Source organism: Nomascus leucogenys, chromosome 24 (genome assembly GCF_006542625.1).
Source record: "Nomascus leucogenys isolate Asia chromosome 24, Asia_NLE_v1, whole genome shotgun sequence".
NCBI lineage: Eukaryota > Metazoa > Chordata > Mammalia > Primates > Hylobatidae > Nomascus > Nomascus leucogenys.
Genome location: NC_044404.1, coordinates 12,283,223 through 12,404,914, shown reverse-complemented (window position 1 = coordinate 12,404,914; position 121,692 = coordinate 12,283,223). Strand labels below are relative to the sequence as shown.

General features: G+C 51.1%; 1 protein-coding gene across 2 annotated transcripts; it reads right to left on the bottom strand.

Annotated features, from left to right (window-relative positions):
* Positions 1 to 59,794: 59,794 nt before the first annotated feature.
* DISP3 (dispatched RND transporter family member 3) lies at positions 59,795 to 117,701 on the bottom strand. Of its 2 annotated transcripts, XM_030805676.1 has the most exons (22): positions 117,489 to 117,701; positions 94,942 to 96,049; positions 94,153 to 94,372; positions 82,526 to 82,662; positions 81,516 to 81,650; positions 80,858 to 81,018; positions 79,420 to 79,559; positions 77,518 to 77,666; positions 77,141 to 77,302; positions 76,171 to 76,332; positions 73,572 to 73,685; positions 72,345 to 72,481; positions 70,847 to 71,031; positions 69,633 to 69,714; positions 67,826 to 67,979; positions 67,553 to 67,725; positions 66,480 to 66,606; positions 65,800 to 65,945; positions 62,951 to 63,110; positions 62,363 to 62,476; positions 61,784 to 61,950; positions 59,795 to 61,048 (listed from the first exon to the last, which is right to left on the bottom strand). In XM_030805676.1, exons 2-22 carry the CDS (start codon positions 96,044 to 96,046, stop codon positions 60,686 to 60,688), a joined length of 4,293 nt encoding a protein of 1,430 aa, XP_030661536.1. In that variant the 5' UTR covers positions 96,047 to 96,049; positions 117,489 to 117,701; the 3' UTR covers positions 59,795 to 60,685. The 2 variants fall into 2 exon arrangements, with proteins under 2 accessions (XP_030661536.1, XP_012353831.1); XM_012498377.2 differs by lacking the exon at positions 69,633 to 69,714 and having other exon boundaries at positions 67,826 to 67,956.
* Between the last annotated feature and the right edge of the window lie 3,991 nt (positions 117,702 to 121,692).

The window sequence follows — 121,692 nt, the reverse complement described above, 5'->3', positions numbered from 1 at the left end:
AGAGGCTCCAGGAGAGGCCCATCGGGTTAATGAAAATCTGTCCCTGCAATGTTGGCAGCAACAAGACTGTGATTATTTCTCCGCCTTAGACCCCTGGCCCTGCCCTATTGACAGGATTCAGTGTCATTGATTGGCAGGGGCTGTTGGAAGAGCCAGAGGGGCAGGCGGGTCGATGGCCCAGGGCTTGGCGGGGCTGTCCCTGCGGAGCAGTCAGGCAGAGACAGTGGCTTGGGCTCGGGCCCCAGCTGTGGTCCTGGGTGGCATTTCAGACCTGTCTGAAGAAGGGAAAGGGATGCACTCCCAGGAGGCCGTGTGATGGGGGTCCTGTTTCTGTGGCTCCCTCTCCATCTCCCTCTGCAAGGACCATCTGGGTAGGTTCCCCAAGGCACAGGGTCTGCTCCCCTTGGCCTATCTGACCCGCCCTTTCTCTCTCTCTCTCTCTTTCTTTCTTTCTTTCTTTTTTCTTTTTGAGATGAAGTCGCTCTCCTTTTTGCCCAGGCTGGTCTCAAACTCCTGGCATCAAGCGATCCTCCTGCCTCAGCCAGTGTGCCTGGCCACAGCCCTTCTCTTTAGGCCTCCCCACTGCTTGCTCAGGACCTGCTGAAGCTACCAGCTCCTCTTGTGTGAATCTACTTCCTCTTCTCATTCTTCAGCCCCTTCTCAGGGAGCGCATTGAGATTCCCACATCTGGCTGGGCGTGATGGTTCATGCCTGTAATCCCAGCATTTTGGGAGGCGAGGCAGGCAGATCACTTGAGGTCAGGAATTTGAGACCAGCCTGGCCAACGTGGCAAAACCCCATCTCTACTAAAAAATACAAAAATTAGTCTGGCGTGGTGGCACATGCCTGTAATCCCAGCTACTCAGGAGGCTGAGGCAGAAGAATCGATTGAACCCAGCAGGTGGAGGTTGCAGTGAGCTGAGATCACACCACCGCACTCCAGCCTGGGCAATAGCATTGAGACTCCATCTCAAAAAAAAAAAAAAAAAGAAAGAAAAAGAATAGATTCCCATATCCAACTCCCAACACCCTCCTGAGTCCCAAGCCCTTTGGGCATCCCCACCTGGCCAACCCCAGGGCCCTCAGACTCAACACAGCCCAGCAGGACCCACCGTCTTCCTTCTGCAGACCTCCCCGCCACATGGCTTGCTCTGCCCCGAGTTTCCCCGCCAAGTGAATGGCAGAGACACACACTTTCTAGACACACAGGTGACCTGAGTGTCTCAGTGGTGTCCAGTTAGCATGAAGTGGTCAGTACTGGGATGGAAGTGGCTGGGAGTGGGGTGAGAGGGGTCCAGTGGTCAAGGGAACCCTCTGTAAGAAAAGGGTATTTGTTCTGAGAGCTGAATGATGAGACAGAGCTGGCTTTTCAAGGAGCTGGAGAAAGTTTTCTGAACGGGAGAACCAGCAAGTGTAAAGGCCCCAAGGTAGAGGCAGCAAAGCTGGCGTGTTTAGGAAGTGACAGGACAGCCAGTGCGAGGTGAGGGTGGTGGCTGAGGAATGATGCCTGGGGTGACGTCAGAGAAATCAGCAGGCAGAGCTCGAATTTTCTCCAGAATTCTGCGGGAGGTGTTGGAAGCAAAGGTAACATCATCTGATTTATATTTTAACAGGATTCTGGCCGGTGTGGTGGCTCAGCCCTATAATCCTAGCACTTTGGGAGGCCGAGGCGGGTGGATCACCTGAGGTCAGGAGTTCACAACCAGCCTGGCCAACATGGAGAAACCCTGTCTCAACTAAAAATACAAAAATTAGCCAGGCATGGTGGCACATGCCTGTAATCTCAGCTACTTGGGAAGCTGGGGCAGGAGAATCGCTTGAGCCCTGGAGGCGGAGGTTGCAGTGAGTTGAGATCATGCCACTGTACTCCAGCCTGGGCAACAGAGCAAGACTCCATCTCAAAAATAAAATAAAATAAAATAAAAGGATCCTGGCCATGCACAGTGGCTAATCTCAGCACTTTGGGAGGTTGAGGCAGGAGCCTAGCTTGAGCCCAGGAGTTTGAGACTAGTACGGGCAACATAGCAAGACCACACCTCTACAAAATTTTTAAAATTAGCCGGACGCAGTGCCGCACACCTGTAGTCCTAGCTACTTGGGAGGATGAGGTGGGAGGATCACTTGAGCCTGGGAGGTTGGGGCTGCAGTGAGCTGTGATTGAGCCACTGTACTCCAGCCTGGGTGGCAATATCAATATTTAATTTATCAATAAATCAATCAATGAAGTAATAGAAGGATCCCTCTGTCTGCTGGTGGGCGGTAGAGCTGGAAGCATTTAGGGAGTTGACTTGGAGAAGGAATGGTGGGCCAAGGTGGGTTAGGACACAGTGAGAACTGGGATGTGTTTTGGAAATGGAGCTAATGGAATTTGCCAGTTGGACACAGAGGGTGGGACAAAGAGGATGATGCCTGAGCAGCTGAGACGGGGAACAGGAAGGGAGGGGTGGGTGCAGAAGGAAATCGAAATGCCTGTTTTGAATTCCCGTTGTAGTGAGCATTTCAAGCAGGCATCTGCATATCTGAGCCTGGAGCTGAAGAGAGATGGCAAGGCTGGAGGTGTGAGCATCGCTGGATACACAGAGCCTCACCGCCTGGTGTCATGCTCGTGCTCCCCTGCTCACTCCTGTGCTTCCCATTGGACAGTGAGCTCCCTGAGGGCAGGATGGGGGCTTATGATTGTTATACCCCCTGGGCTCTGGGGCAGAAGCCACTCAATAAATAGTTGAGGAATGAATCAAGGCATAAATATTGATTTCACTTGTCCATTTAAAAGTGTTTGCTGAGCACTTATTCTGTGCCTGGTTCTGTTCTAGGGGCTGGAAATATGGCTGTGAGTGAGGCAATGTTCCTGCAACTTAGATTTCAGTGGGTGAGGCAGGCCAGAACCAAGCCAACAAATATATAATGTGAAGAAGAACAATGACAAGAACTAGGAACAAAAATTAAGCAAGATAAGGAGATAAAGAGGCCTAGGGATGCTCCTTGGAGGGAGGTTAGAGGAGCCTCCTTAAGAAGAGGACATTTGAGGCTGGGTGCGGTGGCTCACGCCTGTAATCCCAGCACTTTGGGAGGCCAAGGCGGACAGATCATGAGGTGAGGAGATCAAGACCATCCTGGCTAACACAGTGAAACCCCATCTCTACTAAAAATACAAAAAATTAGCCGGGCGTGGTGGTGGGCGCCTGTAGTCCCAGCTACTCGGGAGGCTGAGGCAGGAGAATGGTGTGAACCCAGGGGGTGGAGCTTGCAGTGAGCCGAGATCGCACCACTGCACTCCAGCCTGGGTGACAGAGTGAGATTCCATCTCAAAAAAAAAAAGAGGACATTTGAATGGAGACTTGCGTGAGGGTCAGCGCTGTAGTTATCTTGGCAACGGGAACAGCATGTGCAAAGGCCCTGGGGCCGGGACAAAGATGTCTATCCGTGTGGTGCTCAGGGCAGACACACATGGCTGATGGGAGTAGGTAAGGGTCTTCCTATTTCTCACTCTCAGGCGAAGTACACTCCCTTGACTAAGCAGCTGGAGATGGAGGTTTGAAAATTCACTAGCAGGAGCATTTTTTCTTTTTCCATAATTTCTAGGTTCAAGAAGAGCCACTGAGTAAAGAGGTCAAGAGCCTCTTGTAGGGAAAGAGAACAGGAGAGGCAGGCAGGACTCAGCCTCCCCAGGGCCCGTCCTGTCATTGGGGGTGGGGCGCGAGTTAAGCTCAGAGACACAAAGTTCCTTGATGATGGCGCTGAGTAATAGTGCGCCCATCTTGATGGGGCTGTTATCCACAATCACCGGAGGCATCTCCGACTACACTGCCTGAGTGCTGAAACGCCTCTACTCTAGAAAGCTTTTACCCTGATTATGTTATTTTAGCTTCATGACATTCCCGCCTAGAGGGGGCGGGGCACAGGAGCAGCATCCCGAGTTTTGCAATGTCGACTTCAGAGGGTGGAGGCAGATCTAAAGTCAGAGGCTTCACGCTCCCCACTCTTGGCTCCTCTCCCTTCCCCAGCAACCACCGAGGGGAATTTTGGGGAAACTGAGGCTGCCGTCGGCTCTGTGTCTCAGTGGAGAAGCCTGCAGGGCAGCAGGAGGGCCGAGGCAAAGGCCTGGTTCCCCGCTCCCAGCCTGTTTTCCAAAGCTGGATTTGGCTGGAGGGACTTGGATCAGATGTTGGGCCAGAAGGGACACAGGGAGGGATGCTTGTGGAAGGGGTGGGGGACAAGGGCCTCCCAACTTCCCAGAAGAAACGGTTATTTTGTTTCCTGGTAACTGTGACCCTTTGAAAATGTTGTGCAAACTCGTGTCTCCATTTCCTCCTGGCCACACCTGTCCAGGTGCCTCCGTCCTCTGGCTCTCCCTCTGCAGTTGGCCTCCCCTGCATCCTGCCCAGGCCAGAAATCCTGGGGGAAGCTGGACACAAGTCACTGTAGTCGCTGGCTTGGGAGAGACAGCCGTTCTGAGTGACGAGAGTCACAACCAGAGACAGAGCCACCTTCCCTTTAGAAGAACTAAGCTAACAGTGGAAACTGAGGCTTGCAGAGGTTGGTGGCATTCCCAAGGTCACACATTTAGGAAGAGTCAGAGGTGGGATTTGAACCCTCGCCTGGCTGACCACCCTGCTTGTTCTGCCTGTGACTGAGCTCAGAGCCCTGTCACTCACCGGGGGACCTTGACCACTGCCTCTCCTTGGGCCGCCTCTGGAGGTGGCTGTTGCTTTCAAGGCCCCCTGGTGCTGGAAAACCTCTCACTCTCCTGCAAAACCCCTGCTCTGGAAGCCCAGAGCTGGCGAGGCTCGTTCTGCTTGCGGAAGTGTGGGGCAAGAAAAGGTTTTGGAATTTTAGATGCCTGTGGGAGTCCAGGGAGCCCCCAGGGACTCTGCCTTCCGCCCCTTTCCTGTTTCTGCCACCACCTGCCCCTCCCTCTCGCCTCCTCAGACTCTTAAGTTGCTTAGCCTTAACCCAGGAGGCTAGGAGGCCAGGAGCAGAGCCTCCTGCTGCTGTGACTCTCCCCAGTTTGTAGTTCTCAGCACTTTCTCACACCCTAGGAGGGAGGCTGGTGGTGACACTCACGACCCACCTGGGAAGGGTCTGAGGCTCAGACAGGTAAGGCACCCAGGATGGCACAGCCTGGCCGGGGAGAGCCAGGACTGGCAGCCTGGTCTTTGAATGTTGGAAAGGAAGTGCTGGTAACGGATTCCACCTGTGGCTTCCGCCACGACCAGCTGATCCTGCCTGTGCTGAGACCACGTTCCCCTGGGAACAAATGGAAACTACCTGACATTTGTTGAATAATTGCTAACGGGCCAATTCCAAGAGCCTTGCGGGTACTATAAATTCATTTCATTCCACCACAACCTGCGCGATAGGCACTGATCATCTCCATTGTACAGATGGGGAAACTGAGGCACAGGGAGGTTAACATCACACAGCTAGTGAGTAGCACGGCCAGGATTCAAATGCAGCCTATCTCCAGAGAACTGCTAGGCTGGAGGCTACAGTATTTGGTACTGATTTATGGAAAATATTTTAAGTGTAAAGTTAAATAAGTTTAAAATTTAAAATTGCCTTTATTGAAAAGAATGCAATGGTATGAAATTGGGAAAGTCTCGGAGAATCCGCTCTGTTTTTTATTTATTTATTATTATTTTTTTTAACCTGTATTGGGGGTTAGGTGGGGCCGCTGCCAAGGAGCAGTCTCTGGAGTCAAGTCAGGAGGTCCTGGATTTGCGTCCTGTGTCCCCCCTCATCGGCAGTGGGCAGATTACAGAATTTACAGTCTGTTTCCTCCTCTGTAAGGTGAGGATGATAATACCTTCTACCTCATGGGGTGGTTGGGAGGATTAAGTTAGAAAATACACAAAAAACACATGGCACAGTGTTTGACATATAGGAACAATTCAATACATGATAGCTTTTATTATTTTAAGAACTCTGCAACTTTTTGTGAGCATTTAGGTGGTGTGGTGGGGAGATCTCCAGGGCCTGTGTCCCCCTTATATTGCTTGCATGACAAATCACCCCAAATCTTAGTGGCTTAAAACAACATCATTTATTTTGTTCAGTTTGGGTGCTCTGTGTGGCATTAGCAGGGCAGCCTGCATTGGGACTGGGGCACCCACTTTCAAAATGGGCTACTTACCTGCCTGGTATGTTGGTGCTGGCTCAGCTGAGAGCTTGGCTGAGGCCATGGGCCAAGGGCCTTGTCTTCTTTCCATGTCAGTTTCTCCATGGGCTGCTTGGGCTTCCTCACAGCATGGTGTCTGGATTCTAAGAGTGAGCATCCCAAGAGAAGTGAATAGAGGCTTTGTTCTTTGGAAGGGCCATATATGCAAAAAAACAAACAAAACAAAACAAAAAAAACCCCAAATGCAGAAGGAGCCAAGAAACCTAAGAATGAGGCAGGCAAATCTAGTTTGCCAGTAAAGGGTGATTTATTGGGCAACTTATAGACGGAAGCATGATCTTGGGCAGCCACAAGACAGATAGACCTCCATGCTGTCACTCCTCAGATCTGAGGCTTATATACCACAGGTAAAGCGGGTATGTGCTCTAGCAAGACAACTAAAGGCAATCCGCCAGAACAGGTGAGAGTGCTATGTGTATCACAGCTCACCATATATGTGATAGCATCATGGTTGATTTGTTCTTACACTAGGGACAGTAAACAAAGTAGGATCAGGAGGCATTCATGGGACTTGGGCTAATCAGAAGTCAACACGACAGATTAGCATCCAAGGTAGAGTCACTTTCATCTCCACAGACTGTCTCACCCTTTATGATCTAGATGTGGAAGCCACATAACATCGTTTCTATTGAGGCAGTCACACAGGTTCTCCAAATTCAAGGGAGGGGACATAGAACCCTTACTCAATGAGAGTATCAGAGCATGTAGCATGGGACGTATTTTGTGTGTGTGTGGCTTTTTTTTTTCTTGAGACAGAGTCTCACTCTGTGGCCCAGGCTGGAGTGCAGTAGCATGATCTTGGCTCACTGCAACTTCTGCCTCCCGGGTTCAAGTGATTTTCCTTCCTCAGCCTCCTGAGTAGCTGGGATTATAGGTGCCTGCCACCATGCCCAGCTAATTTTTGTATTTTTAGTAGAGATGGGGTTTCACCATGTTGGCCAGGCTAGTCTTGAACTCCTGACCTCAAGTGATCTGCCCACCTTGGCCTCCCAAAGTGCTGGGATTACAGGTGTGAGTCACCGTGCCTGGCCAATATTGTTGACCATCTTTGGAAAATACACTTTCCCACACTCATTCACCAGCCTATTTCATTAGTCAGCAGTGGCTTAACATGAGGGAGCTATGTTTCTTACTCTAGCTGTAGTCTCATGTATATTGGTCAATGCCAGTTGGCTACCCTCCTCCAGGCAGGAAGTACAGGATCCAGGCTTATCCTGCTGTGTGATGCTGCCCATCTGAAATTTGTGCCCTTGAAGTCAGTGTAAGAGAGGAAGAGAAAATATAGATAAAATTATGGGGGTTTTATGGTCAGACCCAGAAGTGGTGCCCACTTCCATCTGCACCTCATTGGCTAGAATCCTGGTAGATGGCCCCACCCTGGCTGCAAGGGGAGCTGGGAAATGTAGTTTTCCGGCATGCCCAGGAGAAGGAGAAGGGAGGGGTGAGCCACTCTCATCTTCTAAGACCTCGCCTCTGGGAGATCAGGGCGTGAGGCTGTTTTGTTCACTGCTGTGTTCCTAGTATCCATCACATTGCCTGGCACGTATTAGGTGCTATGTAAATATGCCTTCAATGAGTGAACCAACAGGGAGGTGGCCTTCTCATTGGCCCTGGTTTCTGAGCTTTGGGGGTCATATTCATGAGATTGAGTAAATCTTGCTGTTGATAAGTTTGGGGTGATCTACACGGAAGATCTAGAGTTCAAGTTTTACCCCACCTTCATCAATCCACCAAAGAGTCCTTATGGAAGCTGTGCCCAGGGTGAGGCTGGAGTGGCCACCATGTCAGGGGGTGCCCTTGTTTCCTGGGACATGGGGAGTGAATTGGAGGTATTTGCAGCCAGCGGCTTTGATGTGTGGAGGTGAGTGCTGAGGGACATGGTGCAGGACCAAGAGCATCTGTCACTGGAGGAAGTCACAGAAGGTTATGGAGGATCAGGAGGGCTCCGGTGGGTGAAAGGGCCTCAGAAAGGTCATACTCATCTTCCAAGTGCAAGTTTCAAGGTGAAGACAGATTGGGTGTAAACACCCACTCACCAGAACCCCAGCATAAACATCCTGGAGATGCCCCAGCCGCCAACGGCACAGTGACCAATGCCCAACGCATCCATCTGGCCGCCGCCTGTGGCAAAATGAAAAATGAAGTCTTGATTGACTTCCAAGTGAGAAATTAGCTTCCTGGATCTATCAGGAAGCTGACCCACCTCCAGCCTGGGGGATGTGGGTGCTGCCAGGGACCCAGAAGGGCTGTAGATACGAGATGTCCGCCAGTCCTCCTTGGCTTGGAAGCTGACCCTTCCCATACCCCATTAACTCCCAGCCACATCCCTTCTCTCAGCTCCTTGTGTCCCCCAAGCCATGAGTGCTGGAGCCACTAGCGGAGCTAAGAAGACTGGATGAAGCATCGTTGGAAGAAAACTGAGAGGAGGAAAATTTGAGACATTACATTTCAAGGGCTTTGACAGCATCCAGTTTGCACCAGCTCACAAAAGAGGCAGCTAGAAGATTCACAATAAAGATTCCATTAATTTGGAAAGAAATAGAAGAAGGTTTTAAAGCAGCTCCTCTTTCATTAACAATAATGATGCTAATAAAAACAACAGCCTCCATTTATTTACTCATTTACGTATTTAGAGTTAAGAGTTTTGTTCTGTCGTCCAGGCTGGAGTGCAGTGGCATGATCATAGCTCACTGCAGCCTTGAACTCCCTGGCTCAGGCAATCCTCCTGCCTCAGCCTCTTGAGTAGCTGGGACTACAGGTGCACACCACCATGCCAGTTAAGTTTTAAACTTTTTTTTAAACAGGGTTTTGCTATGTTGCCCAGTCTGGTCTAGAACTCCTGGCCTCAAGTGATTCTCCCACTTCAGCTTCCTGAGTCACTGGGATTACAAGCATGAGCCACTGTAAATAAACAAATGTCTAGCCACCATTTATTGGGCAGAATGCACCCCCATTTATGATGAGTAACTTATGAGCAGTTTTCTGCTTTAATACTCTTGCCCCAAAGGGGCCTTAGGTAAGGCACTCCAGGTGACTTCTTGTACATCACCTCCTTCCTGATAAGCAGGGCTAGGGGGATGTGAGTCTGTGGGGGGATGGGGGGCAGTGGAGGGGGGCTGCACCACTTTTCCCTTCTCTGTAACTTGACCCTCAGGGTCACTTGATTGGTGTCTGTTTCTCCTGTGGAACTGTCAGTCCCAGGAGAGCAAAATCAATTTCTGTTTCTCTCACAGTTTTGTCTTAACTGCTCACATGGCAGAACTTAATTCACATTTGTTGAATAAATAAACAAACCAGGCCGGATGCGGTGGCTCATGCCTGCAATCCCAGCACATTGGGAGGCTGAGGCAGGCCGATCACCTGAGGTCAGGAGTTTAAGACCAGCCTGACCAACGTGGAGAAACCCCATCTCTATTAAAAATACAAAAAAATTAGCTGGGTGTGGTGGTGTGTGCCTGTAATCCCAGCTACTCAGGAGGCCGAGGCAGGAGAATCACTTGAATCTGGGAGGCAGAGGTTGCAGTGGGCTGAGATCGCACCATTGCTCTCCAGCCTGGACAGCAAGGGTGAAACTCTATCTCAAAAAATATGTATAATAATAATAAAATAAACAAACCAAAGGGTTAGGTTCACCAGGACCTCTGACAGCCTCCCTTGGACCTTGGAGTGATGGTTCTCATGGAAGATCTAGAGTTCAAGTTTAACGAACATTTAACTTGGAAGGAGGGATCTGAGGACCCTGGTCTCCCGCTGCTGTAGCTTTCCTTCTTTAGAAAGTCAGTTATATTCGGATGACCAATTGCTGTGTAACAAACCTGCCCAAAACTTAGTAGTTTACAGCAACAATGTGTTATCGACTCTTACATTTCTGTGGGATGACTAGACTCAACTGGGTGGATCTCTCTTGAGGTCTGTATTAGTCTGTTCTTGGATTACAATAAAGAAATACCTGAGACTGGTAATTTATAAAGAAAAGAGGTTTAATTGACACAAGGTTCTGCTGGCTGTACAGAAAGCATGATGCTGGCATCTGCTCAGCTTCTGGGGAGGCCTCAGGAAACCTACAATCATGGTAGAAGGCGGAGGGGGGAACAGGTATGTCTTACATGGCCGGAGCAGGAGGAAGAGAGAGAGACAGGGAAGGTGCTACGCATTTTTTAAACAAGCATGTCTTACAAGAACTCACTATCATGAGAGTAGGACCCAGAGAAATGACGTTAAGCCATTCATGAGAACTCCACCCCCATGATCCAATTACCCACCAGGCCCCACCTCCAACACTGGGGATTACAATTCAGCATGAGATTTGATAGGGACGTAGATCCAAACCATATCAGGATCTCTCATGTGCTTATAGCCAGATGGTGGCTGGGGCTGAACCATCCGAAAACTCAGCAGGGTGGAGGTCCAAGACAGCTTCGTTATGTGCATGTCTGGCTCCTCTTTTGAGATAACTAGAATAGCTGGGGGCCTCCCAGGAATCTCTGCTAGCTTGGGCTTCCTCACAGCATGGGGAATAGTTGGACATCTTACATGGAGACTGGCTTTCCCTAGAGCTAGGGTTCCAAGATTCCTAGGTGGAAATGATAAAGTTCCTTGTGCCCTAGCCTTGAAAGTCACACGGCATCATTTCTATCACATCCTATTGGCCAAAAGCAAGTCGCAGGCTCCCCTGTCCTGATGAGGGGAGGGGACCACAAAAGGTGTGAATATCAGAGGTGTGGTTCATTGGGGGGTCATCTCTGGAGACCAGCTTCTCCAGAGCTAAACAGGAGATGTGATTTAGCAGCCAGGTCTCTGTGTTGGGAGTCAGAAGACCTGGGTCTCAGTCTTGGCTCTGATGGTCACCCTTGGGCAACTCTCTTGACCTTTCTGGCACTGAATTTCCCAATGTACAAAATAAGGAAAATCAACTAGATTATCTCGAGGGTTCTCCAGCACTGACAGACCTGGGCTTGACTCTCCGAAGCACAAGGTTGTTCCTGCTCTCCAGCCTGAGCCTCTGGTAGCGTGGATGGGGTGGTTGCCACCTCCGATCCCCGGGGTTCATGACCCCATCGAGGCTCCTAAACTTGAGAACTGAGAACAGCTGGGGCTCGAAGTCCCGAGCTTTGGGGAACAAACTAGTCCTCCCTGGCCATCCCAGGGCACATTATTCACGGGTTCATTACTGTTTAATTTAATCACCAAATGTCATCCGAATACCATTTATTCTGCCTTCTCACTGGAGATTTATCTATTTATTTTACATTTCATATGAATTGCTCATTATTCTGTCATTTGGGGCTTTATTCTGTTATTCATCTGGTGAGTTCCAACAAGTTAAAAATGATGCTGTATTGGGCACAGAAACTTCTGAGCCCCTCTCAGGAGTCCTTTCCTTAAAAGGACCTCCCCTGAGCCTCTCCCTTTAAGAGGCCACCCCAGGCTCTCCCCATCTTTCTCATGGGGGATGGAAAGAGGCACACAGACTAAATTCTGCTCTTCCCTCCAGTCCAAACCCTGCATCCATGTGACTCTCAAATGTGTACACCGATGGCCAAGGCAGGCAAATAAGAAGGCTCAGGGCAGGCTGTGCAGTGAACACACTTAGGTTCAAGCTCAACTTTGTTGCTTAGCTATCAGCCTGGGGTCTTAATTTCCTTGGGCAATTAACTTTCTGAGTCTCAGTTTCCTCAACTGTAAGATGGGATGGTAATAGATGTCGTCTACACAGACGGTGTGAAGATTAAATGGGATGGGGCATGTCCACTGTCTCCCCAGCACTTGTCGCATCTTCAGCGCTCCCTAAATTCTCTGTAGACTCATTTCATCCTGAACTCAACATAGGACAGAGCAATCCAAATAAGTCCCTGCCAAGAAGCAGGAGATTAAAGGCCAGAGGTCATGAGGACTTGAAAGCAACAGGCAGTTCTGAGGCACCTGCGGTCTCTGGCAAGGTGGTCGTGGACCCCGTTCTCTCAGCCTCAGCCCTGGTTGAGGCGCTCTCAGTTTCTCGGGATTGGATTTAATCCCAGCAACCCTCCCAGGCATTTCAGCTGCTGCCCAAGAACTGGCTGCTGAGCCAGCAACCCGGGAGGGGCCATCGATCTAAGAGAATGATGGACCCAAAGCCCACGTCTGTATTACAAAGCCTTATTATACTCCAGGCAGGTTGATGTGCTGTGCTGCCAGAAAGCTCTGAGCCAGCTTCCCAAACGGGCTTCCTTCAAAGCCAATGGGGAGCCCCTACCCCAGGGTTCAGATTCCATAAGCCTAGGGTGGGGTCTGGGGTGACCCCCGGGAATGCAGAACAATTGCTTTCTGTGTGCCCTTCTCCGATGCAGAAGCTTCCTGGGCCTCTTGGAGTCTTAAAAATTTTTATCTGTTTTCCTAATGACATGATCAATACCTGCACAATGAAGGAGAGTTGGAAGACAGACACAGAAAAACCCACACGGGGGAATATAGTAATCCTACCGCGCACAGACTGCTAATGCTTTTGGCAATTTACTCTCAGCCTTTTTCTAAGGGTATATTACAACACGTAACATATTGTTTTGCATTGTACTGTTTTAGACTGCCGTTTCAGTTAAGAGAATAATGCCCATAAATGTTCTTCCTCGGTAGGAATTTTAATGTCTGCCCCCATCTTCCATCCCCCATTTTGGGACTGGCTCAATATATTCTTCCTCTCAAATATATTTGCTCTCCCCTCTCTTGTGCTCAAATTTTCAGCCAGAGTTCTTAGATTTCCTCATCTTGGATCCTCTCTCCTCTTCTAGGTATTTGTCCATGTTCTTTTATGAATTTACTGTCAATTTTCTGAAAACAAACAAACAAACAAAAAAAAAAACAAAAAAACTGCCTTCTCCATGCTCCCCATCCACCCCATCTTTGTCTGCTTTTAAGATATTCATTCCCTGATCATAAGCTGGGGCTCTTGTCCCTCCCTGGTCCCTGGGATTCTCTCAGGTAGCACAGATGGTAGAAATAGGATGTGAGCCACATATGGAATTTAACATTTTCTACTAGCCATGTTCAAAACTGGAAAAGGAACAGGTGAAATGAATTTTAATAACATATTTCATTTAACCCAATATAGCCAAACTATCATCATTTCAACATGTAACATGTAATCAACATAAACATTATTAATGAGATATCTCACATTCTTTTTTTGTACCAAGTCTTTAAAACCCAATGTGTATTTTGCATTTATAGCACATCTCTCTACGAATTAGCCACATTTTAAGCACTCAGTAGCCACATGTGGCCAAGTGACCGTGGTATGGGACAGCACATACCTGGAGGACTCACCAAGGACCCAACGGCCAAACCCAACCACCTCTTTTTCAGGGAGTGGATGCCTAGAATTTATTCTGTAGCTGGCACACCTGTCCCTTGTCTCACCTTCACATGTTAAATCTTTACTTCAGAAACTTCTTCTGTGTATCAGTAATACATGACCATTTCTAAATATCAGAAAAACTCAGATATGGTGATCTGGGGGTCTCCCTATCTCACTATGTTGCCCAGGCTGGTCTCAAATTCCTCCTGCCCCAGCCTCCTAAGTAGCTTGAACTACAAGCTCAAGCCACCAGGCTGGTGTTCTAGATTTTTGAAATAGGATCTTTGTGACTTTGTCTGCACTCCCTCGCCAGACCCATCCCTCCTTGTAGCCAACCCATCCTGGTCAGGTAGAGGGCTCGCTTTGCAAGAGGGTTAATTATGGCTGGAGCCCAGAGACAGGAATAGTCACTGTTGGGATTTTTGAGGATGAAGAGGGAAGTCCCAAAGGAAGCTGGGTTTGAATTTTGTGCAATAAAAACAGAGCAGAGAAGAAGGGTGATCCCAACTCCACATCCCCTGTGCCAGGGAAACAAGACAAGGACACTAGGGTCAGTTTTAGAGCAGAGAAGGGCTATTTTGCAGGATCTTCAGCGATCTACAGAATCACTGGGGGCTAAAGGCCCAAACTTCCACTTGAGCTTTCAGGATCGATCCCTACAGTCACATGGCATAACTGGCCACCATCAGGGAGGTCGTCTCCAGGTCACTGTAACCCCCTGTAAGTGGGGCTGTGAGCAACCAGACAGAAATAGCCAAAGTAGCCTAGCCCTGTGTAAAAGTAGGAGGTCATAGCATTTAGAAAAGAAGTTTACCTTTAAGCAGTGGAAGATAATCAGACATCAGAAGACTGGCTTGCCACATAAAACACAGACATGGTATTTATATTAGTTTACCTGGGCTACCATAGAGAGGGTGGTTTAAACAACAGACATTTATCTCTCACAATTCTGGAGGCTGGGAAGTCCAAGATCAAGGTGACTGCTGATTTTGTTCCTGGTGAGGGCCCCCTTCCTGGTTTGCAGACAGCCGCCTTCTGCCTTTGTCTCTGGTGTCTCTTATTATAAGGGCACTAATCCCATCATGAGGGTCTCCCGCTCATGGCCTTACCTAAACCTCCCAAAGGCCTCATTTCCAATACCATCACACTGGGAGTTAGGGTTTTAATATATGAATTTTGGGGGGATAAAATTCAGTCCGTAGCAGTATTTTTAAAATTGCAAGATTACTGAGTCTACTGAGCTGCAAGGGAGCCTGGGAAATATAGTGTTTTTGCTCTGGGTTTCCCAATCTCTGCAATAGGGAAGGTGTGTTAGAAGAGAGTTGGGAGACGTTGACACAATTGGGGTGGGCATGATGTGAAGGCGGCACTAGGAACCCCTTGGAAGCTGATGCCCTACCCCACAGACACCCTCACCATCTATCACCAAGAAGATCCTCTTTGATACTGTGTTTTACTTCTCATAGACTTTAATAAATATATATTAATGGCTGGAAAGAAATTTGAGATCCTACTCAACCTATGATTACATGAGTTGCTTTTCTATTTGATATATCATTGAATCTTTTCTCATGTCTACAAACATTCTCACTATCAATTTTAACACCTTCCTGATATTTCACAGTCTGGACTTTAAAAACCCATAATGTATTTAACCAAATGCTTATTGTTGGTATTTTTTAGAATGTATTAATATTTACATTATTCCCAATTTTCCCCGTTAGACACAAAATGGCAAAAAAAAGTGAAATCTAATGATAAATGACTGAGAGTAAAATTGCTCAAAAAGGGTGTATGTATTTTAAAGGCTTTGGATGCACATTACTAAATTGCCCTCCAAAAAATTATGTCAAATTATACTCCCACCAATCGTGTTAGAAAGTGCTTATTTTGGCTGGGCACAGTGGCTCGTACCTGTAGTCCCAGCACTTTGGGAGGCCGAGGCGGGTGGATCACGAGGTCAGGAGTTTGAGACCAGCCTGGTCAATACGGTGAAACCCCGTCTCTACTAAAAATACAAAAATTAGCCAGGCATGGTGGCACGTGCCTGTAGTCCTAGCTACTCAAGAAGCTGAGGCAGAAAAATCGCTTGAATCTGGGAGGCAGAGGATGCAGTGAGCCAAGATCATGCCACTGCACTCCAGCCTGGGTAATAGAGCGAGACTCTATCTCAAAAAAAAAAAAAAAAAAAAAAAAGGGCTTATTTCCTTACCTTATGTCTTCAACAACACTGTGGATTGTTATTAGAACCTTTTCCAGTTTGATAGTGAAAAATTTCCCCAACCCATTTCCACCACTTTGATGTCCTCCTCCTTTGACTTCACTGGTAATTCTTCCACCCTGTTGGTTGGCACAGGTTTCCTCTTCCTCACTTGGCCTCCAAATGTCTGTGTCCCCAGCTGTCTGTCCAGCCACCTTCTTTTCCTCCCCAACATTCCCTAGTACATTTGAGTGAAACTAACGTCTAAAATCTCCTTCTGCCAGACACCCACTTTAAAAGCCTTCAAAATAATGCAGGCAAAGCCCCAAAGTGGGGCTTAGCCCATGAAGGTTCTTGGCTTTGCTCAGGAAAGAATTCAAGGGCAAGCTAGTGGTAGAACAAAACAGCTTTATTGAAGAGGCAGTGTTACAGCTCTATGACTGCTCCCACAGAGCAGGGCTGCCCTGAAGGCAGAGAGTAGCAACTCGGGGTAGTTTTGCAGTCATACTTATACCCACTTCTAATTATATGCAGATTAAGGGGTGGTTTATGCAGAAAATCCTAGGGAAGGGCTAGTAACTTTTGGGTCATTGGGTCATTGCCATGGAAAAAGGTGGTAACTCCCAGGTGTTGCCATAGCAATGGTAAACTGACAGGGCACACGGGTGGGCGTGTCTTTTGGAAAGCTGCTTCTACCTTGACCCTGTTTCAGCTAGTCCTCAATTTGGTCCAACGTTGGAGCTCTGCCTCCTACCTCAATAACTGTGTCTCTCCCGTCCTTGGCCCCAGATAAATATGTGATAAATAAACAAATGAGAAATAACACTTCTAGTTACGATTTGCAACCAGATATGGAGGGGCCATCCTCAGAACTTGACCTTAAGGAAAAATTGTTCACATTCAGTACAGTCAAGATTTCACCAGAGAGAACCAAAGAGAAAACCCTGTCTTAAAGAATCAGCTTGAATGTGCCTTCCTGCAGTTTCCTGGGAGCATAAGACAGACCTGGAACAGGGCAAGGCGGCAGTTCTTAGGAAGCACATCCACCTGCAGATTGAGGAAAAGTTTACTACACATCTCGTTAGAAAGATCTGCTGCAATACAATACCTTCGGGAGGTGCTTTGGTTCACTCTAAAACAGGTTTTGTTTCCACCTCCAACAGGTTCTGGCCAACTCATTTCTGCTTCTAGAAATCTATGAAAAACAAGAACCAAACAACAAAAAAAGTCTTTTCTTGTCTCTGTAGGTAATCCTTAGTTGCCACCTTCACCTCTTGAGTGTTATTTTTATTTTTTAGAGATGGGGTCTCACTGTGTTGCCCAGGGTGGCCTCAGAGTCCTGGGCTCAAGTGATTCTCCCGCCTCAGCCTCCTGAGTAGCTGGGACCATGGGGGTGCACCACCACGCCTGGCTTCTCTTGAGCTTCGGACTGGACATAAACTAGATGCTCTGCTGGGATCTCAGACTCAAGAGGCTACTGCATCATAAGTATTCTTATTTTTATTAATAGCTGACATTGAGCACTGCCTTAGGTTGTTTTCCTCAGGAGCAGGCCCGGAGATGAGACATGAGTGCAAGTAGTTTACTTGGAAGGTGATTCCAGGAACACTGGTTGGAAGAAATGAAGTTAGGGAGGGTGAGGGAAGGAAGCCAATACAGGCGATATTGATGGGCAGAATGACTGTTGTGGGCAGCGGGGGCTCACTCTCCTGGGGACTGCTGGGAGAATTGATAGAACAGACTTCATGTTGCCCAGGTGAGGAGCAAAGAGGCTGGGTATATATCCACCAACCCTTCTTCATTCCTACGAGAGTGCTGAAAGGCCTGTTGCAGTGAGGTCTCTGGCCAAGGACCCACAGAGGCTTGCAGCGGGAAGCCATTGGCTGTGCAGGGAGGGTGAGTGATATGGTTAGGCTTTGTGTCCCAACCCAAATCTCATCTTGAATTGTAATCACCATAATCCCCATAATCTGTGCGTGTCACGGGAGAGACCAGGTGGAGGTAACTGAATCACCGGGCTTGTTTCCTCCATGCTGTTCTCGTGATAGTGAGTGAGTTCTCACGAGATCTAATGGTTTCATAAGGGGCTCTTCCTGCTTCACTCGGCACGTCTCCTTCCTGCTGCCCTGTGAAGAAGGTGCCTTGCTTCCCCTTCTCCTTCCACCATGATTTTAAGTTTCCTGAGGCCTCCTCAGCCATGCAGAACTGTGAGTCAATTAAACCTCTTTTCCTGATAAATTACCCATTCTCGGCTATGTCTTTACAGCAGTGTGAAGACAGACTAATACAGTGAGTGTCAGTGGGCTCAGAGGATGCATGTGGCATTCCCTGTGACAGTGTCTTGCTGTGTGATTGGCACACACCATCTCCTTCATCACCACCAGCAGCTCAGGAAGCAGAGACTGATGACCCCCATTTGCAGATGGGGAAACTGAGGCTTGGAGAGGTCAAAATGTTGGCTTAGGGTCGCCTCCAGGAGGGGAGGAGGCTGGGCTTTGGACCTAGGGAACCTGACCCAGGCCTGTGCTTCTACACTCCGCACCTCCTTCTTCCGGATACAAGACTGTGCTCCTTCGAGGAGGCACCTGGGGAAGAAGTGGGAGGCAGAGAGAATTCAGGAGCTTACTTAGCTTCCATGGTGTGCATTTCTTTAAATCACAGGATTCTTGCAATTTTCTGAGCTGTCGGTTCCCCACTTGGAGGGATTTTGGGCTCTGAGGTGGGAATTCTGCCTGGGAAGCCCTGCAGAGGGGAAATGAACCAGGAGCAGCCCTGGGGGCTTGGTAATCACATTAGTTGGATTTTGATTAAAGCAAATATGTGTATGTGAGATTTCTTAGAATGCTTTTCTGAGGGGTTTGGTTGGAAAACAACCATTTCTTGTGCTTTGAATGATATATTCTAAAGGCGTTCCCCCCTCTGTCTATTGCGTTCAAAAATCTCAGTCAAGCACAGGAGAAGAAAAGTATTTTCATTCTTGATTTTCTTTACCTCTTCATTTGTTATTTCCTTCTATAGAATAATAATAGCAGTAGTAATAGTGGTTATTGACAGAAGGCTTACTGTATATGCAAAATGATATGTATGTAATATATAAATATATATTTATGTATATCTAAATATGTAAGTATAAATATATAAGTATTATATTACTGAATCTCCACAACAACACTGTGAAATGAGTATCTGACCATTTTGCAGAGGCTGAAACCGAGTCTCAAGAGGTGAAGTTATTTGCCTAGGTTCACATAGCCAGGAAAGGGTGGGCATGAGGTCCACGCCCAGCTGCCTGGTGTCAAAGCCTTCGCTTCTAACCACTCCCCACTTTGCCTCCCTCTAACCCCACTCCCCAGTAGCCCTGCACACTCCGTTCCGTTTTCCAGATGGGACCTAAGTTGCTGTTTTTGTTGTTTTTTGAGACAGGGTCTCACTCTGTCTCCCAGGCTGGCGTCCAATGGCGTGATCACGGCTCACTGCAACCTCTGCCTCCCAGATTCCAGCAATCCTCCCACCTCAGCCTCTGGAGTATCTGGGAGGCCTGCACCACCATGCCTGGCTAATTTTTGTAATTTTAGTAGAGACGGGATTTTACCATATTGGCCAGGCTGGTCTCGAACTCCTGACCTCAAGTGATCCGCCTACCTCGGCCTCCCAAAGTGCTGAGATTACAGGTGTGAGCCACTGTACCAGGCAGGGACCTAAGCCGAAGTGGGCTCAGCTTCTATTCTGGCTCATCCGGAGGAGTCGGCAGTGAGCCTGGGAACCCTGGGATGGGCCCTGGAACCCTGTCCCTGTTCTGTGTCCCAGGAGCCTCTGACTGTGCCCTCTGCCAAAGGCCTCTCATCACAAGTAAAAACGTCACAGCATGATTTGTTGAGAATCAGGACTGTGGGTGATTTTTTTTTTTTTTTTACCTTCCATTTCGATTACTCTGGCTGTGGTGTAGGTGCAATGAAAATGAGTTCCAAAGGCTTTATCTTCTTTTTTTGCTCTCTCTCCTGGTCGTCCTCTTTCATCCTGACTCTCTTTGGGCACGTGTTGGATGTGAGCAGCCATTCACTAGTTCCAGCAGTGACACGGAGCCATTCTCCACCCCTGAACATGACTCTGTGGGGACTGGGCTCTCTCTCCACCGGAGAGAATCAACACAGGAAAATCAACACAGTCACTTAGCGACGGATGGAAAGGGCTCAGAAATGATGTTCTCAACAGCCACCAAATAAAAGACAGGGAGATCCAGATCCCACAGCCACTAACTGAGCTCCCACCGTGGGCAGCTGTGTGCATTACTGACGTTGTCCAGGCGGACAGGTGGGGAGGAATTGAGTGCTGAACTCAGCTTCTCGCTCTCTAAGCTCTGCCAGGTCATTCTCTCATTCAGCATTCACTGAGCACCTGCTATGCTGCACGCCCAGTTTTAAGGCACTGGGAATATAGCAGGCAAGTATTCTTGCCTCCTGGGACTTAGATTCTAGTGGAGAAAAATCAAGTAGAACAAGATAAACAGGTAAATGGTTACTAATAACTATGACTTGTGGGATGGTGATGAGGTAAAGTGGGGAGTGGGGTTGGTTGGGGGGATTTGCAATTTTAAACAGTGTGGCCTGTGAAGGCTCTCTGAGGAGGTGGCCTGTGAACAAAAAGACCGGCAGCAGGGGTGGGTGTGAGCCCTGTGGGTCTGTGGAGGGAGAGCATCCGAGGTAGACACGGTGGAGCAGGGCAGTGAGTTTGAGGAACTCACTGGAGCAGGTGAACGAGTGACCAGTGCCAGAGGATGCAGGACCTTGGGGTCAATGCCTGAGTCAGAAGGGAGCCATTGGAAGGGTCTAAGCACAGCAGGGGTGCAATCTTGTGTGCGGTGTGTGTGTGTGTGTGTATGTATGTGTGTGTGTGTGTGTGTGGAGAGAGAGAGAGACAGAGACAAGGTTTTGCTCTGTAACCCAGGCTGGAGTGCAGTGGCATAATCACGGCTCACAGCAGCCTCAGCCTCCCAGACTCAAGTGATCCTCCAGCTTCAGCCTCCTGAGTAGCTAGGACTATAAGCGCACACCACCATACCCGGCTAATTTTTCCTATTTTTTGTAGAGGTGGAGTCTCACTATGTTTTGTTTCAGATGAAGTTTCTCTTTGTTGTCCAGGCTGGAGTGCAATGGCACGATCTTGGCTCACTGCAACCTCTGGCTCCAGGGTTCAAGCCATTCTCCTGCCTCAGCCTCCTGAGCTGGGATTACAGGCACCCCCACCACACCTGGCTAATTTTTTGTAATTTTAGTAGAGACAGGGTTTCACCATGTTGGCCAGGCTGGTCTCGAACTCCTGATCTTCAGGTGATCCATCTGCCTCGGCCTCCCAAAGTGCTGGGATTACAGGCGTGAGCCACCGCTCCCGGCTGGAGTCTCACTGTGTTACCTAGGTTGGTCTTGAACTCCCAGGCTCAAGTGATCCTCCTGCCTTGGCCTTTCAAAGTGGCATGAGCCACTGTGCCCACCCTGGGAACACAATCTGATTTAGGATTTAACAGAATCCTCCAGCTGCTGTTTCTGAAGAAGAGGCTGCAGGGGCCGGAAGGGCAGATGCTAGATCCTGGCAGGGAGACTCTGTGGCACTCCAGGCTTGGGCCAGCAGGTGCTGGGAAGAGACGAGGAACCACGGGTTCTGGATGTAGAAGGCGGCACTGAGGGGACTTGCTGTTGTGCTGGTTGAGGGATGTGAAAGAAAGAGCAGTCAGGCTGACACAGGGGTTTGGACTGAGACAGGGCAGGCTGCGGGAGCTGTGGGTTGGGGACAGGTCGGGGCTGCTCCAGTGAAGCAGGGAATGTGCAGGTGGCTGGTAAGACAGCCTAGGCCCCAGTCGCTCGGCCACTTTCCTAAATGCATGTTTAACTCTGGGTCTAGCTCCACATCAGGAAAATGGGCCACCAGCCTCTTCTCCACAGGTTGTCATGGGGATAATAATAACAGCCAACATCTGTCACAGGGCACCTGTGCCAGATATGCTGCTAAGTGCTTTATTCACCTTAACTCATTTAATCTTCACAGCAGCCCTCTGGGCAGTGTGATGGTTAACACTGAGTGTCAACTTGATTGGATTGAAGGATACAAAGTATGGATCCTGGGTGTGTCTGTGAGGGTGTTGTCAAAGGAGATTAACATTTGAGTCAGTGGGCTGGGAAAGGCAGATCCACCCTTGATCTGGGTGGGCACAATCTAATCAGCTGCCAGTGAGGCTAAAATATAAGCAGGCAGAAAAACGTGAAAGGAGAGACTGGCCTAGCCTCCCAGCCTACATCTTTCTCCTGTGCTGGGTGCTTCCTGCCCTTGAACATCGGACTCCAGGTTCTTCAGTTTTGGAACTCGGTCTGGTTCTCCTTGCTCCTCAGCCTGGAGACAGCCTATTGTGGGACTGCGTGATTGTGTGACTTAATACTTACTAAACTCTCATATATATATATATATATATATATATATATATATATATCCCATGAGTTCTGTCCCTCTAGAGAACCCTGACTAATACAGGCATGTATGATGATTAGCCCCACTTTAAAGATGAGGCAACTGAGGCACAGGGAGGTTAAGTAGCTTGCCCAAGGTCACAGAGCACGTAAGTACTAAGGCAGGACTCACACCCAGGCCATCCAGCGCCAGAAACCGCCCACTTTCCTGCTCTCCCTCCCTACCCTTGGCCTCCGGTGAGATGATGGGTGAAGGGCCCCTGCCACATGGTGCAGGCCCCTTTTCTCTGCTTTCCTGACACCCCCAATCCCCTTTCCACAGGTTCTGGGGTCTGAGATGGAAAATGAACTTTTTTTTTTTTTTAACCCACTTTTGGGAGGTGGAAGAAGAGGACTTTCTTTCCAAGGCAAGGGCTGTGGGAAGGGGGAAGGAGGGAGAAGAAGTGGCCTGTGCCCAGGCTGCCCACGTTCGGAGGCTGAATCAGGAAGGCTGCTGTTTGGGTCCATGGTCCTTGCATTGAATTAGTGTCCCGGGGCTGCCACAATAAAGCACCCCAGACTGTGCGGCTTCAACAGCAGAGATTCCCGTCTCACAGTTCTGGAGGCCAGAAGTCCGAAGTCAAAGTGTCAGGGCCAGGCGTGGTAGCTCATGCCTGTAATCCCAGCACTTTGGGAGCCCGAGGCGGGTGGATCACTTGAGGCCAGGAGTTCACCAGCCTGGCCAACATGACGAAACCCCGTCTCTACTAAAAATACAAAAATTAGCCAGGTGTGATGGTGCGTGCCTGTAGTCCCAGCTACTCGGGAGGCTGAGGCAGGAGAATTGCTGAACCCGGGAGGTGGAGGTTGCAGTGAGCAGAGGTTACAGTGAGCCAAGATTATGCCACTGCACTCCAGCCTGGATGACAGGGCAAGATTTTATCTCAAAAAAAAAAAAAAAAAAAGAAAGTAAAAGAAATCAAGGCATCAGAGGGAGGGTTCCTTCTGAGGGCTACGAGGGAGGGGTCTGTTTCAGGCCTCTCTCCTGGGCTTGCAGATGGCCATTTTCTTCCTGTGCCTCTTCCTATTGTTTCACTCTCTGTGTGTCTGTGTCCACCCCTCCCCCCATCTTTTTTTGAGACAGGGACTCACTCTGTCATCCAGGCTAGAGTGCAATGGCGTGGTCATGGCTCACTGCAACCTTGACCTCCTAGGCTCAATCCATCCTTCTACCTCAGACTCCTGAGTAGCTGACTACAGGTGTGCACCACCATGCCCAGCTAATCTTCAAATTTTTTGTAGAGTTGGGATCCCACTGTGTTGCCCAGGCTGGTCTCGAACTCCTGGGCTCAAGTGATCCTCCTACCTTGGCCTCTCAAACTGCTAGGATTACAGATGTGAGCCAATGTGCCTGGCTAAATTTCCCTTATTTATAAGGACACTAGTCATATTTGATTAGCGTCTACCTTAGTTTAAGACCTCATTTTAACTTAGTTGCCTCTATAAAGACCTCATCTCCAAATAAGGACACACTCTGAGGTACTGCAGGTTAGGACTTCAACATATAAATTTGGGGGACAGGGACATGATTCAACCTTGACAGGCAGAGAGGCCTGGAGGCTTGGGCCATGACCTTCGGGCAGAAGCAGCCCCGCCTCTTCCTCCACCATGTGAAGAAAGAGACCAAAATGATGGTCTTGGTTGGGGCTTGGATGGTTCTGGGATCTACTAGGAGCCGTCTGAACTTGAAGTTGGCTTTTTATGGTTTCTGAGCTGAAAAAACATAGATAAACTTAGCTTTTGTCAATCAGCTTGCCCCCCCACTGCTGTGGGGTCAGTTGGGTGTCATTTGTTCCAGGACCTTTGCACTGGGCAGGTGTGGCCTCGCTTTGCTCCTGCCAAAGGCCAGGACAGTGGTGGGCACCTTCTGGAATCCGGCTCTGGAGACATCGGCCATCTGTCCTGCACACAGCAGGGCTCAGGATGGGAGAAGGACCAGTCCTGCCCAGGATGGAGCCGGCTTCTTTGTCTGTTTCTTCCTCTGTCCCCTTTGGTGCACTGTCATCCTAAGGAGGTGAGGGGGTCCCCAGGACACACCAGATCAGCTGACCAGTGCTTAGGGAAAGAGTCAATGGCAGAGCTGGCCACAGCTCCCTGACTTCCCAGCAAAGCATCTTTCCTTTAGAATTCACGTGCCTGCCTGGATCTTGTGGTGGTTCATGTCCTGCATCACCTTGGCTAGGCCATAGTGCCCAGCTATTTGGTCAAACACTTCTCTAGATGGATGCTGGAGCAGGGGTATTTTTTAGATGTGATTCACATTTACAACCAGTTGACCTTGAGGAAAGCAGATGACCCTCCACAATGTGGGTGGGCCTCATCTAATCAGTGGAAGGCCTCAAGAACAGAGACTGAAGTTTCCTGCAGAAGAAGCAATTCTGCCTCAGCTGCAACACAGAAACCCTGCCTGAGTTTCTGGCCTGCTGGCCTGCTGGCCTGCCCCACAGATTTCAAACTCCAGATGGCAACATCAACTCTTACCTGAATCTCTAGGCTGTGCTGGGAATTTCAGACTTGCCAGCCCCACAATCATGTGAGCCAACCCTTAAAATACATTTCTCTTTCTCTCTCTATGTATATACACATATATGGTACACATATGTACAGATATATATATAGACACACACACATAGACATAGCTAGCTAGCTATAACTACAGATTTATCTTACTGACTCTGTTTCTCTGGAGATCCCTAATTAATACAGATACGTACCAAGTTTTCTGGAGCCCTCTTTGATGAGGGAGGTCTCAGATATCACAGCTCAGACCTGTGCATCAGCCATTAGATGTGTCAGATGGGACGGCCCAGCGTGTGTTTAAAGCGGTGATTCACCCCTTGAAAAGCCCAAAGAGCAGTCGTCACATTTTTGCAAGGCATTGTGGAGTAGTGATCGGGGGCACGAACTCTGTAGCCAGACTCACTTCTTGGCTGTGTGACCCTGGGCAAATTGTTCAACCTCTCTGAGACTCGGCTCTACCTGGACTGGGCCCACAGAGATTGGTTGTGAGGATTTCAAGGATTAATATTTGCACAGTGCCTGGTGCGTGGTGAGGACTGTAAGTGTTAGCTCTGATTATTTTTAAAGTAATGCAAAGAAACTTTGAACAAATGTTGGAAGTAGAGGACAATGGAACCCCCTACCCTACACAGATAGCGCAATTGATTTGCTTTTTGCTTTTTACTTGGGAGACAGGCCCAGCTGAACATCTACAGCATCTCAGGTCTGAATGGGTCCAGAGACCCCTGGTCCCTTGGTGTAAGAAAGCGCTAAATTGGAGGCGACCAGGGCAAGCAAGGTCATACTTCCTGCCTTGGCCAGAGCTGCCGAATGTTCCCAGGGGAGGAGCTTTGCTGCAGTGCTTGCAGAAGAAAGCTGTTTTCTCCCCACTCTTGACTACCTGCAGCCTCCTAATCTTTTCAAGCTTGTAATTTCCCTTCGCCTCCACAGGAACCAAAGCCACTGCATTAACCCACGTTGCAGGGAGGGCTGTTTTAAAAAATCTTTTTGATTCTACATGGCCCTGGCTTAGCTCCTGGGCAAATATGGTGTCTGCTGTGGCCACCTGCATCCAGCTGAATGGAGCTTTCAGGAGCTGACCCTACAAGTGCCACTAGTGGTTCTGAAAGCATGGGCAGTAAATGTCAAGTCTATTCCAAGACATGGCCACAGCCTCCAGGCAATTCTTCACTGTTTCTGAAGAGGAGGCTTTGGGCTTTTCAAGGTATGAATCACTGCTTTAGACACACGCTGGGTTGTCCCACCTGACACATCTAATGGCTGATGCACAGGTCTGAGCTGTGATATCTGAGACCCCTCCCCTTGTCAAAGAGGGCTCCAGAAAACTTGGTAGGTATCTGTATTAATTAGGAATCTCCAGAGAAACAGAATCAGTAAGATATATCTATAGTTATAGCTATCTATCTATCTATCTATGTGTATGTGTGTGTGTGTGTATATACATCTGTACATATGTGTACTATATATGTGTATATACATGGAGAAAGAGAAATTTATTTTAAGGATTGGCTCACATGATTGTGGGGCTGGCAAGGAAGAGGTTGAGTGTGTGTATGTGTGCAAGTGTGCATGTGTGTGTGCAGGTGTGCATGCGTTTGTATGGGAGAAAAGCAGGAGCTGATAGCCTAGAAATGCAACTAGCACTATACACATGAATCTAACCCTCATGAATTCACACTTACTGGAGGCACACTGCGTGTTCCTCTCCAGAAACCCTACCAGGTAGGCACTTTTCATCGTCTCTGTGCTACAAATGGGGAAACTGAGGCACAAGGAGATACAGTAAATTGTCCCGGCTTCCATAGCTGATAAGTGGTGGAGCTGGGATTTGAACCCACAGAGTCTGTTTCTGGAGCCTGTGGGCTAAGCCACTGCACTCTGCTGCCTAGAGAGTCAGCACTGGCCACTTCTCCAACTCTTGGGTCATTTCCGGTGATGCCCATGGGCTGATTGCTTCTGCCTGGTGCCTCTGGGTCAGGGTGGCCAGTAGGGGACATGCATGTGGCAGACCCAGAAAATTGTGCGTGGCAGTCCTCCCCCAACCCCAGAATCCTTGCCAACATAGTGCTCCAGGCGGCTGCTACCAATCCTGGTGAGAAAACCCCACTCAATCTGGCTTACGCTGAAAAGGAAACACATTGGTTCCTGCAGCGGAACTAGGGGTGCACCTGGCTTCCAGTGCCCAGTTCTCTCTCCACTGGCTGGCAGCTTCTGTGTTGGCTTCAAACAGCCTCTCCCCCTGGGGCGGCGATGTGCAGCTCAGCCTCCCGTCCTTCCAGGTCCGGATCTGGTAGCTGCCACTGAAACCCACGGTCCACTGTAGTCAAGGGGCTGGAACGGCACAATGGGCCAGCTCGAGTCAGCTGTGACCTCCGGCTCACGGTGGAGCCTTTTCCCAGCACGAGGGCGGAGCATGCAGGAGTGAGTGGTTTCGGGGTACCTCATCCCCTTTCTCTCTGCAGAGATCCTGCTCCTTCCTGCTCCTCCCTCTCTCTTGGCTCCAAAGGCCCTGGCTCCCATTTTCTCAGATAGCATCTCTCCAGGGGGTTGAAGATTTCCCCAAAGTGTGAGGGCTTCTGTTTTCTTCCCCTGCAAACCACTCCCCACCCCAGGCAAGGGAAAATTAAGCCCAGCTACCTGGTGTGTGTGTGTGTGTGTGTGTGTGTGTTGTGTGTGTGTGTGTGTGTGTGTTGTGTGTGTGTGTGTGTAAAGACCGCACATACACAGGTCAGTATCCCAATAAATTATCCTGACACCATGGTGATGGAGTGGTGAGTGAATCATCTCCACCCCATCAGGAGTGGAAGCCCTGAAATCTCTCAGCCCTACCTGTGGCCCCTCAGGTTCCCTGCACAGGACAGCTGAGCTCTGTGCCTTACGTCTATGATTTACTGGAACTTCATTTCCGCTCACCCTGGCCACTCACAAATTTGCTGCTGCCTCTGCCTCTGTCTGGACAGCACACTGACAGAAGAGGAAGGTGGCTGAGCAGATTGTCACGAGCCCTCCCAGGAGCCAGGCTCTGTGCTGTGCCCTGAATACAGATTTTCTTACTGGATTTTCACAGGATGCCTCCATGTGAGTTTCCTGAGGGCAGGGTCCTGCTGCCTGCTTCCAGAAGAAACTCCACTAATAAGTATTGAATGAATGATCCTATGAGCTAGCTTCTCTTATTATGCCATTTGCTAGGAAACAGAGGCTCAGAGAGGTTTAGTAACTTGCCCAGGGTCACACAGCTCAGAGATGGCAGAGATGAGATTCAAACACAGGCAACCTCTGCCCATAAGTACTACTCTGGCCTTGCCTGCTGCTCTGCTGGGAAGAGCCCAAAGCGACAGAAACCAAGGACAAGGCCAGGACAAGATGGGGTTGAGTCCTGGGGCCCTGCCCTGGTTCCTGCCAGGGGCAGCAGCTCAGCAAGCTCCTGGGCCCTCCCTGGTTCTGTTCATGATGGCTGCGTGGCTGAGCCACTTGCTAAGCCACACTGGCTCCTGTGCTCATTCTCCCAGATACAGTGTGTTCCGGGTCACCGGGTGCCTGTGATGCAGCCTAAAACACAAAGTGTACTTATCCATCAGCCGTGTTCCGGCACTCAGGCCATTACCACTGAACAAGCCAGAATGTTCTGCCTTCTTCCTTTATTAGGTGTGTCACAAAACCCCTGCTCCCGGGGAAGTCCAGGAGAAAGTACAGCCCGCTCCTCTGAGGAGGCGGACGACTAAGAAGTGAGTCAGCCAGGACCCTTCTTTAGAGAGAAGGCATCCATTCCCTCACTGTTGCCTGGCCTAGAACATCCCCCAACTCTCCCCTCTCTCCCTCCCGCCCCGCCACCCGGCTGACTCCCACTCATGCCACTCCCAGGTCCCCAGAGCACCCCCAGCTCCCTGTCCTCTCATCATCACTCTTGTTATTGCCGCTCCTTCATCTTATTTTCTTACTAGATTATGAACTCCATGAGGACAGTGACTCCAGGTTTTGTGTTTGCAGCTCTTTCCTCAGAACCCAGTTCACGGTCCTCTGTGCAAATCCAAAAATGAAGCCACTTCCTCAAAATATTCTCTTGTCATCTGATAGTCATAGATAGTCATCCTAATTCGTATACAAATCTATGAACACAAAGTGTGATCAGTGTCTTCTAAATTTGTGCAGTGCACAGCCTACATAGCTGTATATGACAACCTCCATGCACCATATATTTATTAACTGACAATAGTTGTAAACAAAATGTAACTCAAATGCTCAAATACGTAAATGAAGTAATTTAAATAAACTGAGCATCTGCTGAGGCTGAAGAGAGTCCAACCTTTGGTCCACAGGGAAGAAAACTGGGTCGGTGATACATAAACAACCATCAAGAGGCTGTTTACAATGGCAAGACCCAAAAATGGGTCAGGGCTCGATCCTGTGCAAATTAAGGACTGTTTATTTAGTGACTTTTCTCGAGTGTATGTGGCTGCATGTGGGAGACTTAACTCATTCTGTGGCTGAGTTGCAATAACAAAATTCCTTTTTAAAAATATCTTTCTGTTCTTAAAGTGAGGCCTTTTCCGGCCAGGCGCGGTGGCTCACGCCTGTAATCCTAGCCCTTCGGGAGGCTGAAGCAGGCGGATCACTTGAGGCCAGGAGTCCGAGGCCAGCCTGGCCAACACGGTAAAACCCCATCTCTACTAAAAATACAAAAATTAGCTGGGCGTGGTGGTGTGTGCCTGTAATCCCAGCTACTAGGGAGGCTGAGGCAGGAGAATCTCTTGAACCCAGGAGGCGGAGGTTGCAGTGAGCCGAGATCACACCACTGCACTCCAGCCTGGGGGACAAGAGGGAAACTCCCTCTCAAGGAAAAAAAAAAAGTGAGGCCTTTTGTGCTGAGGCCAGGACTCAACATAACTGGCCCGCTGGCACAGGCAGAAGCAGGGACAGTAGAATCTCTTCTTTTGATTTCCTAACAGCTTGGAGTCCCTAAATCCAGATCAGCCTCTCCTGCTATGTGCCTCTGGTGCCCAATGAATATGTTGTGATGGGGGCAGTGGCAGTCAAGGATACGTGTGTATGGGAGTGGGGAAATGAAGATAAGTGGGAAAAGAAAAGGTGTAACACCGGCCGGGCGCGGTGGCTCATGCCTGTAATCCCAGCACTTTGGGAGGCCGAGGCGGGTGGATCACGAGGTCAGGAGATCGAGACCATCCTGGCTAATATGGTGAAACCCCATCTCTACTAAAAATACAAAAAAATTATCCAGGCTTGGTGGCAGGTGCCTGTAGTCCCAGCTACTCAGGCAGCTGAGGCAGGAGAATCACTTGAACCCGGGAGGTGGAGGTTGCAGTGAGCCAAGATCGCACCACTGCATTCCAGCCTGGGTGACAGAGTGAGACTCCATCTCAAAAGAAAACGAAAAGGAAAAAAAAAGGCGTAACACTTATTGAGGCTGGCTATGTTTGGGCGCTCACTGCACCTGTATGCAAATGATCTCATTTCATCTGCCCGACAGCCTCAAGAGTGAGCCTCGCCACTGCTGTCATTGAGCAGATGAGAAAACAAGGTTCAGGATCAAGGGTTAGCAAACTTTTTCTGTAAAGAGCCTAAAGTTAAACAGCTTAGGCTTGGCAGGCTGTATAGTCTCTGTTGCAACTACTCAACTCTGTCCTTGTCATGTGAAAAGATGCCACAGACAATGTGTAAACAAATGGACATGACCATGTTCCAATAAAACTTTATTTACAAAAACAGGTGGTGGGCCGGATTTGGTGCACAGATGCTTAGGATGATTAACTTGCCGTGTTGAGGTCTAATAGATGAAATGTTATGGTGGATAAGGACATGGGAGTTGGAGCTTGGATAAGGACATGGGGGATAAGGACATGGGGGTTGGATCCCATCTCCCCAGCTTACCAGCTGACCCTACACGGATTTCATAACTGCTTTGTGCCTCAGTCTTCTCATCTGCAGAATGGGGATGAGCTCAGTACCTCCTGCATAGGTTTATGTGAGGACGGCCAGGCGAGCTAAGTGCCTGGTGCCATTAGTCAGTGCTCTACAAGCCCAGGGCAGTTTGGGCTCAAAGCCAGAGCTCTTTGTCTTGCAGAAGGGTAGGGTAGGGGTAACGTCCTTCCCTCACCCCTCCCTGCCACCTCCCATCCACCTTGTCAAATATGTATGTGCTACAGTTGAATCCTCCAGCCCAGTGCTAGTCTCGCCAGGTGAGGATGGGGAATGGGGGATATGGAGCTTGTTCTAAAGAGAATCTGAGGTCTCACCTTCTGGGCCGGGGTTCTTTTTCTTTCATGCTCCCCACTGTCCAGGTGCCTCCTGACCCCAGAGGATAAGGTCTTAAGCTTTTTGAGAAGTGGGGTGACACCCAGTTGTCACCATGTCACTGTGCCACAGGCAGGTGGCTGTGCCCAGGGCAACTGCAAGACAAGGATTTATGGGGTGAAGCGAGAGGCAACCTCACTGGTGGATTAGCTTCAGGCAGCACCATTTAGCACGGGGAGGAGAAAAAAACATAACGAATGAGATGCTGTCCTGGAGAGTCAGCTAGCACAGCCCATATATTTCTGCCTAAAAGAGATTTTATACAACTAGGCACTCGCTCAGCAGGGCCGCTGTGTGTTTACAGACGGGGTTTTTAAAGGAACGTCTACTTACTATTCCATAAAGTCACAATTAGCCAAACCCTAATTTACGAGTCTAATTTGTGGTTGCCATTAGAGCTGGCTCTGCCGTGGCCTGCTGGAAGCTGCGGGCATCTGCACTGTGCTGGCGGAGGGAGGCTGGGCTCCTGTCTGCCATTGCAGGGCTGCTTGGGAGCAGATGGGGTACAGAGGATGTCCCTAACCTGGGGAAGCTCCCTGGTGCACAGCTTGACACGAGATCTCAAATCCTCAAGACAACCCACTGGTAGTTTCTGATGTTCTCTCCGATTTGTAAGTGAAGGAACTGAGGCTTGGGGATATTAAGTAACTTGTGTGGGGTCACATGGTCCATAAGTGATGGAGCTAGAGCCTGAGTCCAGAGCTGGGGACCGTGAGTGTAAAGCTTTTAGCGTGATCCCTGGCACAGCTAGTCGCTCTTAAGGATGGCAGACCTGGGTCCCAGGTGCAGCCTCATGATCACTGCTGTGTAGCGTTAGGAAAGTTACTTACCCTCTCTGAACCTCATTTTCGCTGTCTGTAAGATGGGGATGATGAAAGAGCCTATCTCATTAGACAAAGTGGTGCACAGGGCTTAGCTGTGGATTCCTTTCCCAGGGCTGCCGTAACAAATCACCACCAACCAGATGGCTGAGAACAGTGGAAATTTATTCTCTGACGGTTCTGGAGACCAGAAGTTGGAAATCAATTTACCACCATGTTGGTTCCTTATGCAGGATGAGGGAGAATCTGATCCGTGCCTCTCCCTCAGCTTCTGGTGGCTGCCAGAACCGTTTGGTATTCCTTGACTTTTGAACACATCACTCCTGTCTCTGCCTCCATCTTCATATCACTTTCACCTCTGTGTCTCTCTTCTGTCTCTTACAAAGACAGGTGTCATTGGATGTAGGAACCACCCAAGTAATCCAGGAGGATCTCATCTTGAGATCCTTAATTTAATTATGTTTGCAAAGACCATTTTTCCAAATAAATTTACAGCCACAGGCTCTGGGTGGCCACATCTTTTGAGGAGCCACCATTCCACCCACTACAGCCCACGAAATGGGCCCAGTGATGTGGTTTTTGCCGTCATCATCAAGGGCTTGCTGAAAACCTCTGTAGCGGCCTCCCTAGACACCCCAATCCCCTCAACTCAACTTCTGTTTTTGAAAACTCAGATCTGAGTTCTGTCTCTTTTGCTTTTCCATCTCTGGGTCTCAGGGCTGAAGGACAGATGCTCCGCCACACTCCGTGATCCTCCGGCAGGCTCCCCTGCATTTGTGAACATGGGGTACTGGAGACTCGTTCTTGGGTGTGAGGGGGTGGGCTGCGAGGGGCTGCCCAGTTCTCAGGAAGCTCCCCTTGCCTCCAAATTGTGGCTGGAGGGGTGAGTGTGGAAACTCCCTCGGATTTCCCCTGAAAAATCCAGGTGATTAATGGCTCAGACCCCCAGCTCAGAGCAGGAAATGTGGGCTTGGGCCTCAAGGAGGCCAGATGGGGAAAGCTGGAACTGGTGAGCCCATGTTCTCACCCCAGGCCTGCCCTTGCCCTGTGGGTGCAGGAGGCAACGAGCTCAGATGATGAATAGACTTAAAGTCTATTTATTTTTAAAATAGACTTTATTGCTGCTATTACAATAGCAGACGTGTTCAGTATGGAAAATTTGGGAACTGTAGAAAAGAAGAAAGTAGAGAAAGAGATCACTCCTGTTTCTACCACCCAGGGGCAACCATCAACATTTTGGGTCGTCTTTCCTTCCAGGTGTTGTTGGTTTTTTTCTCTATGAGTTATTTTCATTTCACTGGGTTGAAACTGGTGGGTTTTTTTTTCTTTTTTTTTTTTGACATGGGGTCTTGCTCTGGTCACCCAGGCTGGAGTACAGAGGCACTGATGCAGGGCAGGTGAGCCCCAAAGTGGGGCTAAGAACATGAGGGTTCTTGGCTTTTCCCAGGAAAGAAATCAAGGACAAGCTGGTGGTAGAGTAGAAGGAAACAGCTTTATTGAAATGGCAGTGCTACAGCTCAGTGGCTGGTCCTGCAGAGCAGGGCTTCCCTGCAGGCAGAGAGTAGCAGCTCAGGGCAGTTTTTCAGTTATATTTATATTCACTTCTAATTACATGCAGATTAAGGGGAAGTTTATGCAAAAATTTCTAGGGAAGGGATTTTGGGTCACCAGGTCTTTGCCATGGAAAGGGGCGGTAACTCCAGGTGTTTCCACAGCAACAGTAAACTGACATCGCACACTTGTGGCATGTCTTATGAAAAGTTGCTTTCACCCCGCATCGTCCTATTTTAGCCAATCCTCAATTTGGTCCAATGTCTGAGCCCCACCTCCGGAGTTGAGCCCTGCCTCCTACCTCAGTGCGCCTCACAGCTCACAGCAGCCTTGACTTTCTGGGCTCAAGCAATCCTCCTACCTCAGCCTCCTAAGTAGCTGGGACCACAGGCATGCACCACCATGCCCAGCTAATTTTTTGATTTTTTTGTAGAGACAGGGTCTCACTATGTTGCCCAGGCTGGTCTTGAACTCCTAGGCTCAAGCAATCCTCCCTCCTTGGGCTCCCAAAGTGCTAGGATTACAGGCGTGAGCCACCGCACCTAGCCTGATACTGTCGATATAATTTTGTGTCTTGCTTTTTTCCACTTTCTCCTATGGCATATAAGTATTTCCCCATGTAATGCCCAAGTCTTTATAAATAGCATCTTGAATGGCTGGAAAGTATCCCACAGAGGGAGTGCCGGGTCGTTTCCCTAGCCAGTCCCTCTTGCTGGACCTCGTGGTTGTTTCTGGGACATGAGTAGCCATCAGAGCTGGCAGCCAGCAGCAGGGAAACTGGTGGAGGCCCAGAGTGGGATCTCAGGCCGACTGAGCAGGGCTGGGGCAGCGAGTCTGGAAGGCTGGCTGGGCTTCATTCACCGGCCACCTGCAAGGCCTGGCGCCCAGCTGTCGCCACTGTCAGACCTCCTCATCTGCAAGCAGCTTTATCTTCATTTCTGACGGATCTGCGGGGCCCCAGCCCTGACACTTCCTCTTTATGTCTCTCCCTCTCAGAGCCTCTCTGTCAAGTAGCTAATGAACTGTAAACAGACACTCCAGTGCTCCAGGGGGGCCCTCCAAGGAGCTCACAGAGCTGCCTCTCTACAGCAAAGAAACCTCAGGGAGGCGGATAACGGCCGGCCAGCATCAGCCCTGCTGGCTGGGGGGGGACAGAGACTGTGAGTCCCTGCATGTGCTCTCCCTGCTGGGGACACAAAGGCCCAAGGGGCAGAGGGATGGCGGGGGCTCTCCTCAGACAGCCTGTGCCCTCAGATGCCATTGCTTATTGCTTTGGAAGCCTCAGCGGGTCCCTGCCCCACCTTCCTTCTCCCTGTCCCCCGGCCTCCCAGCTGTGTGTAAGCCTGGTTCATGGCTACACTCAACAGAGGACCTTTTGGAAAATGCAGATTCTTGTTAAAGTCCAATTTATCTGTTTTTTATTTTGTTACTTTTGCTTTTGGTGTTGTATCTGAGAAGGCTTTGCCTAACTCAAGGTCATGAAGATTTACTGCTATGTTTTCTTCTAATAGTTTTATAATTTTAGTTCTTACATTTAGGCCTATGAGTCATTTGGAGTTAATGTTTGTGTACAGTGTGAGGAAAGAGTCTCATGCCTTTATTTAAAAATTTTTTTTAGAGACAGAGTCTTACTCTGTCACCTAGGCTGGAGTACAGTGTGGTATGATCATAGATCATTGCAAACTCTAACTCCTGGGCTCAAATGATCCTCCTGTCTCAGCTAGGACTGAAGGTGCACACCATCATGCTGGCTTTCTTTTCTTTTCTCCTTTCTTCTCTCCTCTTTCTTTCTTTCTTTCTTTCTTTCTTTCTTTCTTTCTTTCTTTCTTTCTTTCTTTCTTTCTTTCTTTTTCTTTCCTCTGTAGAGACAGGGTCTTGCCATGTCGCCTGGGCTGGTCTTGAACTCATGGGCCCAAGCAATCTTCCTACCTCGGCCTCCCCAAGTGGTGAGATTACAGGCATGAGCCACCATTCCTGGCCTCTACTCTTTTCTTTTGCTCACAAATATCCAATTGTCCCCGCACCATTGCTTGAAGAGGCTCTTCTTTCCCCATTTAGGGCTCACTTTTGAGGACAGGAGGGAGGCGGGTTTAGCAGTGTGTCTCCCCTGGCAAATCCCATTACTCAACTCTCAGAGGTCCCAGAGAGGCCACGACAAGTCTCCAACTACAGCCACCCCCAGCCCTGGATTTTCCATCTCAGGGTGACTCTCTCCAGGAATGGGGAATCACAGAGGGGAATCGGAGGGACACAGAGGTGGGCACAGCCTGTGAGGGAGGGCAGTCACCCCAAGGAAGATGACCCAGGCCATATACAACTTTCTAGAGATGTGCTGGGGCTGCCGGAGCTGACCTCTGCCTGCAGAGGGAATTTTGCAGGTCTGGGGACTCAGAAGGAACACCTGGGAGGGGTTCTGCCAAGTGTTTGGGTGGGGACGACAGGACAGTCTGAGTCAGCAAGATTCTCCCAAAGCCAACTCCTTCAGCTCTCCCCATGCCCATCTGATGGCGACTCCTCAATCCCCAAGAGGGCTTCCCTGTGCCAGCTGGGGCCCTCCCGTGGCCTTCTCCCAGGACTCCTGTGTTCCTGCCTCTGGGTCTTTGCACCTCCTGCAGTCTGGGATGCTCTACTGAGTCTCTCCAGTGCTGCCTGCTGCTTGCTTCAAGGGCCGCCCAGAACCCCACCCCGTTCTCCCCACCTGCTGTGGAATGGGATGTTGCCTGCTCTCACCTGGAAAATCCGGGGACAGCAGAGCCCCAAGACCGTCGAGGCCAGAGGTTTGCATACTGTTCTCAGGGGTCTCTGCAGGGCCAATGGGCAGAACTTTGGATCCTCCCAGCCACCACCTTCCAGACCTGTTTCACATACGGAACTTCCACTGAAGACTGTTTATACAGAGGGTCCCGTGATTTGAGAAGTTTGAAAACTGACTGATCTAATCCAATTCCGTCATATTACAGCTGCATGAATGAAGCCAAGGAGAAGGGCCTTGTCTAAGTCTCCAGCGTAGAGCTGAAATGAAACATGGCTCCCGATCCCCCTGTTCCCCCAGATCCTGTCCCTGTGTCCGAAGCTTCATGGTCCCCTCCCACCCCCTGCGGCTGAAGCCCCAGTTGGGCTGTGTGCTCAGATGGAAGTAGCATGAGCCCCCGACCTTCTGCCCCACCTGTCTCTCCGTGGTTGAGTTCGCTGCCCTGGTTCACCTGCCTATCCACAGGCAAGCTAATAAAATCCCGCAGTTTCCATAGATTGTTGGGTCCCGCCGAGCCCTCCGGCTGCTTTAGTTTTCAGTTGGTTTTGCAAGAAGGGGGAAAAGGCAAATGCCTATCACTCCGCCTTTGGAAGGAGACAATGAATAGTAACTCCTTTATCTCTGAAGTCCTTTTCATGCTTGAAATTCCCTGATCTTGTCCCAGATCTGCCTGCAGGGATTCAAGATGGCCTCCCCTACCCCATGCAGATTTGCTGACATCCTCAGGTTTGTATCAGGCACAAGGACCAAGTCCCTAGGGGAGGTGAGGATGCCCAAGTGGGAGGCATGAAAGAGTGGGGTCCCCGCCCTGGTGAGGAGGGTGAGTAGCTCTTCTGGAGCCACAGAGGGAGGGGAGGGTGGGGTCTTGGGCTCAGAGAGGGGCCTGAACTCATCATAGAATGTGGTATGTGTGTTTGTGTGTGTGTGTGTGTGTGTGTGTGCGTGCGCATGCATGAACACTTTTGGGTGAAGGGACTGGCAGCTCAGAGCCTGCGTGTCCCCTCTGGTTTGGGGTCTTGTTTGAGGCAGAGAGGCGTCAAATGGGTCCACAGAAGGGAGCGGTGGCATCTGAGGGAGCCCAGTGTCTGAAATGAAATATGGATGAGGCTTTAGCATCCTGGTAAATTGGTAGCTGGGGCTATGGGTGGTGCTCCAGCTGGGGCTGGAGGCCCTGGCACTTGTCTAAACTGATAATGGCTGTTCTCAGTGGCTCCCACCTCCTCACCTCTGGTCTTCCTTCCTTGTGTGAGCTTATCGCTGCACCTCTGGGGTGGAGGTTGGGGGATGAGTGAAGAGATAGGATGGGGTGGGGTACAGTGGAGGGCCTGGAGAGAGCTGGTTCTCTAGGCAAGAAGCCCAGGGGGCTGGATGAATTCTGTTCCAGGGAGGGGGGCAAGGGATGTCCTGATTGTCAGACTGGGGCAGCTTCTTTCAACCCTGCAGGGACAGGGACAGTTCATGCCCTATTCTCCTGCACCCCAGTGCCCAGTACAAGTCCTAACATGAAGGTTTAACTAGTATTACTAACTGGATGAATGAGTAATCTCTGCATCCTGTTCCTTCAAAAGCTTACTCTCTGCCAGGTGTCAGCTAGTAACATGGTCTGAACTAATCTACGTGCTTGCATCATGGACACTAATCTATTCATTGACCAATATTTATTGAGCACCTACTATGTACTAGACAAAGTCCCTGTGGTCAAGAAGATCACAGTCAGTGCGAAAGGCTTGCTGCTCTCAGGGAACATTTCAGAGGCAATTTCTTAAACCAAAGGAGAAAGCTGAATGGTGGGCATGTTGGGAGCATGTAGGTAGCAGGGAAGGAGATCTCTGGTTCGGGAAAGGAGAAGAGAGACTTTTGAATTACTACCTTGTTGGAGCCTCCCATGGATCTGAGCCAGACAGGGCAGGCAGATGAGGAGGTGGAGGCTCCAAGGACTCATTCCAGTTTGCCCTGGGAGTTGGTAGTAGGGCTGGCAGCAAGACTGTGGATTGAGAGGGGAAGCATCTTTGGGCTGTTTTCCTGGTGCTGTGGATAGCCCAGGCTGGGAGGAGCAAAAAGCTTCTTTATTCTGCACCCACTCCCCCAACTCTGTGACTGGCTGCAGCCCTGAGTGGGCTGGGGTTGGGCGATGTAAATGTCAAAGTGGAGGTGCTGATGCTGCCAGAAAGAAAGGGGATGGAGGCCACCGAGTGTTCTTGTCACACTGATGAGGGTCTGACAGGACAAAAAGGATTCATCTGGGAGTGTCCCCAGCCTGTCCCTTCCCCTGCTTGCTAAAGAGAGCTCTGATGGCCTATTCAGTTCTTCCAGACCCCCAGTCCCCCACCCACCTCCAGGGAGTGCCCTCCTGTTGAGATGAGTCTGGCTCTTTGGCTCTCTGGGATGTAGAATAGGGGGAGTAACAGGAAAGTCTAGGGCTGAGATGAAGCAGTGGCTAGGAGGGTTTTGGAGGAAGCAGGTACTAGAGGACTCTGCAAAGGAGAGGGAGGCGGGTGGGAGAGGACGAGGCAATGGGGAAGTTTCTCTGACTATGCGCCCCCCTCCAAAGGTTTGAGAGATGCAGTGGAAGACTTTGAAATAATTTTCATTAACTTTTTGGGTGGCTGGACCATGTGTCTTCATGTGACACTGACCGTGTGGACCCGGGTTTTAGTCGGGTTATGTGCCATAAGAACAAAGATAAAAACAATACCTAACAGGTACTGAATGTTATTATTCACTAGGTAGAAACAGAAATGATGAAACACCCCACATTTCACTCAGTAACACTCTTCTGCCTTTTTCTCCTTTACATGCTGTTTTGACCTCCTCAGGCTGCTTTTTCCCCCCCTCAGTGCTGACTAATAGAATTTCAATATTTGGTCTTAAAACCATGGATCCTTAATAACTGCTGGAGAAAGAAATCTCAGCAAGATAAGAATGTTAAAAAACATCTCCACTCTCCCTGCAGCTACAGGAAAACACATTCTGGTCTGCATCAAAAAATCCATCCTTGTAAATATTATTTTGAACAAGAGTTTTAGAGACTTCAGAACGGTTGCAATGATCAATGGTAAATACCTTTTACTCCTTAAAAAACTCCATAATTCCGTTTGATTGTCTTACTTAATAATTGATTACTCTGGTAATAGTATTTAAATGGACATTCCTGTTTTCTGAAAGGTATACATACTTGTGAGTAGTCTTTGTAAAACCAGAGGGGATGGGCACTGCCTTCTCTCCGCAGGAATGAGGTGAGAAAAAAACAAACAAACCCAGGTCTCTATTAGAATTCTCATTTAAACAAGGAGTTTGAGAACCTTTGTCTCATTTGACTTAACACGAGCGAAGTGCTGAGTTCTTTACCTGGGTTATCTCATTTAATCCAAACAACCTCACAAGGCAGGCTCTATGGTTATCTCTCTTTTTACAGACAGGACAATGAGAGATAGGAGATTGGCAAAAGTGCTGAAGGACACGCAGCTGGCAGGTGGCAAAGCTGGGAGTTTGAGCCAGGCGATCTGACATGGTCTGTCTTACCCGCAGTGCTGTACCACCTGCCTAGGGGGATCTTCGTTTCTTCCTGTGGGTTGATGACCTGGGAAAAGGAGGATGGAGAAACTGGACCCTTCTTGAGAACCTAAGCATTCGGAAAGGAGGAGAGAAAGACTTCAGAGGAAGGGCAGCTTTGGAGAGCCTGGAAGGAAGGAACAGCCTAGAAAAGAGGAGCAGAGTTCAGAGTATTCCTGGGTCAGGGTCCAGGAGGCTGCAGGGGAGCAGGGAGTGGAGAAGAGCCCAGAGAGGGGCTGCCAGAATGGCTGGGGTGGGTCTGGCAGGCGAAAGGCATGGGGACCTTAGGCCAATGCCACGGACATGGCACAGCTCAGCTCAAGGGGCACCACTTACCAGGAAGCCTAGGTGACGAGCGGCCCCTGGACTTGGGTAGAATGGAGACCTAACTTGGAGGAGCAGCCAACTCACTGGATAAAAGAAGAGGGTATATGCAGAAGAACCGGACAAATGCTCTAATGCTCTGGCAGGCCAACTGCGCAAGTGAGGCTCCGAACCTGGAACATACCTACTTCTACATTGCCTGGATGGCACAATCACTCCTCCTAGTAATGAAAGTTGGTACATTTCAAAATAGCGGGCACCATAGGTCCTTCAAGTGTAAGACCCAGTGCCTGTTTGCCTAGTGTGCTTCCCCATCCTCCTTCTGATTCTGTGGGAAATTATCCTTCACACACACACACACACACACACACACACACACACACACACACACACTCTTCCAGTTATCTTCTGCTACATAACACGTTACCCAAAGCTGAGTAGCTTAATACAGCCAATCTGTTATGCTCACAATTCCTGTCGCTCAGAAACTGGGAAAGGGCACAGCAAGGACAGCTTGTCTCTGCTTACATGATGACTGAGTCCTTATTCAGGAGGTTTTGGGACAACTTTTGAGTGTCTCAAAAGGTAAAAAGTGAAAGCTGCAAGTTTCTGAGGCTGGGCCCAGAAACGAGGGGAATGTTACTTTTGCCATATTCTATTGGTTGAGGAAGACAAAAAGATCCACCCAATTTCAAGGGAAAAGGGCATAAATTTAACTATGAGATGGGAGGAGCATGTAAAGCAGGTTCCTTTTGCACTGGTTACCAAATTGTCGGAGTCTGGAGAGCCAGAAGTCCCCCACACACCACAAGGTATATGAAGCAGATTTATTACTCACAGACAGAAGACTGGGATCCATTGTGAGCTGGTCTCCCAAGGCTCAAGAAAGCTGCCTGAGGCAGATGCGCCTCAAGTGCACATGCCCTACCTACACCACAGCTGAGTGACTCCAAATGGCAGCCCACCCTGGGTTATCATATATATCAGGACAATGAGACTCACTGGGCTAAAGCTTGGAAGGGCATCTTGCTTCCTGGGGAGAAAGGAACCAAGCACGGGCTGTCCCGGCACTTCCTTCCTAACTCAAGATGTTACATTTCCTAGGAAGGACTGGAACAAGACCCAAGCTGTTTCAGGCAGTTCTACAGAGTAGCCTTATCTTAGGATATTGCATTCTCAATGGATTCTATATTCTACAAGGAAGGAGGGCTGGGTCGGTCCACAGCCACTCAGAGAACTGTCCTGCAATGCCAATGAAACAAGGAAGAAAAGCATGTGGGATGGGAAATATTGTGGGGTCCATCTTTGAAAAATATGTATAACTTTGGTGGTCTTGGCATGGTTGCCAATTATAGTGTTCCCTGTCCCCCTCCAGGAATGGTCACCTGGTCTACACCAGTTCATCAGATTACCCCATCCATTTGTCACAGTGAAATGTTCAGGGTTAGATATGTGACCCAAGCAGAACCATTGGAATTTTTCCTGGTATTGGTCTATGGATTTGGGGGAGGAATTTTCTGGGAGGATACATGTCTGGGCCTGCTGGGGACCCTCTCGGCTGCCAGCTAGGGCAAGCCTGCCTATAGAATGATTCCAAGCAGACACATGCAGAGCTGGGAGTTAGAGATAGGCAGGAGTTGACCACATTGCTTGAGACTCTGGGTAGCATCATGCCCCTAACGTGGTCCTGCCCGGGATTTTTATGTTTCTGGCATAAAAGAGAATTCTTACCAACAGACTAGGGGACAGGGGGATGATTAGACCAATTAGACCACAAAGGTAGTGAAAGAACCAAGATTTGGAGCCCCAAGACTCATTCTATGGAGGAGAAATTTCCTCCAGAGGGAAGGCAGAATATCTTCAGGGAAGAAATAGTGGGAGATGCTTTGGGGAGACCCCACCCCAATGAAGTACGTGACCCCCATCTCTTCCTCTCCTCCCATAATGATCTTATTTGCCAAATATTCCAAGAATCATGGAGATGATGTAGAAGTTGGGTAATTAAGGGTGTCTGCTTCCCATTCCTGCGATACTGAGCAAACCACTTAAATCTCAGTGTTCTCATATAAAATATGGAGATTGGTGTTATTTGAGGATTGAATGAGGTGATGGATGTGAATCCCTGACAGCAGTGCTGGGGACACAGTGAACTCATGAGGACTGGAAACTGTTCCATGAGCTATTTGGGTGGTTAAGACTCCTTTGATGTTAGCACAAAGAGGTATCAGCATCTCCAAAATAGCCTCAACTCTGCCCAGGCTTCTCAGTGTTGCCTGTGGAACAATCGGAAATGATAAGAGGCTGTGTTGTAGATTTATATGTATGGGCAAATGGTAATTTCCTTAACAAACAGGCACACACAGCAGGACACAGATTCCTCCAAGGCCCAGGAGCTGCAAAGGGAACACCTATTAAATCAGGACTGGTGGATAAAGCCCAGAGTGTCCTCCCCACCTTCCTCATGTTAATGAGCTGACAGATTCCAATTACAAGCCCAGTGGAAGGACCTCAATGGTGAAGTTTGACAGTGGTCTTAAAACTAAAATAGCAATACATACGGAGAGTGTGTGTGGTGCACAGGCATCTTCATATCCCTGCACACCTCTTGACAATAGCCAGAGTTCACAGGAGAGGAACAGGAGGGGGCTGGGAGGAAGGGAAGGGAATATCTGGGGAGTGAAATGAGGAAGGCCCTGCAGAATGAGCTGTTGGTAGTCCCCTCCGGGAAAGGACGTGTTTACCTGGTCGAGTTGTAATGGTATCTTTGTTCTCACTAGCTCAGGCAGTTTGTAAATTTGTGAATAGTCCCATGAGACCTTGAGGTCTCATCACCAGTCCTGATTTAATAGGTGTTCCCTTTGCAGCTCCTGGGCCTTGGAGGAATCTGTGTCCTGCTGTGTGTGCCTGTTTGTTAAGGAAATTACCATTTGCCCATACATATAAATCTACAACACAGCCTCTTATCATTTCCGATTGTTCCACAGGCAACACTGAGAAGCCTGGGCGGAGTTGAGGCTATTTTGGAGATGCTGATACCTCTTTGTGCTAACATCAAAGGAGTCTTAACCACCCAAATAGCTCGTGGAACAGTTTCCAGTCCTCATGAGTTCACTGTGTCCCCAGCACTGCTGTCAGGGATTCACATCCATCACCTCATTCAATCCTCAAATAACACCAATCTCCATATTTTATATGATAACACATATTTTATATGAGACCTTGAGGTCTCATCCTGAAAAATGGGCACAACAATACAGGCTTTCCGTACTTACTGGCAGTTTTAGGGGCAACAGTGGGGATACTCAGGTGTGGAAGCAAAAGCGATGTGGAAAGTGCAGGTCCTAGGGCCACCGACAGACTTCCAGACTGTTGGAGCTGGAGGATCATGGAATTCAAACCAACCCCTGGTTTTGCAATTGAGAAGAATAAGGCCCAGGGACAGGAAGGCAGTTGCCTGGTGTCCTCGAATGAATTAGCGAGGGAGAAGGAGCCCTGACGTTAAGCCATGTGATCCTTCTTTTCCCTTCATTGTTCAGTTTGCTTCCTTCCTGGCAGTAATATCTGGTGCAGATCCCCAAGGCGCCTGTGGCTGGTGACGAAGTAGGAGGCAGGACTCGACTCAGGAGGCAGGACTCAGCTCCAGAGGCTGGGCTTGGATTGAGGACTAGCTAAAACAGGGACAGGAGGTGGGCACCTCCCCACAAGACACACCCACTAGTATGCCATGTCAGCGTGCTCTTGCCATGGTGACGCCCAGAAGTTACCACCCCTTTCCATGGCAATGACTTGACCCGGAAGTTACCACCCCTTTTCTAGAAATGTCTGCACAATCTGCCCCTTAATTTGCATATAATAAAAAGTGTGTATAAATATGGCTGCAGAAGTGCCTCTGAGCTGCTACTGTGGGCACACTGCCTCTGGGGTAGCCCTGCTCTGCAAGGAGCAGTGCCTCTGCTGCTGCTGGGCACTGCCGCTTCAGTAGAAGTTGCTGTCCAACAATACCAGCCTGACCTTTAATTCTTTCCTGGGCAAAGCCAAGAACCCTCCTGGGCTAAGCCCCAATATGGGAGCTCACCCGCCCTCCATCACTGAGTCTCATGGGCTTGCCCACCATGCACTGATGGTCTCTTTGGGTCCTCTGGGTGGTCTGGGAAGTGATACCCTTGTTTTATTAATACTTTAATTATCATGTATGTTGATGCTTTTGTTTACTGCATAACTGATCATGTATGGTCTCCCTGTTGGCCTCCCATCAGTGTGAGCCCAGACTTCCCTGGCTGTGGTGAGGTTTGTTTCTTAGATGATAAGAGTGGATTAAGCACTTTGCCAGCCCTCCCTCCCCAGCTGGTAGCCCATGAATTAAAAGGGTTTGAGAAGAACCAGCATAGAAGCAGCAATAGATTCTATTTCTAGATGAGCCAGGTGGTTCCAAAGCTACCATTCATTAATTCTTTCAACAATAAATAACCATCATATGTGACCCTACTCACCTTCTCTCACCATATCTCACATCTCATTACATCTGGTGTCATGAGAGACACCAGAGGAAAGAAGCAGGGTTGACTTGGGAAAGTGCATCCTTAATTTTGGAGATAAAATTGCTCCCGATGGGAGACAAGGAGAGGTTATCATCACCATAATCTCAGTGGAGTGTTGTAACAGCCTAAACTGGTCTCCCAGCATCCCCTCGTGCCTCCCTAGTCTCTTCTCCACAGAGCAGTTCTATTAGGGTTCTCCAGAGAAATGGAACCAATAGGAGATATATACGCATATCTTTGATTTATGGATATATATATAAATTTATTATAAGGAATTTATCCGTGTGATTATGGAGGCTGACTGGTCCCAAGATTTACAGTTAGCAAGCTAGAGATCCAGGAGAGCTGATGGTGTAGTTCCAGTTCAAGTCCAAAGATCTGAGAACCAGGAGAGCCAATGGTATAGTTCCAACCTGAGGGCTGGTATGCTCGACACCTAGGAGAAGCCATTTCAGTTCAAGTCCAAAGGCAAGAAAGAACTTATGTTCCAGCTGAAAGGCAATCAGGTGGGAGGAACTTCCTCCTATTTGTGGGGAGGGCAGCCTTTTGTTCTATTCAGAACTTCGATTGGATGGGATCCATCCACATTAAGGAGGGCCATCTGCTGTACCCAGTCTACTGATTCAAATGTTAATCTCATTCAGAAGCATCCAGACTAAGGTTTGACCAGATGCTTCGGCACCCCATGGCCCAGTCAAAGCTTTTTAAACTGCTGTAATGGTTATTTTTGTTTTAAACATAAATCAGATCATATCACCCCCATGCTTAAGACCTAAACACCTTATATAACCTACAAGGACCCCTCCCATTTCTCCAACTTTATTTTCCTTCCATCTTCCCTTCATTCACTGCATTCCACCCATACTGGCCTCCTTCCCATCATTTTTTTTTTGAGACAGGATCTTGCTCTCTTGCCCAGGCTGGAGTACAGTGGCACAATCACAGTTCACTGCAGCCTTAACATCCCAGGCTCAAGCAACCCTCCCATGTTAGACTTCTGAGTAGCTGGAACTGCAGGTGTGCACCACCACACCCAGCTAATTTTATTTTTTTGTGTGTGGAGACAGAGTCTCCCTATATTGCCCAGGGTGATCTCAATCTCCTGGGCTCAAACAATTCTCCCACCTTGACCTCCCAAAGTGCTGGGATTACAGGTTTGAGCCACCATGCCTGGACCTTCCCATCTTCTGATGCCACATTTCTTTCCATCTCAGTGCCACTTCAGTTGCTGCCCCTTTTGCAGGATGCATTTCTGCTAGATCTTCACAAGTCTGGCTCCTCATTGTTCAAGTCAACTCAAACATTGCCTCCTCAGAGAGGCCTTCCCTTACCATCCTAGCTAAAGTAATTCTCAATCACCATAGAGCCCATCACTCTGCTTATTTTCTTCATAGCACCTAGAACAAACTGAAATTATCCTAGTTATGGATATGTTTATTGTTCATGGTCTTCCCCTCCCACTAGAATGTAAACTCCATGAGAGCAGAGGATTTATTTGGCTCATTCTTATAATTCCAGCTCCTTCTGCAGAGTAGGTTTTAAGCAAATAGTGGTTGAATGAATTAGTTAATTGATGGTGGCACAGATTTTAAAGGAGAGATTTTAAAATAGCTTCTCTTTACCCTCTTAGAGAGGAAAGACTTTTGGGTCTATGTTTCAGAAAATAAGGTGGGTCCCAGGGGTTCTGTTCTTCTACCCATGTGCTGGACTGACAACTCTAACTATGAGAAACTCCATTTACCTGGGCATTCCCTGGAGTGTGGGTCCTTTGGGAAGCACCTGGATTGGAAGAAGGAGGTGGCAGTAGAAGGGAGGTAAATGTTGGGTGTTTTCCAAACCAATCTTCTCATCACACATACTTTTTTAATGCTGTCAAAATTGAATTTGTTATACAAAGCTGGAAGCAGTAGCTTTGTGTGTAAATAGTAAATCGTGGGAAGAATGCTCTCCTCAAATACTTTTTTTTTTTTTTTGGCCAACCCAATCTATTTCCATATCCATTTAACGTGTGAGTCTCTGTCCCTGGTGCTGAAACAATTGAATCAGCCGGACGCCTGGGCTTCGGGAGGAGGACACCTCTGTCCGAGGTGCTGGAACTCCCTCCCCTTCACCCTCTCCTCGCTCTCATGGAGCTGCCCAGAAGTGCGCGGTCACTGCACCCTGCCATTGCTGGGTCACGCTGCAATGATAGCTGCTGGAAATCACAAGGCTGGACTATAATTCCATCCTCATTTGGAATCTCTTGAAACTTATCCAGGTGCTGCTGCTACAGCCGTCCCGTTTTGCTCTAGGGAGAGGGGCTATGGGATTCTAAGCCCTTTTGCAGCTCCATGGGGTGTGTCCAGCCTCAGGTGTTGTGAACCCATCAGTAATGCCATGAGAAAGGGCAGAAAGTCCACAGATCTCGGTTCACCATCTTCTGTTAGTATGACACCTGCCAGTCCAGCCTTAGATTGCCTAGTCTGCAGTGGTACCTCTGCAGGAGTCCATGTGTCCAATGGGTAGGTATGTTTCCATTTCCCTCAAGATGGAAAATAAAGAATAAGCTCTGTAAATCTTGTGGCCCACAAGAAGTAAGTGACAGATAATACACTTAGATTTTGTAGTGACAGGGTGACCATTTAAAACTATTTGTTGGCTGGGCACAGTGGCTCACGCCTGTAATCCCAGCACTTTGGGAGGCTGAGGCAGGTGAATCGCCTGAGGCCAGGAGTTCAAGACCAGCCTGGACAACATGGTGAAAACCTGTCTCTAGTAAAATTACAAAAACAGCCGGGCCTGGTGGTGTGCACTTGCAGTCCCAGCTACTCGGAAGGCTGAGGCAGTAGAATCCCTTGAACCCGGGAGGTGGAGGCTGCAGTGAGCTGAGATCGTGCCACTGCACTCCAGCCTAGGTGACAGAGTGAGACTCCCTCTCATAAAAAAATTTCTTAAAAATTTTGAGATATAAAGTACACAAATCTTAAGTGCACAGCTTGAAGAATTTGTGGGCCGGGTGCGGTGGCTCATGCCTGTAATCCCAGCACTTTGGGAGCCCAAGGCGGGCGGATCACGAAGTCCGGAGATCGAGACCATCCTGGATAACATGGTGAAACCCAATCTCTACTAAAAATACAAAAAATTAGCCTGGCATGGTGGCAGGTGCCTGTAGTCCCAGCTACTCGGGAGGCTGAGGCAGGAGAATGGCGTGAACCTGGGAGGTGGAGCTTGCAGTGAGCCGAGATCGTGCCACTGCACTCCAGCCTTGCTGACAGATCAAGACTCTGTCTCAAAAAAAAAAAAAATTGTGTGTATGCATGTGTGCGTGTAATCACTATCCAGATACAAACACATAACATTTCCAGCATGCTTCCTGCCTTGTGCTACCTAACAGGAAGCATTTTCACCAAAGGTAACTACTTTTCTTATATCTGTCACCATAGATTAGTTTTTTCTGTTCTCAAACTTCATGTAAATGGGATTATTCCATATGTACTCTTCTAAGTTTGACTTCTTTCATTCAACATTGTGTCTTCAGATTCATCCATGTTGCTGTGTATCAGCAGTTCATTCTTTTTCTCTGCTGTTTAATATTCTTTTGTGTGAATAAGTCACATTTTATCTATCCATTTTACTATTGATGAATATTTGGGTTGTTCCCAGTTTGAGTCTATGATGAATGAAGTTTTGAACACTTTTGTGTGCGTCTCTTGATGAACAGAGCACTTGTTTTTGTTGAATACATACCCAGGAGTGAAATTGCTGGGTGGTGGCATATACCTATGTTTTCAAAGTGGTTGTATCAATCTACAGCCATTGCTTGAAAAAAATTAATTTCTCCTTTCTGATTTTAACTTTTCTGTCTTCTCTTGATCAATGGAGATGTTCTAGGGGGAGGCTCTGTTTCAATAGTTGTGGCCTTAGAGTTTTATAGGGTACTCTATTGATCAATATTGATTAGATGACTATTCCCTACTAATCCCTCCCTGGAAACTATTCTCCTCTCACGTCTTTCTTCTCTTTGGCTATTACCATGACTGACTCCTGTAATGGAATCTGAATGAGACGGTGCAGAGTTTAGAATAAATCACCTGCTTTTCTTCCTCCACACCTCAGGCTAGAGCGTGCCTGAGAGGACTCCAGCCAAGGAGAGCCAGGAGTGTGGTCTTCATCCCCAGTACCCTTGATGAGTCCTAGAGCTCCAGATAGGCAAAGGACAATTAAAAATCTGCAAGGAGGCTGAGTGCAATCTCTCAAGCCTGTAATCCCAGCACTTTGGGAGGCTGGAGGGTTGCTTGAGCCCAGGAGTTCAAGACCAGCCTGGGCAACATAGGGAGACCCCACCTCTACAATAAATTTTAAAAATTAGTTGGATATGGTTTCACATGCTTGTTGTCCCAGCTACTCAGGAGGCTGAGGTGGGAGGATCACTTGAGCTGAGGAGGTCAAGACTGCAATGAGCCAAGATCATTGCACTCCAGTCTGGGCAACAGAGCGAGACCCTGTCTCAAAAAAAAAAAATTGACCAGGTGCGGTGGCTCATGCCTATAATCCCAGCACTTTGGGAGGCCAAGGTGGGCGGACCACAAGGTCAGGAGATCGAGACTATCCTGGCTAACACGGTGAAACTCCATCTCTACCAAAAATACAAAAAAAAAAAAAAATTATCCAGGCATAGTGGCAGGCACCTGCAGTTCCAGCTACTCGGGAGGCTGAGGCAGGAGAATGGTGTGAACCTGGGAGGCAGAGCTTGCAGTGAGCCGAGATCGTGCCACTGAACTCCAGCCTGGGTGACAGAGCCAGATTCCATTTCAAAAACCAACTAACAAAAAAAATCAATCTGCAAGGAGCTCTTTGCTCCAAGAAGAGGAGTGGGCAATTAGCAGGGAAAAGAGCAAGCTTCTCCTTTGTTCCCCCTCCTCACCTTTTCCTTAGATTCTATGAGATTTGGGGCAACATATCTACTCCCAGTGTGTGTATAGTGTTTAGATAACTTTAGGCTCAAACTGTCAAACTGGGACTGTTTTATAGACAGCTCAACAATCTCAGGGGCACACGTGGAGTACTTTATAGACTGTCCTGGACATTGATCCGTTCATTACAGCACCCAGTGCTGAGTTTGCCTCATCCTGCTGCTATCCTCTCTGATGCTGGGGTCACAAGATTTCTAATCACACACTGACTCCTCTGTAAAATCAATCTGTGTGTGTCTCTGCCTCTCTCTATTTCTGCCTGTCTGTTTCTGACTCTCTGTCTCTCTGTCTTTGTCTCTCTCTCTCTCTGCCTGTCTTTATTTCTGTCTCTATTTCTCTGTCTCTCTCTCTCTGCATGTCTCTGTCTCTTTGTCTCTGTCTCTCACTGTCCTTTTTCTTTTTTTAGATGGGATCTCGCTCTGTCACCCAGGCCAGAGTATAAGGATGCAATCATAGCTCACTGTAGCCTTGAATTCCTGGGCTCAAATGATCCTCCTGCTTCAGGCTCCCAAAGTGCTCGGATTACAGGTATGAGCCACCCTGCCCAGCCACTCTGTCCTTTTGAACTCCAGGTCTATCATCCTCCTTGCTCCTTATCCCTGGACCTCTCTTTATCCCTGTCATCTTCTCCTCCCACTTCCTCTCCTCTGTTATACTCTTTGGAGAAAAGAGCTCTCAATTAAGAACAGCCAAAGTAGCTGGTGTAGAATAAGATGAGCCTCCTGTGTCCTCAGATGGAGCTAAAGGTTCTCGTAGCCCTTGTAGAGGCAGCAGTAAAGATGGGTAATGTTTTATGCTTTGAGAGATGGGAGCAATCAGGGCTATGCCAGCAGGACTAAAGACCTTTCACCCTGCCTTTCTGAGTTGGGGTCAAGAGAGGTTTTGGCTGAGGGTTAAAGGACTCCAAACTTAGGATAAGGAGGGAGAGTACACGTTTGTGGTATACTTTGGCTTGGATTTCCTTGTCCTGGAGACTTAGAGGCCAGGCAGGCATGGTAAGCAAATAGAAGATACAGAGAGTTCATTCTGGGGCCCTAGGAATATTAGAGGATCACATAGATCTTTGACATGCTTTTAGGGCAGTTCTGAGTACAATCTGCAGGACTGGGAATCAGAGTTCTGCCTGTCTCAAGGTTATTTAGTTCCCCTGTTAGCCATCACAGCTACCTTCAGGTCATACAGGAAATGAGCTCAAAATGCAACACAACTGCAGGAGCCTCCCATGGCCCACCAGCCCCTCTGGCCTGATGATGGTCACTGTCAGCACTTTTCCTCTCTATGCAGATCAATAGGGACCTTGGCTATGACCTCAGGTTCAATTATGGAATAAACAGGCTGCTACTGCACACCTACCTCTTATTAAAAACACTGCACTGGGGGCTGGCGGAGACTGGACCTGGGGGGAATCATTAGCCCGCTAATTTGAAATCAATTTAAAGTGCATTTGCTTAATGGTATGAGCATTGTGAATTATCTACAAATTGTTAATTTAGTTGAATGTGACACCAGATTTTCACTTTATAAATTGCATTTTTGGGTTGGCAAATGTGAGCGTGTGTGTCCTTCCTCTCCCCTCAACTCATGCCTTCCCCCTTTTTGTAAAAAAAAAAATAAGGTTTGATCACCTGTCTTGTGGTCTGAGCTTGCGATCTTTAGCTACTCAAAAGTCTTTGGTGTTTGAAGTAATTAGGGCAGGAAGGATGCTGCAAAGAGCTTGCACACCTGTGACCCACCTGTGCATCAGTGACAGCTCAGGGAGGAGGGTGTAGCAGAGGAGGGAGCCTGGAGGAGCCGACCTGTCTCTGAGCTGGCTCTGCTTGGCTCAGAGTGGGAGGTGGCTGTGCCCTCTTCTCTGTGGGTCACTTCCTCTGTCTGGACCAGGAGACAGGAACATGTGCCCCAGAGGCAGCTTCCCAGGATGAGTGAGCTCAGAGTGGCTAACAGGCCTGTATGTTCTTTGCAGCCACTGCCATGGGAACAAGGTTGTTGGCTTCAGCAGCAGCTTTTACATAGTGGACTGGGCAGCTTCAGATATAAGGCGGCACTGGGTGGGTCCTTGCGGCGGGCAGGGACTCTCGATACCAAACCCGCTGGAATTTGTAAGATTCTTCCTGAGCCTCTGTTCCATGCCAGGCATTGTGATAAAACTGGAGGTCAAACATGAGCAAGGACCCTGCCCTCAAAAATAGCTATGTTGCTAAATCATCATTTGCTTTTATGGAGCCTTTCCTCTGTGCCAAGTGCCTCCCAACCTTGCCATATTAAATCCTTACTGGAACACTGAGTTAGGTGCATCTTTGGTCCTTTTCTGATGGATGAAGTAACAGTGAGTGGTTGATTGTTTGCACAAATTCCCCTTCCTGTGTCCCCATGCCTTTGTAATATCATTTCAAATTTCCTCCCATTAAGAGGTAGAGCCTATTCCTCCACCATTTGAACTTGGGCTGACCCGGGACTCACCTTGACAGCCAAAGGAAGCAGAAGTGATGTTGTGCCAGCTCTGATGCCAGGCCTGGGGAGGGTGCTAGTTCCTGAAGGCTGCCATAACCCCGTAGCATAACCAGGTGGCTTAAACAACAGAAATGGTCTCATCTCACAGTCCCGGATGCTAGACTCTGAAACCAAGGTGCTGATAGGTTCCGCGTCCCTCTGAAACCTGGCGGGGCGGGATTCCCTCCTTGCTTCTCCACAGCCTCTGATGCTCTGCTGGCCCTCCCTGGCTTGTGGGTGCACCACCCTATTCTCCATCCTCACGTGGCATTTTGTCCCAGTGTCTTCACCTCATCTTCAGCTGTGTCTGTGCCCAAATTCCCTCTTTTTATCAGGATACCAGCTGTGTTAGTTTGCTGGGGCTGGCATAACACATGCCACAGACTGGGGGCTTAAACAGCCCAGAAAGATTTTCTCCCACAGTTCTGGAGGCTGGAAGTCCAAGATCAAGGTGTGGGCAGTGTTGGTTTCTCCTGGGCCTCTCTCCTGGGCTTGCACGCAGCCGCCCTCTTGCCACCTCTGCACGTGGCTGTCAGTCCGTGCTTACAGGCCACTAGTGTCTCTCTGGGTGTCCTAATCTTCTCTTCTCATAAGGACAGCAATCAGATTGGATTGCAGCCCATCTGAATGGCCTTGTTTTAACCTCATCACCCCTTTAAGAACCTTATTCTAAATACAGTCATATTCTGATGTTCTGGGGATTAGGGCATCAAGATATAAATTTTGCGGTGGAGTGACACAATTCAGTGGATAATCCCAGTCATGCTGGGATGAAGGCCTATGCTAATGAGCTCATCTTAACTTGGTTCAATCTGTAAAGACCCTGTTTCCAAATAAGGTCCTGAGATACTGGGGGTTAGAACTTCAACATGATTTTTTTTTTCTTTTTTCTTTTTTCTTTTTTTTTTTTGAGATGTAGTCTATCCCTGTCACCCAGGCTGGAGTACAATGGTGTGATCTTGGCTCACTGCAGCCTCTGTCTCCCAAGTTCAAGTGATTCTCCTACCTCAGCCTCTCGAGTAGCTGGGATTACAGGCATCTGCCAACACGCCATTATTTTTTTTGTATTTTTAGTAGAGACAGGGTTTCACCATGTTGGTCAGACTGGTCTTGAACTCCTGACCTCAAGCAATCCACCCGCCTCGGCCTCCCAAAATGCTGGGATTACAGGTGTGAGCCATCATGCCCGGCCCAACATGCTTTTCTGGGGAAATAAAATTCAGCCCATAACAGAAGGCCATGGGCCTTTCCACTCATTCTCCAGGAACCCTGGTGTTGCCCTGTGAACAAGCCCAAGCTAATTTGCTGGGTGGTGAGTGGCATATGACCCTGTGACCCCTGCCTCCAGCCTGACAGCCAGCTAATTCCCCAAAGCAGAACCACCCATTGAACCTACAGCTGACTGCGGAACAGCTGACTGCGGACACACCAGGGAGCCCTGCCAGGGCCAGAACCTCCCAGATGAGCCCAGCTACTTTTGTGACAGAATCATGAGCTAAATACATGGCTGTCTTAAGCCACTAGATGTTGAAGTGGTTTGTTAGGCAGTAAGAGATCATTGATACCTGGAGGCTCAGAGAGATCAGGAGGCTTGTACAGGTCACACAGCTATGGGTGGAATGTAGGGAGGCTGATGGTCTCATTACCACACCAAAGGGACAGGATATGTCCCAAGGTATCAGGTTCTGCCAAAGTGTCCCTGGGACAAGGGATCCCCTGGGTGGGACCTCTGGAATTCAGTGATCCAGGGGACAAGATGGGAAGAATCTTGCCTCAGCTTCATCATTTGCTGTGAGCCCCCAGGGGAAGTCACTCCACCTTGCTAAGCCTTGGTTTTCTCATCTGTAGAATGGGGTGGTAACATGCCTGCCTTGCAAAGTCGTGAAGAGCTGGTGAGGTTCTGAACGAGCCAGCCTCTCCTGAGGTACATAGTCTCTCTTCTTATTGTAATAGTGTCACAAATGCCCTCTCTCTCCTCTGATGCTGCCTGCATCACTGAGGCCCTCTGAGCCATTGCTCCCTGTGAGGCATTCATACGTAGTGCAAACTGTCCTTGAAGTCAGCTGGCCTGGGTTCCAATCCCACCACTCGATGAAGGTGGGTGAGTCACTGTCCTCTCTGAGAAATGAGGGTGCACCTTTTTCGCGGAGTGAGTAGTGGGGAGGAAGTGAGCTTAGGTGGAGAGGAGGCCTGTGGAAGGGACTCGGTTACAGCTCAGCTCCCCTCCCTCCTACCCTCTTTTCCTGGCGCCCTAGCTTCTGCCTGTCCTCACCAACGAAGCAAGGCAGATCAGCCCTGAAGGCGCTCGGGCAGGCAGAGTGGAGTGACTGGGGACAGCCCCGGAGGAAGCTCTTCTCTTCTCCCCATGCAAACCAGGGAAGTACAAGCAGCGTCCCGTCAGGTAGACCTGGGTATTCATCTTCTGCTGACAATCCGCATTTTCACCTGGAGTTCCTTGGAGAAGAGGCAGGAGGAGGATGGGAAGCAGGGATGGGCAGGCAGAGGCGGCTGGAGAGTGAAAGATGTGGTGCTGGCTCCTCCCGCTGCAGCAAGGACAGGCCAGGACACTGCTCTGCCCCAGTTTTGATGAGATTGTTCCCATTTTACAGAAAGGCAGATTGAGGCTTGAAGGGATAGAAAATGTGTCCAGTTAATAGATATTTATGATGAATAGACTATACGCCAGGAACTGGGGATACCCAGTCTTTGTCTTCATGGAGCCTTCATGACTTCTCCCCCCAGTGCGGGGACAGAGCCAAGTACCAGGTCATTGACAACACAGGGCAGAGGAAGTACAGCACTCTGTGTTCATATACCAGGACGACGAACCCAAACTTGGGGGCCAGTGAAGGCTTCCTGGAGGAAGCTGCGTCCTGAAGGAGAAGGGGAGGCTATGAAAGTGTAGCAGGTGCAGGAGGAGTGTTTAGGCAGTGAGGGAGCCACAGCTTGGCACAACTGAGGAACTGAAAAGTTGGTTCTGCTGAGGCCTGAGGTGCAACATAGAGGCAGTGACATGAGATAAAAACACAGAAGTCATTGAGACCCTAATGGGCCTGGAAGGCTGAGTGAAGTAACTTCAATTTGATTCTGGAGGCAACAGGCAATGCTTCAGGCAATTATTGCTGCAGAAAAGCTGAGAAACCCCTCACACTCCGTGGCTTTGCATGACAGTTACTTGGTGTCAGCTGGGAGTCAGTTGACCTATACCAGGACCAGTGCAACCTGGCTCCAGGCCACATGTTGGCTCAAATGAGTTCCATGTGTCTCTCAACCTGCTGGAACCAGTGGGCTCGCTGAGGCTTGCTCTTCCCAGGGAGGCACAGAAGCACAGGGAGGTCCCCTTGGACAGGAACTACAAGCCTGCACTGGCCTTGCTCTTGACAAGATCCCCAGGGACAACAAAAATCACATGGCTGGGCCCGACGTCAATAGGACAAGACAACATACACCACCAGCAGTTGGAGAGTTACCAGCCAGGGACACAATAGTTCCTATTTATCGAAGTGCTTTGCAATTCCAAGTGCATAAATGCTGTCCTGAGTTGGGAGAAATCTGTTTCATAACAATGATGATGTTGGGATGATGGTTTAGAGGTATCGCTGTGGCCAAGCCCTTGGCAAATATCATCTTATTAAAACACGATCACGCACGATGGGTATTATTCTATTGAATGGATGGGCAAACAGGTTAATATGGGGAATGTGACTTGCCCACATCCTCACAGTTGACGGAGGCAGGGTGAGGAAGGGTTCCGTGACTGCACCGCAGGATGGCTGTATCCGAACTCCAGCCACTTTCTGTTACCCTGTGCGGCCCCCTCCCAAGCACCCCCTCTGTTCAACTACAAGGGCGGGCAAGGGAGCAGCATCAGGCAATGTCGTGCTGCTCGATGCTCCAAAGCCTCTGACAGGGACTCTGGCTCTGGAGCAGGCCAGGGCAGTCCCGCCGCGTCATTACTCAGGGAAGGCAGGGAGGGTGGCTGATGCTGGTGCCAGCATCTCCTGGCGATGCCTCCAGGGCAGAGCAAGTCAGTTCACATTTGCTGAACAGGGTGAGCTTCTTCTCTCCTTCCTCGCTGCTCTCTCTGCCTCCCCTCCACCCTCAGCCCTGCAGCCAGAGAGAGCTTTCTAAGGAGCAAATGACAGCCACGTCTCTCTCCTGCTTACAAAATATCATCTAGATAATACATTTCTGTAGTAATATCTCTCGGCAATTTTTTTATGTCGTTACGTAGAATGCTACAGAATGTTCCACCGCCCCTGTGCTGATGGATGTAGGGGGCTCACAGCCCTTTGCTGCACTGGACAAGCCTCTAGTGAATAACTTCTACACTTGGCCAGCGCAGGAAGTTTAGCTGCAGGATAGATTCTCAGAAGCAGGATTGCTCAATCAAAAGAACTGTGAGATTGTAATTTTGATAGTGACTGCCAAATTACCCTCCACTCCAGTGGAATCTGTTATATGCCCACCAGCAATGGGTGGCAGCCTGTGTCCCCTTAGCTCGGCCAGCAGCGTGCTATCAACCTTGTAGATCTTTACCGAGTGGATAAACATAAAATGGTCTTCTGTTGTTAAAAACCTTTCATTGTAATTTCCATTCCCTCCAGGATAAAGTCCAGCTTCCTTGGGTGGACATGGGAGTGGGCACAGCTGTGCCCTTCCTCAAGGCCCCTTGTCAGCTGGTGGGGTGGACCTGGGCACAGCTCATGTCTCTGGGCTTCAGTTGCTTAGCAGTGAAATAGGGCAAAAGCATTCCCTCTGACCAGTGCTCTAAAGATTCCCGAGAATGCACAGATTCTTGTCCAGGCAAGGCAGGCGCTCCATACACACAAGCACACATTGATACCTCCTGGTCTCCAAGGGGAAGGAGAGAGAAGCGGGGGCTCAGGGAACCTTGGCAAGGGGTAGGGGTCCCTCTCCCCTCACTCTCCTCATGCCTTCAGCCCCTCCTCTGTGCCATGCGCTGCCACCTTGGCACACTAAATGTCTGCACATCCTCATAGACCTCGGGCTACCTGCTGTGCCTGAGCTAACAAAGAGCATCTCATTAACGCTCAGTAAAGCTCATTAAGACCATGAGCTGTGCATCAGTGGCAAAGGAAGGTCAAGGTTCTTTTCGTGAGAGTTAGTGCCTCTGGGACCCTGTGGCGCCAGTATTCACAAACAAGGTGAAGGGGGATCTATTTGGAGGTAAGTAGGCAACTGGTTGTGTGGCCAGAGTTCTCAGAAACTCCCAAACACTCACAGCCTTTCCCCAGCCTGGCCGTGGCCCCACTCCTGGAGGAACTACCACCCGTTGAGAGCTGGACAGATCAGGCACCGCACAGGGCCAGACAAGGGCCAGACAGGTCAGCTTTATGAGACGCAGACCTGAAGTTGAGGATGCCATCCCCAGGGGTGACCCTGGCCAGAGGCCGGCCGGGGGGGAAGCTGCCTGGCAGCATGCTGGGTGTGCGCTCTTTCCCCCGCTCTGGGCCTCTGAGTGCTCATCTGTGAAATGGGAACTCCACTCACAGGAGCATGAGGGTTACATCAGAGGTGTACATGTGCCACGGAGCCCTCGCCACCCTGGAGGAGATAACAGTGACATAGGGCCTGGCTCCTCCACCCTGGGCCTTCCTGCCCAAAACCCCCACAACACGCTGAAAAGACAGAGGCCAGGGGAAGGAGGAATAGCTGTACCACAAAAGGAGATGGGCGAGGTGAGGGTTTCTTTATAAACGGGCATTGTTATTATTATTATTATTTATTTATTTGAGACAGTCTCGCTCTGTCTCCCAGGCCCAGTCTTGGCTCACTGCAATCTCCACCTTCCAGGTTCAAGTGATTCTTGTGCCTCAGTCTCCCAAGTAGCTGGGATTACAAATGTGTACCACCATGCCCGGCTAACTTGTATTTTTAGTAGAGACGAGGATTCGCCACGTTGACCAGGTTGGTTTTGGACTCTTCGCCTCCTGTGATCCACCTGCCTCGGCCTCCCAGAGTGCTGGGATTATAGGCTCAAGCCACTGTGCCTGGCCAAATGGGCATTATTTGAACTGCATGCAAATTATATATGCAAATGATTCTATCTCCATATTAAAACTAAGCTTTTGGGAAGGTCTCAGGACAAGCATTTGGAGATGTAGATCCTTTTTCTAAGCACCTTCTGGGGCATCCTGTCAATTTGCCAGCCCCTCCCCTCCCCTCCCCTGGCTCCTACCAGGCCTCCTCCCACCAACCTGCCCCATTTCCCCTGCATGGGTGGTCATTTGGACGAGGACTGACCCTGCAGATGTGGCCTCCTGCACATCTGGGGACCGCCGCCAGTGGGTCCCAGGTCAGAGCCCAGCCTGTGCCCTGATCAGGCCCTTCAGGGCTGTGTGCTTTGGGCCATGGTCCTTCCCCTCCGCCACTGTTCTCTTGGCTGGGCCTCCAAGGGTCCAGGTTTTCCAGATGTTGGATGGGAAGATGCTCAGGTATGAAGCATTGTATAAACACAAGGGTTCTCATTCCGGGTTTTCTAAGAACAGGCCTCTTGATCTGACCACCAACCTCAGACAACCCTGTAACCACCATCAGCCTTTGTTAGACTGTACTGAGAGGCTGTGAATCTTAATGGCTGAGGAAACACCCTGGGGACAGGCTGGTGGGGCTCGGCGCCTGGCTCCACCATTCAGTAGCTGCGTGATCCAAGCAAGTCAATCTCAGTTCCTTGGCTGCCCCGTGTGCAAAATAGGTGTGACAACACCTACTCCTTATGGTTAACAAGTGAGCTCACACATGGGAACCCTGCTGTGTCCCTGGAAAGATGTTGAAGTCCTAACTCCTGGTACCTGTGAATGCGAGATTTGGAAATAGGCTCTTTGTAGATGATCAACTTAAGATGAAGTCATTAAGATGGTGCCTAATCCAGTATGCCTGGTGCCCCTCTTAGAAAGAAGGAAGGTGACGTAAACAGAGAAACAGACTAAGGAAGTCACGTGAGGACAGAGGCAGAAGCTGGAGTGACGCCTCTTGGAGACAAGGAACAGGAAGGCTGGTTTGCTACCAAGCAGCAGAAGCCAGAAAAGCAGGAGACAGACTCCCTGAAAGCCTGCAGGAGGAACCAACACTGCCAACACCTTGCTTTTGGACATCCAGCCTCTGGAACTGTGAGAATAGACTTCTGTTGTGGAAGTCACACAGTGCATGGAGCTTTTTCATGGCAGCTCCAGGACATGGACACAAACTCTGAGGAGTGCCTCTGGCACAGTCAGTGCCGCCTGCTAGGCTCACTCATTGCTTGTCTGATGTCTTTCTTCACTATGCATGGTAGGCTAAGGTCTGACAGTCCCTCAACAAACACTTGCTAAGTGGAGGACACAATGGTGTACGTCTGTCTTGCATCCCCAGGCCCCCAGTTAGTATTTACAGAAGGCCAGGAGGGCTGGCCTGGAAACCCCCTTTGATGTCTTTCCCACCCTCAGGGATTCATTCCAGCTCAATCTGAGTCCACACTCATAAAGCCCGGTGGCAATGATGTCTGTCCCCAGGGAAAGAGCTCAGTGCCCAGCACAATACTCGGCACACCAAAGGCATCCTCAAAATGCCCCCTGTGGAGCCAGTTGGACCCCTTAAAGAAAGAAGCATCTCTTGAAGCCCACCTCCCCTAGAGCGCCCTGTGACCTGTTCCAGGGGAGTCGGTCACCCTCCAGCCCACCCACTTCTCCCTCTGGCGCCAACCCCAGCCTTTGCGCCAGGCTCAGGCTGGGCAGCGTGCAAGGTCACTTCAACTTTAGAAATGCGGTAGAGACAGCGGTATTTAAAATGCTCATATTAACAGCAGCAGTCTGCAATCCTATGTCATTTTAATAGGAACCTTCTGCCATGAGCAGGTGGCAGGCACGGCAGCTCCTCCCCATGGGGGCCATACCCCAAAACATCCACTCAGAGTCAGGTGGGAAAGACGGGGGCTTAGATCCATGAGGAAAGCTGTGCTGATCCCCAGAGCCCCCAGAGAGGGCCTTTGAGGGGCCCCTTGAGACTGGGGCCAGGGGTAGGACATGCAGAAGCCCAAGCCGGGTCCCTCTGTCTTCTCTGGCCAGGACCAAAAGGCCCAGGGAGGGCCACAGAGCCATTCAGCACTGGCCGCCGTAAAGCTGAAGGGGAGGGTTGCGGGGGGGCAGGGGTAGGGGGTGAGAGGCCCCCACCCCGGATCCACTGTGCTCTTCCTGTATGATTCCCGAGGGCAGTATGGAGCTCGGAGGCAGCTCTGGCTCTGCTACTGATCCAGCGACAGGGCAGCCACTGTGTCCTGGCGCCTCAGTTTTCACATCGGTAGAATGGGGGCCACCCTGTAACATCCACACTGGAAGGTTGTGAGCACTGAGGCAGTGTGAGAGGGAGACCCCTTACAAAAATAACCTGACCCCCATGGTGACCAGGCATGGGAGGAGGGCTGGTCTCTTGGCTGGGCAAAAAGCCTAGTGTGGCTGCCAGTAGCCCGGCCTGTGGGGTGGCAGCCATCTCCAACTCTCAGCTCCGCAAAGGCAGCGTGGTCCACACCATCTGTGTGGGTGTCAGCCTCCACGCTGTCCAGCAGGGCGCCCTGGGCCCAGGCCTGGGGACACAGCTAGTTGGAGCCGAGCTGGGAAGCAGCTCCTGTCCCCCACCCACGGGACCAAAGGTGCAAGTGTCCAGAGCCCGTCCCGGGCTATAGGGAGGCCCCTGCGGGCAGGGGAATCTTATAGCCGCTCCGCAGGAGCACGAGGCAGGCACCCAGCCCCAGGGCCGCTGCCAGCAGCACGGCACCCAGGGCCTTGAGGAAGGAAGTCCGGGTCCGAGTGAAAGAACCGGGCGCCATGATGCCCAGCAGGGCAGTGCTGACGGTCAGTGTGTAGAGGATGGACACGCCCGTGTTGAGTGCCACGATCTTGCCGAACTTGGCAAATGGGGCGATGATGCAGAAGAAGAGGGGCACTGTGGCGATGACCGTGGTGAGGGCACTGGAGACGATGGCCACGCCCACGTGCCGCACGGCCTCCAGCGTACGCCACTGGCGCTGCGTTCGGGCATCCTGGGGGCAAGAGGAGAGCTGGGAGCCCAGCCTGCCTGCGGGACCCCTCTGGCCAGCACCTGGGGAATCGCGCACCCCCGCCCCAGGCCAGGTTCCTGCTCTGTTACTGGGATGAGAGCTGCAAGCGGCCTCCCAAGGTTGGGAGGGTAGGCACCAGGTGGGTGTTGCTATGGCAACAGGACGCGAGGGTCTGCACAGTAGGTCCTCATAAATGGGAGCCCTGCTTGGAACTTATTTTGTTCCTTTGACCACAGGCAGTTAAATGTGTAACTGATTTGATTTTTACATATTTGTGAATGTTTTCACACCAACGCAATTCCAAACTAAAGAAAAAAATCGTTACTAGGCCAGAGCTGGTTTTGGCACTGAGTATGTGAACATGTCCTCACCAAGCCGCCAGGGGCCAGAGCAGACTTGTGGCCTCTGGGTCATGGCTGGAAGGAGAATGAGCCGTGGACTTGGGGCAGCGTGAAGCAGCAGGGTCCCCTTGGAATCCTGCGTCTGTCCAACCCTCTCATTGCTCACTTGGGGAGCCTGAGGCTGGCAGGTGTGGACCTTAGAACTTGCATCCCGGGGCTTGGGGATCAGCTTCGGGAAACCTTAGTTTCTAGAACACAGCCTGCATGGGGGTCCTGGTGCTGGGATGTTCAGCTGCCCTTGAGGGTCCCTCAGCTGCACCCAGGTGGGAGAAGAACCAACGCGGTGGGAGGTGGGTAAGGCGGGCAGGGTGCGCACCTCAGCCTGGTGGGGGGGCAGGTTCTCCCCAGCCAGCAGGTAGCCCTCGACCAGGTGGACGCAGTAATCCACGGAGGAGCCAACGAGGATGGACAGGGAGATGGCTTCCACGGCGCCCATCTCCCAGCCACTCCAGTACATAATGGTCACCACCAGGCACACGATGCCTACGAGGAGACAGCAGGGGAGGCAGCTCGGAACCCCCGCCCTGGAGGCCTCAGGGGAACAGGGAGGTCTGGAGTCCAGCCCCCACCCTCAGGTGACAGGAGAGACAAGGCACACTGAGGGGACCCCCGAGGGAGGGTACAGGTGCAGCAACACATCACTGAGCTGAGGGCTACTACCTGGGTACCCCAGCTCTGCTCGGAAGCACAGACATGCAGGAGAGACAGTCCTATGAGCCACTGTCCCAGACGGCACCTGGCAGGTCTTGTGACCTGGGGTGGGGGTGGGGGAAGCCTCCACCGAGGAGATGTGACAGTGAAGGGTTCAGAGAAACTTGCTACCTGGAGCCCACCAGGGAGACTGCCTGTTCCCATCCCTACCGGCCGGGTGCCCGCCAGCCCCTCGCCCACGTACCCAAGATGCTGAGGAGCACGGGCAGCAGGAGCAGGATGTGGGTGGTGAACACGGCCACCGCGGCCACGCAGATGAGCAGGGATAGCACCAGGCCACACAGGGCGCTCTGCACCCCTGCAAGGGAGGACAGGGCCTCAGTGCGCTGCTCTGTGGGCGGTCGCAGCAAGCTGTGCTGCTGGGGTGAGCCCTTGACCTCTCTGAGACTCCAATTCCCAGTCTGTAAAATGGGGTCATAACAGGACCTACCCTACCAGCCTTGTTTGGAGTTGAAGAGAACACAGGTCCGGCCCCCAGCCCAGAGCCTAGGCACCTAGGAGGGGCTGGTAACTGGCAGCTGCCATCATGGTCATGACTGTTACTTTTTAGGTGGCCAAAGTCCAGATCAGAGAATGTGGCCAGATGCCCCCGACAGGAAAGGACCCAAACTCCAGCTTCCGATCAGTGTCCCGGCCATCGTGCCACCCGGTTTCCCCAGGGCTCTTGGCCAGGATGGAGAGTGTGACTCAGGTAGGCCGCTCTGTGCCCTCCCGGCCCCAGGTCCCTCTGCCTCCTGCCCGCCCAGGGTGGAGGGGCGAGGCTGCCACTTGCCTACGATTTCCATGAAGATCTGCTTCCAGTGCTCGCAGGTCTGGAAGCCCCGGCGCAGGGCTGAGCCCTCGGGGAAGGCCTGCAGCTGCTGCTGGAGGAAGCTCTCCCAGCGCAGGTAGTCCGAGTAGGTCTGGAAGGAGGATTTGCCCTTGTACGTGGTCTGTGGGGAGAGACGTGAGCTGGTGAGACAGGCAGGGGCTGTGGCCCACCCGCCCTTCCCAGGCAAGGCTGGTCTGTTCTGCGGCCACCAATGGAGTGTTGCGTGTGTTGGGGAGGGTATGAACAACGATTCAATCCAAAATGAGTCCCCACCAGCTTCTGGAGGCATCATGTGATTGTGACAGCAGCACTGGTCCACATGCAATCACAGTCCCTGCCCACCAGAACCTCCTTCAGCTCCCAGGGACCCCACGTTCTCGTGTCCACCCAGAGTGCATGCTATTCCCTCTGCCTGCTCAGCCAGTTCCTGCTCAGCCAGTTCCTGCTCATCCTTCAGGGCTTTCTGGGGTTCCATCTCCTCCAGGAAGCCTTCCTTGATGCCCCAAGGTGGGCCCCCTTAGTGTCTCCAAACCCTCAGTGCTTCCCCTGCTCTTGTCACTGCCTGGTAACCTGCCTGGCCCTGGCAGGTGGGACTGTGAATTGCAAGGGCAGGAGCAGCCTGGCTGGCCCACAGTGCCCAGCCCCGAGGGGTGCTCATGGATGATGAATGAGAGAAATAGGCACTCGCCCTGCTCTAGAAGATTCTTAAGGTATCTGCTCATCAATTTTGCTCTTGCTGAGCACAAGCCAGTTCACAGTAGGTCTGCGTGTGTGTGCGCGTGTGTGCACGTGTGTCTGAGTGCTGGTGGGGTCAGCTTGGAAGTGGGCGCCTTGCCGTGTGGTGAGCCTGAGTGGGGACTTCTCTCCTCCCTGGAACTGCCTGGGGCTTCAGCCTGCAGAGGGAGGTGAGTTCTGACACTTGCTGCAACATGGTGAACCTCGCACTGAGTAAAATGAACCTGTCACCGGCTGGGCACAGTGGCTCACGCCTGTAATCCCCGCACTTTGGGAGGCCAAGGTGGGCGGATCACCTGAGGTCAGGAGTTTGAGACCAGCCTGGCCAACCTGGTGAAACCCTGTCTCTATTAAAAATACAAAAAATTAGCCAGATGTGGTGGCGCATGCTTGTAATCCCAGCTACTTGGGAGGCTGAGGCAGGAGAATCACTTGAACCTGGGAGGCGGAGGTTGCAGTGAGCCAAGATTGCGCAACTGCACTCCAGCCTGGGCGACAGAATGAAACTCCATTTAAAAAAAGAAAAAAAGAACCAGTCACCAAAGGAAAAACACCGTATGATTCCATTCACATGAGGCCCCCAGAGTTGTCAAATTCATGGAGAAAGTAGAATGGTGGGTGCCAGTGGCTGTGGGAGGGGGAGAGGGGGAGTTAGTGTTTACTAGGAATAGAGCTTCAGTTTGGAAAGACAAAGTTCTGCAAGTAGATGATGGTAATGGTTGCATAACAGTGTGAACATACTTAGTGCCACAGAGTTGTATGCTTAAAAATGGTTCAGGCCAGACGCAGTGGCTCATGCCTGTAATCCCAGCACTTTGGGAGGCCAAGGTGGGTGGATCACCTGAGGTCAGGAGTTCAAGACCCGCCTGGCCAATATGGTGAAACACCATCTCTACCAAAAAATAAAAATTAAAAAAATTAGCTAGGCGTGATGGTGTGCACCTGTAGTCCCAGCTACTAGGGAGGCTGAGGTGGGAGAACTGCTTGAACTCGGGAGGTGGAGGTTGCAGTGAGCCAAGATCGTGCCTGGGTGACAGAGTGAGACTCTGACTCAAACAAACAAACAAAAAAACCAGGTTAAGATGGTCAATTTTACCTTATGTATATTTTACCACAGCAAAAAACATAACCTAAAAAAGACCCATCTAGGGCTTTGAACTGGTGTCTGCATTTGCCTGGGGGCTCGCTGAGGGCTCTGAGGCCCTCCTGGCTGGTGGCTGGTTTTGTTGCTTGTCCAATGAGTAACACAAATAAATAGTGGGAAGGAAGTCAGGGTGTGGGACCAGAGGAGAATCACCTCCCCAGTTAAGCTGCCACATTGATTCTTAGTCCCCAGACTTTCCCACGTGTTCTTATATCCACACCTGCCAGAGGGGCGCAGGGATCTTGAACCCTCTTCTACAGATGAGGCCAGAGGGGATGAGTAACTTGCTCAGGGACACAGAGCACACCAGGATCCCAGCAAGGATTGAGCCCAGGTCTCTGCACGGAGGCAGCAGGGACGGACTTGCCAAGCTTGGGAGAGCCACGTGCCAGGGCCGAGAGTCCCCACAGTGCCCAGGTCAGGCGTGTGTGCATGGGTGGGTATGTGCACACGTGTGCCTATGCCTCCTTGGGCAGAGCCCAGCAAGTGTCCAGGGGTGACAGAGGCAGCAGGGAGGTACAGGGGATGGCCGGACTCCTGGCTACCCTGAGGGAGGCTGCCAGGGTCTGGGGCCCCAACCTGGCCTCCCGCAGTGGCAGATGGGGGCATCCTGGACTTCCACCGGCCCCTACAGACCAGAGACTAAAAAATACCGTGGATCCCCGGTTGGTGGAGGGGGAGGGAAGGGGAAGGGTGGGTGGAAGGGAACTGGCAGGCTGCCCATGGGGAAGAAAGGGCAGAGCTCTGCAGTCAGGCGGCCTGGTTTCGCACTCGACACTGACACCCACTAACTGTGTGACCTCAGGCAAGTCACTCCACCTCTCTGGGCCTCAGCATCTCCCCCCCAGATCTGCGAAGAGGGCTGGGATCAGAGGTGGCACACCCAGGGCAAGTACGCAGCATGGCACCCAGCGAGGCTGCCTGGGCTTACCGACTCGAAAGCCATGGAGATCCACTGCACGCGGCCCTCCCTGACGCCCACTGCCCCGTGGGACAGCTGCCCCGGGAGCAGGTTGGGCTCGGGCAGCTCCTTGCACTCAGGGTGCAACATCTGCAGGAAGGAGGAGATGCTGTAGCCTGCGGGGAGAGGCAAGAAAGGGAGTGGGTGGTGGCCCTGGAAGAGCCTGTCCCCCTGCATCACACCTGTGCCCACGCACTCACATACCTCTGAGGCTTAGAGTGCTTGTAACCATTGGCAACGGCATTGGGAAACCTACAACATGCATTTGCCATCGGGGTGGAACATGACATGAGGGCCCCTCCCAGGGACACGCCCGCGGTGACCTCATCCACATTGGCTGTGGACCAGCCCCTGGCCCCGCCCCCTAATTTTGGAAAAGCTGCTCCTGCAGATGTGCCCCACATCCCACACACGCACACCTCTGCACCAGTCCTGTTCACACACAAGCCTGCTCACATCCAGAAACCCTCGACTGCCGGCACACACCCCACCCTGGTGTGGACACGCTCGGCACAGATACACATCTGCACAAGACCCCCCACGTGCCAGACACTGTGTCCTTCGGGCTGTCTCCCTTGGACCATGGCCTCTGTGCCTCTCCAGTCAGTCCATCCTCCCTTGGAGGAACCAGCTCCCCACACCCCACGCACCTGAAGGCAGGCACTGGGCCCCGCCCGGCTTCACCAGCTCAGAGTTGGCTGCGATGGCCTTGCAGAGGCGACACAGGTGCCCAATTTCCTTGAAGAGGTCAAAGCTGCTGTCGTAGACAACACTACCCTTTCCCAAGGAGACACAAGCCGGCCCGGGCCGCTCAGTGAGACGGGGACTCAGTCCTGGGTGCTCACCCCCACCCTGGGGAAGAACCTCCAGCAGCTTCCTGCTACCTGTCACCCTCATGTTGGCAGCCTGCAACTGCTCACCCACTGCCCCACCCTAACCCTCTGCCCTGCCCCCGCCAGCATCTTCTGCTCCCATCACTGCCCACGCCACACAGGACCCTCTGTCTCACCTCCTCCCCTTCCCCCTCCACCTTCTTGCCTGGACTTCTTGCTTTTCTCCCCACCCTCCCGGACAGCCACATCCTCACTGTCCTGAAGGACCTGCCTGGTCCCCCAGCCCCTGCTCCGAGTGCCTGCAGATGCCCAGTGTGGACTGAGCACACAGATCTCCTCCGACTCCACCTTGTCCCCGACATACTCCATGGCTGCCATTCCCGTGTACCCTGCTGGGCTGTGACTAATAAAGGCAAGGGACACCCGCCTGTCCTTCCTCTACATGCCCCTTAGCACCCACTACATGCCCAGAACAGTCCCAGCTCAACCAGTGCTTTCAAAAACTGAAGAGCCCCACATTGGACAGGCGTGCACGTGAGGGAGGGAGGCCTCAGAGAGGAGAAAGCCACGGCTGAGCTCAGAGGAAAGGGGAGGGCAAGAAGGAGGGCAAGGAGGTGTCCACCTGGATTGCCCTCTCTCCATTCCAGTCCGTCACGGGCATCCAGCTTGGGCCCTAAATCCAGATTCCTGGGTGAGTCTAAGAGGTCAATGCCGTCGAGTCCTCAAGAAAAATCGGACCCCCAGGAGCCCATCGAGGTTGTCTGGGCTAGAGGAGCCATCGAGGAGCCAAGAGGGGGTGTGAGGAGCTGGACGTGGTTCCCTGGACAGGTGCTCATGTGCAAGACTACTGCAGCTGGGGCCCTTGGCATCTGCCCGACGCACGCCCGTACCGGGTCTCCAATGACGTGGTTGTCCACCTGCCGAGTGCGGTTGACGCCAATAATGCCAAAGACCACGAAGACCATGGCCCCGGTATCCACTAGTGGCCGCACCGCCGGCTTCCCGCAGCCCGTGTTCACGCAGGGGTTGAAGCCGAAGGTGGCTGAAAGACGGGCCTTGGGCACTGCGAACAGGGAGTCACAGCTGTAAGGGAAGGCGGGATCCAGCTCCTGAGCCCCGAGGTCTCAGCTCCTGAGGTCCCCACGTGTGTGCCCCTGCCGTACCTTTCTCACTAGGCACGAAGAAGAAGCCTTTGGTAGGCCCATCAGGGCTGGAGCTGAGCAGGCAGCCAGGGGGTGCCATGCACACACGCCCGTGGAAGGGGGGCTTGTGGGACTGGGCGAAGTACAGCTTCCTGTGGAGGCAATGGAGGCCGGGCTGAGGCCGGAAAGGCCAGGAGGAGTCAGGGGAGGCGAGGCCAGCGGGCCAGGGTTGGGACTGGGGCTGGGGTGTCATGGGGTCTGGACTTGGGCTCTGCCCCCGCATGGGGATTTGTTCTCAGGTTGAGAGCTGGGGGAAGTGCCTTGGGCTGAGGGTCTGGAGGCTGTTCTAGCCCCGCCCCTGCCGAGGCTGATTATGGGAACCTAGTAAAGGCCCTGACCCTCTGGGCCTCAGTCTCCCCATAGGAGTCATGAAGGGTGGAGAAGACCAGCAGCTTTCAAACTGCCCCCGGGGGTACGAGGGTTCAGGAGGGACCCCAGGGCCAACCCTAGCGGTCCTCGCTCAGAAGCCCCCTGCCTTGCCTCAATCCCAACAGTTAGGGAGTCTCTAGATTCTTTAGGAAGGAAGGGCTCCAGGGTCAACAGCTGGCTAACCACCAGACCCAGTGCAGCTCAAAGTTCTTTCTAGAATGTTTCCAGCTCATCCAGGCAGCCTGCCTGACCCCTGGCCACTAATGTGTCTGTGCAGAGTGAGCCCAGCCTGGGGCTCAGGGGAGGACAGGCAGAGGGGCCCCCACCCCCAAGTCAGGGTCCCAGGCTGGAAAGGACCCAGTGGGTGCTGTCCTGCCATTCCCTGGCCTCCAAGCTGCAGCCCTCAGCCCCACGCAGAGTTCAGGCTCCTGTGGGTGTTTGACACTCCAAAGCTAGACCCGTCAGAGACCAGTCTCCATGTGTCACCGAGCCCCATCAGAGACCACAGTCCCTGTGTATCACCAAGTTCTGTCAGAGACCACAGTCCCCGTGGGTCACCGAATTCTGTCAGAGACCACAGTCCCCGTGTGTCACCGAGTTCTGTCAGAGACCACAGTCCCCGTGTGTCACCGAGTTCTGTCAGAGACCACAGTCCCCGTGGGTCACCGAGTTCTGTCAGAGACCACAGTCCCCGTGTGTCACCGAGTTCTGTCAGAGACCACAGTCCCCGTGTGTCACCGAGTTCTGTCAGAGACCACAGTCCCCGTGTGTCACCGAGTTCTGTCAGAGACCACAGTCCCCGTGTGTCACCGAGCATGGCCTTGCACCACTGTTCTCCACCACAATGACAGTGGGGCTATTTCTTTCAGAGCACGTATCATAGTTTGTAATGATATTGCTGTTTACTTGTTAGCGGCCTGTCTCCCGCTAGATGGCCCAAGGGCGAGAGTCACATCTGTCTTTGTCACTACCATATCCCTAGCACAGTGCCAGCACAGTTGAAGCCCACAGTTTGTTAAATCAGTTAACAGCAGAGAGAGGAGACCTTTGGCTAATATGGCCTCCACAGATAAATGGATGCAGGGCTGTGTTTACAACATGGGGAATGAAACCCCAGCAAAGGTGCCCCTGGATGGTATGGAGACCCCGAGAGCACAGAATGCAGCCTCTGACTTGGCATGTAGTGGGGACCCGACTTCACATTGGGTGCTAGCAGGGACTTGGCCTGTGGCAAGTGAATACAACAGGGGCCCTCCCCTTGCTCTCCTTCCAGTGGAAGGGGCGGGGGCATTAAACAAACATTTTCGGAATTAATGATATATTTAGAGTGTGGGTGAGTGCCTTGTCAAGGAAGTACGGAGTGTACTCATTCATTCAGCAAGTACTTATTTGTACCTACTATGCCAGACACCGTGACAGGTGCTGGGGAGGCGGCACCAAATGAGACGGCCAAGGTGCTACCACAGGATGCCTGTGTGCTTCTGTGGGAAGACAGGTAACACTGTAGGTCAGCATAGTGGCAGGTGGCAATGGGACCAGGAGAGCAGTGGGTGACATATGGAGAGAGGCTGGATGTGGCACTTGGAGAGGGACAGCCTCTCCCAAGAAGTGACTTTTGGACAGGGACTTGAATCTTGAGAAGTTGTCTGGCACTTGAGGAGCTGGGGAAAGCATTCTAGGCAGAGAGAACAGCAAATGCAAAGGGCCTGAGATGGAAAGGGGCCTGGTATGCCAGAGGGACAGCCAGGTGGCCACTGCAACCGCTGAGGAGCTATCGAGGTGGGGAGCAGCTCCCGGGCCCATCATCTTTGCCAATGTTCTCCACTCCCCAGCCCTGGGCAGAGACCCATCTGAGCAAGTAGGTGGAAATGGACAGCAGTTTCTTTTTTTCTTTTTGTTTTTTTGAGATGGAGTCTCACTCTGACACCCAGGCTGGAATGCAGAGGCGTGATCTTGGCTCACTGCAACCTCTGCCTCTGGGTTCAAGTGATTCTCCTGCCTCAGCCTCCTGAGCAGCTGGGACTACAGGTGCATGCCACCATGCCCGGCTAATTTTTTATATTTTTAGTAGAGAAGGGGTTTTACCGTGTTAGCCAGGATGGTCTCGATTGGCTGACCTCGTGATCCGCCCACCTCGGCTTCCCGAGGTGGGATTACAGGCATGAGCCACTGCACCTGGCCAGCAGTTTCTTAAAGGGGTCTGCTGGCATCCCTCAGGGCTGGGTGCAGTGGCTCACGCCTGTAATCCCAACACTTTGGGAGGCCAAGGCAGGTGAATCACCTGAGCTCAGGAGTTTGAGACCAGCCTGGCCAACATGGCAAAACCCCATCTCTACTAAAAATACAAAAATTAAGCAGGTCCCAGTGGTGGTGCATGCCTGTAATCCCAGCTACTCAAGAGGATGAGGCAGGAGAATCACTTGAACCTGGGATGCAGAGGTTACAGTGAGCCAAGATTGTGCCACTGCACTCCAGCCTGGGCAACAGAGTAAGAAAAAAAAAAGTGAGGGGGCCTGCTGGCATCCATCATGTGAAAAAGAGAGAGAAAAGAGAGAAAAGGGCAAAGAAGCAGCCGGGCTGATGGGCACCAGCTTGTCTGCCAGGCTCTGTTACCGGGTGTGCTGCTGCTCCTTGGTGGCCACGTAGAAGCTGAAGTCAAACTTCCAGCCCCGCTTGGCATCACAGGCCAAGGTCGTCAGCATCCACTTGCGAGAGGGGCTCACCGCCTGGAGCAGCCCTACTGTAGACATACAAGCGGTCAGCTTCTTGGTGAAGTTACCAAAAGGCGCTCTATACACCTAAGCAGTGGGTTGACAGAGACAAGACACGTGACTCGGGGGGGCTGCCTTGGCCTGGGCCAGCCTCAGGCTCCGTCCCCTCCCTCCTCGGCATAGTTCACCCTGTCCCAGTCCTCGGAGTCGGGGACAGAGCCCTGGGTAGAGGCTTGGGAGGCCTGGGTTTGAGTTCAGCACTTGGGCAAATCCCTTCCTCCCTCTCTGAGCCTCGTTTCTTATCATTCACTGAGTGTCTGTCCCATGCCAGGCACTGTGCCAGGCTCTGAGGGGCATGGTTCCTGACCTCGTGGAGCTGGCAATGATGATGGCTTCCAAGAATAAGGAAGATAAGACAGGATAAATGGCAGGGAGAGGAGGGCAAGGCGAGAAAGGCGCCGGGGCAGGGCTGTGTGGGGCCCGACAGACGTGTTGAGACCTGAACGAGCACCAAGGAGTCAGCCACGCATGAAGCTGAAGGAAAAGCTTTTCAGGCAACGGGAACAGCATATGCAGAGGCTTAGAGGCAGGAAAAGCCTCAGAGACCTCATCTTCCAAATGGAAATATAAATCCTGAACAAACGAATTGGCACGTGTTCCTGTCACCATGGAGGGTGTGTACCACGTTAAAGAAACACAAATGAGCCTGGGCAACACAGAGAGACCCTGTCTCTACAAAAAAGGCGTGGTGGTGTGTGCCTGTGGTTGCAGCTACTCAGGAGGCTGATGAGAGAGGATCGCTTGAGCCCAGGAGGTTGAGGCTGCAGTGAGCTATGATCACGCCACTGCACTCCAGCCTGGGTGACAGAGCAAGCCCCTGTCCTCCCCCCACCCCCAAAAAAAAGAAAAAGAAAAGAAACACAAATGACTCCCATGAAGGGGAAAACTCAAGTCTGGGCTCGGGGACTCCCTTCTGCAGCGCTGGAGCAGCTACCAAGGACAGCAAGATTCCTGGCTGCCACTGCCTGAGGAGGGACTGCACCCAGGTGTTCTGCACGGCACAGGCCTCACCTCGCACACCTCCAACAATGCTGGCTGGTGCTTGTCGCATCCCCATGGCACAGATGAGGAAACTGAGGCTCAGAGAGTAAGTAATCTGCCCAAAGACACATAGTTAATAAATGGCAGAGCCAGGATTTGAATCCAGGCCCAGGTGACTCAGAAGCCCATGCTATCACTCAGCAGGTCCCTGTCACAGACATGGCTGGTTTACGGGAGGGGGGTCTTCATCCTCAAAGCTGCTTCTCCCTCCCTATGTGGCCGGTGCCCACCAGTGTGGCCCTGAGAGCCCCCCACCACCCCTAGTGGTGGCGGCTCACTTCACGACAGCCCAGGCTCACCTGGAAGGAGGGCACCTCTCCATCCTCAGGCGACACAGCCTGCCAAGGAGCAGGCAGGCTGGCATTGAGGGAGAGCCTGTAGACAGCGGGGTGGCCTTGACTCTTCACTTTAGAGACGTACACGGTGCCTGGGAAATCTACGGACAAATAAGGGATGAAAGAGGGGTGGACTTGACCTTGACTGGCTACTCCTGACCCTGGAGCAGCCCACCCTCAGCTCTGTCAACTAATGAGCTCAGTCCTGGCCTCGGGCTCATCTCAAAATGCTGGCTGTGCCCCTCTCTACTGGACCAGGTCCATGGCAATAATAGTGGGGGAGGTGGTGGGCACAGGATGGGGTGGCAGGGATGGTGGGGGAGGTGGTAGGGAGATAGTGGGCACAGGGATGGGGTGGCAGGGATGGTGGGGGAGATAGTGGGCAAAGGGACGGGGTGACAGGGATGGTGGGGGAGATAGTGGGCACAGGGATGGGGTGGCAGGGATGGTGGGGGAGGTGGCAGTCACTGGGATGTGGTGGCAGGGATGGGCACAGGGATGGGGTAGGAGGGATGGTGGGGGAGGTGGTGGGCACTGGATGGGGTGGCAGGGATGGTGAGGGAGGTGGTGAGGGAGATAGTGGGCACAGGGATGGGGTGGCAGGGATGGTGGGGGAGGTGGTGGTTACTGGATGGGGTGGTACAGATGGTGGGGGAGGTGGTAGTCACTGGGATGGGGTGGCCCAGATAGCGGAGGTGACAGTGATGGAGGGCATCCTGGTGAAGGTGTGCCAGTGATGGTACAGGGCTGGTGCTGGGAGTGACAGTGGTAGGACAGAGGTGGCAACAGTGCTACAGGGTGACAGGGACAGACAGAGCTGCCTGATGGGGCATTCATTCCCCCAGTACACTTGTCCCAGCACCCACCTCTGAGGGAGACTCCAGCAGGGATAAGCCAGTGTTCAGGGCCCGGGATGCCCGCCTCTGCCCCTGGACACTCAGGATGGCTTTGGTGCACGGGGAGGGCTTGGGGAGCACCACAGGCCAGGGTGTTGCGGGGGCCTACTGTCCTGGCGGGATGGCAGGTGAGGGCCCCAGATTCAACTCCCAGCCCCAGCTCCTCTGCCGTGACCAGGAACACACATTCTCCTTCTTCAAAGAGAATCCAGAAGGAATTTTATCTGCTCTCCTTACAGGGCCCTCAGCCCTAGCACCAGGGAGGATTTCCCCACCCTCCACCCCCAGTGCTCACCCTGCAGGGTGGCCTCAGGCCGGCTGGCCCAGGGGACCCCTGAGCCTCGCCTCTTCTTCTCGAGGGACGTCCGGATGTTGTTCTGCAGGCTGTGGGGCTTCTCCTGGAACAGACCTGCCCCCCAATGCCATGTCAAGGACAGCAGGACAGCAGGACATCCTGGCCCGGGCCCGATGGGCAGAGGGAAGAGGCTGGGATCTCAGACAGTCTCAGGAACTGGGGCCCAGGGACCGGAGGGGGTGGGTGTCAGGGGTCAGAAAGAAACTAGGAAGAACTTTTAAAAAATCAAATACCGAATTTATAGGAATTTTAGGCCCAGAGAAAGGCACCATCAGCCTGCCCAGAGGAAAACACTGAAACGCTCCCTGCTTGCCCTCTCTGTGCCACTCTGCCTCCTGCTCGCCGTCTCTGTGCCACTCTGCCCCCTGCTCGCCCTCTGTGCCACTCTGCCCCCTGCTCACCCTCTCTGTGCCACTTTGCCACCTCTGTCGGGTGGAGATGATGCCACACTTCCCTCGGGGGTGGGACATCACCTCCTCTGCATCCAATTAACAGGAGTGACTGTTAGAGTGACCCAAGGTCATCAGCTGGCAGACATGGTGGGAGACATATATTCCTGTTTTGCCTCAAGCGTTGTGTGTTAGCCCTTCCTTTGGGTTTTTTAAATTAGAAATGAGAGAACTACACCTTCAAAGTTTTAATCCTCACAGCCATCCTGAGGCTGTTCCCATGAACCCCACTTGATGGAGTGGAAAGCAGAGGTGAAGTGACCTGTCCAGGGAGGGACTCGCAGCCCCGTTGGGTACTGGCCTCGCCTACCCTTTGTAAAGCTGAAGCACTCTGCTGTACTCTGAAGGGGTCCCTCCAAGAGGCAGTTTCCAGAGGAAGAGGCACAGGGAGTAGGGGCTGGGCTCTGGCTGGGTCCTGGCTAGGCTCTGGCTGGGCTCTGGCTGGGCTCTGGCTGGGGTCCTGGCTGGGCTCTGGCTGGGTCCTGGCTGGGTCCTGGCTGGGTCCTGGCTGGGCTCTGGCTGGGGTCCTGGCTGGGCTCTGGCTGGGGTCCTGGCTGGCTCTGGCTGGGCTCTGGCTGGGGTCCTGGCTGGGCTCTGGCTGGGTCCTGGCCCCAGATGTTGTCAGGGAGCTTCGGGGTTTGTCCATCTGTGGAAGGGAAGCAGGTCCTTTGGGTGGGCAGGAGGCCTGTGGCGGCGGTGATGATGGGGAGCAATGCCACGTCCTGGCAGTGGGGGAGAGGAGCTGGGGACGTGGCCAGGGCTGGCTCCGAAGTGCGAGGGGCTCTTCTGGTGCCTCTTGGAGCTGCAGTGGATTATCACACATTTGGCTGCCATTACCAAGGGGAAGGCCAGGTTAATCTCAGCACCGCCCTAATTAAATAAAGGCAATTACAGCACCAGCAGATCTGCTCCTGTGAGCTGGAAGCACTCACCCAGGTGTCTTCTCATTTGGTTTCTAACTACCCTGGCAAAGTCAGATGACCTTGGGTTGACTTCGCCTGCTCCCCCTCTAAAATGTGGCCTGGGCCAGCTACCTCAAAATCAAGGAGCCATCTCTATCTTCCCTCCTGGCTCATTCCTGACTCCCACTCCGTCACCAAGTCCTATGGAAACCACCTCCTAAAAACCTCTTGACTCCACCATCGCTGCCGTCAGCACGCTGGTCCCAGCGCCACAAACTCTCAGCCTCCCAGCTAGCTTCCACCCCAGTGCCCCAATCCACCTCCACACAGCACCTGGGAGATTCCCTCACCCCGCTTCTCCACTTAAACCACGTGAATAGTTTCCAGTGACAATCAGAATAAAATCCAGACCCCTCACTTCAGCCCACCTGCCCTATCCCAGTCCACTGGGCTAGCCTTAGCTCCTGCAACTGCCTCTCTCAAACGTGGCTGGGCCAGCCTTAGCTCCTGCAACTGCCTCTCTCAAACGTGGCTGGGCCACCTCTTGCTCCTCTGCCAGACTTCCCTCTCTCCTCCTGCCTGGCTACCCACCCTTCCTCCTCTCCCTGCCTGGCTAACCCCTCCTCCTCTCCCCTCCCAGCCTGGCTAACCCCACTCCTTCCCTCTCTCCCCTCCTCACCTGGCTAACTCCTCCTCTTCTCTCCTCTCCCCTCCCAGCCTGGCTAACCCCACCCTTTCCCTCCTCTCCCCTCCCCACCTGGTTAACCCCTCTTCTTTCCTCCTCTCCCCTCCCAGCCTGGCTAACTCCTCCCCATTCTTGTGAGTTCTGGCCTAGACGTTACTTCCTCCAGGAAGCCTTCCATGATGTGGGCCTCTAAGACACCCTATTCTTCCTCCACCAAAGCTCAGATCTACTATTACAGTGACCAGTCCCTAGAGCTGAAATGTGAACTCCCTGAGCTTGGGAAGCCTATGCCTCCTGCCCACAGTACCTCCCCAGAGCCAGCACCCAGCAGGCACCCAGCAGACATCTGTTGAATGAACTGTGGGAACATGGGGGCTCAGAAGGGAGTGGGATTTGCCTGAGGTCAGGCATTGATGGGGACCCTGGATCCTGCATCTCAGACCAATAGCCTTTGGGACCTGGACACCTGAGCGGGCCAGGGACGGCCTGGCTGGAAGCCTCACCTGAACAGGTGATGCAGGAGATGCCCTCGGCACTCAGGTTGTACTTGAGGTCCAGCAGCACCTGGATGTTGGTATCAGGCCGGAAGAGTAGCGGGGCCCGGCTGGCGGGGCGGAGCCGGCTGGCGAACACCAGGGACAAGATGAGGATGGAGACGAACAGCCCTGTGAGGAAAGGGCGCTACACCAGGCGGGGCTGGGTGCAGCTGGTCCATTCCCAGCGGGGCTCCAAAGTGCCGGGAGATAGCTGCCCTGGTTGTTGGGGGGCGGGTGTCCTAAGGGCGTGGGGGAAGGCCCTGCATGCCAGCCTGTGGGCAAAGCTTGCTGGGGATGGTCCTACAGGGCCAGGGATCAGTTGCTTTGTGGTGTCCCGTGGGGCTGGACTATAAGCTATAATCTAATACTCCTGGACAAGAGGCGGCCACCACCTCGGAGCACCTCATAGTTTATGAAGAGCTGGTGCACTACTTGATCTCACACAACTCTGAAATACTGTTGAAGATGACAATTTTAATAGCACTTAACATTCACTGAGCACTTACCACATGCCACGTGCTGGGCTGAGGTCTTTATACATACTCTCCACTTACAGCTGCCTTCCTAGCCACCGTTCTCATCATCAATTACAGAATAGGAACTGAGTGCTAAACGGACTGGAACAGCCCAATTCACACAGCTAGGACACGGCCAAACTGGGACTCAGACTCAAGTGGGTCTAACTCCAGGGCCCATGCGTGGCATGCTCTGTGCTATACTGCCCAGCGTGAGTGGCTGGCACACAGCAGGGGCCAATGAGCAACAGCCGCCATGCCCAACTTCATTCTGCACAGGAAGGAGGGTGGGTCAGAGAGGGAGAGACCCCAGCCCAGGCCTCTGACCCTGGGGCATCTGTGAGAGGGGGTGGGCTCCCAGTTCCTGTGTGTTTTGGGGGTGGAGCTGTGAGACAGGGGGCAGGGCGGGAGGGCCCACTTACCCACGATCACCCAGCGGCTCTTGACAGCTGACCACAGGACCCAGTGGTGCAGCAGCTCCTGCAGCTGCACAATGAGGTGGCCGCGGCTGCCCGTGTTGGAGGCTGGCTGCAAACCCTCAGGGGACACAGACACCAGGGACACATCTCCCAGCTCCAGTGACACTGCCAGGGCAGAGCAGTGGCCCGTCAGAGCCTGAGTCAAAGCCCACTGTGGTCCACGCTCGCTTCCAGGGAAGCCCCGATGCCTGGTGAGGAAGCCCGCAGGCCATCTTGTCCTGCCCCCAGCCTCAGGACCAACTTGTCAAGTGTTACTCCCCTGGCAGAGGCAGTGCTGGGTCTCGCTGGGGTCAGCAGGGCAGGCCTGTGCCAGCTCTCACCTGGCTCTTCCTCGACCTCCAGCAAGGGGATGTCATCATCCAGGTAGGGTATGGGGCCCTGGGCGGGGCTGCCTCCAACCTGCTCGGGAGCCGCAAACACGTCTCCGGGGAAGTGCAGGGAGCTCTTGCGGCCGCAATTCTGGTGGCAGCTGTGGAGACAGTAGGGGACAGGGGTGAGCCAGAGGGTCCTGGGTACCCAGGGAGGGTGGGACAGGGCCCTGAGGATCAGATGAACCCAGGTATCACAGTGCTGCTGACGTCACACACAGAATGAGCACCCCAGGCTTCTGGGAGCTGGTCACCTGGTTTCCTTCTAGTACCATCTACCCCAGCGCCCTCAGGTGCCAGTCTTCCTCCAGAGAGACAAATGGTGACAGCAAACATTACCCAGGAAAAGGGGATGACAACACATAGTGGCCCGGGCACTAAGGTGATCAAATCAGGGGACTCATTCCTCTGCTGCTGTGTGGCCCAGGAGCTCTGCCACCAACTTAATACTCAGGGGAGCCAGGAGGAGGGAGCAGGGCTGGGCTGAGGGTGTAGCTTCGTGGCCGAGGTCTCAGCTGGAGTGAACACATGAGAGACACAGCCCACCCTAGGGACTGGGCACCAGAATAATCCTCATGGCTAATACGAGCGCTGGGTATGTGGCTAATACCACTGCCACGTGCCAGCTGCGAGCTGGGAGCCCTGCGTGGATTATCTCACTTAATCCTCATGGGACTCACACACAGATGAACCCACGTATCACAGTGCTGCTGACGTCACAACCATTTCATAGAAAAGGAAACTGAGATGCAGAGGTGAAGTCACCTGCCCAGGGTTCCACGGCTGCCGAGGGAGGAGGCTGGGCTTGGAGCCCACATCTGACTGACTGGGAAGATGACTGTGCCCAATAGGACCACTGGGGAGACAGCCCCAGGCGGGGGGGTGGAGGTGGGGCTTATTTGGCATCTCTGTAGAGATCAGAAAAAGGTACCCTTTCCCCATGATGCTGCTTCTATGTCATGAAACTGCCATGGAAAACAGTCAAATCTGAGTGCCCATGGTACACAGAACAGTGCCTCCTCCAGGGCACCTGTGTGCAGTGCCAGCCCGCACCACCACAGAGGAGTCCTGAAGGGAGAGGATGTGAGTGGGGAGAGCTGAGGAGTCCATCTGAGGCCCAAGTCTAAGCTCCTCGCTGGGCCCTTCTCTCCCTCCAGCCCCTCCGGGGCTCGCTATGGGCAAGCGGACATTGTCATGGGTCCCTGAACACGACTGACCAAGGCCTTTATCACAATGAGTGGGCCCTGTTCCAAGCCCAGAGTTGCTCCATCCTCCCCACCCCAGGCAGCCACCCAGGCCTGATTCAACTCCACCACCATCCCCCTCCATCTTCCCAACCACCAGGCCCACAAGGTCTTTCCCCCTAAACCTGCAGCAGCAACTCTGCACTGACCCGTTCAACTCTGCACACATCTCACTACATCTAAAGACAAGAACCTGAGGACACTTAACATGGTGGCTAAGAGCGTGGGATCTGGAGGCAGAGTTCTTGGGTTTAAATCCAGGCTCTACTGCCTACTAAATAGGTGACCTTGAAAAAGCTGCCCAACCTCCCTGAGTCATTGTTTTCTATCTATAAAATGGGCACAGCAAGAGAACCCAGCTCCCAGGGTCCTTTGGGAAGTGAACGGTGATGTCATAAGATGTTGGACAAAAGTGCTTTGCTCACTTCCTGTTGACACTGGTGATCCCAAATTGCAGTTATTGGATGGAAGCATTTTCTCCTTCCCTGTTCCCTGCCTAGCAAAGGACTGGGCATACAGAAGGCTTTTGGAAGAGAGGCTGGTACACTGAGTGGCTCACAGAGGCCTGTTGTGGATACCCTGCTGTGGGTAGAGGCCCCACCCGACTTACCTGCTCTGGCAGGAGCTCTCCAGCGGTGCCAGGTAGAGGCTCCAGAGGCCCAGGGCTGCAGGCATGGTGACAAGCACGGCCAGCCAGCAGCAGGACACGATGAGAGACATGAAGAGGCCAAAGTCATGGACGGCTGGGATCTGGTGATGGAAAGGAAGAGAGGGATGTGGGACTGGTTGGACCTGCAGTCAGGGGGCCTGGGTGCCCCCCTGCAGCAAGAGACATTTAGGACCCCAGATCTGGCCCAGACTGAGGCAGTAGGAGGAGACCCAGGCTGCCAGAATGCCAGCCACCAGCCTCGCAGGACACCAGGAGCCAAGGGCTGGTGTCAGGGGACACAGCAGCACAGGAAGGGTCCCCAGCTCAAGTGGAGGCTCTTGTCTATCTGCAGTCCACTGCCCAGAACAGTGTCTGGCACAGAGGCAGTGGTCAGTAGCTGTCATTACGCGAATGAATGGGGGACAGAGGAAGACACATCCCATTAGACCATGCCATGTGCTAGTGATGGGGAGGGAGAGAATGCTGCCGCATGACCGAGGCAGGGACCCTGGGGACTAGGAGCAATGGGTATGTTCCAGAAGTACGACAGGGACCACACAGGGAGGTGCTAGTTGGAAGGAAGCTGTAACCACCCACAGAGCAGCCTTCACTCTGTGAAACACTTTCACAGTCATCCTCGCATCTCAGTCCCGGATAATCCACACATGAGGAAAGCAAGGCTCAGAGAGGTCACACAGCCTGCCCAAGGTCACACAGCAGAAGCTGAACCCAGCTCTGCCTACCTTCTAGAAGTGATTCTGTAGAAGGACTTGGATAATCCTAAAGCATCTACTGGTTTCCAGAGGGGCTACTCAGCCCAGGTCGTAAAGTCTCTCAAAGACTTGGGCCAATTCACTGTCTTTCTGTACCAAGGACCCAGCCTGGGCTCAATGCCTTCTCCTAAGCCCCACTCAGAGGCAGCAAGAGGAAGTCAGCACGAGGTAGGAAAATGCAGCCAGAAGCAGGCAGAAGGGGAATCGCTATGGACTTGGTCAGGCTTCTCACTTATCTGCTGTGTGATCCTGAGGAAGTCACTTCACCTCTCAAAGGCCAAGTTTCTTTTTTGGAAAACAGGATGGTAATGGTACCTTTGTCAATTACCATGAGTAATGAAGATTAAACGAGAAACAGCTTTGGAAACTGCCAAATGTCCTCCAGGGTGGAGGCTGGGTTACTACTGAGGATCCCTAATACGTGCTGTCTGGATTATTATATATTCCCACTTGTTAATTTTGGGTAATGGGTGATTCATGACAAAAATGAACTCTAGAGACAGGGCAAGTACCTTGAAGTGAAGGCTATGTGGCCACTCAAGCAGTAGTGGGAAGGGCAGAGAGCAGGGGCTAGGTATGCATGGGTGGGTGGGAGGCCCGGACAGGAATGGAGGGCAGGTCCGCACCTGGGAGAAGACGTTAGCTGCGTAGGCGGCGGCTGTGGTCAGGGAGGTGAAGAAGGTGGCCTTGCCTGCAGTTTGGACGGTGTGGATCATACGCAGCTGTGGGTCTTCCAGGTGGGTGGCCTGGCGGTAGGTGTTGATGAACACAAAGACGTCGTCCACACCTGTGGGAGGGAGTCCCGGGCCAGGCTCAGGATCATTCTGCTGTCTCCAGGATCAGGCCCAACCTGGCCCTAGACCGAGTGGGAGTGGCCTCCTGGGCGGTCAGGCTGCAGGAGTCCTGCTTCTCAGCTTAGAGTTTGGAGAGACTCCTCTGACTGGCTCCTCCCACCAAGAGTTCAAGCCCCACCCACCACACTCCTTGGCCCTAACCTCACCCAGAGCTAGGTACCTTCTCCCACAACCTGGCCTCCTTCCCACACTTCCTGGGCTTTTCCCACCATCCTCACCTCCATCCAGCAAACCTTGCTGCTCTCCCCACCCACCCTATGCCAAGGATCCGCCCACCACCCACATTCTAACCCCGCAATCCAAGGCTCTAGGCCTCAGCGGGGGCTGTGTAGAGTCCCCAGGGAAGCCAGGCTTTGTAACCAGGGAGAAAGGGGATGGGGCAGACTTCCCATGTGGGAGGCGCACTGCCATGGCAACAGAGGTGACTCACCAATGCCCACGATCACGAAGGCGGCCACCCCATTGAGGATGCCCAAGTACTGGATACCAAAGACCACGTGGTACAGGAAGAGGGCCACCAGGCAGCTGAGACCAATGCTGGCAATCCCAAAGAAGGACAGGAACACTGGGCAGGGTAAGAGGCACGAGGGAGATGGTGGGGGACCCTCATGGGACACAAACCCCACTAGAGTCCCTGACCTCAGCTGGGTCCTGTCTCTTCCTCCCAACCCTGGGCACCATTCACCACTCTGTCTGTTCCCAACCCAGGCACAGGGCCAATTCTCAGTTTTCCATGCCCAAAGAGGGCACCGGGCAGGAGGCCCAAGTGGCAGATGAAGCCATTTCTGGGTAAGTCAGGTTGTCCTCCTCTTTGCAGACCTTACCTCAAGAGCCTTATGAACATTACATATTACCTGGGGGTAGGAACTGTGTTTGGATCCCTGGCACCTTACAGCATCTGGCGTATAGTTTGGTGCCCCGTAAATATCTGTTGTATGAATGAATGAATGTCTTTTCCATTTTGGAAAGTATTACCATTGTCTTGTCTCCTTGGGCAGTAGAGTGAGCCTACTGTATACGGACAGCACTGTAAGCAGCAGCTAGTATCCAGGGGTACACGAAGGTGAAAAAGTGATCGGGGGGCAGAGGGCAGTTGACTTGGGACTCCAAAATAGGCTACAAAGTAATCCACAAAGGAATACAATACCCCAGACTCCCCAACACAAGGCTATCAACAGGAGAAAGATGGTCAACAGGCAAAAGGTCCAACTGTGCAGGGGCCCAGGGCAGAGGGCGTGACCCAGGCTGGTACAGCCCAACCTGCCTCCAGGACTCAGTCTGCCTGCTTGGGGTTGGAAGATGATTTCTGTGCATATCCCTGTGTCCCCAGCTCTGACATGCTGGGCTCAAGAGTATTGCAGCATTCTTGAGAAGGCAGGCTCTGGGCAGACAGGAGCACCCTGGGAGGGGAGGAGGGGGCTGGCTTGAGAGAAGCCCTACCTGAGCAGGAGGTGAGGACGTAGACCAGGGCAGCGATGCAGCTGCTGCTGATGAAGGCCAGGAGCATGTCATTGTTGAACGTCCTGCGCACTTCATAGTCAAACAAGTCTGTCCCCCCATAGAGAACCTGGACTTTGCTGGGGGAAGGGAGGATGTGGAGAGAAGAATGACAGGAAGAGGATTAGATACGGCTGTGAACACGTAGAGGAGTATCAGGAGCTGTCCACTTCACCTGTGACTCTACCTTGGTTGGATATCAAAATCACCTGGGGGCTTCCAATAATCCTGATGTCCAGGCCAGGCTCCAGACAAATTAGATCAGAATTGGTGGGGTGGGTCTGAATCATCAGTGCTCTTTAACTCTCTCAGGTGATTCAAATGTAGGGTCAAGGTTGAGAACCACTGCTCTACGCAGATCGTGATCAATTATAATCAGCTTCTATGTCATCTTCCAATTCTCCATATCTATGGCCAAGTTCTAAATTCAAACTGGCTGGTAGATATCCAGTTTTACACTGCCATTCAATGTGTCCTTAACACAAGTTATTTTTAATTAAAAAAAAAACAACCAGGCTGGTCAAACTGTGTCTTAAAATACAAACATAAGTGACATCTGCTTCTGGCCAAGATGGAGTAACAAGATGGAGTCCATATTTATCTTCTCACTAGAACTAACAAAAATGTGAGAAAATGCATGAAACAAGGCAACCAAGGATGATTATCCCTGAGAGAGGAGAAACAAAATGAGTCCCATGCTTATCCTGGCTTAGTGCTTTGAGAGTTTCCAGTCCTCAGTGCAGCCTAAAATATGGGTTATTGGACTCCCCAAAGGAGGCTGAAAATTTTTCAAACTTGATGAAAACTACAAACCCACTGATACAGGAAGCTTCAGCAATGAGCCCCAAGCACAAAAAAACTACAATGCACATCATAACCAAATTGCTCAAAAATAGTGACCAAAAGAAAATCTTAAAAAGCAGCCTGAGAAAAAGACACAGAGGAACAAAGACAAGGCTGACAGCAGACTTCCCATTAAAAACAGGGTACATGAGAAGGCAGGGGAGCAACATCCTTTGCAGATAGTGGTGAAAAAAGTCAGCCCAGGATTCTATACCCAGCAAAAATACATTTAAAAAACAAAGGCAAAATAGAAAACTTTTTTAGATAGACAAAAACTGAAATAATTCATATCCAGTATACTTGCACTAAAAGAGATTTTATTTACTTATTTATTTTTTGAGCCAGGGTCTCACTTTGTCACCCAGGCTTGACTGCAATGGCATGATCATAGCTCACTATAGCCTCTAACTCCTGGGCTCAAACAATCCTTCCACCTCAGGCTCCTGAGTAGCTAGACTACAGATGCATGCCACCATGCCTGGCCAATTTTGTTATCTTTTAGTAGAGATGGTGATAGGCTTTGGCTGTGTCCACACCCAAATCTCAACTTGAATTGTATCTCCCAGAATTCCTATGTGTCTTGGGAGGGACCCAGGGGGAGGTAATTGAATCATGGGGGCTGGTCTTTCCCGTGCTAGTCTCATGGTAGTGAATAAGTCTCACGAGATCTGATGGGTTTATCAGGGGTTTCCGCTTTGCTTTTTCCTCATTTTCTCCTGCTGTCCCCATGTAAGAAGTGCCTTTTGCCTCCTGCCATGATTCTGAGTCCTCCCCAGCCATGTGGAACTGTAAGTCCAATTAAACCTCTTTCTGTTCTCAGTTTCAGTTATGTCTTTATCAGCAGCGTGAAAATGGACTAATACAGTAAATTGGTACCAGTAGAGTGGGGCTCTGCTGAAAAGATACCTGAAAATGTGGAAGTAACTTTGGAACTGGGTAACAGGCAGAGATTGGAACAGTTTGAAGGGCTAAAAAGAAGACAGGAAAATGTGGGAAAGTTTGGAACTTCCTAGAGACTTGTTGAATGGCTTTGCACAAAATGCTGATAGTGATATGGACAATAAAATTCAGGCTGAGGTGGTCTCAGATGGAGATGAGGAATTTGTTGGGAACTGGAGCAAAGGTGACTCTTGTTATGTTTTAGCAAAGAGACTGGTGGCATTTTGCCCCTGCCCTAGAGATCTGTGGAAATTTGAATTTGAGAGAGATGATTTAGGGTATCTGGCAGAAGAAATTTCTAAGCAGCAAAGCATTCGAGATGTGACTTGGGTGCTGTTAAAAGCATTCAGTTTTATAAGGGAAGTGGAGCATAAAAGTTTGGAAAACTTGCAGCCTGACCATGCAATGGAAAATAAAAACCCATTTTCTGGGGAGAAATTCAAGCCAGCTGCAGAAATTTGCATGAGTAGCAAGGAGCCTAATGTTAATCCCCAAGACCATGGGGATTAACATTCTCTGACATGGAGAATTTCAGAGAATTTCATGGCAGCCCCTCCCATCACAGGCCTGGAGGCCCAGGAGGAAGAATTGGTTTCGTGGGCCAGGTCCAGGGTCCCCATGCTGTGTGCAGCCTAGGGACTTGGTGCCGTGTCCCAGCCGCTCCAGCTGTGGCTGAAAGGGGCCAATGTACAGCTCAGGCTGTGGCTTCAGAGAGTGGAAGCCCCAAGCTTTGGCAGCTTCCACATGGTGTTGAGCCTGTGGATGCAAAGAAGTCAAGAATTGAGATTTGGGAACCTCCACCTACATTTCAGAAGATATATGGAAACGCCTGAATGCCCAGACAAAAGTTTGCTGCAGGGGAGGAGCCCTGATGGAGAACCTCTGCTAGGGGAGTACAGAAGGGAAATGTGGGGTCATAGCCCCCACATAGAGTCCCTACTGGGCCACTGCCTAGTGCAGCTATGAGAAGAGGGTCACTGTCCTCCAGACCCCAGAATGTAGATCCACTGACAGCTTGCACCGTGTGCCTGGAAAAGCCGCAGACACTCAATGCCAGCCCATGAAAGCACCTAGGAAGGAGGCTGTACCCTGCAAAGCCACAGGGGCAGAGCTGCCCAAGACCATGAAAACCCACCTCTTGCATCAGCGTGACCTGGATGTAAGGATGTGAGACCTGGAGTCAATGGAGATCATTTTGGAGCTTTAAAATTTGACTGCTCCGCTGGATTTTGGACTTGCATGGGCCCTGTAACCCCTTTGTTTTGGCCAATTTCTCCCATTTGGAATGGTTGTATTTACCCAATACCTGTACCCCCATTGTATGTAGGAAGTGACTAGCTTGCTTCTGATTTTACAGGCTTATAGGCGGAAGGGACTTGCCTTGTCTCAGATGAGACTTTGGACTGTGGACTTTTGGGTTAATGCTGAAATGAGTTAAGACTCTGGAGGATGTTGGGAAGGCATGATTGGTTTTAAAATGTGAGGACATGAGATTCGGAGAGGCCAGGGTGGAATGATATGGTTTGGCTGTATCCTCACCTAAATCTCAACTTGAATTGCATCTCCCAGAATTCCCATGTGTTGTGGGAGGGACCCAAGAGGAGGTAATTGAATCATGGGGGCCGGTCTTTACTGTGCTATTCTCATGGTAGTGAATAAGTCTCACGAGATCTGATGGGTTTATCAAGTGTTTCTGCTTTTGCTTTTTCCTCATTTTCTCTTGCTGTCACCATCTAAGAAGTGCCTTTTGCCTCCTGCCATGATTCTGAGTCCTCCCCAGCCATGTGGAACTGTAAGTCCAATTAAATCTCTTTTTTTTTCTCCCAGTTTCAGGTATGTCTTTATCAGCAGTGTGAAAAGGAACTAATACAGATGGGGTCTCATTATGTTGCCCAGGCTGGTCTTGAACTCCTGGCCTCAAGCAATCCTCCCACTTTGGCCTCCTAAAGTTGGATTACAGGTGTTAGCCACTGTGCTCAGCCTATGAGAGATGTTAAAGGAAGTCCTCAGGAAGAAGAAAAATGGTAACAGATGGAAATAGGGAAATATGGATTTATACAATGAAACAAAAAACATTGAAAATGGTAATGTCATAAATAAATACATACAATTTTCTTATTTAAATCTCTTTAAAAGATAATTGACAATTTAAACAAAAATAATGTAGTGTGGGGTTTATAATATACATTAAAATAAAATGCATAACCACAATAACATAAAGGCTAGGAGGGAAGAAATAGTAGTATATTATTGTAAAGCTCTTATACTACATATGAAATAATATTATTTGAAGATACACTGTAATAATTTAAAGATGTATACTATAAACCCTAAAGCAACTACCAAAAGAGTTACAGCATAAAAGCCAACAAAGGAGATAAAATAGAATAGTAAAAAACATTCAATAGTTCAAGAGAGCCAAAATACAGGAAAGGGGAAACAAGAAGCATATGGGACAAATAGAATAAAATATACTTAAGTCTAACCATATTAATAATTGCATTAACTGTAAATGGCTTAAACACCCCAAGTAAAAGGCAGAAAGTATCAGAGACCTTTATTTATTTATTTATTTTTTGAGGTGGAGTCTCACTCTGTCACCCAGGCTGGAGTGCAGTGGCGCGATCTCAGCTCACTGCAAGCTCCGCCTCCCGGGTTCACACCATTCTCCTGCCTCAGCCTCCCCAGTAGCTTGGACTACAGGCACCCGCCACCATGCCCGGCTAATTTTTTGTATTTTTTAGTAGAGATGGGGTTTCACCATGTTAGCCAGGTTGGTCTCGATTTCCTGACCTCGGGATCCACCTGCCTCGGCCTCCCAACGTGCTAGGATTACAGGCGTGAGCCACCCAGAGACCTTTAAAAAAGTCAAGACCTAGCTGACTACAAGAAACCCACTTTAAATATAAAGACACAAATAGGATAAAAGCAAAGGGAGAGAAAATGATATACCATGCTAACATGAACCAAAAAAGAAGCTGGATTGGTTATATTATTAAAAAATAAAGTAAATTTTAGAGGAAAGAATATAACTAGGGGCAAAGAAGATAATTTCAAAATGATCATCAAAACTACAATCCTAAATGTTTTTATAGCTAATAACAGAGCTTTAAAATGCATGAAGTAAAAACTAACAGAACTGAAAAAAGAAATAGACAACTCCCCGATTGTAGATAGATATTTCAATATCTCTCTCTCTCAATGTTGCTAGAAAAATTAGACAGAAAATCAGTAAGGATATAGAAGACCATGAACAACACAATCAATGAACTTGATCTAATTAAGACTTATAGAACATTTCATGCAAAAACAGAACTTTTTTTTTCAAGTATACAGGGAACATTCAGCAAGAAAGACCATGTACTGAACCATAAAACAAGACTCAATAAATTTAAAAGAACTCACATCACACAAAATGTGTTCTCTAACCATCATGAAATTAAATTAAAAATCAGCAACAAAAAGCCTGAAAAATTCCCAAATATTTGAAAACTAAATAACACACTTTTAAGTTATACATGGGTCAAAGAAGAGATCAAAAGGAAAAATAGAAAGTATGTTGAACTGAATGAAAATGAAAACACCATATCAAAATTTTGAAATGTGCTAAAATAGTCACACTTAAGGGGAATTTTATAGCATTAAACACCTCTATTAGGAAAGAAAAGTTTCAAATCCATGGCCTTAGCTTCTACTTTAAGGAAGTAGTACAAGAGAAAATGAAATGTAACATAAACCGAAGAAAGAAAATAATAAAGATCAGAGCAGAAATCAAGGAAATAGAAAACAGAAAAGCAATGGAGAAAATCATTGAAATGGGTAGCACAATAGGGTAACTACAGTCAATAATAAGTTAACTGTACATTTTAAAATAAGAGTGTAATTGGATTGTTTGTAACTCAAAGGATAAATGCTTGAGGGGATGGAGAGCCCATTCCCCATTTATGTGTTTACCTCACATTGCTGGCCTCTATCGAAACATCTCATGTACCCCATAAATATATACACCTACTATGTGTTCACGAAAATTAAAAATAAAAATAAATAAATCTAATTCTTAAAAAAGAAAATCAATGAAACCAAAAGCTAGTTCTTTGAGATCAATAAAACTGATAAGCTTCTAGCCAGACTGATCATGAAAAAAAAGAAGACACACGGAAGGTGACATCACTACAATTTCTACAAACATTAAAAAGATAATAGGGAAATATTATAAATCATTTTACACCAACAAATTTGACAATTTTTTTTTTTTAAGAGACAGGGTCTCACTCTGCCACCCAGGCTACAGTGCAGTAGCACAATCATAGTTCACTGCAGCCTTGAACTCCTCAGCTCAAGGGATCCTCCAACCTCAGCCTCCAAAGTAGCAAGGACTACAGGCATGTGTCACCACGCCTGGCTAATTTTTGTGTGTTTTTATAGAGAGGGGCTTGCTGTTTCCCCAGCTGGTCTTAACCACCTGGCCTCAAGGATCCTCCTGCCTCAGCCTTCCAAGTAGCTGGGATTATAGGCATGAACTACAGTACCCTGCTAGTGTTCACTGTCTTGATGGTGGTGAGGGTTTCCCAGTGTATACACACATGTCAAAACTAATCAAATTGTAAAGTATGTGAAGTTGGTTGTATGTCAATTATGCCTCAATAAAGCTGTTAAAAATGTAAACAGGACTTTAAAAAGCCCAGTTGAAAGGATCTCTGGATTATCTACTTTGCTGAATTAAATAGGTTAACTATCCTTTCGTTAGAGTAGAAAATCAATCATTTATTCATTCACACATTAATGCAAAGCATTTATAGAGTATCTTCTAGATTCTGGGTCCTGTGCTAGATGCTGATTATAAAAAGACATAGGCCCATACTTTTACTCTCAAGTTGGAAGAAATAGCTCATGGAAGACCAGTATCCTTACCTAAAACTACTAAAATGTCCGCTAAAATTCAGAAACTATCTGTGATGACAGTAGAGAGTTGCTGAAGTAATCGAACTAGAGGGCTAAGACTCCAGAAAGGAAAGAACCTAGGAAAGGTAAGCTGCCCTTCTACAGCCATTTTTACCCTGGAGGCATCTGCCGATTCTAAACACGGGCAGAGGGCTGAAAAACTTGGCTGGGAGTCAGATAAGCTAGCAGAGCTTTGGGCAGACACTTGCGGATCAGCAGAGCACATGGCCAGGTTTTCCCTCGGCACTTCTGCAGAAGTCTGGGGCTGTGTGGGGCCTGAAGCCAAAAATCCGAAGCAGAAAGCCTCGGAAAAAGCAGAGTAGAATTTTTGTCTTTGTTGTGATTTTTTTAGCAGCTTTTGAGAGATAAAAGATTAGAGTTTGGAACCTATCAGGGGAAAGGACTCTGCAGAATACACCAAGCTCTCAGTTGAAAATCCTAGAGAATCTAGGGCAAACTAGAGGTAGACTGAGACTTTCCAGGATTGCAAACCATCCTCAACTCTCAGTGTGGTCACTGCCTGTTTAAGGTGATCAGCCATGACTCTATGTGCCTTCTGAAGTGAAGGATAAATTTTCTCTGGAGGAAATAACATCATCTGGACCTTTATGTGTGTGTTTTTTTCATATAATGTTCATCACTTAATAAAAGTTACACTTTGAGAGGCCAAGGTGGGAGGACCACTTGAGGCCAGCAGTTTGAGACCAGTCTGGGCAACACAGTGAAACGTTGTGTCAGAACAAAAACAAAAACAAAAAACTAGCTGGGCATGGTGGCACATGCCTGTAGACCTAGCTACTCAGGAGGCTGAGACGGGAGGATTACCTGAGCCCAGGAGTTTCAGGCTGCAGTGAGCTATGACCATGCCACTGAACTTCGGCCTTAATGACAGAGTGACACCTTGTCTCAAAAAGATAACAATAAAAACATAAAAATTACCAGGTATACCCACAGGCAGGAACACATGATCCCAAACCAAGTGAAACAACAGACTACAGAAACAAATCTGCAGGTTATCCATATATTAAAAGTTGGTAAGAATTTTAAAACACTATAATTAATATGTTTAAGAACAGACAGGAAAATGTGGACAAAATTAACTAAATGATGAATAAAATAATTACACCAGTGATTTAGATCTATAAGAGATTCAAATGGAAATTCTCAAAAACGACAAACAGAACAGTAACTTTAAAAACTCAATAGACATTAAATGGCAGATTAGAGACAATAAATAGAAAGCAGGATCAATGAACTAGAATATCTAAACCAAAGCATAGAAAGAAAAATAAAAAAATAAAACCCAGAAAAAAAGCATTGAAAACATATGGGCTCAGTGAAAAGATCTAACAGTTTGTGTAATCAGAGTGCAAAAAAGAGGAAACAGAAACAAGATAGAAGCAATATCTGAAGAGATAATAGCTAGGACATTCTTAAAGCTGATTATGGTCATCAACCTACAGCTTCAAGAAGCTCTGTGTCCCCGAACAGAACAAACACAAAGAAAACACACTAAGATACGTCACAGTAAGACTGGTGAAAACAAAGACAAAGAAATCTTAAAAGCAGAAAAAAGAGAATTTTTAATGGCACAACAAAAAAGATTTACAGCCTACTTTTCTACAGAAATGATGGAAGTCAGAAGACAATGGAGTGACATCTTCAGGTAAAGTATTAAAAGAAAATAACTGCCAATTTATAATTCTATACCAGCAAAAATATGCTTCAAAAATGAAAGTAAAATAAAGATGTCTACTAGGCAAACAAAACAGAGAATTTACCACCAGCAAATCTGTACTGAAAGAAATGCTAAAGAGTTCTTTAGACACAAGGAAAATGATCCCAGAGGGAAACATGAAATTACACAAAGTAATGAACACCCACAGAAATGGTAAATATGTGAATAAATATAAATGAACACAGACTCTGTAAAATAATGATGTCATGTCTTATGGGGCTTAAATGTATTAAGAATTAAAATGCATGCAACATAAATGCAAAAAATTGAAGCTCAATAAATGCAGTGAGCACATTCTAAGATTCCAGTATTAAAAGCAATAAAAGTCATCATTTATATTATTCTGTTATAAGTCAAGGTACATGTTGCCATCTGTTGGGTAACCAATAATAGAGTAATTTTAAGAATCTTGTTCATCCAAAAGCACTAAAGTCAAGTCTACAGGATTGTCACCACTGCTGTGACGCTCTAATGGGAGAAAACAGAAAAGAGTGGCTTCTTCCCTAAGGGCAGGGGATTTGCCTCAGCAGCTAAACATCTGGGCAGAGTTAATACTGGTACCTAAAACCGTGAAGGTCCTTCTATAGTCATCACCTCTCAGTTTCCCAACCCAGCCAAGTACCTTTCCTTGAGGCATCTCCATTCATTTATTCATTCACTCCCCTGACAAATCCTTACTAAGGGGTACCTGGCCTTGTGCTGGGGCTCAGCCCACAGAAACTGAACCAGCAACAATCCCAGTCTTCAACAAACTCACATTCTATAGAGACAGATAATTAAACCAGACCTCTCTCAAACTTAAATGTGCAAACAAATCACCTGAAAATACTGCGGGTCTGGGAGAGAACTTGAGCTTCTGCATTTCTAACAAGCCCCTAGGTGATGCCGTTGTTGTTGATGGGAGGAATGTACTGTGAGTTACAATTAAAAGACAGAGTGAGAAGCATTGTGATAAAATTGTAGCTCAGAAGGGTGAAATAGCTCACTAAAACTCACAATAATTTGAATAACTGGGATCGGACCCAAGATACATCTGACTCCAAAGTCTGTGTATGCTCTTTCCTGCCTCCCTTAAGGAGAAGAAAGGGGACTGTGGAAACAGGTAGTGTCTCAGTCTGATTTATGTTGCTATAACAGAATACCTGAGACTGGGTAATTTACAAAGAAAAGAGGTTTATTTAGTTCATGGTTCTGCAGGCTGGGAAGTTCAGTGGCATGGCATTGGCTTCTGGTGAAGGCTTTTGTGCTGCATCATAACACGGAGGAAGGTAAAAGGGGGAACAGGCAAAAGGGACCCAAAAAGAGGAGGAACCTCGCTTTATAACAACCTGCTCTCTTGGGAACTAATCCATTCCCGCAAGAGTGAGAACTAGCTCACTCCCACAAGATGGCATTAATCTATTTATGAGGGATCCACCCCCATGACCGAAACATCTTCCACTAGGCCCCACCTCTCAACACAGCTGCACTGAGTTTTGGGGGGGACAAAGCATATCCAAACCATAGCAGGTAGTGGGCATTTAGTCCAGCCTCTGGGCAATGTTGCCCAAGTTGGATCTTAATAGACGAACAGGAGCTTGCCTGACAAAGAACTAAGGCAGGGAGAAGGCTCCCAGTGCAGTAAGTGGCACAAAAACATAAAGGGTGAGGGTCTGTATTTGAATCTCATTCCACCACTGATGAGCTTTAAAATTGTGGACAACTTACCTGATTGCCATGTCTCAGTTTCCTCAACTATAAAATGGAAATAATCATAACAGCACTCACCTGATTGGGTTGGTGTGAGAATTAAATGAACTGGTATGTATAAAGGGTTTCGAACAGTGTGTGGCACAGTGTAAGTGCTCAATAAACATTAGCTCTGATTATTCCAGCAGTTGCTCAATATAAAGGATGCGCAGTGGAAGGAATGAGGGTATTTCAGGCAGAATGATTCCTCCTGTGCCTGGGACTGACCTATCAGGGTGGGGGACTGGGAAAGCACTACAGTTATTGCCCAGAAGGACTGCTGCTCTGTTCTGGTGGGGAGGGACCCAGTTGTACTCCTGGGCACACCATCCCAAAGCACCTTCCACCCCAAAGCACCGTCACATCTGTTAGCTCATCTCTTCTTAGTGACTCCAGAGGGCAGCCAGAATTGTGTTCTCCATTTTAACGATAGGAACACTGACACCCAGAGAAGTGAAGTGACTTGCCCATTACCTCCCTGGGTATTAGAGGCAGGAAGTGTGGTTTATTTTAGGTGTCAATGTGATTGGATTAAGGAATATGGAGAAAACTCATAAAGCATTGCCTCTGGGTGTGTCTGTGTGGGTTTTCCCAGAGGAGACTGGCATCTGAGTCAGTGGCCGGGGTGGGCACTGTCCAATTGGCTGGGGGCCAGGATAGAATGAAAAGGGCAGAAAGGTGATTTCCTCTCTCTCTCTTTCCCCCCTGGAGCTGGGACACTCTTCTCCTGCCCCTGGACATTAAAACTCTAGGCTCTCTAGCCTTTGGACTCCAGGACTTACGCCAGCAGTCCCCTGGGGTTCTCAGAACTTTGGTCTTGAACGAAGAATTACACCATTAGTTTCCCTAGTTCTGAGGCCTTCAAATTTGGACTGAGCTAGACTACCAGCATCCAAAGGTCTCTAGCTTGCAGATGGTATGTCATGGGACTTAGCCTTCACAATTGCATGAGCCAATTCCCCTCATAAATCTCCTCTCACATATCCCTCTCTCTATCTATCCTACTGGTTCCATCTCTCTTGAGAACCCTGACTAATACAGTGAGGAACTCCTTATTCCCTGGCCAATACTCTTTCCAGAAAGACCTCGAGCACCATTTCAGGAGAAAATCAATACCCAAGACCTCCAGGGCAGAGTCTAGGATTTCCTACCTGGCCCAAAGCTGTCACGTTCACTAACTATTAGCACTGATCAAGCAAAGCGGACTTCCATTTGTCATTTGTCAGACAGACTGCAAGGATGTACTTGGTTCTGCCCCAATTTGGAAAGAAAGACTTCCAAAGGAAAAGATTATAGGGAAAGGGATAAGGGGTTTAAGAGTAAGAGGCAACTGGAAATCAAAAATGGGCATGCACACACAGGATGCAGCTGGACTTCCTACCTGGTGGACTGCTTGGCCAGCATGGCCACGTAGGTGACCACGAAGCTCTGAAACTTAGCCCGTTGTTCCTCCCAGCGGTCATCTACTGAGTAGTAGTTGGGCAGGGGTGCTCCAAACAGGATCTCACTGCGCAGGAGGGAGCTCTTCAGATTGTCTGCAGACAGGCCCTCATCCACATACCAGTAGAACTCAGGGTGAGTCATGGCCAGCTCCAGGGAGCCTGCAAGGACAGGGGTGGGGGCCCCAAGAGTTCAGCCAGTCAGCTCCCACCAACCCTCCCTCAAGGTCATCCAGTCTCATTGCAGCCCTGCCTCCCAGGATTCCCCCTGTCCACATCCACCAAAACTCCACCCAGGCCCCACAACCTCTCTCTGACCCTGCCCCGCCCTTCCTCAAGCCCCATCCCTAATTTACCTAAAACGAACCCTACCTCAGTCTTCTTCAACCCCAATCATTTCTCCTGTCTTCCTCTGGCCAGATTTCTGGTTCTCTAAAACCACATCCTGGCCCTTCTCTAACCAGCTTCACACCGGAGCCCCACCCCATGATTTCTCTACCTCTGACCACAGCAGAACCCCCACCATCCTTCACCTGGGTCTGCATCCAAGCTTCCCTCTTCAGTTCCCTCTTACGCTCATCTCACACCTGAGCCCAGCCCTTTTCACCTTGCCCTCCCGCCATGCCCAGGACTCAGCTCCAGACTGACTGGGCCTGGGCCTGGGCCAAATCTCCATAAAGAGCTGTATGAAACCAGGACCTATGCCCCGTCCCAGCATCCCGGCGGCTCACCCCGGATGTCTGCCAGGTCCTGGCCCATGCCGTCATAGTAGATCTTGCCGCCCCTCTCAGTGGGAAAAAAGTAGGTCATGAGCGAGCTGGGAGGCGAGCAGTAGGAGTAGGAGCCCAGCGGCAGGTCCTTGAGCACCTCGTGGGGCTTCCAGCAGAACTCCCGGAAGCCTGGGTGGTCCATGATCTTGCGCTCTATCTCATGGATCGTGACCAGGCGCTCACTGGTGAAAATGTTGCGCTCCGCGTCGCCGCGCGCCAGGAAGATGAGCTCGATGCGCCAGTGTGCGTGCGTCTGAGTGTTGGCACTCACATACGCGCGCGAGTAGTCCCAGCGCGAGGCGCCTCGGCGGGCACGGCTCTGATTGGCCGCGGCTGCCGCGTGGGACGGGATGCTGGGCTGGTACCGCCCATTCTTGCTCAGCCCCTGGTTTCGCAGGTCTTCACTCTGGTTGGCTGCCAGATCCTCCAGGGGAGGGGTCTCACGCCGAAGTCGCCCGCTCCGATTGGCTGTGGCCTTTTGGACCGCGGAAGTGTCCCGGTACGGGCCTGGGCCGCGGAGTGAGGCCGCGGGGATGACGCGGCGGACTCGGAAGCCTTGGGAGCCTTGCCGCGAGCGGTTGCCGAGATGCAGCTGCTGCAGCTGCTCTGAGATAAGGCGCTGAAGCGTCTCGGAGGTGAAGTCGGCCAAATCGCGCCGGTTCCGCCCCCAGGATCCAAACTGAGACTTGAGCGCCAGAGTGAGAGCGTCGAAACGCTGTGAGGCCTCGTGGTTGCGGATCTCAAAGGCGTTGTAGGAGATGTCAATGTCCAGCGGTGGGTAGTAAAGGAACATGAAGGCTGACAGGGCCATGGGGATGCTGCAGCCCAGGAAGAGCACCAGCCCAGCACAGCACGGATTGGTGAAGGCCCAGCCCAGGGTACTCCAGAAGCCCGAGGCTGGGGGCCGGGAAGGCAGGGGCCAGTGCCGCCAGCAACACTGTCCCCCTGCCCCAGGTTGGGGCCCTGGCTTCTGGGCCCCTAGAAAGGCCTCACCCGTTGCTTCTTCTTCCTCCTGCTCCTCCTCTAGCCACACATCCTGCAGCAACGGGTCATCCTCCGTGTCCATAGTCTGCAGGAGAGGGAGAGGGTCAGCAGGCTAGAGAGAGAGCGAGGGGAAGGTGCCCTGTGGTGCAGTTCGCCCAGCCCTAGGTACCAACCCTGTCCACTCATAACCAAATACTAATACTGCAATGGAATTGCATCAAGCATGCATCAACACAACTGAATTAAACTACCCGTAAAAAATACAAAGAAAATTCCTGTTATTTGCCCATCACTTCTCCCTTTTGGGTCTTGGCTTTTGAGGCCACAGAAAAAAGGAAAATCGCAGAACAATTGCAAACAGAAAAGATGTTTCTCCTGGGGTGAGGGATTTAAAAAAACATCTGACTACACAATTTTCTAATGTTTGCTGCATCCTCTGACTTTAGAACTCAAGGCCAATGTAAGATGTGACTCCACTGCAACCACTCTCATTTAATAAGCAGCTGTAAAGTACCTCTAGGAAGTATCAGGGTGCAAGGGAAAGAGCATGATCTTTGGAATCAGGCAGACCCTGATTTGGATCCTGGCAGTATGAGTATCAGCAAGGCAGTGAGCCTCCCTGAACTTCAGAGCCCTCATCTATAAAATAGAAGTGGCCATTGCTGCCTCGTACGACTGTGGAGTCAAAGGTGGAAGTACTCTGCAGTCTGTGTAGTACGTTAGTTATCAGTCACATAAGCAGATTTCCCTGCTCCCGGCTGCGGACTGTAACATGCTCAGCCATTGCCCAGGAACTGTGCCAGGGCTAGGTGCCTGTCACAGCTCTCTTGGAGAACCCTCAGTAGCTTCCCACCCCTTCTTGGAGAACCCTCAGTAGCTTCCCACCCCTTCTGTGGGGTGCTGCAGCTGCAGCACTGTTTGTCAGGCTTGGGCCACTTAATATGCAGCTCCAGCAACATCAAACCTTTGGGCATGGGCAGGGGCCAGGCATCTGCCTCCCAGAGACTTGAGCGCAGCAGCAGGAGGGCCTGGCAGGAGAGGGCAGGGCTGGGCAGCCCGAGGACTCCAGCGGGGTGGCCCAAAGAGAGGAGGCTTTCCGGCATCCCCCGGCATGGCCTATCCCCCTTGTCCTGCCTGCCCTCTGGACAGAGAGAGACTCATTATCCAGTTAGATGCTAGGCGGTGAGAGGAGGAAGCTTATTATGCTAGCGCTAGCTAATTAATGCTGCCTTTCCTATTAACATTCTTTGGAGTGCTCCATTTCAATTAGATGATCTGTCCAGGAAGAGAGGCTGCCGTCAGTCCAGAGAAAGTAAGCAAGAGGAGGTGACGTAAGGAGGGAAACAGAGACAGAGACAGAGGAAAAGAGGAGAGAGACCGAAGGGAGAGTGGAATGGTGGGGGATGAGGGAGAGACTGAGATGCAAATAGGGAAACAAAAGAAGAAACAGAAAGGAAGAGTGACTGAGGATGTGGGGAAGAGGAGGGGTGCGCAGCAGAAGACTTGCAAGAGAGAGGCCTGGAAGGGGCGGGAATCGCTCCTGTAATATGCAAGATTCCTATCAATGAGATAATTAAACTTCCCATTTGCAACGCCCTAACATGAGCCTGCCAGCTTGCCGAGGGGATGGTAACTGCTCTGAGTCCCAATTTGTATTCGCACTGGAGGCAGCTCAGACTCACCCCATCTCCAAAGGTAAAAACCAAGTCTGCATGTGGAGGTGAGGTGTGGGAGCCTCTGCCCGATTCTTGGCCTTAGAAGAAGAAAGCTGATGGGAATAAGGTGGAGAGGGGAGGGGCCGTGTTTGCAGTTTTCTGGGAACTAAACCCATCCATCCTGCCCGTGCCTCAGCCTGCCTTGTGGGGAGTACAGTTTACAGTGTGTTGGTGTTGCAGGGGGTCAAAGGCCAGGATTCTGGGTCACAGCAACACTCCTTGGGTGATCTGAAGGCCCCTTGATCCCACTGCTATTCCACCAGGAATGCCACCCCCGTCCCCTAGGGGTCCACATTGAATTCATTATGCAAGGCCTTGCTCAAGCGTTACCTTTTCCAAGAAGCCTTCCCAGATGTGAACCCCCCAGCTTCCTGTCTAAGCTTCTCGCCATCCTTACTAGATTTTGCCTAGTAAAAATTACTGCGGGGAAGGGAGGGAGAGGCAGTGTAGCAGCGTGTTAAGAGCTATGGCTTTGGAGGCAGACAGACTTGGGTGCAAATTCCAATTATAAGATTTAGGGCAGGCAGTGTAACCTTGATGAGCTTCAGTCTCCCCATCTGCAGAACGGGTGTAACAGTACTCACCACAGAAACTGTCGGAAGGATGGCATACACAACAGACTGAGTACAGTGCCTGGTAGGTATAAGTGCTTGGGAAATGGCAGCTACTATTCTTTCATATGCTACTTCCCTCCAAAGGCTGGAACCCCTAACAGATACATGTAGTGGGCTGTGTTTTCCAAAGATGGCTGCAATAGTATCTGCCATCTCACATGCTTATCTCGTGATGTGACTTTGACGCTCCTCCCATCAAGCAGGCAAGGCTGCCAAAATCACCAGCCCACCCAGATTCAAGGGGAAGGAATGCAGGCATTAGGAAATAAAGGGAGATGCAGCTTCCTTCTGGCTCTCTTCAGACGCTCATCCTTGGGATCAGCCACTGTGTTACCAGAATGTCCAAACTAGCCCATGCAGAGAGATCACTCGTAGGACTTCCTGCTGACAACCAACCTGACAGCCAGCATCAACCACCATGTGATGTGAGCATGTGAGTGACGCTACTGCAGACAATTCCAGCCGCCGGTCATTGAGTAACCCCTAGCCTTGAAGTCTTTCCAGCCAAGGCCCAGATACCACAGAGTAGAGCTCAGCCATCCTCTCCTGTGCCCTGTCCTGACCCACAGAACGCACGATAGTTATTATACATCTCTGCACTCTGGGATGTTTTGTTACATAGCAATAGCAACTGGAACAATTGCAGTGAAGCCTTGTTCTGTATGTGTGGCTCTATGCCCTGCAGACAGCATTTGCTGAATTTAAGTGACCAGAAAATTGGGCCCAGCCACTCCACCTCCCAGTGAGAGCCCCACAGGCGGGTAGACATGAGCTTTAAGGGAGCAGGGACTTACTTGGCTGTCGTATTCCCTGCTGGCTTCTTGTGGCCTAAAACACCCTTGGGGAGGGGGGCAGTCGGATATTTGTTGAGAGAAAGAAGGAAAAGGAGTCTCCGATGAACTTGGGTTAGGTATTCAATAGAACTTTCCCCTGGACAAATGAATTAACAGCATTCACAGCAACCTGGATGAGATTGGAGACTATTATTCTCAGTGAAGTAACTCAGAAATGGAAAACCAAGCATCGTATGTTCTCACTGATACGTGGGAGCTAAGCTATGAGGACGCAAAAGCATAAGAATGATACAATGGGCCGGGCGCAGTGGCTCACACCTGTAATCCCAGCACTCTGGGAGGCCGAGGTGGGCGGATCACGAGGTCAGGAGATCGAGACTGTCCTGACTGACACAGTGAAACCCCGTCTCTACTAAAAATACAAAAAATTAGCCAGGCGTGGTTGCAGGCGCCTGTAGTCCCAGCTACTCGGGAGGCTGAGGCAGAAGAATGGCCTGAACCCGGGAGGCGGAGCTTGCAGTGAGCTGAGATTGCGCCATTGCACTCCAGCCTGGGCGAGGACAGAGCGAGACTCCGTCTAAAAAAAAAAAAAAAAAGAATGATACAATGGATTTTGGGAACTTGGGGGGAAGGGTGGGGGGGCAAGGGATAAAAGACTATAAATAGGGTGCAGTGTATACTGCTTGGGTGATGGGTACACCAAAATCTCACAAATCACCACTAAAGAACTTATGTAACCAAGTACCACCTGTACCCCAATAACCTATGGAAAAATTTTTAAAAATTTTAATTTTTTTTAAAAAAAGAACTTTCCCCTGGACAGAAAGGGCAGTCAGACCCCAAGCCACATAAACATAGGCAGGGGATATAGCTTCCTCCGGGTTGGGAAGGATCTGGAAGAGTGTGAAATGGACAAGGTAGGAAGTGGATTTGATGAGTTCTTGGTCTATCATGCACCCTCCCCACCCCATGCCTGCCTTCTCAGTCCGCCCCCAACATGAAAAGTGCCACAAAGGAATCACACCAGACTGGTGGTCAACCCACGTGTCTCCAGGCCTGGCCCAGCCGCCAGCTTTCTGGGTGGCCCTGGGTATGCCCTGCCCCTCTTGGGGCTCTGTCTCCCCTATCTCAGAGCGGGATGGTCAAAGCCCAGGTCCTTCCAGCTGTGCCACCCCTGGAGTCTCCAAGAAACCCCAGCTAGGCCTTCCCACCTCCCAGTCTGCAGCCCGAGTAGGGCAGGAGCCATCTGAGAGTCCTTCGCACCAAACTGAGGCGGGCTGGTAAGGGTGGAACACCAATGCCTCAGCCAGCACCTCCCTCCGCAGGCCCCTCCACAGCTGGTAGGATGGGCAGCAAATTGTAAATTTGTTTTCCTTCCTCAAATGATGGGAATTGATTAGCTTAGCAAGGAGCTCCAGCTGCTCCGTGGAAAGGAACCAAGGTGGTTCCTGCAGTAGCTGTCACTGATTCAGACAAAGCCCGGAGTAGGACTCGGAGGACTGTGGCCATGGGGGTGGAGTGAGGTGGGGTAGAGTGGGGGCTGTGATCAGGCCTTTCTGGGCCCTTCTCAGTGACCAATGCCCTTTCTCTCTGCCTCTGTCTCTGTCTCTCTCTCACACATACAGGCACACTCAGAGGTAGTCAAAAATTAAACTCTGGGCCTTGCCAGGGCCCATGAATCAAGGTGGACGCATATCCACGAAACCGATCATCCTCCTCTTGGGAAAGGCAACTGGGGCAGCTGCTTAAAAGAGAACAACAGGCCCTAGGGAGCCTCATAAGGAAAGACTTCACCCACTTTCAAGCCCAGGCTTGTGGAAATCCAAAGCCATATCTGCAGTCAAATCCCAGCTTTATAACAGAAAAAAAAACCGCACATCTATATGCATTTAAAAACCCATTAATAGCAGTAACCTGTTTGGGAGGATTATGGGTGATTTTTATTTTCTCCTTTGTACTTGTCTGTTTCTAATTTTTCTGCAACGATCAGGTATATCCTTACTTTTAGAATCAGAAATAAATGTTATTTAAAAATAGAATATGTGTGTATGTGTGGGGAAGGGATTTTGCTGACAGCCTTCAACTCTGAGGAATTACTGTAATAGGCAGGGGAGGAGGGCTCTGCCCTCCGAGGAGAGAAACCAAGGAGAGTTGGCTTAGGTTGTAGCAGGAGAGAGCCCAGTGAGAAAGCAGAAGGACCTTGAACGGGGAGAGTTGGCAAATGCCCGGTGGGTGAGTGTGGACTCACCTATTCCCCTGAGATGGGGAGAGGGATCGTTCAATGAGCAGGAAGTAGATAATGGCCCACTGGACCCAGAAGAGACCTCAGAGTATACCTTGTCCAATGCCTTCATTTTATACATGGGGAAACTCAGACTTACCCCAGGTCAAGTCAAGGAGAAGGGACTAACCCAAGATCACCTTATCGGTGGCAGGACCAGGACTCCTGGAAGAAGTTTTCACTCTACTCCATCCCCAGATTCTGGGGGCAGTTTTTGGCAGCCCCAGGAAACAACCAGACCTGGGGGGAGATGGCTTCTGGACTCAAAATGCCAAAATAGGAGAGCTATTTTTGTTTTTGTTTTGTTTTGTTTTTTGAGACAGAGTCTCGCTCTGTCACCCAGGCTGGAGTGCAGTGGTGCGATCTCGGCTCACTGCAACCTCCACCTCCCGGGTTCAAGCGATTCTCGCGCCTCAGCTTCCTGAGTAGCTGGGACTACAGGCATGCACCACCATGCCTGGCTAATTTTTGTATTTTTTAGTAGAGATGGGGTTTCACCATGTTGGCCAGGCTGGTCTCGAACTCCTGACAAGCGATCTGCCCGCCTTGGCCTCCCAAAGTGTTGAGATTACAGGCATGAGCCACCACCCCCAGCTGGGAGAGCCATTTTTGAAGTTGAAGAGAAAAGCCAGTCTTCAAGTCACAGGCCAGATGGACTTCCCCATTTGGACAGAACGGGGCTTTGGTGGGAGGTGGTGTTGCCTCAAAACCACCCCCAGGCCCCTGCCAGGCCTCCCTCCTCTCCAGAGCAGGTGGGGCTCCCAGGGATGTGAACCCATGCCAGAGCCTCCCTGTGGTCCTGTTTATAACTTCCCTCCTCTGGCAAAGGATGACAGAACCCTTCCTTCTCCACTCCCCCATCCCAGCCAGACTATTAAAATGTAATCAAAAAATCACATTAGACATGCAGATTTGACTTAAAATACATATATGTATATACAATTTAATGGCAATTAGGAGCTAATCAGCTTTTTCTTCCTGGCTCAGGGTGTTTTGCCTTCCCTGGTTCAGCTCTGGTCCTTGAACATCTCGAGGTCTTTGATTCTCTTACCCTTGGGTCGAGAGTTTTGGGCAGAGGCTCAAAATGAGTTATTTTGAGTTGAACAGCTCCAGAGAAGGGAGGAAAGAAAAGGGAAGGCCTTGGTGCCTCCCAGGCATCACTGTCCTAAGTCCTGATACTCCGTCTTCTGAGAATCCACCGCTCTCCGGACGCCCTGGCTATGTGCCAGTCGTCAGAATCCCAAACCCTTCCCCAAGACCTGGATACTTCACCTAGGCCAGAAGGCTGAAGAGGCACTGGAGATGTGGTGATGAAATTGGGGCAAAATCACACACATGGAGTGAAGCCAAAAGCCCAGCTAGTTCAATACAGAAACTCTGACACCCATTAAGACCATCATAATAATTAACTCTGCATCTACCACGTGCCAGTACTCCTTATCCATCCTCTGTCATCCTCACATCAGCCCTGCAAGGATGCTAGGGAAGGCATTATGAGCATCCACTTTTTACAGAAGCAAAATCAGAATCAGAGAGGTTAAGTGACTCCCTGGTGGTCACACAGCTACTAAGGGGCAGAACTGGAGTTTGAACCTCAGGTCTATTGATCCTAAAGCCCAGGCTCTTTTGGCCATACCAGGTAGCCTATGAGCTCTTTGAAAGCTGATATGTCAGCACTCATTGAAGAAACCCATTGCCTTTTAGCAAGCTTGCACCATCCCCATAAGACCAGAAATCACTCGGGGCCTGGCAATTCTGCTTTCAGCAGGTGGCAACTCAGGGCATGATGTAAAGGAAGTCTCCCACCAACCTCAGAAGCTTGGCTTTCCCTTCAATGGGTCATGGGTGTGACAGTTAATTCTATGTGTCAACTTGACTGGACTATGGGGTGCCCAGAAATTTGGCCAAACATGATTCTGGGTGTGTGTGTGAGAGAGAGAGTGTGTTTCCAGATAATTTTTTTTTTTTTTTTGAGATGGAGTCTTGCTCTGTTGCCTAGGCTTGAGTGTGGTGGCAAGATCTCAGCTCTCTGCAACCTCCACCTCTGAGGTTCAAATGATTCTCCTGTCTCAGCCTCCCAAGTAGCTGGGATTACAGGTGCATGCCACCATCCCTGGCTAATTTTTGTATTTTTAGTAGAGATGGGGTTTCACCATGTTGGCCAGGCTGGTCTTGAACTCCTACCTCAAGTGATCTGCCCACCTCAGCCTCCCAAAGTGCTAGGATTACAGGAGTGAGCCATCAAGTCCAGCCTCCAGATAAGATTAGCATCGGTACACAGAGTAAAGCAGATGGTGCTCACTAATGAGGGTGGGACTCAACCAATCAGCTGAAGATCTGAATAGAACAAAAAGGCTAAGAGGGAATTGTTTTTGCTGACTGCTAGAGCTTGGACATTGGTCTTTTCTGGCCTTTGGACTCAAGCTGAAATATCGGCTCTTCTTGGGTCTTCAGCCTGCCAGCTATCAGACTAGAACTTACACCATTGGCCGTCCTGGCTCTCAGGCCTTCAGTCTCAAACTGCAACTAAACCATCAGCTCTCCTGGGTCTCCAGCTTGCTGCCTGCAGATCTTGGGGCTTCTCAGCCTCCATAATCACATAGGCCAATTCCTTTTAATAAATCTCTCTCTCTGATATATATATGCTATTGGTTATTTTCCTCTGGAGAACCCTAATACATTGGGGCCGTGAAGCATCCCAGCGAGAAAGTAGGAGTGAAGCAGAGAGCCCCATCCTAGCAGCTGGATCCTAGGGCCCTCCCAGAGTCTTCTCTGAAGAGGTTCCAAGTCCTACCTAGAATCTCAAATAAAAATGGCAACAGAGCCAGGGGATGCCTTCTAGATCCATAGAGGAAGGGGTATGGCTGGATGACTTTCCACACTTGTCTGAGCTCTTTCCCCAGCAAGAAGACCCTAAATCTATCACCTCATATCTCCTGCCCCAGCCCCAGGGAAACCTGACTTTGTGGCTGCAGCTGAAGCAAGCACCTACCTCTACTCCCCATCACCCCTGCTGCCCCCTAAGAAACACGATCTTTGTTGGCTCAATTTGCCAGCCGGAAATTCAGAGGGGGTACAAATGACCATTCCTCTCTGCAAAGAAAATCTGGGCTTCTTATTAGGAGCCCAGGTGGGGGTGGGGAGAGGAATCCGGTGGGGGCTCTGTGGCGAGCCTGTCCAAGCCCCCCATTTCTCAGAGAAGGTCAGGCTGCACAGATGGAGTGGATGAACGATGACTGGCCTCCCGGGGCTGACAGCTGGTGAGGAAACTGCGGGCGCTGACTCGAAAAACCCAATGGCTCAATATTTATCAGGCAAACAAGCTTTGTCCGGGTCAATATATCACCTGAGGAAACGTCCCAGCCAACACTAGAGGGATCCAACTTTCATGGGCACAACAGCCACTATCACTTTCCCTGTTCTGTGTCCCCTCTCTAGTGGGCTCAGTGGAACAGAATCTGACCCCCTAACACCAAGAGGGAAATCTGTAAAATGGGGATGGTGATACTGCTCCCCTGCTGAACCAGAGCAGCTAGTATGATTATTAACTTCTTAGCCAGCCAGAGCCCAGGTCTGGCCCCCGCTGTAGGCAGGTCCACAAGTCAACTGGAGCGGACTCCTTTATTCTCTGCCCCAAAGATCCTTGGACTTTAATGTGAATCGGAGTCACTAGGCATACTCTAGGGTGCAAACTCTAGGGTGATACCAGGTCAGATTCTGAGGCGGTGGGGCCCAGGAATCTGGGTTTTGTTTTGTTTGTTTTGAGATGGGGTCTCACTCTGTTGCCCAGACTGGAGTGCGGTGACACTATCACGGTTCACTGCAGGCTTGACCTCCCGCGCTCAAGTGGTCCTCCCACCTCAGCCTCCCAAGTAGCTGAGACTACAGGTGCATGCCAACACACCTGGCTGTTTTTGTTTTTTGTTTTTAATTTTTTGTAAAGATGGGGTTTTGCTAGGTTGCCCAGGCTGATCTCAAACTCAAGCAATCTTTCTGCCTCAGTCTCCCAAAGCGTTGGAATTACAGTAGGTGTCAGCCACCATGCCCAACCTGGAATCTGTATTTAAACCACCTCCCCAGGTGATTCTGATACAGGTGGTCCAGAAGCATTCTTGGAAAGCCCTTGCTGCCCTGGTCATCCTCCCCTGTTCCCAGTGGCTCCCTCCAGCAACTGATTCAGCCTTTGGCCTCCCCGCACGCCTCCACCGTGGCTCACATGTGTCCCTGGGGGTTCGGGGAATGGACTCAGGCTGTTGTATCTCTAGCCAAGGCTCACTCCTCAGGGTGTCTTTTCCTCCAGCCATGGGGAGGGAAGAAATGATGGCATTTGGGCCAGCCAGACAGGGGGATACAAACAGAACACCCAGATCTGCCAAACAGCTCTTCTTGGCAGGGCCAGACAGTAAAAGGAACTGGAAGTCCAAGGGCTTACTATCTGCCAGGCCCCTTACAAGGGGACTGGGTGGGGAGTTTACCATCCATTGAGCACTACTGTGTGTCTGGCACATGGGAGGTGCTTTATTAATTTATATCACGTCTGATCCAACCCCCACCGTACAAGGCTGCTTACAGAGCTGGGCTGGATTGGAGCCTCTGGAGGCAATGTCAGAGCCCATCCTTTTAGCCACCATGCCCTGATGCCAAAAGGAATTCCACCCGACTAACCCTCTCTGGCCACCTCCTGCCCCTGCCTGTGCAACTCAGGCCTCATCTCCAGGACCCATCAGCACTGGATCCTGAAGCCCACAAAGCAGCCTTGGCATCAATGAGGAAAAGACAATGGAAGCTTAATAAAATCAGCAACATGGCCGGGCACGGTGGCTCACGCCTGTAATCCCAGCACTTTGGGAGGCCAACGTGGGCAGATCACCTGAGGTCAGGAGTTCGAGATCAGCCTGGCCAACATGGTGAAACCCCGTTTCTACTAAAAATACAAAAAATTAGCCAGGCATGGTGGCGGGTGCCTGTAATCCCAGCTACTTGGGAGGCTGAGGCAGGAGAATTTCTTGTACCCGGGAGGCAGAGGTTGCAGTGAGCCAAGATCATGCCACTGCACTCCAGCCTGGGCAACAAGAGCAAAACTCCGTCTCAAAAACAAAAACAAAAACAAAAAACCCCAGCAACACTTACAGAACCTGTGAAATATGACCAGGTTCCCAGATGCCCCTGGCCTGACAGGTCAACAGGTTCCTGGAAACTCTCACTGCAGGCCTTGGCCAATCCGTCCAGACTGCCCAGGCCCCCCACATCTCTCCCATCCTCAGTCCCAAGTCCTGGGTGTGTGAGGCTGGAGATTACAGCTGCCAAGTACAGAGGAACCTCCGGGCCCAGCAGCCAGTCCAGCACCCCAGCCCCTAGACTGCTGGGTTAATAAAAAATAAAAAGATCCCAACGATATATGACCAATAACTACGGCCATAAAAGCCAAATTGGATTTCTTCCTGGCTGATGAGCTCAGGGCCCTTTTCATTCTGAGACGTGATTAACAAATATGTAAAACAATTCCCCCAGCATCTCATCTTGGGATCTTGCTGCAAGTTCAAGCTTGGGGGCAAGGGAGGTGGAGGAAGCAGGGGATCTGTGCCTGGGGCAGCAGAAGTGGCCGCAAGGACTGGGGGTTGGAACCTGCCTGGCCACTGGCCTGTGTGACCTAGAACAAGTCACTTAACATCTCTGGATAGGTAGTTTCTCCGTCTGCCAGATGGGGAGCGGGAAGAGATGCTCTCTAAATCTTCTGCCTCTGATTCTCAGTCACCACCCAGTTGGGCGAGGCGGAGCAAGGGGAGATGGATGCTGGGAGAGGCTCCCCGTCACCTCTCTGCAGAATTACTGGAGGGGGCAGTGTTCAGGGGTCCTGCTGTCTTTGGAGGGAAGCACGCACAGGGGCCTGGCCAAGTGGCAAGAACAGCTGAATAGCCAATAGCCATGTACCGGGTGCCATCAGCTTTGCTGGGACACAGCAGGTGGTCACCTGCCAGTTCCTAGCTCTGCGGAAGGCTTGGGAGACTGCAATCCCTCCCACAGCCCCAGCACACCCAGACCACAATCTGTGGGTCCAGAGATGTTGCAAAACTCTTCTTTGCCCCATAGCCCCCAAAGAGAAGCTGGAGGATACATCAGAAGCTAAACGTGCTCAAACCTGCTGAGGGGGCCACCATGAGGCGCTCGGGATGGAGCTCTGGGAGAGGGCTGTACCCGCAGCCTCACTGCCTGGGAAGGAACAGAGAACCTTAGGGCAAATCTCTTTCCCTCTGAGAACTTGGGGCTCCCCCATCCTCTGCTGCCTGGGCCTGTGAAGGGCTGAGGAGGCCAGCAGCAGATGAAAGGGGCACAGTGAGGAGATGGTGGAGGCTGCCCTTGTGTTCCTGAGCCAGAGCCCTTTCTCTTCCCATCCTCGATCCTCTCATCGCGGGGGTGGCGGTGGGACTGAATCGTGTTGCATCCATGCAGCAAATTCCAGCTTCCAGATCATTTTTGCGTAGGTTTTCTCCTCCTAGGAATTATTTTCAATTTGCAGACAAGAAAACTGAGGCTAAGGAAGTGAAGGGACTTATTTGAACCTGATTTCTGATGAGCTTAGTACCCTTCTCACTGTGGTAGATTTTATTTGAGTCTTACATGTTTGAAAATCTCAGGGTCCTAGAATCAGTCCTCCCAACCCCCACTTGGGTGTGTGTGCATGCATGCACACACGTATCTGCAAACACACACACACACACATACACACACACACACACACACAGAGCATCTGCCCTCAGCCGTTCTGGTCACAGCTTAGGTACGGCGCTGGCTGGACTGTGGGTCCCACGGAAGGGAGGAGGGTGGAGACATGAGAGACTGACCTGCAAGTTCCCCATCACGGGTGCCCAGGTGGAATCTCACCTTCGGTGCCCACACAGGTCAGTGGCTCCAGGGAAGGCTTCCTGGCTCCCTTGCTGAGTGACAGCTCAGGCACGGATAGTGGGGAGCAGGTGTCCATCCAGGAGATGGGCTCAGTACCCCTCAGCCCCTGGGGCCAGCACAGAGGCCCTTGCTCTGGGGTGGGGGGAGTCTCACACTGGCCTCAGCCTCAGCACCCCCTTCACAATGATGCAGCTGCCTATGGAGACAGGAGTCGGGGGTTGGTGCTCAGCCGCTAGGGCTGGGGATGGAAAGTGGCCCCTCAAGTACTGACCCCCTCCAACTCTGCTGCCTTTCTCATAAAATGCTTGGGAGGCTCAGGGCCCCAGGAACTAAGAACTGCTGCTCCCAGCCCCAAAGGCCAGGAGAGACCCAGCGAAGCTACCTGGGCTCAAAAATCCCAGACTGCTTCCCTCACACCCCTGCCCCACTCAACGGTGGAGTGTTATCCAAAGTCTAATGGGAACGCCCCTCCCCACGCACCAGTTCTTCCATGATAATGGGGCTCTGTCTCCTATTTGAATTTGGGCAAGCCTTTCCTTCTCCTTGGCCTCAGTTTGCCCTTCTGTCAAATGGGAGGGCTGGACTCGAGCTTTCAGGTACCTCCCAGTTCTGTCTTTTGGAGTCCCTAGAGGGCCAGGACACAGGAGTGTGACACAGGAGAGACGATGGGGTAACTTAGGGCTGGGGAACGAGTTGAGAAGGTCAAAAGTGTTGTAGGGTCCCTGGGGTCCTGAGGCAGCAGCTTCCATCCGCTTTCAGCCTCCTGGATTCCAATCCATGCCATAGCCAGAAGCCAGAGACACCCCATGACCAGAGGGTCCTGCAGAATGGGATGAGGGTGGGGCAGGCAGTGAGAGGGCAACGCTCAGGGAGTCAGTCTCTCTACCGAACCTGAGCCAAGGGTGTTCTGGGCCCCTCATTACTCCAGGACGGGAGAAGCAGCTGGAGGAGGTGAAGCCTGGGAATGCTTTGAGAGTAGGTCTGCAGAGGGAGAAATAAGCTACTTAAGCTACTTAGTCTTTTAGGCTGGTGACAGCAGGAATGATGCAAATTGATTCCTATTCAAGTGCTGTCCCAGGCAAGGTGGTGGCAGGGAAGGCAGAAGCCTCCTTTTCCAGAAGCAATCACCTCCAAGCGCACCCGCTGAGCATCAGAGCAACTTCTGAGCAGGGGTAGCAGTGGCAGCCGCCCCATTCCCCCAGACCTGGGCTCAGTTGCCCATTCTCCATGTAGCTGCCCATTCTCCATGTCCCCTCAGGAAGGGAGGACATCCAGGACTCTCTCCAATTCAGAGCCAAAGCTGCCCTCCCCATCCCAGGCTCCTCCGACCCAGGGCACTCTGCTGCCAAGCAGGGCGGCTCCTCAGCTTTTCCTGGGGTGGGGGACATTCTTTCAATATTGGGGGGATGAGGACAAGAGAAGGACCCTTCCCTTTGTCCATACTTGGGGTCAGGCCCTGCCAAATCAAAGCCCTGACTGTCAAAGTCCCTCAGCCCCATTCCCCAATTCATACATTTACCAATTCATTCACTCATTCTAACTTCATTCGTTTGGTGCTTGCTATATAAAATAAGGACTTTCTGTTAAGTCATCATAATCTGGCCAGGTGTGGTGGCTCACACCTGTGACCCCAGCACATTGGGAGGCCAAGGCAGGCAGATCACTTGAGCCCAGGAATTCAAGACCAGCCTGGGCAACATAGGGAGACCTTGTCTCTATTAAAAGTAAAAAACTTATCCGGGGCGTGGTCATGCACACCCGTAGTCCCAATTACTCAGGAGGCTGATGGGGGAGGATTGCTTGAGCTCAGGCATTTGAAGCTGCAGTGAGCTGTGATTGCAGCACTGCACTCCAGCCTGGATGACAGAGAGCTTATCTTAAAAAAAATAATAATAATCATAATCTTAACTTAGTGATGTCTTCAACTCCTTTCCTCCTGAAGGCTCCATGAACCTTTTCACCCCAGATCTATTCGCATGTTCATGAACTCCCAAGAATGCCAATTGGCTGACATGTCCCTGTTCATTGCAGATTCCTGGCTCTGTTACTCTGGGATCATCTGCTGGAAGTCTCTGGAGCACTAGGTCGGAAAGTCAGAAACCCTTGGAGGGAACCCACAGCAGCTACTAGCTTGTAATGCACGCTCTCAGCCAGCCTTTTCCCAGCTTCCCTGGCTAAAGAAGGGAAAGGGGCGGGGGTTCTCTTCCGGCTGCTGACACTTTTCCAAAGCCTGATTCCTCTCTAATGTCTCCCAGGCCTGGATTGCAGGGAGGAACAAAAACCAACATCCTGCCTTTCTGAAGTCACAAGATGATGCCTTAAAACCAACAAATACTTTTCAACCTGGGAGTCCCCACACACGGTCATGTCCAGAGGGGTGCAAGTCTCAGCTGTGTCTACACGGAATGAAAAGGGGAAACATCTGGATGAAAGCCAGCAACGTCCTGCCACTCTGCCAGATGCTGCTCACATCTGGACATTCGAAAAGTGATCTGTTCGGTGGCTTAGCAGTCAAGAAGCAAATGGTCAGCCCACATCACCCTATCCATCAGAACACAGCCCGAGTCCCTATGTACAATTACCCAGATTACTGAAGGACTCATAAGGTACTTTGACTTCAATCATACTCATCCTCAAAGGCCCAAATCAAGTGAAAGTAAAGGCCAGAGTGTGGGGCTCAGTCCTTGTGCACATGGCAGCTGGGTCCCATCTCCACTGCTTATTAGTAAGCTGCTTAGACTCTCTGCACTTCATATTTCTCATCCTTAACATGGAGATAACAGTGCTATCCCCCTTGCTGAGCAGGTATGAGGATGAAATGAGATCATATCTGTAAAGTTCTAAGCCCAGGGCCCCGCAGGTAGTAAACATTCAAAATATGTTGACTGTTATTATCGTGATCATTATCATCGGGGTGATTGGCCTGCAGAGCTCCCCACCGAAGAACAGAGAGATCTCCCAGGACAGTGCAAAGGTCAACGCAGTTGCAGGGTGTGGGGGACACATACTTTCCCCAAACCTCCCAGGAACACCAATTTGCCATAACCTTCCCCACCCTGACCCCCGTTGAGGCTGCCTTCCCCAGAGACAAGAAGATCACCACATCCTCCTTCACAACAGGACTGGCTTCCAGCTGGCAGTCACATCTCCTCTATTAACAACGTTTGGCGAAGGACACATCATCCAGGTGCCAGTGTAGGTGTTGGCTGCCCCAAGCAGATGGCTGGGCAGAGTGAGCCTTCTCCACTGCACCCTCCTCCTACCAAGACATCAAGCTCATGGACAGTCTAGTTGTACTGGGGGCAACACCTACAGGAAACCTTCCTCCTGACCCTGGAGAGACCACTTGACTGGATCATGCCCTCTCAGCCCCAGGGGACAGTTGGGTCCCTCTTCTACTGTGGTGGGGGGCTTGGCTGAGACACCACTAATCATCTATCACCTCTGCTCCTTCGGCCAGAGGTCCTGGGGGTGGGAATGGGGACTCTGATGAGCTCTACAGGGACAGAGACAGAGACCTTTCCATTAGGCTGGTGCAAAAGGAATCAGGGGTTTTGCCATTACTTTCAATGGCAACAATCACAATTACTTTTGCACCAACCTAACACTTCTCCAAGCCCACAGCTGGCACACAGTACGACTGCTCAGGCAGATGCTTGTGAGATGGGAGATAATGGAGAAGGTCTTTTCTGGCAGAGGAGGTTGAAGTCCCTGGACACTATCTCCCAGGACATCACTCTGTGGTTCTAAGAAGTGCCCCTGTAAATGGTACCTGCTAGAATCGAAATCCAAGCCAATCCTTCCCATTGTCCTTACCACCCCCTTGTTCCCAGGTGAAGCTCACTGTATACAGAAACACCATAACCTGCCACCCAACAGCCTTTTCCAAACTGGCAGTTTCCCCATCTGGTTCCCTCAGAGGGAGGAATGGATGGGAGGAAGTAAATTGCCAAGATCAAGGGCATGCTGGGAGTTCTGCAGGCAACGAGACCCTCTCCAGCATCTTCTCTCCCCTGAGTTCAGGGAGAAACATACCCAGACCCTACACTTCACTAATGCCCTCAGGGCATGGCCCCAGGATACTGCACCGGGTTCTTCCTTCCAGGTTTTGGCAGAGACACAGCCTCTGCTGGTACACATGCCAGCAAGCGTGACCAGCCCGGAGGTGTAATATAAATAGCCTGCCGCTGCCCATCAGCTCCTCCACTCCCTTGGCATTAGTTCCAAACCTTCGCCTTCTTCACCCCCAGGGCGAACCAGCCAGCAGGGGCTCTGCTGGGCTCCACCTGCCTCCTCACCAGCAGTGTGACCTTGAGCAGGTGACTTGACCTCTCTAGCCTCAGGCCCTTCCATTGTGAAATGGAATCAGAGCACCTCCCTCTTGAGTGGTTATGGGGATTACATCGGTTAAGGTCCATGAAGCATTTAGCACACTGCCTGGCACGTGGCTGATGTCAGAGGGGGTGCAGCGGAGAGGACTGGAGCAATGACAGCAAGCAGAATTTCACCTCTGCCCTTGGAAGGAAGTTGTTAGGTTTACTGGCTGCATCAGTTCGGTCCCCTTCCCTGGTGTGGTTTGGACGCTTCCCACACACCCAAGGAAGCCAGTCCGGCTGCCTGGGAAGATCTCTGGCCTGGGATTCTGAGACTCAGACTCTGCTACCAACATGCTGTGTGATGCTGGGCAACTCACTTGCCCTCTCTGAAGTAACTTCCCCATCTGCAGAGGCTTCTCATATCCTTGACCTCTTACAGAGTTAAGTTGTCTATCACACTCCAAGCTTCACAGCTTGAGTCCCATTCCAGACTCTCACGGGGACTCAGCTCCAGCCCAGCCATGGCTCAGAAGCCTTGAGTACCCAGCCCAGGCCACTGACTGATAAACGCAGGTGAGGGTACTGCCCTTCACCTCTGGCCTGACTGGCAGAGGAATTTACATTCTTTTGAAACCCATAATATAAACAGGTTTCTCGACAAGAAAATATTTATTGAATGACAGTAACCAAAACAATACAGGGTACTGGGAAAAATGGGGGTTTTTGCTTCATTCAGATCAAAATCTGATCCCAGCTTGGCCTCTTCTCGCTGTGTGACCTTGGGCAAGTCTCTTCACTTCTCTGAACTTTGTTTTTCCCATACGTTAAATGAGGATGACAATTCATGTGCCATGAGATGGTGGCAAGGCTTAAGTGAGACAGTCCACGTAAATGCTTAGCACCTGGCACATAGTAGGTATTCAACACACGGCAGCTATGATTGGTTGGTATTGTTATCACCAGCCTCCCATCATAAGGCGGAGGACCTGAGGCCATCAGCCATGTCTGGTGCCTGTTTCCAAAGAGCTTTGACAACACACAAACACATATTCCTCACAATCCTCCCGCCCGTGTACCTTCCAGCTGGTGCAGAGTGGAGTGCGGCTGTCTGGTCTCCCGGCGGCCAGGCAGAGAGTGAGCTCACTGGGGGAGGCTCTGCTGCCATCCCTGGACTGGTCCCGCAGCATCCATGCCTCTGGCCTTTGTTGGGCAGCTGCAGTGTGAGCCGTACTGTCTGCCCGTGAAATGCGACTTTTGGAAAACATGCATATTTGTGAGTTGGAGCATGTTTCTACTTTGGGCCGACACTGCTCTCTTTATTTATTTTCCCCGGGCTTCGATGCTTTGGAATCTAGCTTGGAAGGGTGTTTTGACAGACTTTGACACCTCTCCCAGCTCCTTTGGCAAGACACCATGCTTGGGTAAGGGGAGGGCAGGCAGAGAAGAAGAGGGTTTCAAACGACAAGCCCTCTTCCTTGGCTAGGACTGACGGACAATCCCACACCCCTGCCTCACTGTCCCAGCCCTGCGTTTCTCCACATTTGGGTGTAGGGAGGAGTATAAGAGGGGTTCAGGTGGGGAAACTATTTCAAAGAAGGGGAAGGGAACCAAAAAAGCTAATCGTTGAGCTCTCGATTTTAACAATGCTAACATCATTATCAACACCTATAGTATTGTTATTGTCAACCATCACTACTACCACCCCCACCATTTTGGGGTGCCTACTTTTATTGCTGGCAGTGGGCTGACTGATGGCCCTTAGCGACACCACCTCCTTGCTCAGCATCTCATTTGGCTCATCTGTGAAGGCTATTTTTGCCATCCCCAGCTCATGGGGCTATGAAAAGAGGCTGCTCAGCCACACGGTGGTCATGGCCGTCTTCCCTCTTGGCATCAGAGCCTGGCCAGCAACCAACTGCCCATGGGCAGTCTACTTGCTTGGGTCCAAGGACATGAGGCTGATTGCAAAGCCCCTACTCACTGGGCAGGACCTCTAAAGCTGCTCTCAGCTGTTCCCTTCTCTGTGGCCATTTACAACCAGCCCAGTGTCTGCCACTTGGGAGGAAGGACCTTAACTCAGACAATTCCATCCGCCTTTGATGACTAGGGGAATATGGGGTGGGGAGGATGGGGAGACGAGGGAAGTATGTCTATACTAGCAGAGAAAGGGGCTTAAACCATCCAAGGACCTGGGGATCAGGAGATCCAGGTTTAAGTCTTCTATTCATTCATTTGTTCATTCACTCATTCATTCACCACACATCTACCAGCAGAACCGGTGGTATATGCAGAGGATATATAGACAGTAGAAGTAATGCCTGCCCCAGTGAAGACTGCACTTCAGCAGTATGACCTCAAGAAAGTTACTTGACATCTCTGGTCCTATTAAGGAAATCATCTAAACATCCCTCACTCAGGGAACGGGATGACTTCACTAGTGGTGGGTGCTCCAAGGAAGGGGAAAGGTAGGATACTATTTGGGGTTAGAATCACAATTTTCAATCCCACCCACACTCAAGAGACTCACTAGAGAGTCAATGTTCCAGATTATTAGGGCCAAAAAGTGACCCTACAGGTCACCTCAGCCAGTCCTTTAACAGACAGGAAGCCTGAAGCTCACAGAAGGGAAGTAGTTTGCCCAAGGGCAAACTGGGAGTCTGTGGTTAAGCTGGGACTAGGATCCAGGTCCCCTCACTTCCAGTCCAGTGCTCCTTCCACCACACCATGCTGGGACTGTTCTTCTTTCAACACAGTTTCTGGATTTGAAGGACAACAGCAGGAGAGGTGTCAAAGGGCAAGCCAGGTCATGGCTACCAGATCTCATGGCTAGCCAAATCTCCGGCGGGGGGGGGGGGGGGGGTCCAGAATGCTTCACCCAAAGTTCTTGGCCCCTTGGATACATCACTGGGGCTCTGTGGCATCTGGCCCTGGAAAACTTCCTGGGGAGGGGAACAGAAGCTGCTGAGGCCACAGTGGAGGGCCGTCAGATTTCCAAAGAGAGAGTAATGGGGACATGGAACCTGCAGTGAAGAAGGCAAGTCTGAGAGAATGGAGTCAGCTCCCCCTAAGGGTCAGCTGTGCCCACATCCCAGCAAAGACTGGGTCAGACCCAGCCTAAGGAAAGTTGGGGAGAGAAGTGAAGACAGTGGGGAAGGATGACTAGAAAGACCAAAAAAAGAGGGTGCCTGTGCGTGTGTGTGTGTGTGTGTGCGAGAGAGAGACAGAGAGAGAGAGAGAAACCTGGGGGAGGGAACAGAGCAGGGAAACAGAAGGTACAAGCAAAGAATGCGGACCCTGATTGTACATGTGTGTGTCTGGACTAAGGTTAGAGAAAGAGGAGTGAGTATTGAAGTAGAGAGCCAAGCAAAATGGACCCTGGGCTGAAAATGGAGATTCTGTAAGGCACCTGTCCGGGCTGGGCTTCTGCCGGGAGCTTCCACCCAGCCACAGCCTCCTCCCTCCCTCCAGAAGATCCCCTGGTCCCCAGGCAGGTGTTGCAGTAGGAGGTGGGGAGGGGGTGTTTGCTCTAAATCCCCATGCTTCGCCCATAGGAGCAGGACAGTGTGTGTGTGTGTGTGTGTGTGTGTGTGTGTGTGCACGCGCACGCTGGTGGTGGGAGTGTGTCTGTGCTTGGGAGTCTGAGTGGCTTTGTGAGTCACTGGGCATCGGTGGGAACACCAGGTGGTGGGCTCTGGAATCTGGGGCTTAGTCAGAGTCCGGAGACAGCAGCCTCGAGTGTGGAACGGGGGCGAAGATGCTGCCCAGGTCCACGAACGTATGTGCTTGTGAGATCTGTCCGTCCATGTGCGTGTGAACTGTGGGTCTGTGGATTGTGTGCGCCTGAGGATTGTGGGTGGGTGTGTACTTGCGCGAGTGTATGTGTGTGGATTGTTTTCCAGTGGTCTGTAGATATGTATGTGCGCATGGATGGGTGTGAGTGTGCGCGTGGACTGTGGGTGTGCGCGGGTTTCTGAGTTTCTAGGGCGGCCGCGAGGCGCTGTCCGCGGTGCTGACCCGGGGAGTGGGCTGACGGAGACCTGCGCGCAATCTCGCAGTGAGTGGGGGACAGCGGGAAGCTGGCGCCGGCCGTGGAGCACAGAGAGGCCGAGAAGAGAAGCCCCCAAGGAGGCGCCTTCCCAGCCCTGCTGCCGGCCTCCCCAGGGAGTTGGGAAAAGTTCTCCCGGCCGTGGGGTTGGCTCCCGGGACTCGGCACCCCTTGCGCTGGGAATCTTTCCCGACCCTCAGCGCTGCCACTGCCCGGCTGCCCACTCCACCTCCACCCTCATTCGCGTTCTCGGCAGAGACTGGGGACCCTCGCGCGCGCGGATCCATCGCTGGCCCGTCCCGCCCCAAGCCCCCACGCGCCCTCCCCGGCCGGACCCGCAGCCAGGTTAATCGGGGAAATGTCCCTCCGAGAGCACGAGTACGCTAGGTAGGGGGTGGGTGGAGGGGGTCATTAGCCTTACTCTGTCCCCTCCCTCCGCTCTAGCATGGCCGAGAGCCCGATCCAGGGGCAGCTTCAGACTGAGGCTCAACTTTTATGGACCCAGATATCCCTCAGCGGGGACGAGCAGGGGCCAGAGGTCGGAAGCCTTGCCGTTCCTGGACATCCAACATCCAACTCCCCTTGGCCGACCGAGAATGCTGCAGTCCCGCGGGGAGATGGTGCGGAGCTGGGGCCGGGTCGCAGAGGGCAAGCTTGGGTTCTGTCCACTCCTGACCGTCTTTCCCGGGGGGCTCCGAGGCCCGCATCCCGGGCTGGCTGGAGAGCGGGAGAACTTCGCGCGCGGCGCCACGCAGGTCGGGGTGCGGACGGCGCGGAGGACTTCCCCCTCCTCGTAGCAATGCACCCCCCAGCCCCGAGACCGAGCCCGGATGGCGCCCCGCGGCCGTGCACTCACCTCGGCCGGCCGAACGGGGCTAGGCTGAGCCGCCGGCGCGGGAGGGAGTGCGCAGAGGGTCGGGGGGCGGCGGCCACCACGCTGCGCAGACTCGTCTCCTCGCAGGAGTCGCTGGGGGAAGCTCCTCGGAGCCGCAGGAGGCTGGGGCGCCCCGCTCCGCTCCAGGGCAAGCAGACCGCGGGAAACTGCGCGCAAATCCCAGTCGCCAGCTCGCAACCCGAGCACAACGCTCCGCCGCCGCCTTTTATTCGCCGCCCGCCTTTGTTTGGGTCCGGGCTCCTACCACGGGTCGCGGGGGTGTCCTAGCCAGGCTCCGGAGCCGCGCTGCCGCCCAGGCCCTGGCGCCTCCTCTGGCTCCGCGCCGCCGCGCCTTGAGTCCGTGGCCGGCGAGACCCTGCGCCACGCCGCACGCTCGGTCTCCGGGGCCCGCTGTCTGGCGCTGTCTTCGCCGCCGTTCCCCCTGCCGATCCGCGCGGTGGTTCAGCCCGGCCCTGGCGCCCGCAGGCGGGGAAAGCGCGCTGCGCAGCGACCCCTTGGGGTCGGTCCTCGCCCCTGCAGACGGTCCGGGCCAGGCGCCCCCCCCAGCCCCGCCCCCGAGTTTCCTGATACCCAAGTCTCTCCTGGGTCCGCGCTCCCGCTCCTCTCCAGCCAGCCCGCCCAGCCTTGGCAGGTCACCAGCCTCCTGGACACTCGCGGGCATCCCCGGGCGCCCTCCGGAGGGAGCTGCCAAGCCCAGGCTCCTGGCGCGTTCCCTTCCTCGTTTGTTCTTCAGTTACCCCTCTGGCACCAGAACCCGGAGCCATGCCAGCCCCTGGGACCGGGCATCCCTCCAGCTCTAGCACATGGCCTGCCTGACACCCCTAGCCAAAGGGCCACAAGGAGAAAGAGCCGGGGGAGGGGGGCAGGCCAGTGCCCTGGCCCATTTCTCTCCATCAAGGCTCAGAGAGCATTGGCATTGGTGTTGCCCAGGGAGAGTGAAGTGGGACCCCTCAAAAGGGGGCCAGCTGCCAGCCCCCAGCTGCAGGGTGGAGGGATGTCAGTGATGGAAGCCAGAAAGGAGGGAGGCCATTGCCATGCTGTGTGAGGGTGAGCCATGAACTTGTCATTTGTCCTGAGTGTGTGCCGATAAAGGACCTGGGAAGATAGGGCAATGATGAGACACAATCCTTGCCTTCAGGAGGTTTCCGGCTTATGGGAGAGAGAAGAATATGGGAGAGTTATGAATGGAACATAACAAGCCCCGCCAGCCAACACACTGATGCTGAACCCACGGCAGCCCCTCCCCACCCCCAGCCCTTATTTTTAAAAGAGGAAAACTGGGTGGGATGCACCTCTAAATGTCAGGGTGCTGAGTGGAGCGCCTGTGCTGTTCACCTGCTGCTCCTGCTCTGTCTGTCTGCTGTACAGTCCTTGGAAGCTTTACCCACTGACTGGCTGTCAACTGGACACATTGGTATTTATGACTGGGTGCCCTGAGAGCTTATCTATGTAGAAGCAAATGGCCCGAGCCAGTGTCCCTGCCCTGGCACTCACTCCCCATGTGCTCAAGGTCTCAAGAGAGCCACTGCCAGGCTGGCCAAGTCTGTCAGAAGACTCCCAATGGCTCCATCTGGCCTTAAAGACATTAGAGTTGGGGGCAGTTCCTGGGGTGAAGGGTGCCACTCTGAGCTGTGAGGGGAGAAAGAGACAGGAGATCTCTCCCGAGAAGTAGAGGGTGTGCAAATTGCTGTCCCAGGAGAGAGGCCAAATCTGATATGAGTACAGAGGACCAGACTTGGCACCGCCCTGCAAACTTCTAGTCCCATTTGCCATATCCTAGAGGGAGGGCAGAGAATGAGGGGCCATGTGAGAGGGTGGGAGGAAGGAGAACAAGGAAAATATTTGTTTTTAAGGGAGCAATAGAGAGACACAAAGTGTGTTCCCAAGCCCAGCTGAGAGCAAAGGGTTCTCTTGGCTGAGAGAATGGCTTGATTATTTTCAGTTTGTTTTAAGGCTGCTTCTAGGAACCACCTCAAAGTTCTCCAAGGCTCCAGCACTGTTCCTGTCAGTCTGACAAATCCACAGGCCATCCCATTGGTGTGCCCCATGGTGCTGTGCCATCCTCAGTCCATGCCTGGGAATACAGCTCCCATTCCCCTGGGAAGTAGATTTAGTGGGTTTGATATAAGTCCTTGATGAAATTCTCGCCACCTTCAAAGGGGTCCTGTTTCATGTTGCCTAGCCGGCCATAGCTGTGGCCACCTTGGCCACACCCTCCTCAGAACCCTCTCTGGCCTCTTGAGACCTCCAGAGGATCTCCAGTGGGGCTGCGCTTGCTCTACCCTTGGTGGGGGATTTTCTATGAAGGGAGGGTGCAGAGGCAGAGGCCCGTGGAGGGGGAGAGGAGGTGCAGAGTGTGGTACCCAGGAACACTGGAAGGATGCAATTTTCCCAGGCCATCAGTGAGGTTTTAAAAATGCAAATGGAACCAAGCCTTTGAAATATGCCTGCCATAAAGGGGAACCGGTGGTGGCAGCGGAGCTGGTGCGGGTGTGGAAAGTCATGAGAATCCTCCTCCAGGGGTTCATCCCCAGGTTTCCTCCCCTTCCCCTGCCCGCGCCTGCTTGCAGGAAGCCTGTTTATTACAGGGGCCTGGGGATGCTGGCCTCAGACATCCCTGCCCAGCCGCAGGGTACTTCCCTGAAGCCTCCTGTACCTCCAGGTGAGTAACAAAGATGACTCTGGTGGATAAATGATCCACCCAGCTGAAAGGCTGCAGAGAATAAGATTCTGTGTCCCCTCTGGCTCCTTGTTCCAGTGCTGTCTGGTGGAAGTTCTTCCTGGGTCTGATTTAAATGCCTCATGGTGCCGATAAGCTGCTTCCCTTATACTCTGTCTTCACAACTAATTGAAAAGTCTTCTTTGCAAGGGATATGAGCTATAAAGGGCTGCTTTGTCCTCTCTTCCTATCCCTTTATTTCTACTTCTATTTTCTCTCCAACTAGGTCTGAAGCAGAGCCTCTGAGCTGAGCTTCTGATTCTACCCCTCCCAGTAAAGCCATATTTCTGTTCTGCCCCTTACCAGCTGCGTGACCTTGGGAAAGTCACTTCACCTTGCTGAGCCCCAGTTGTCTCATCTATAAAGTGGGGATGGTAAGAATATCTGTCTCATTGCAGTGGTTATAGTTATAAATGAGATCATCTCTGTACAAAAATTGCATTTAGCACAGTTTGTGGCACACATTAAGCACTAAATACACATTAGCAGTTTCTTCATCATATTGTTACCGCCTACTTGGCAAGTGCCGACCATAACACGTCTCACTTTTTGTGACACCCCTCCACCCCGCCCCGTGAAGGGGGGTTGTATGCAAATGAAGTCCTCCCACCAGATGGGTGGGCAGCTGAGGGTTGAGCATATGGGGAGGGTTGGGAGTGTTTATCTTTTAAAATATGGTATTAAGACACTGTCCCGGCACCAGGGAATAGAATAAATGGGTTTATAAGTAATCCCCTCTTCAATCTGCTAAGGCATTGCGCTCTTGGCCCCCAGCCCCAATCTCATCTTCTCCAGGAAGCCATTGGGCAGAGTCAGGTAGGCTGAGGTATGCTGGAAAGAGCTCTAGATTTAGGAAACCTGGTTTGATTTTTATGTGTGTCTTTTATTAGTATGACCTTGGGCGAGTCACTGCATTTCTCTGAGACTTGGTTTCCTCATCTGCAAAGTGGGAGTCGTAATGACCACTGCCAATAATATTCCTGCTTAATAGTCTCTTCAGCTAAAGTATAACACAGATTTATAGGTAGCCATTTGATAATTAGTCCTAGATATAGTTATAACTATACATAGGAAGTGATAATAGGATGATTAATCCCTGTTTCCATGATTTTCAGGGTTGATTGCACTTCATGTGACATAATAGACACAAAAGAGCTCAAGGAGCTTGCCCAAGTTCCCGGTGAATGAATTTCTGACTCCAAGTCACACAGAAACTTAGTGGAAGAGCTTGGGTTGGAATCCAGTTCTCCCAGCTTCCAGAAACACCATCCTTCCTCTCCCCAGGCCCTTCCTCCCTGAAGCTCTGTTCAGGAGGTGAGCGTGAGCTTATGGATGGGGAAAACATTAGAGGATCTCATAATTAAAGAGAAGAGAGAGAGCTCTGAAGAAGGGCCTGAGGAAGGCTGACAGGGCTAAGCTTAGGGCAGGGGTACTGCAGACACGGCC

What these genes read in the sequence shown, in the direction of transcription:
- DISP3 (XM_030805676.1), bottom strand. Translation starts at nt 96,046, where the DNA reads ATGGACACGGAGGATGACCCGTTGCTGCAGGATGTGTGGCTAGAGGAG. An exon ending in GAGAGCTCCTGCCAGAGCAG is followed by an intron (nt 77,667 to 79,419) that starts GTAAGTCGGGTG and finishes CTGTCTCCACAG; the next exon opens with CTGCCACCAGAATTGCGGCC. An exon ending in GGAGGTCGAGGAAGAGCCAG is followed by an intron (nt 77,303 to 77,517) that starts GTGAGAGCTGGC and finishes CTGCCCTGGCAG; the next exon opens with TGTCACTGGAGCTGGGAGAT.